This window comes from Hesperophylax consimilis, chromosome 26, assembly GCF_061612785.1.
Source record: "Hesperophylax consimilis isolate HC1 chromosome 26, BYU_Hcon_1.0, whole genome shotgun sequence".
NCBI lineage: Eukaryota > Metazoa > Arthropoda > Insecta > Trichoptera > Limnephilidae > Hesperophylax > Hesperophylax consimilis.
In genome coordinates, this window is record NC_142861.1 from 21,502,516 (window position 1) to 21,646,694 (window position 144,179).

Here is a 144,179-nt window from a genome sequence, read left to right on the forward strand (position 1 = left end):
AATTCGAAATCATTTCTATAAATTTGCAATTTTGCTTTGGTCTCTGCTAAAACTTTACTCGCCTCGCCCAAATTGATGTCGCATTTTTTTAAAGTTTTGGATGCATAATTGATGTCGTTCAATACACTGTGCATGAATTCGCAAAGCAACACGAACTCGAAATTTAGCATTTTTCTTTTAATACTCTCTGCTTCACACGCTCATCTTTATTAGGACTCTTTAGAACTATTTCTGATAATGCTTTGATAATATCAAAATAACCAAGTTTTATTGCAGATATCGTATTGACCCTACTGGACCATCTAGTCCAGTCATACTCAACCTGCGGCCCGCCAAGCTATTTTGTGCGGCCCTCAATACATTTAATATCAGGAACATGGTTTACAAAATCTGGCATTCTATATCACATTAATTTGGGATTAATTGCGACTTTGACGTACAGACATTGAAACCGAAGAGAATAGTCGTTGTCGTGTCAACATCAGATCTGATATAAGAGTGTTGCTACTGCACACGCTAGATCTATCTCCAAAAACAAAGATATGACAGACGCGCAAATAATTTTGCTCGTGGCAACAAATACATTTTTGACAGCTTCAAAGTTAAATGCGTCACATTCACAGTGTTGCCAAAAAAACGGGGATGGTGAGTTTCATGATATTTATTGTCTTACCAGTATCAGTGTTGCCAACGAAAAAATCTAAAATCGACATGGAATTTCGTAGCTACCCCCCCCTCCCATGGATTTCGAAAAATTGTTGTGGAGAATCACATATTATGATGTTTTTGGCTGGGTGTAATTTTTTTTTCAGAGAAGTTCTGTAACAACCTCCCCCCCCCATGGATTTCAAATATTTTGTGGGGAGCACTCATTTTGAATTTTTTTCGTGGGGAATTATGTTTTACAAAAATTCTCTAACAACCCCCCCCCCCCCATGGATTTCGAATAATAAAAGGGGAAATCAAGCTGACGTAGAATATTTGTGGGGAATATGTGGGCAGAATTACTGCAACTGAAATTCGGCTACATTAGGCTACTTAATGTTTGAAAACGGCAACATTAGGACAAGATCCGTTGGCAACACTGACCAGTATAGTGTTGCGGCCCGCGCAGCTTTACAAACATATGAATGTGGCCCGAAAAAGAAAAAGGTTGAGTATCATTGATCTAGTCGAATTGAGTTTTTTTAGAGTGGTGTCCGATTCGCCAGTGAATGTTGACAGTAGATCCCAACGTTTGATGCTGTTTCCTGAATTTAGCTGAATTTAGGGGAATTCCCTAGGCATAACTTTTGAATTTCTCTCAACTGAGTTGTCATGATTAAAGTGGGGTTGCAAGTTGCAATCTGTCATATTTATTTTGAAAATGGTTGAAATTTCCAAAAGTTCAGTTCGATCGAAATTTCTCGAAAGGATTTGAGGGCCCCCTGAGCTTGAGGGCCCCGGGGCACTGCCCCGCGTAGCCCCTAGGTAGCTACGCCGCTGGCTCTTATGTGTGTCATGCAAACATCATCCACGTTCACATGATCGGCGGCGGAGGTATCTCCAACTGAAATAATTGTCGAATCTTCTTCAGTAGGCTTCTCAACCAACACTGCAGTTACCACATTATTTAAGTCACTATCAATAGAAATATTTTGGCCAGATGTACTTGCAGAAGGCTGACTAAAAAACTTGGCAATTTTGGGCAATTTTTGTTTACTATCTTCTCTTTCTCGGCGTTGTTTGCGTTTAAATGCACCACTGGGTTTCTTCGTTTAATTCATATTTTAATACGCTACAAGTGTCGTTGGGGAATAACGCACATATCACTATCCCAACACTGCCAACCTACAGAAAGAATTTAGGGAATTCCCTAGGCATTACTTTTGAATTTCTCTCAACTGAGTTGTCATGATTAAAGTGGGGTTGCAAGATGCAACCTGTCATATTTATTTTGAAAATGGGAGAAATTTCCAAAAGTACAGTTCGATCTAGATTTCTGGTAAGGATTCGAGGGCCCCCTGAGCTTGAGGGCCCCGGGGCACTGCCCCGCGTAGCCCCTAGGTAGCTACGCCGCTGATGGAGGGGTAGACTAGATAGATATAAAACGAATGACTATATTACCTGCACGTACTCCTCTATCACTGGCTATATTTCTTAGATAGTCTTGCAAACGTTGATAGCATTCCACTCTGAGGTGTCTTTGGTTTTCCTAATGTAATCTAGGCGACCAGACTCATAAATAATATAAGCATGAATTAAATGCTGTTAAAAAAGTTTACTGGCGTAATGGACTGGATTAAAGATGTTTCTTCGCACTGCTAATTTACTTGCATAAAACTGCATAGCAGTTACAGTATTACGTTGAGCAGTACAGAAATCAGCTTGATGCTGAAAGCCTGGGGTCCAACCACATTCACCTGATAGAAATAATAGTGGGAAAACCATAGGATCTAAATGCTTTGATAAATTTGCAACCCTTTGAAGTCCTTCAACATTTTTAGGATAAACAGCGATATCTATACCCGATGATAAATTCCCGTCTCTGTCTGCTACGTATACCATGACGATATCGTGAGAACTGGTTGGAGCATTTTACCTCCGTTGGTCATCGGCTGATGAACGTGTAAATAATAGACGTATATCTCTCACCTGCCCACCATGCATAATTATTCTTCCTCAACAGCTTCTTTTAGTATCTTATACTGATGGGCATAAGGACTTATTTGGCGTATTTCACTATCAATTATTTTCATTATGTTTTGATAGCAATCGGCATTAGATGGATGACTCATACGCACTATAACAGCCTTATCAGAATCATATACATAAAGCTGAGCATAGGAAGGTATTTCACATCCAAATGGTATACTTCTGGAAGTTTGATAATAAACCTCACCAGAAATTTTTAAACCAAATGGACCATTACCTGGGGTATTAGCTATTTGCGCTCCAAGTGAGCACCACTGCTGGGCACTTACGCCAGCGACATTGACTGTAAAATGGCGGTTTCCTCTCGGCGACAACTGACTGATTGTTCAAGTTGTTTGCTTATTTATTAAGTTCAAATTCAAAAGTTTCTACACGTGTTAATGTGCAGCAATTATTCTTATCTCAAAACAGGATGCATGAGAGCAATAAAGAACCAAGAAAAATAACCGAATTTTAATTACCGAATCCTTTGAGGCTTATCCGGTGATAAGCCTCAAAGGATTCGGCATCGCAAAATGTGTGATAACAGATAAATATTAATTTTCTTAGTTATTTATGTACATCCACCTTCTGTCCGGTACAGGCTCGACGTTTTATCTCTGTTTAAGAAATGCTGATAGCGTTTTTTACATTTTAGTGGCAAAGTAGTGTTTAGAATTTTTTTCTTGAAATATGTACCTATTTATTTTTGAAAACATGAAGATTCATTTTAAATTCTCACGCTGATGTAAAATGTTGTTTGATGACTAATATAGAAACTTGCTTATTTTCTAAAGGTTTTTCGATCCTCATAAGTCGCTTAACCTCCTGCTGGATATGGTTGATGTTCTGGTCTTCCATAGTAGTTACCGTGGAAAATATTCAACCCGAGATACGAGTGGAACATTATTAATACATATCAAATTCCGGATAACACTTACGTTCCACTTATTAATTTCTTATAAGAGGTGCAACAAATGTTTGTGAATAAACATGGGAATAAACAGATGGCTGTTATCTATAGCCCTTTAACCAAAAATCTATTAATAGGAAAGGATGGAATTCGGGAACCTTCAATTGAATATTTCAACACGGTGGCGACTAGAGAACTACTTTAAGTGGATTGCCAAAGATTTGTTTTTTTTTCAATATTCCTTTTGCTTTTCCTATTTTTAAATGTTTTGTGTTTAAGGGTATAACAATTTCATTTACTTATACAATATGTCAGTAAAAAACTTTGTATAAGATACTATTTTACATAACCTCAATAATATGCTTTCGTTATATGTAAAGACTCAAAGGCAAGTAAAAAAATATGTGTTTTTTTTGTCCTGCAATGTATTTACACAAAAGAAGGTGTTCAACTTGTGCATATTAACCCCGCTTTTTAGTGTCAATATCAATGCACTTGGTCCAGCGGTGCAGAAGCAAGCCTATTCTTTACAACAAAAAGGTTTTCGGTTGGTTTTGAAGCCACTTTTACTCCGCTTCCTGCACTTAAAGTCTGTGGAAAATTATCGATCCAAGACATTTTTAAACCCAAATCAAAGAAAGTCAAAGAGGCGAGATTTGGCTTCAGTGCTTCACTGGCCAATTTTAGAATTCGACAGAATTGAATGAATATTGTCATCCGTGACGGGCGTCCTGCTTCCTCTTCGTACGTCGCACTCGTCCGGACACTTATAAAAAGCACTTTAACATGAAAAAAAAAACTATCCCGGTATTGTATTAAGAGTCTATGATGAATTTCAATCACTTGCGCACCCTCCGACTAGAGAAAAGGGAACACTGCTCGTTGTTCTTCCTTAGTGCAAACTGTAAGCGTAGCGGACATGTTTAAACTGTAGTAGCCGCTATCAGGATGGTATGACCAAATAATATATTTCTATAGATTTTAGAACAAGTTTCTATGATGTACTCAGTACTGAATATCCCCACAATATTATCGGGCGGCAGAAGTGGGTCTAGGGCCATTTTTTTTTGAGAATTTGAAAAAAGCTTTTTTTCTCCCATAGTTGTAGGTAAATTTCCCTAGACATATCATCACTGGCCCGGATCAAATTTTTCACATGTCACCGCAGTTGTACTAACTCTAATGAACATGCATACGTAGAAAGCAGTAGGTGTGTTGTGGCATCCTGAAACTTCATCTCGGTTATATCAATTTGCATAATAATTAAAATTATCGTTTATACTTAACTTTAGTCACACTATGTCATGGTTCGTGTTGAGAGCAATACAATGGGTCGCTTATGCACTCCATTTGCACCACACTATTACACGTGAACTGGAGTGGTGTGGTTTAATCAACTAACGACAGAGATGAGGTTAGAACCGGACTATAATAAATTTAAAAATAAAATAAACTTCACTTTCTTAAATAATTTTAGTGAATTAAAATGACGAAGACATCTCACTATATTATTTTATATATTATAATATTAAAAAAAAACAAAAATCTCTTCACTTTTTGTGTTTTTTTCTTTTATTTACATAAATATATAGATATGTATGTTATTTTATTTTTTTTTTTCCCTTTACACACGAGTTTTAGACTCTTGTAAAAGTAAACATGTTAATTTTTATTTGAAATAGGTTCTTACTATATAAATTTAAATAATTATACTGTATTTTATAAAAAAAATAAAAATATTGAAAAAAAAAAAAACTTATCTGTTTATTTAACCATACCCGTTATACTGCATATTATACTTTGTACTAAACTTTATATTTAACCTTCACACTTGATACTTGTGTTTTATCGTCACAAATAAATTTGAATTATAAACTGTGTAAATTTTGTACAAAAACAGCGCCTTACAAATCATCCAAAGTTGGCCTCTCAGAAGCTGGGCGTACTGTACAGGGCCCGCAGATACTTTAATAATACACAACTGCTGACCCTGTACAAATCGCAAGTGCGCCCTACTGTCAAATTTGGCAGCCATCTCTGGTCCGGAGCCCCTAAATACCTGAAAAAAACCCTAGACTCTGTGCAAAAACAGGCGGTCCGTTTGATAGATTCCCCAATCTTAACAAACGGACTGCAATCTTTAGAGCACAGGCGTCAGGTAGGTATGCTGTCCTTGTTCTATCGGTATTACAATGGAAGATGCTCTGAGGAACTAGCGTCATTGATCCCTTCGGCACCAGTGCGTAGTCGGGATACACGCCAAACGCGCGCCCAACATTTGTACACAGTTGACACTTGTCACATGAGAACGGGTCGCTTCTACGATTCGTTCTTAAGTTCAACAGCTCGGCTGTGGAACGAACTGCCGGCCTCTGTGTTTCCTCCCTCCTACAACATGGCACTCTTCAAGACCCATGTTCACTCCTTCCTCTCCACAAAAAGACCCTCCACACAGCATCCCCAAAGATGACATAGGCCCTGAGGGAAATTATTTTCTTCAGGGCCTCCTGTGTGGAGTTAATATAAAAAAAAAAAATTAAAAAAAAATCCAAATATTTTTATAAATAATTATTTCGGCATTTTTCATATACCATCCCCTTCACCCCGTGGCTTTAATTTTCGTACGGTGCTTATTAGGTTCAAGGGGTAGCCATAAAATTATATATTTTCTTATTATTCATCGATATACAAATTATCCCCCCACCGTCTCCCACCCACCCATTGAACACTTTGGTTATGAATAACGATATAGTGATACAATTCGTAAATTAGACTAAATTTTAATAAGTGGTTATATTCTGGAGAGATTTTAATTTTTTTTAAAGAAAGACAAACATTCCCAGGTTACGAATAACCCGACAATATTAGAAAATTTCCTACTACCACCTCAAGAAGCGGAAATTTTTTCTCGTGTTGTGAGGACTTAGCCGCCGAGCAATTGAACACACCACGCCTAGATGGGACCCAAACGCGATGTCAACTCAGCCACCGACCGGTCATTATTTTTCTCGTACAAGTTGCATAATAATTTGGTTATGAAAGTTTGCAAATTATTATTTTTTTATTTACTTAAAAACTTAAGGGGGGCGTCACTATACCCCGATACTAAGAAAAAAATTTACGAAATGCCCGAAAGACGAACTAAGATTAAGGATAACGAATGAATCAGTCTTTTTAACATAAACTCCACACAGGAGGCTCTGAAGAAAATAATTTCCTTCTGAGCCTTTGTCATCGATGAGGATGCTGTGTAGAGGGACTTTCTGTGGAGAGGAAGGAGTGAAGGGTGTTGTTACATGTTGTAGGAGAGAGGATATACAGAGGCCGGCAAATCTTTCTACAGTCGACCTGTTACACTCATGATCGAGTCGTATAAGCGACCCGTTCTCATAAGCCAAATGTTAACCGTGTATGAATGTTGGGCGCTGGTTTAGACATTTTAGTCATGAACACCGTTGCATCAAGTAACGGCCAGTGTAACAGATAGATGAATAGAGAAACGAGTTCAGAGAACTCCAAACAAGATTCGATAAATAAATAAAATAAGATACTGCTGAACAAACGAACAAAATAAAAAAGTGGTTATGTAACACAAACTAATTTATTGTCACTTAATTAAAATGGTGTCACAAAGTTATTTAACACTTATTTAAGAAGAACAAAGTGAAGAGTGTTGGTAAAGTTAAAACGAATTTTTAAAACACAGATTTAAAAACACTTTGAGACAATAATAATGAAATATTATGATATTTTTGCCATGATAAATGAATGCTGAAACTTTTAGCTCATGTTTTTTTGTCAGAACTTATTTTTTTTTTAATGATAAGATTTTGACTCAAAGTACTGTAAATAACAGGCATCTGTAAAGAGCGATAATTCGTCACAAAATTTTTTTGCACCTCTTGTAAAATGTCAATCAGTGAAATGGAAACGTTATCCGGAATTGATTCGATTACTTCGCAAAGTGTGTGGATAAACCAGTCATTTATATTTCGGCGTGAGTGAGTTCCATGGTAAAAACTATGGAAGACTACGGTGTCATCAAATATCAGCGGTTCGTTGATTTTATAGGAACTTTCTTGGCAAACCTGAAACAAGATGGTTTTTATGTTTTTAATTTTACTACGTACAGCACTCACTCACAATAATCTTCCAGGAAGCAAGCATGTTGCTATATTGTATATTTGACGATCGACAATCACTCACATTAATCCTCCAGGAAGCAAGCAAGTTGCTATATTATTTATTCGAAGATCTACAATCACTCACATTAATCTTCTAGGAAGCAAGCAAGTTACTATGTTAGTTATTTGATGATCGATAATCACTCACATTAATCATCAAGGAAGTAAGCAAGTTACTATATTGGTTATTTGACGATTTACAATCACTCATATTAATTAATTTACTATATTGGTAATTTGACGATCGACAATCACTCACATTAATCCTCCAGGAAGCAAGCAAGTTGCTATATTATTTATTCGAAGATCTACAATCACTCACATTAATCTTCTAGGAAGCAAGCAAGTTACTATATTAGTTATTTGATAATCAACAATCACTCACATTAATCATCAAGGAAGTAAGCAAGTTACTATATTGGTTATTTGACGATTTACAATCACTCATATTAATTAATTTACTATATTGGTAATTTTTTACGATCGACAATCACTCACATTAATCCTCCACGAAGCAAGCAAGTTATTATATTAGTCATATGATGATCGACAATCACTCACATTAATCATCAAGGAAGTAAGCAAGTTACTATATTGGTTATTTGACGATTTACAATCACTCATATTAATCCTTGAGGAAGCAAACTATTTATTATTTTCGTTACTTTATATGCATGCTGAAAAATAGGTTGGGTTAAAAAGATTTTTTGTTCTAATCTTATTATTTTTTCTCTAATTTTCTTTGTATTTTTTTATGAACATACGTTTATTTCTCTCTGATTTTGTATATCATTCTAAGCAATAATTTAATTTTCTTTTTTCTATGATAAAAATAATAATTTTTCATGAATATATATTTTATAGAGAACCTTAATTTAATTATTTTTAGAGAACCTATATTGTTAAGAACCCGTTGACATCTAGCTACATAGCTATGTAATTTTAAAAAAAACACACACACAGATTAAAATTTAAATAATGAATAAAACAAACTCATTCGCGTTAATCGTTAACCACTTCAAATCCTCCAGGAAACAAGCAAGTTACTATTTTTGTTATTTTACTAAGATGGTCAAATCGTGTGATCGTGTGATCTCAAATGATCTGTTATCTGTTAACTACACTCGCCCACATTAATCCCTCAGGAAATTGGTAATTGCTAAGTTTGTCATTATGAAAGTTGGAAATATATCCGTCCAATCAATATGCCATCACCTACACTCATCATTCACATTCACAGTTACTGAAAACACGCAGTTGCCGCGTGCCTACAAATGATTTTATTTCTATAATCTTCTATTAGCGATATGTTCATTGGCCGGGGGGATTTTTAATTTCTATCAATTTTAATATGCACCTGTAAGATTATATGAAAGATAAATACTTGGAGCAGGGGAATGAGTTTGTGTATTTGGGAAGCCTTTTTACGAGAAAATTGGAAGGCTTATAGAGATATTGAAAGAAAGGTAAATCCAGGTAACTGCATTAATGGAGGACTGAACGCGGTTGGCGCTAGCAAAAATTTGTCCAAAGAAGCGAAGCTAGCAGTGAACAATGGAGTGCTGGTACCTACCCTGACATGTGGCAGTGAGGCATGGAACTGGCAGAGGAAGGATGAAAGTATACTGAATACTGTGGAAATTAGATCCCAGTGGCGTATGTGAGTTAAACCGCGTATGATCGTATGAGACTGTGCAGATCCGCTAATAATTCAAGGCTGATATAAGCGTAGTGAGTAAGATTAAGAATAGGACGCTCAGATTGTTTGGGCATGAAGAGGGAATGTACGAAGAAAGAATTGTAAAGAGAATGTGTGTACAAATTTGAATGTTAGAAGAAGTTGGGAACGCCCGGGAAAGACACGGCATGATCAAGTGAATCAGATGGTGACCGGATAAATCATCAAAATGAAATTCATCACATCTTTAAAAAGTTATATAAAGTCATGGAAAGTGATGAAACAAAAAAATTACTAACTGGGTTATGTAGGATAGGTTAGATTTAATTTTATTTTTCATCGTTTTTAATGACTTTATATCACTTTTTAAAGGTGTGTTGAATAATCACTGTGTTGAGTTATCATGGAACCGAATCAGATACTTGAGTCGGGCCATGTCAAGAGTCAGAATAATAGAAGAGTATATACGAGCCGATTTCTGAATGTGAATCAGGCAAGGAGAATGATGTGATGGTTAGGTAGTAGTTTAGTTTACCTGTAGGAAAAACAATTTTGGTTTGCCGGAAAGATCTTCCCTCTCTTCGTAATCCTCCTTCCTAGTTATCAGTCTGCTTATTATATCCGATATTTTCATTACCTCGCGGGTTGTTTGCAGGTAGCCGAATGCGGCCCAACCGATTATAGCGACAGCTGCACAAGTGTCGTTACTATAATTTGCTGGTACACCCCCCTCATGCCTGAGACTGCATTGCGCTGTGCGAGGACAGTCCCGCTCCCTACACTTACTCCCTGAAAAATAATGTTGGGAAGTGACAATAACATAAATAGCAGTGATATTTATAAACATATTTTTTGAGTTTGTGGAGATACTATAAAGTATACTTGCAGGACGTTCTAGAGTGAAAGATACTCTCAGTATCGTCCTGGTGTTAGACCACATTCCGAATTAAAACGGTGCTTGAAATGGCTTTACCCGTGTTCGGTGACCAGTTCTAAATAGCCAGGTACTCCCCCACCTTCCTCTCTCTCCCATCTCCTCCCCTTCCCCACTACCTTCAGCTTCACAATATGCCAAAGTCTCACTGGCTCCAGACGGTTGGGAGCGGTTGGGACTCTTGTGCGATATCACAATAAAAAATGGATATTTCAAAATTCCATATCAAATGACGAAAATTCCGCTGTGATCTATATACAGTCTACATAAATATTGATATTTTATTGACATAAAAATAAAGAAAAAAAAGAGTAAACATGATAAATAACATCTGCAACTTCATTATAAAAGTACGAGACACGTTATATTTATACTAATCGAACAAAAAATGTAGTACTGCTAATGGAAAAGATAGCCGTTCAAAGAATGTAACCCTGGAAGTAAAGTATGTCCACTGGACCAGGTTCAGTGAAACCAAGCGCTTTGTCTCAGTAACGTATCTTCACTCTAATAATTTATCTAAACACCTGCCAAGCATTTAAAAAAAACAACTACCTAAGCATTTCAAATAAAGAATTATTCATTCGTGAAGTACTTTTGTTATCTACCTAATTCTATTCAATTTAATTCTTATTCTATTTAATAGCTTTTTCTGATATGATAAGTAGTTCCAACTTTGAAAACTATAAGTTCAGTGAACTTGAATAACGATTCACATTTCCCATAAATATTTCCATCCACCAACAGAAGAAAATAGTGTGTTTAATTAATTATTTTTCAATATTTTTTCTGAGAGCTCTCCAAAATTATGCCCAAGAGAAAATAGATACAGATGATCTCGGGAAAGTACGCATTGTATTCCAAATTTTTGAAGAGTTTGTTTTACTCCCTTTCTTTCCTCCATAATATTTCATTCCTTGTTTTTAAATTTAAGTAAGGTACTTAGGTTTTATAAAATAAGAGGCGGCCCTTGGGATTAACTCACCGTTATCAAGAGTTTCTCGGACAGCATCTGCTGGTAGATCAATATTGACTTCAACGTCGAAACCAACACTTCGAAAACTTCTTTTGATCGCCTCAACACCATACGTTGATCCGAAAATGGATTCTAAAAGGAATATCTATATAAATAAAAATGTAAATGCTCGTTTGTTCAAAATCTTAAATCTCGGAAAGTTCTTCAGTGATTGCTTTGAAATTTTGACACAACTTTGCATTCAAATACGCGTGTGTTTTAAGATACCTTTATTATGTAGAATATAGATGTTACCTGTGACTGGCAAACAATGCATTTTCTTTTAAAAAACACCGCTATCTGTTGGACGCAAAAGTAACACGCGCTATTGTTTCTCTATCTACACAGACAGACTGAGCCACAGCAACGCGTGGCGGAGTACAGCTTATTATAAATTGAAATGTTTTCTGTTAGTTTTCAAGATACACTGAAATTCAATGGAGGGCGCTGCAATCGACAACAACGTTTCAAATGAAAAACGATGGGTGAGTAAGTGCGCACGGCTTTCAGAAATTATTTAATGTTCCTAAGGAAGATGTTTCATTATGTGTACTACCATTGTAAGCAAGAAGGCAGCTAGGAATTTGCTTAAGTCACTTTCTGGTGTACCTATTTTTTCTTATAATATGTGAAAGATCTCGCACCGTCACTCAGCGCAGTAAAGAAACTATGTAGGTACTCCAAATTTGTGGAGATAGATCCAAATCAATCGTTATGATTTTCAAATGTAAAATAAACTCATGCAAACGCCATCAGTATGGATAGACGGAAGAAAAATGGATGTTAGTCTTAGCGCAAAATACCTGGGACATGTTATCACAGGCGACCTAAAAGACATCAAGGATATGGAAGGACAAAGAAGAGTGATATCCGTTAGAGCAGGTACTATACTGTCAAGGCGTTTTCACCTTTGCAGTTGGTACAAGGGTCAAAATGATACCATTCCACGAATTCTGCACTTCGCTGTATACGTCAGAACAAAACAAAAACGTGGCAATGCGCTCTAACATAGTACCACGATTCATTCGGCCATCCTCGTGACTAGTTGGCTGGCCGCCAAAACTCTGTGCTGGGAAGACTCACCGAAGAGTTATTTATTTATCATTTAAGAAGAAGATGATACTAATAAATCTAAAAGAAAAATGAAATAGTAAAAGATAAAGAATAATAAAACGATAACGGCCACAACTAGGAATAGAACTCACTTGTCTTACCGGGACAACTAACTTGACCGTTGGACCTATTTGTTAAACGTCGTATTTGTCAATCTCATATTTCAAATACAGAATGAACAATATCATCTTGCAACTTATGTTTCCCATATTATTTATTTTTAGTTATGTATTTATTTGCTTCTTTTCTCGATAAAATTGGCAATGAATCTGTTCTAAAAGATGATTTTTAATTTGTAATATATTTCTTTATATACATTTTGATAATAATAACATTACTGTTTTAGTATCGAAAATATAAAGACTTGTTCACTTTCACTTTCACCTCCTTCAATAAAAGTTTATTACATATTTCACGTCTGCCGGGCGACCCGTGAAGGTTATTTTTGTCGTTTTTTCGAAAATAGAATATTTCTATTGCATTGCAAAACTGCTGAATACACTTTGGAATAAATTATTATTAATTATCAGAAAATGATTTTTGCAAGTTCCTGGCGGAATTTTTCTTTATGACTGTGGAATGGGATTAATATAAGTATCTCACTTATTTAGAAGAACGCCATTTTGTCAAATCAAAATAATTTTTAAATCTTCCACAAAATTTTGACGGTATTCCTACTTTGTAAAAATATAAAACGAATAAAATAATAAGTTTATTCAGCACTTACTTATATTCTCAAAATAATTTCCTTTGTAGTAATAGTTAAAAACTGTTAGTTTTCCCATTGACTTCTTCTCTTCGTAACAAGAAGCCTTTAACGAGGTTTTTCCTGCCGGTTGGAAATTCATCGTCTTTATCAGTGTGCTGGTTACTTCTGGTAGATGTTTATTCCGTCGGATTTTATCATTTTGATATCTATGACATTTAAGCTTACGTAGGACTGCAGCCATGACATCAAATAAGGAGGCATTTCCAATTTTTTCCATATTTTCACAAAACACTTTTAAGAAAAAAGATCCATATTCGGATGAAGGTAACTTGAATTCAAATGAACTCTTAATAACGAAAAAATTTGCTTCATCGGGACGACCAAATCCTTCATCTGAACCGTCAGACTGTATCTTCTGATTTTCTTTACGTGTTGCTTGGGATGCCTGGAATAATTATAATAGTTGTTTCAAAAGATACACACCATGAATAAAAGTAATTTGATCAATATAACGTATACCTGAAAGACAAATATCTTGAGTAGACCGGAATGTTTTTCGCCTTTCATGATGTCAATAATTTCTTCGTCATAAACTGTGTCGCCAAAACATAGAAGTTTTCCGGGCTTCGGGGAGTGCGTAACGAAAAATACAAATACACACTCGTACTTAGTCAATGTATCCGATTGGCAAACTAAAAATATCAAGACATTGTGAATCATAACGTGTTTTAAACAGGTAATTCACTTTAAACGACCTTCGAATGAGAGTGATGAAAAAATAGTTCATCTGAAAAAATATCTTTTTTTTTGCTGTCATTGTCGCTACTGTACCAGTGAATCAATTTTTTTAACTGGGGAGACTGTTATATTTTTAAAGATTAAATAATTACAAATACAAAAAATTTTAGTGACGGAAAATGGAAAAAAATACAAGAGGAAAGGCAGTTGTCATTGAAAACGAAGAAAAATTTTACATGGATAAAATTATACAGATTATTGAGAAAAAACAAATTCTAGGAAAAACGAAATTATATCAAAAATTGATAAATAAACCCAAGATACCCAAAAAGTATTTACTTTGTGAGTAATCGATACGATGAATCAATAAAAATAACTAGAAATAAAAATTTTGCATTAAAAAAAAAACAGAAAGTGAATTTGAAAGCATAGAAAGTGAACAGGAAAAGGACAGGAATAAAATGTAATTAGTAATTACTTAGCAATTTGAGATAAAAATGTTAAAATTTGTGTAGGTACTAATAGTAATTTTCTAGAAATAGCGGGCATTCCACAAAAAATGGGGAACAACAAACGGAATTACTAAAAATAGAGTAAGAAGAAACAATTTCCAATTTACTGATAAGACAATTAAATAAAATCTTATCTCAAAAAGAAAAAACATTAATTATGTTGCAATCTCAGATATTACCGAGGGAACGAATCGAGCCCCAATCACAATGAACTACTCTGGAAGACTAAACAAATTGCCAGGAAAAAATATATTCATACGTTTGGTTCAAAGATGGAAAAAAATAACACGAAGAACGACAAATGAAAAAACAATTTACATTAGACATCTAGATGATTAAAAAAATATTATATAAATAAAAAGCCACACCGTAACAACAATTGTAATAATAAAATGTCTGACACTAAACTAACCTCGGAATCGTGTGACCTATCAAAGTTAAATACTAATTGTTTTAATATATTGCACAAGTATAAGAAAAAAATATGCGTTGTAATTTTTAATTGAATATTAAAATTTTACTGACTGAAAGTTACTGGATATTGGATAAACCATAAAAACCTACTTGCATTTGGAAATTGCTGGATATACATCCTACTCAAGTTTGAATAACAAAAAATAAAATGATGGAGTAATTATGTACATTAAAAACTAAATAAAAGCTGAAGTTGAGGAAATTACTATTATAAATGACAATTGTCCAATAATTAAAATCGGTGGAGAAAAAGCTTCACTAGTAATCTATCGATTGCCTTCAACAAGAAATATAACAACAAGAACTCTTATTATTTTTTGGTAAACTAATGTTTTTAAGACAAGATTTTTTATGCATAGCACAAAGGGTAACAATTATTTTACAAGCAATAATTATTCGCCTGAAACACTCAAGCAGTAATTGTTGAATGAAACAATAGTATATATTGAATTATTTCGCGGATAAGAGATAAGCCGCCATAGCTCAGTCAGAGCTGTCGACCGGAAATCGAAGGGACACGGGTTCGAGTCCCGTTGGCGTCATGTATCTTTTATCAGGAGATTTTTCAATGTGGATGAGTGTTTCAGGCGAATAATTATTGCTTGTAAAATAATTGTTAACAAGAACTCTGCCTACTTAAAAATAAAAATATATTTCTTATTGGAAATGTAGTATCTATCTATCTCTGTAGAGTATCTACTACTCTGGTAGGTATTTACAACTATACTACTATGTATTCGAGTTCGAGCAAACAAGTGTTATTAAATATATATATATATATATTGCGGGTCCCTTACCTTCAATTAAATAGTTTGTTATCTCTTCTTTCGTACCATTTATCAGTGGCTCTTCAACAACAAACCCGAGTCCCCGGAAGCATTTTTTAATAATCTCAGCGTCTGCATTGGTGTCTTCTTCTTTTCTCGATTCATAATCTAAAATATTATAAAAACAAATTATTAAATAATCAACCCATCAGTAAGCATGTTATCATTTCCTCACTGTGTTTATAGAAACTAGAAATGTTTTTTATATAGTTTCATTCTAAAAATCATCTCGATAACAGCGTCCTAGACAACAATACCTACCTTCCGCCATGAACAAAAAATAGTACATCTCAATTATGTCGTAAAAGTAAATGGTAGAAAAAGTCACTATCAATACTTGATTCGGATCGTGTCAAGAGTCCGAATAACAGAAAAATATGAATGTGAATGAAACATTAGTGTCTAACTGTAACATTCAAGGCACCGGTTCCACATTTGTCACATATGTGAGAAGATTGCCACACGAGCGCATCATTTATTTATGTGAGGATAAGATTAAAATAATAGCACCTACCAGTATTTTTTGACAAACCCCCGAAATCCTGTACTAAAAATGTGTATACTATCCCCAGTTTCTTCTTTGAAGAGTCGGAATTTTCTGTGACTTGTTGCATTTTCCTTCCGTAGTGGTAAACAGAACTGCATTAATTTACTTTTCCGGGACCTAAAATTTCACAAACAAAACCAATCATTATTGTAACGCACCCATTAACTTAAATCAAATCAAAATAACTAAGGAACAATTCTCCAATTATAACTATTAGAACTATTTTTACCATTATTTTACGGTTACAAAGGATGAAATAAAACAAAACATTGATCCTGTTAATTTTGGTGTCACCGGAATTAGAAACTTTAAACAAGGGGCAGTAATAGTAGAGTGTAAGGATGTTGCTGTAACAAAAAAGATGGAAGAACAAATAATATCAAAAATGGGAAAAAATTATGATGTGAATACACCAAAACCTAAGAATCCCAAACTTAAAATTATTGGTTTATCGGATAAATACACTCCGGAAGAAATTGTATCCAAAATTAAGATGCAAAATGATTACCTTGAAACATTTGATAGTAAAATTGATATTAAATTTATAAAAGAAATTAAAACCAAACGAGGAGACATTAACTACACCATTTTCATGGAAGTTGATGGTAATACATACAATAGAATGTTAAAAGAAGGAAAAGTAAATATTGGTTGGGATAGATGTCGGGTGTTCGATAACATCTCACTTCTAAAATGTGTAAAAGTGCAATGGCTACATGCACAAGGCACAAGACTGCAGAAGTGAAAAAGCATGCACTCGATGTTCCGCAACACATGACAACGACAACGAAAGCTGTCAAAGAGACATCCAATGCATTAACTGCAAAAAAATTAATGATCGATTAAAATTACAACTGCCAACTGACCATTTTGCTTGGAGTGATGAATGTTCAGTGCACGTGAGAAAAGTAGAAGCAGAAAAAAAGAAAATTGATTTTTTATGTCACTAAAGACCTGCTCTAAGGTAAACAGTAACTTAAAAATATTTTCGAATAACAAATTAGAAACCGAAGAGATCTTTTACCTTAATATACAAAGCTTGCCTGCACACCATGAAGAGTTACAAATTTTACTCGAAGAACGAAAACCTCAAATGATCATGCTCAGTGAAACGCATGTCACAGAAGAAATAGAAGAAGTTGAAATAAAATTTACGAACTATAAGGTAATAAGATGTAATTCGAATAGTCGGCATACAGGCGGAGTAATAATGTTACTGAAAGATAATATAAATTTTGAAACAATTTCTAACGAAAATCACAAAAACTGTACCTGGATCTTAGCAATAAAAATTAAGAAAGGATTTAGACCAGGAGTATACTGCGTAATTTATCACTCCCCAAATGCCAGTAAAAGTGACTTTATAAATTATTTTGAAAACTGGTGTTCAAATTTTTTAAAAGAAACTGATCTCAATATAATTATTGGAGACTTTAATATAAACATGAAATGCGAAACAGATTTTTATACAAAGAAAATGAAAAGCATCATCAACATTACAGGAATGAAACAGTTGGTCAAAGAATACACTAGGATAACACAATCAACCTGTACACTCATAGATCTTGTTTTATCAAATGATTATGAACTAAATGTAAAAATATTAGATACACCTAAAATAACAGATCATAGCATCATTAATATAGTGATGGCAAAAAATAAAAACATCAAAAATATCGAAAAAGTTATTAAAAGAAGAAACCTGAAAAGATACGATAAGAGTAAAATGATTCAAAAATTATTGATTCAAGATTGGAAAGATGTAAATAACTTAGATTTTCACAAAAAAGGTGAAACTATAATTACCAATATGACTGATGCAATAAATAAAATAATGCCTGAACAACGTATAGTAATTAAAACCAACAATCAATGGTATTCCAAAAAACTAAGACAAATGCAATATGAACGAGATACTTCTTATAAAATAGCAAAAATTACAAAGGATAACGAACATTGGAATAGATTTAAAACAATTCGAAACAAGTACTCAAAACTTATAAAGGATACAAAAAATTAACATTTCATCAACAAAATTCAACGGGAAAGGGGAGATCCAACGAAAATGTGGAAAACACTTCAAGTCAATGATGAAAAATAAATGTGAAGATGTGGAAAAAGATATCATATTCCCAACCGAATTGGCTGGCGAAAACAACATGGCTGATAAGTTTAATAAATATTTTGTGACAAGTATAGAAAAAATTAACAAAAATATCCCAATCATAGAAGAAGAAGAAATTTTCAATTTTGAAGAAAAAACTTGCGAATTAAAGTTTAAGAATATAGACGGCCAGAAACTCCAAAGAATACTGTCCAAAATCAAATCAAAGCCTAGCCAAGATGGGATCACTATTCAAATATTAGAACATGCATTACCTGTAATAGGAGAAGAGTTTTTTAGTTTAATAAACGAATCGTTAGAAACAGGGAAGTTTCCTGAATCATGGAAAACGTCTATGGTGATACTGATTCCAAAGATTTCGAACACAAAAAAATGTGAAGACTTTCGACCTGTAAATATGTTACCAAAATATGAGCAAGTGATGGAATACATAATTAAATCTCAACTTGAAGAATACTTGGAAAATAATAGCATCCTTTGTGACGAACAATCTGGATTTAGGAACAATAATTCATGTGAAACAGCGTTAAATTTAGTAATTGATGATTGGAAGGTAGATATAGATAAAAACTTGCATATTGTTGCGGTGTTTTTAGATTTTCAGAGAGCTTTTGAAACAATAGATAGAAAAAGAGTTATTAAAAAATTAAAAAAATATGGAATAAAAGGGAAAGAACTGGAATGGTTTAAAAACTACTTAAGCAACAGACAACAAACAACAAAGATAAGAAACAATATATCAAATCCGATTGAAAATAAGCTGGGTGTACCGCAAGGATCTGTATTGGGTCCGATATTGTTTATACTCTACATAAATGATATGGTTAAAATATTAAAACATTGCAAAATAAGACTGTTTACAGACGACGCACTAATTTATATTGCAGAAGATAATTATGAGAAAGCAATCAAAAAGATAAATAGTGACTTAGAAACATTGTCAAAATGGCTCAAACTAAATAAATTAAAACTAAATGTAAATAAGACAAAATACATGCATATAGGCAGAACAAATACGCATGAGGAACCAAAGGTTTCTATAAATGGAAAAATCATAAAAAAAGTGGAAGAAATTAAATATCTAGGTGTTATTATAGACTCAAAATTGAACTTCTCAAAAAATGCAGACTATACAATTAAAAAAATTGCAAAAAAAATATCATTTCTTGGTAGAATCAGAAACAAAGTAAATAAAGAAACATGCCAGATAATATACAATACAATTATATCACCACACTTTAATTACTGTTCAAGTATTCTTTTTCTCTGCAATAAAGAGAAAATGAAAAAAATGCAAATACTGCAAAATAAAGCAATGCGAATAATACTTAAGCGCAACATATACACACGGATAAGAGACATGTTAAAGGAGCTGAATATTTTGACGGTGAAGCAAACTGTGTATTTGAATGTACTTATTTTTATACATAAAATTAAATTAGGGATGATGTCTAAGGAACTGAAAAGAAAAATAAATTACAATAACGAGATACACGGACACGGGACGAGAAATTCTAAGCAAATTAGATTGCCAACAAGAAAAAAAACAAGCACCCAAAAATCTCTGATGTACCAGGCCGTTCAACTCTATAACAAAATCCCGAAGGAAATTGCTGTGATAGAAAATATTAATAAGTTCAAAAATGAATTAAGAAAATATGTCTATCTCAATTATTAATGTTTCTTTTTTTTGTGACTTTATTGAAAAATTTAAAGAAAGATTATGTTTGCCAAACAATGTACATGTTTATATGTTTATAAAACTATTAGCACACACGAAGATGTGAGCTAAATTAAGATTAATAAATAAAATAAATTATTACAGATATTTAACCAGAAGTTGATGATGATAAGGACTTTTTATTTCAATTATCGATGCGAAATAATTATTCACAATAAATTCAGGTACACCGTTTTGTTGATGACGGTTGGCAATTTCCCCATTCATAAAGAATTAATATGTTTAATTATTGCGGACAATATAAGCGATTCCTAAACGAAAATTTGAAACAGAACAAGATACGGTCACCCTTGCCTTGCCGGGTCACCGCTGGGTTCAAGTCCTAGATGTGACCGCATCGAGTCGCTAATGTTGTCTGAAATAATTAAATATTCTTATTTGAGGTTTTACTCAAATAATTTCAATATGTTATATAACTTAATATGTTAATATTTATTTTATAATTTTGTCATTATGAAATCATTGAAATTCAAGAGTTTAGTAATGTGATAGTGCTATCTTTATAATGAACTAGCGAAGACCCGTTGAAAAATCATGGAGAGTCTTAGTTCAAAGAAATTAGTTTGTTTCGTATTCTATTATATCTGCCTACCCCCATCATGAAAATGAGTGAAGATTATTTAGTTTGTAAATTTAATATCATTGAAAAGAAGATAAGTTCTTCCATTAATAACATTGATGGGTATCATCAAAAGTTAAAGAAAAGTTGTTTCAATAAAAACTAATTATTTATTTAGAATTTTAGAAAAGGTCAATAAGTATCACATATAAATAAATAAAATCGGGTGTGTTTATCCGAGACACTATCTAGGTTACCAATTTTTTAGAACTTTTCAATAATCAATTTCACCATCTTGCTTATAAGCGGTCAGAAGCACTTTGCATATGATAGTATTTTTTCGATTTCACCATCGCTCAAAAACGCTTATGCATAAGATAAAGTACCTCTTTACTAAAGGGTACTCGAAGCAGCTAATAGCGGTTATATATTCGATAAGTTAGTCGAGTTTTTTAATTAATTACTGAAATTATTTTTTCTTATTTCTTGTGAAAAAATGCTGAAGTGTGCCTCAACAGAAAAGGTGTGTTCTGCATAGAACACGCAAGTAATCTGCGATTCCAATTTAATTATTAGATACAATTGTTTCCAAGATAGGTGGTTTGGATCCAGTCACGAGATTATTGAATGATATTTCTTGTTTATTAATTTTGTATAATTTATGTTCCATATTTATAAATAATTATGTTTTAAAAATTTAAATATTTTTGTTAAAAGGGGATGGAAATAAAAAAAACATTATTGCAATCATTAATTGTGATTTTCAGTTTCAATCGCCTCTTATCATCTTCCTCCTATTTCCTCATTTGATCTTCTATATCAGTGCTCCGCAACCTTTTCTCACATACGACACACTAAATTTCTTCCTAGAATTCCGCGGCACACCAAAAGCTAAAATATATACATATTAAATGGATACACAAATTTTACAACAATTTCTTGTTTTTATTTGAAAACTATACATACATACATACATATAACTATAACATATTTATTTTTACGCAATCTTAATAATTATTATAAAATTAAAATAAATTAATGAGCGATTAATTGTTAAATTAACCTGCACTTGTTTCAATGAACACAAAAGTTTTATATTCGTCTCGATTTTGACAGCGCAACCCGAAATTCTTGGTCAAGACCTTTTAAGCATGACCGCTTATCATTTTTAATTAATACAAGCGTTGAAAAACTTTGCTCACATAAATATGTCGTTGAAAATGGAAGTAGTGTTAAGAATGCTTTGACGGAAATGTGAGGATATTCTTTTTTAACGTAAATCCAGAAAACATCTAATTGATCTTCGGAAAAGTAAAGTTTTAATGTCATGTCAGTATTTAAATCTGTAAATTCCACTCGAATTTGAAGGAGCATTGCTTCCGTAGAATTTATTGCATTGGTTGCAAAAGTATTTCGAATCCAATCGTATTGTTCCGTATTAATGGAATAAAAATACCAACCAAATTTCTGCTGAAGCATATTTAAATGTTGTTGGGCAAGATCCACAGTTGATTGTTTGTTTTTAATTGTACTATGGTTGATCCTTTGGTACATTTCCAAACATGCTTTTTGCTACTCTTTCTGCCAAAGTTCGTTATTAAGTTCATTCAAATGCTCGAATATATCAGCCATGTATGCAAGTTTGGCTATCCAGTAATTATCATCGAGGTACTGATATAGTTTGGGCATATTTTGATTTAAAAGAAACTCACACACCTCGTGACGAAGCTCAAACAATCTAGTTAAAACTTTGCCTCGGGATAGCCAACGAATTTCAGTATAAAACAATAAAGATTCATATTTGGCTCCCAATTCTGCACAGAATGTTCCAAGGATTCGCGAGTTTAGGGCTCTTGATTTAATTATGTTTACGATTTTAATGCATTCATTCATCGTGTTCAAAAGTTCCTCCGGTAAATTTTTGACCATCAATGCTCTCGATGTATGCAGAAGTGTGTAAATTGTAACGTTGGATTTTTTTGTTTTTCATAAAAGACAAAACCCTTTTTACTACCCGTCATTGCCGCAGCGCCATCCGTGCAAACAGCAATGCAATTGCTCCATTTAATATTATATATTTTGAAGAAATCATCGGTTACTTGAAAAAAATCTTCACCGGTAGTTCGCTATGGAACGTCCTTACAAAATAAATAATGTTCTTTAATAAAGTCCTCGTCAACGAAAAGTACAATAGCTATCAACTGTGCTTTATTTTTAATATCGGTTGTTTCGTTGATCTGAAGCGCAAATTTTTCAGCCAATAACAGTTTTCTAATCAGTGTTTCTAATATATTGTGAATACGTCTTTTAACAGTATCTGCAGACAATGAAAAATAGAAAATATTTTATGAAAAATATTTTGTCATTTTGTATTAAATACATAATGAAATATTTTAAAAGTCAAATACATTGAATTTGACCGCGGCACACCAGTGTCCGGCTCACGGCACACCAGTGTGCCACGGCACACCGGTTGCGGAGCACTGTTCCATATAATAAGTATCAGGACCCTCTGGAGTCTGGGGAATTCTCTCTTCTCTTTAACGATACGGCGGCTTATTTGAGACGGTGGTCGCCTCACACAAGGCACCGGCTGCGGCTGGCTGATCGTTAAGGCATGCGAAGCAGCGGAATGGTCCAACTATCCCACGGCAGAAGGTCTGAGGCGGGGGCCTCTGGAGCGGAGACTGCATTCTCGGTAATAGCTCTGGAAGTGGACGGCTATCGAGGAATGCTTCGTCTTCATCTCTTTCTACGAAGAACACCTCCACAAGCACCTCTTCTGTAATGGCATTCGGATTATCTGGAAGTAAAAAAGAGAATACTGAGCTCTCAGTTTGTATTTGATGATTTACTTTAAACGCTCCCGAAAAAATTCATTTAATTCTGAAACAACATTTAGCGTTCGAAAAATATTTGTCAAGGTATGCAAATTTTTATAATAAATGAAAAAAAGTTAAGGAACAATAGCTTGTATAATACCTTTGTCTAATTAAATACATTTTTTTGTTTCGCGTAAGGTAGGAAGTACAGTTTTCACACTAAAAAAACCATTTGTAAGCGACATTAAAAACATCTTTGTTTGGCGTTCAAAAATTTAGTAATTATTTACCTACGACTTCCGTTTTTAACACGCATTTAAAAATAAATAATCATTTGATTCATCTTAATGACAATAAACAACAACTTTTTGCATTTAGGATTTTGTTAAATATTGATATTTAATATTATTTACGTAAATAATAATTTACGAGAAAATTTTCCGTACGACACACCATTTTGACAGAAAATCGATATGAACACAAATAAACCAATCACGATATGAACATCGCGTTTGTTTGTGTAGTGGCAGTGTAGAAAACATGAAAGGCATAATCGGCATAATAGACACGCACCCGTTAATTGTTAGGCGATCAACTTTGATACCAAACATCATATGAATTTAGTTTCTTAATATTTAAAGGTTTACTACGATTTTTTTTAAATAAAACGTTTTCATTTTAGGTAAGGTTGGGTTATTATAGGTTATTACAGATTAGGTTAGGTTGGATTATTATATGTTTGATTAGGATAGGTTAGGTTAGGTTAGGTTGAGCTATTATAGGTTAGGTTAGGTTGGATTATTATAGTATAGGTTAGGTTAGGTTAGGTTAGGTTGGATTATTATAGGATAGGTTAGGTTAGGTTAGGTTGGATAATTATATGTTAGATTAGGATAGGTTAGGTTAGGTTGGATTATTATAGGATACGTTAGGTTAGTATAGGTTAGGTTGGGTTAGGTTGGGTTATTATAGGTTAGGTTAGGTTGAATTGTTATAGGATAGGTGAGGTTAGGTTGGATTATTATAGGATAGGTTAGGTTAGGTTATGTTGGATTATTATAGGATACGTTAGGTTAGTATAGGTTAGGTTGGGTTATTATTGGTTAGGATAGGTTAGGTTATTATAGGTTAGGCTATTTACATATAAAAAAAACCTTCCATTAATACGTTAATTTTAATAAATAACGGGTTTTTTATTTACAATATTTTTATGTATAAATAAATTAACACATCATTTAAAAAAATGTTTTTCATTGTCTATGATATAAAAAACTATGATTGTGTTTTTTAATTGTTATTTAAAAACAAACGCGAACTATGCGAGAACTCGGTGTGTGAAAATGGTGCGCGAATTGGAAAATTTTCTCGTAAATTATTATTTACGTAAATAATATTTAATATCAATATTTTTCAAAATCGTAAATGCAAAAAGTTTTTGTTTATTGTCATTAGGATGAATCAAATGATTGTTTATTTAAACGGTAGTCGTGGGTAAATATTTACCAAAAATTTATATTTTTAAGTGCATGTGTCGCTTTGTACTACTAAAATCTGAAGAGTCTTTTATTTGGAAATAAATTCAAAAATCGCTAATTAATATGAAATCTGTATTCTGACAATTCGAGATGTACATTGCAAGCCTTTAGATAACAACAAAAATAACAATAATTCACAAGAACCAGTGTGACTTTGAACTTTTTAATATTTAGTATTATAATACCTGATGCTGTAGAATTAATATTATCTCCATAATTAGGACAACATCGCGTCACTTTTTTTTTTATTTTCAAGCGTTTGTTTACACTGTCATTCGTCTTTCGTAAAATTTGTGCTTCAATCTCGTTTATTTATCCTGAAAGATAAGACATATCTATCAATCATTCGACTCAAATCTCTAGTAAAATCTCATATTAATTAAAAAACCAAAAAATAATGTACTTACCAATAATTAATTAGGTAGAAATGTCGTCTGCATAAATAAACCACGGGTAAAATTCGGTTTAGGGGAGTCACTAGAATAACCGAAATTGATCTTGATTTAGACTAATTTAGGGCTGGGGAATCCGAATCTGTAAGAATTAGGTGGGAGTCGGCACTATTAACTGAGTTATAGGGTTTTGAAATTTCGTACGCGATACACAGAAACCATGTTTTATTTATCAACTATGACTTAAGAAAATCAAATTAATGACTATTTAATACTTTGACATTTCAGTAGTGCCAACCAAAAAAAGAAAAGTGTTGCCATATAATAATAATATTTTTTACAAAATAGGTAAGGTTTTTAGTTTGGGTTAGAGTAGGCAGAAGAACATGGGAAAAAGGTATTAGAATTAAATCACAAACCAGTCTATACAAACTTAGCGTAGCCCACAAACTACTTGAAAACTGGGATGTAACTTTAAAGGGGACGCGAGCAGGCGTTATTAAAGGGGCATTTTTTTGTTATAGAAAATCACAGTTAGGTTAGGTTTATATATATATATATATATAAATTTAATATTTACAAGATTTTAAATAATAAACTACAAATCTGGCAAATGATATTTAATTTTCTGAATTTTCCATGCATTGATATTATTATTATATGGCAACACTTTTTATTTTTGGTTGGCACTTCTGAAATGTCAAAGTATTAAATAGTCATTAATTTGATTTTCTTAAGTCATAGTTGATAAATAAAACATGGTTTCTATTTATTTTCTATTTCATGGGGCGGTACATATAAAAATCAAACTCAAACAATTTACATATCACAAAAACTACTAATAAAAACCATATTAAAAAACCTTATTCATATTCGTCCGAACTTTTATTCAGACAATTTAAGGTCAGAAAATTAAGTTCATTATACTTCTACCATGCAACATTACAAATTTATAAAAACTATATTCAAAATAAAATTGCACCCTTTAAAAATAACAGAAATCTTAGACAAACGTAAATACTTCCTACTCCTAAATGTAAAAAAAACAATAGGACAGTTCAACCATGAATATCTCGGAGTTAAATTTTTTAACTCATTACCAGAAAAAATTAGAAACATGAATGCAAATATAAACGAATTCAAAAGCCACCTTAAAAAGTATTCCGAACAGTTGAACTGAATCGTACCAAATATAAACCAATATAACAACACCCCCATACACACAAGCCCTGCTTATTTATGGGGGTACATCAAATACTAATATTATGTAATTAATAACTGAACTATATTGTGTAATTATATTATGTAATTGTTATATTATGTAATTCGTGTATCTTTTTTTACTAATAAAAAAAAAATGTATCGCGTACGAAATTTCAAAACCCTATAACTCAGTTTATAGTGCCGACCCCCACCTAATTCTTACAGATTCGGATTCCCCAGCCCTAAATTAGTCTAAATCAAGTTCAATTTCGGTTATTTGAGTGACTCCCCTAAACCGAATTTATTCCTAAACCACTGTCTGTTTACCGTTATGACGTTTGCAATTCCATAGAAACAATCGCATTTCAATAGACATGATAAAAGTGCTGTTGCCAGACAAATTCGTGTATTAGCTATATGAGACCTTGTTTTCTGTGGTGAAATGCACCCAGGTTTATGAGCATGTTTATCTTATGCATAATGTCATGTGACACATAGCTATAATCAACTTTATAAGCGTTTGGTGATAAAGCCCCTCAAAAAGATAAAACATATGGGAAAAATTAGTTTCAAGATAATATTGTTAATTCTGAATTTTAAATATAAAATCGAAAAATATGACGTATAATAATTATATCCTAATGGTCGACTGAATAAAGACGTTGTCCCGGTAAGAAAGAGTTCCTCGGTTCGATTCCCCGATGAGATCGTTATCTTTTTTTTCCCTGTCTTATTTTGTTTCATCTCTCGTTTCTCGTTTATATTACCTTCTTCTAAAAAGATATATTACATTGATCGATATAACCTTCAAAAGTTAAAGAAAAGTTGTTCTTTCAATTTATAAAAAAAACATTTTCATTGCGGTTTTTTCGAAGCTATTTTTTAAAGACGATTTTATCAAATTTAACGCCAGTAAATGTGCATACCTATCATAATTCAAGGAATTTGTAGATTTTGATTAAATTAACAAAGTACTTACCCAGTTAAGCCAGAGAACTGAATATGATAAGAACTGTCGTAGATATAATCTTTTAGGTTATCAATTGCTATTGATTATTCGAAAAAAGTTATTGATAGCTCTAACAAAAAACATTTTTTTTAAAAAAGATAGTGAGCAGAGCACGTCGTATTAGTACCGAATACATCAATGTTATGAATAAATCGATTTGCTTTTTTAATTTTTCCATATCTCAAATAGTTCCATATCTGGAGATAAGTATTGTAAATTAGGGTGTGGGTATCCATAGAGATAATCGCTATTAATTTTCGTTATTAGCTCGCTAAAATGGCCTGAAATTTTGAAAAAATAATAGTTATCGTGATTTGGGTAAAAAATAAAATATCTGGTCCATTTTTTTTATTTTGGAGCTAACTCACTTTTTCTTCCAAAACAGCAGTACAAAGAAGACTTTTATTCTTTGAAGATGTTTTTGAAATATGCGTGAACTATTTTTTAAATAATTAAGAAATCAAAAATAACACGTTTTCTGGTTAAAATCAAGGTATTGAACAAAAACTTACATCAACATTTTTGAACAAAATACAACAAATAATTACCACAAATTAATGATAATGTAGTACAAAGTCTTTAAGGACGGGTTGTTTCAGAGAATTTAAACAATTTTTCAAATTTCAAAGTTAATTTTCAAGTTCTGTGAAAGATAAAAAAGTCCTGTTAGTATTTGAGTTCTGTCAAGCAACTAGCCTATAATGATATAATAACAGAACTTGAATGAACGTTGAAAATTGACGAATTGTTCAAATTCTGTGAAACAATCCATCCTTAATCTTGTTTAGTTTAATTACTTTAAATCTTGCTTAAAATACAAATTCGGCATTACATTTTTAGAATGTAGCTTGGCGCAGATATAACCTTTTTGAGTATTATAGCCAGCCTCAGAAGAAGATGTCTGTGTAGTTACGCATATCTTTTTACTGATTGTGTGTGGCTAGGAAATTTAGGGAAACGGAGCCTTTTTACATTTCCTCCATCACATAGTTTTGATAATTCGTCCAACTTATGATGTTCAGCGGTGGAGGCCGAGTAAGAATTAAATTTGTGACCTGGCAGTCAATTAATTCAATGCAGTTATTGCAGTAGAAATTAATGTTCACAATGCTAAATTCTCCCAAAGTTTGAAGGACCCTATATTTTGATCCTTCTGCATCCGAACTCCCTTATACCCTTTTCTCCTCGGTTAGCATCGATAGAATAACGTTCTCCGGGTGTGCAAAATGTGTGTTACACACTCCTTAGCAAAATGTGTGTTACAAACTACTTAGCAAAATGTGTGTTACACACTCCTTAGGAAAATGAGTAATACACACTCTTTAGAAGACTTTTTGTAGAAGGGATACTGGACATCAAATGTTTATACTCGTACTTACTACGTACCTACTTGATATCAAGTATGCACATCTATACGCTAGCCCACAAACAAGGTATAATTAGGTACCGTCTAAAATTATCTTCATATAAATCCATTAAGCTCCATAACTCAATTTTTCCAGTATTCAGAATAGTTTTTTTTCCGCAAATGGCCGAAAAACAAAACTTTTTCGCATTAATAATTCAACTATACAACCACACAATTCACTATCTATAATTTAGAACACGTTGGCGAAGTATCTTTTTGGGCATTCATTTTTATTTATTTAAATTATGATTAAAAAATAAATCGCAGGTTAAGGTGACACAATACCCTGATAACGGGGATTTGCCCCGACGCTCACATTTTAATTATTTCTGATGTACGTATTACTAAAATCTTAAATGTTTCTAGAGGGATTCCTAGGGATGCAAGTAATTTATATTTAAGATCAATAAAAATAGGACTTTACTATTAAACATCTTATGTAAAACGGTTTGCCAATTTTATAAAACATTTTTCAACTATAAGATAAGCAGGAAGCACCAGATTTTATTTTTGTAGACGATGAATTGGTAACTTTGCGAGGAACCCCTCTAGAAAAATTTGAGATTTTATTAATGTATTCATAAAAATTAATTAAAACATACCACTCGGAAATATCCAATTTCTGTCCCGCTAAAGCAAACTCTGCCGTAAGTTACTTTAATACTCTTCAACGCACCTAACTGTATTCGTATGCAGGTGCTGAAGTACTTACACCGTTATACTTCAGTAACGGCCACAGCTTCAGCCGGAAAGGTCGTGTCTCTCCCGGCGCGACTGTACAGTGATTTATTTTACGTATTCATTTATTTAATCAAACGATTACTTTTAAATCTATTACTAAAATTTTCTGTTTTTTATAATTTGACTTCTTCCACAATTAAGTAAAGGTTTTTTGTATGTTTCACCAATATAAAAGAACACATTATTTTTTAGAAATGATTTGTACTTTAAATGTGCACAGTGGTCAACTTCCAGAGAAAATTGGGCATTGATAAAAAAATATGAAAACAGGTTATTTTGTACAATTTTTTTAATTCTTAAGTTTCTTTATTACAATAGTTAAATATTACCTGAAATATTTTTTTCAATAAAAAGTTCCGTTGTTATGTGTGATTTTTATTTGTAATTGTCACGCCTGAAAATGATTATAAAGTAGAACTTTTTTTCATATGAAAAGGATTTCAAATATAATTATTATAAATAATGTTAATGTTAATATTACAAATCAACCAAAAGCCATAATAAAAACCAGGTCATCAACAAATAAAACACTGAACATTCCGACAACACACACCACACACGGACAAAGACACTTTCAATACTACGCAACCAAACTTTTTAACAGTATGCCCATTACTTTGAAACAACTAATGACTACAAATACATCTACAAACTTTCTCAAAAAACATATCGTAGCCTGGATAAAAAATCAAGATATTCACTTTATTCAAAAGATTATAATTCCAAACCAAACATAACCAAAATATGATAAATAAAATTAAATATTATACACGTTCTTTAAGAATTATCCAAAAATTACATACACGCACATATATATGTGTGTTTTCATGTTTCAATATGTCTGTGAAAAAAAAAAAAAAAATAACTTTCTACTACAACACATAAATACCTGTCACACTTAATCACAAACACGTAAACACCTCAGCACAGGTTCTCCTAGTGAGGTGTTCACGTAACATACAATATCAACCACACACAGTTTTACCTACATCAACCTATGTTCTTTATTTTTTATACCTATTTTTCTGTACTTTTTTCTCTGTACTACAATATAAACCACTGTAAAAAATTGTAAAATGTGTATTCAAGAATAGACATAAATAAATAAATAAAATGTACACATTTTCTTTTTACATACAAATTATATTATTTGGCTTTCAGTCATGCCAATTTTTAATACATATAGACAAAACGGAGCATAGACAGACAATACATAGAAAAAATGATAGGAAATGTGACACACAGAAGCGAATTTGATGTAAAAGATTCACATCGAGATAAGAAAAGTGAAGTTAATTTTAAATGTAAATACGAAAACATGAAAAATTTGACAAATATTTAATCAGACAATGCAACACTCAACACTGTTAAGCTAAAAACGTTTTAATAAAATAGATAAGCCATTGCAGTGGCCTTCCAAGTATCTTTTCTATTCTAGAAATAATTTCATTTTCCGGCCACTGTTTGCAGTTCGCCTTACGACCAACTTCCAAAAATTTTCTCAATTTGACCATTTTCATCATCCAAAAGGGAATATTCAGCATTTCTACTGTCTTTAGCAGTCCCAGACGATGCTGTAGTGGGTCCAAAATAAACTAATCCTGACTCCTGCACGAGCGTTTCACGTTTTTTTCCAAATTACAAACATGTTAGTCATCAGCAGGAGGATTGGGTGGTGGATCACTCGACAGGGATGTTAATTTGAGTCTTCTTATAACAATTCAAGCCCAATAAGTTGAAATTAAACCAAACTGAGAGTGATGACTGATAAATTTTTTTATAGATTTTTAACTATTTTTTGTTAATTAAAAATTTATTATTGATTTACTTCTATTTTTAAACTTGAAAAAGATTGTGTTTTGATAACTTTACGCAGTTTAAAATGGCAATAAAACGTTAAAGGGTATAATTATTGTGAAAAAAATATTAATTAACAGATTTAAAAAAAAAAAACAAATTTCAATACATTTTAGCGAGCTATATTCAGTTTTCATTTTCTTTACAAGACGTAACTTTGAGATATCATGCGTTTCTGAAATCAAAGATTAAAAAATTCACACTCCCTAATGAACATGTACTCTGGAAGTCTTCACTTATCTTTTTTTACAAGACGCAACTTTGAGATATCAAAGGTTGAAAAAATTGACACACCATAATGTATATGTACTCTGAAAATGCCGGAATCTACACTTATCTTAAAAATGTCAGCCGATAATATTGTTATAATCATACCCTTTTTTCTACTAATAAAATGTCTGCTTCTAATACGCTTCAATTTGTTTTTTTTGGTTGACATGTCATTCAGTCTTCTTTTAATATTCCTGTACATTCAGTACTTACATACTTAAACCACGAAATAAATAGAACTCTAGACTTCATGTTTCATTTAATGTAGTTGGTTATCGCACTAATTTTATGTATAATTCTTGTTCTCAGAGGTTAGATATTTAACTTTATTGCTAAACATACATTGTTCGATTCAAAAATTAAATAGATCTTATTCGTATCAGTTTTTTATTTCTATTATTGCATTGTTAAGACCATTATTTACTTATTTGAGAAAAATTTACAAACTTTGTGAATTTTTTACTATCTATTTTTTTATGAAACGATTATAAAGTGATTTGACGATAATGTTTATATTACATTTGTCTAATAAAATATGTGTGGTTTTTTTTTCGTTATTAGTAATTTTAGTCGAAATTTAGTAGAAAAAACGTAAGGTGAACCGTTTTTAAACTTTTTGTGTTTGCAAACATTTTAATATTTCAAAATTATGTTTTTTTTTCTAACAATAACATTTGAATGCCGATTTCACCACCTTTTCAGATACATTCCGAAATATTACATTTTTCTGGATTTTATTGCACCACAACCGGAAATTTTCTAACCTTCTGACAGAATATGCCAGAGGCCAGTGGGATTTTAATCCACAAAATCGACGAATGTATTTCTTACCTAAGAGTTAATGCACTATGAATCAAGAAATTTATTCAAGACCTGACATTTTCGATGATTATTAATATCATTTCCTCATTACTACAGGTAATTTGCAATTTGTAATTTGCTTAGTCATAATAATATGAACGCGTCAAACTGGGCATCTCTGACAGATTAAAAAAAGTGAATGCTACACTTACCATTTTCGTTAGACTTTTTAAAGTACATTATTTAAGTTAGTGGATATATTTTCTGTGAACGCTGATTAACTATTTTCTTTTTATTGGATTGATTGTTATAGTATATTATATTGTTATAAAATATTAATCTCTGAAAGAAGCCTTCGGTAAAGTAACACTCAAGCTCTCCTCCAAAACAAAGCCTCAATGACTATAATATAATATCTAATATACAACGGTTGATTTGCACCCAATTCTTGCGGGACACCGTGCTTCAAATGATCCTCCTTTTCCATCGTGTATGTCTGTAAAGCTTCCTCCTGAGTTCGGAGACCCCCAGATTCCTTCACCTCCGGTAATTAATTTTACTGAAGTGAACCTGTTTCGTCTTTTGATCAATCATATACTCACGGTTGTTGTCACTCCAAGCAGGCACTGTAAAATGGTTGCTATAACCGAGGGTTTTACATTGCCTATTTGAACAGTACATAAGAAGATGGAGCTGACACCATCCATAGTCAGATTAACCGTTTAAATACATTCTAATATAAATATTATGATATACAATATACATAATAGACATACGTTTGGTTTTGGTTGATAGTTTTATTATTGAGAGCTATCATCTCATTGTTGATTGGTACTTGTTAGGTTCACACTTCATTGTCTGTTGAGATTTGGTTTGACAAAATTGTTTTGAAAAACCTGCCCTAGTTGAACTTTTTTTTGTGTACATTCGAATTCATAAAAGCTGGAATACTTTTTGTTTATTTAAAAGGGCCTTGACCTCGTAAGATTTTAAGAATTCCTTTGTGGAGATGTATTTTCTTATCAGTAAAACGTTTTTAATATCACTATCAGCTGAAGTTTTATAACGGTAGTAATTCGAAGTTCATAATCGTTCGGTATTATTTTGATTTTTCATAGTATGGGTAGGTAGCTAGGATTTACCTTGTTTTGAAAAGGTACTTAATGCTCACATGGATTGTGAACGTAGGTATCTTGGAGATTAGCATGATTTAAAGTAGGTACCAGTAGATTGAATTAAGTGTTTAAAAATTGGTTAATATGACAGACGAACATCAAATATACGTGCGGTATAATATATGTTACCTAGAAATCAGCTGTTTTCTCCGTTTGGGATGAATGCGTGTTTTTTTGACATCGAAGCCGATATCAACAAAATGATAAAGCGATAAGCACTCATTTTTTCTCAGAACTTATTTATCTGTGTAATCTCGTGCCCGTGGCACTACAAACTTCATATCTGACATTTTGGCAAAATATAATTTTTTGCACAAATTTTCTTAGAATTTTTTCTCCTGTCTAAAAATGTCCAATTTCTATTTGATTTCGCAGATAATAATGCAACAAAGTTATATTTAAAATACTAAAAAACCTGTTTAAAATTTTACAAAAGTTATAAACAACCTTTTACGATAAATATATTGTTATTTATCAAATGTTGAAACTTTATAACACGTTTATTGGTAAGGCCTATATTCATTTCTTAAAACAAAAAGGTTCCATTTGCATTGTGTTTGAGCTCATTCGTTAATTGTAAGGCCTATATTCACATTAACGAAAATATGAATATATATATGCAAAACGTATTGTAATTGAATTAACTTTATGTTTGTGAACATTGTATTCCAAAACAAAAAATTAATTAAAATAATCAAAACCCCGTTTCTCTGAGTTTTGCTGATTTTCAGGGTAACGAGGTTTTTACCTGGTATGTTTTGCTTAGTTTTTTGGTTAAATGCAAAGTGTTTTTGCTTACAATATTCTTTGACATAGAGATAATTCAATTAAAATACGTTCTGCATATTCAGTTTACCATAAATTACAAGTGTCAGTATTTTATTCGCGATTCAAAATTTCAACCTCGATATCTCCGTTTCATTTCAGTTTCATACGGTCGTGTCAGATATTAGCTTATAATTCCAAAGAAAAAAATTACGATAGCGATAATCTATTTTCCACAAAAAGGACGATAATAAAACACTTATCACCGGATATGGAATATTCAGTATAAGTTTAGTCTGTTCACGTGTCTGATGTTTTCGGCTAGTAATTTTAACGTTTTCTTGTGAAATCTGAAAAGGTTTGTATCAATATATTTATAAAAACGTGTAATCGTAAGTTTTGCGGCTGATAAGTGTTATTTTTATCTATGGTGGTAATAATAATTGTTTATGTATGTTTCCGCCATTTTAACAAAGCGGAAGACAAACTTAACAGAATCTAAAAATGGCCAGATTACTACTAACTTACATTTGCTGCTAAAAAAATCAACTCGTAAAATACAATGTTTTTTACTATATTTATTTATCTGTTTTAAAATATCATTTAAAAATTAAAATAAAAAATAAAATGATTTGACTGAGGATTATACCTTCCTTCGCGGGGACTGGAGTCAACCGCGCTAAACACCTCGCCAAATGCCGATCGGGTAGAACTGAAATTTATTACAACTGTTGTATACATAATTGCCACCAAAATTATTAGAATACATTGTCATCGACAACGAGTTTATATGTCGAGATTCAGCGCGGTTATGTCGGCAAGGGAGTTAATTTCCACTTTGAAGATTTGCGTTCATTCATTACCGAAAACAAAAGTGAAATTCAAATAAATGTACTTAAAATCATCACCTTCGAAATAAATCAAAATTCAGAAGGAAACCAAAGTCATAGCTCATGGAACAATAGTATTGCTTCCTGTAATTTGACAGGATTGGAAAAAAAGAGAATCAATTAAAATATGAAGACTTATTTAAGAGGAGGCTACAAGCCAAAAATGTGTACATTCTTGGTATACCTTATATTGTAGGTAATAGACATTAAAATCACTTGACAAACGGAGTCTAGAAACGTTCGAGTTCAAGGGCAAAACTGGTTTTTATTTAATTTGTGACTAATTTTATAAGAAAGCAAAAAATTTAATCAAGTGAAACTGTCACAGATAATCTATCTTAGCTATAATACTGTATTTTTTAAGTTTTTTCCTTCACGCGTTCATACATTTCTATTGAAAAAATATTTTTTTTTAGTACTTTGCCTTTATATTTTTTATTGGGTAATTCTTTTTTTTATTTACTCAAGCAAAACGATAGGAAAACCTTCAATCTATTTAATGAATATTTTTTTGTATTCATAATGTACACCAATTTGTTATAAAGATTAATCAAAATAGTGATTTAGCATTAAACTTCGCCTTAACTAGGTGGATATAAGGATTTTAATAAGGTTTTATAAAATCTCGTAATGACTGAGACTAGCGAAGTCCTGTTTTAAGTCAGCCGTTTTGGGATTAGTCTGTCTGTTAGTTTCAAGATGGTGGCCGGTTTCATGGTTCAGTGAATATAATTTTTTCAAATGTAAAATCTCATGTTTATTTGGACTTTCGTATTACAATTTTTTCAATATTATGGTATGTACCTGCCTGAAGAAAGTTTTAAAAATGAATTTTGAAAAGTTACATTTTTCTACGTGGACAAATTTAATAATTCCTTATTTTATTTTTTTTAATTGCATTAAATATTTGGTTTTGTAAGGAAATATGAAGTTATTTATTTGAGTACCAGCCTAAAAGTCTTGTTTGATTTATTAAATAAGAATATATTTTATATTAAAGAGCCCTTGAGGTGATTTTGCACAAAAACGGTGCTATACAAATCATCCAAATATTTTTATCTTTTCCGACTTTATGTCCGGGTTAAATTTTGCCCATATGAAAAACTAAACCTTTCCACACACACTTCCACAAATGATCATCTAGTCAATCAACATTATGCAAGTGCATTATTTAAGCAAAATAAATACAAAACAATACAAGAACAACACGTCAACTCACCAGAGATCAAATGGGAAAATAATTCACCGACTCCAGATACTTTCATATCAGAGGGTTTGGCTCTGTAGAACTCCTAACAGGGCCTATAAATCCTACTGATCCCTCAACATAAATATTTAAAAAATCTTTCATAATCCTACATTTATTTAAAATCACTGATTTTTGCATTTTTATATGTAAATTTTTTGATAGATCTAATACGCCTAAATTTTTAATGAGAGAGCTAGGTATAATGCAAGTAGCCGAAATAACAAGTGGTTTTATGTTTATAGTCTGAGAATGTCAAATTCTTTTTATCTCAGTTACTAAATCTGTGTATTTTATTATTTTTTTCATTTTTCAACAGATTTTTTAATACAACAGGAATTTGGAATAGCGATATCAATGATATAAGTTATTTTTTTTTAATTTTGTCATGTAAAACTATATCGGGTCTATTATGACTAATCGTTCGGTTTGTTAGTATAGTTTTATAATAGTATATTTTATAAAATTTGTTTTCTAAAAATGAATTTGGTGAGTATTCATAATACGGTAATATATTACAGCAGTCAATCAAGTTTTGTTTAATTACCAAACTTTGTTGAAGTATTTTTAAAACTTGATTGTGCATAAATATATACTCGGACGGTGCTAATACAGAATTTTTATTATTATTATTTATAAAAATTTTTTGGAAGCATAGTATACTGTTCACAGAACTATGTGTTTGGTCTAGTTGTCATATTTTAGTTCGGCATCGCTTTTCCGCTATTAAAATCGTTCTTGTTAATTAAACGCTCAATATTGTTCACTGTATGTACCTATCGTGATTCGAAAGTCCGATGTCCTCAGTCACAGGTTCTGCAGCTCAACAGCTCAGGCTCTCCTAGCCTAGTCTCCCGCCAAGTCTCCTGCCACCACCTTTGTCTTCACGATATTGTTCACTGTAGCTATCGTGTCTTTATATACCTATACATACCTTTGTCTTCGCACTTTGGCCAGTGACTGCTTCTGGTCACCGCGCTTTTTTCGTTTCGCTCCCAGCTTTACGTTGCCGGGTGGAGGAACTTACCCGGTAAACCACTGTCCACTTCTCACTAGTCTTCTCGACTCTTGCCTATTCAAGGGAGTGGATAAACCCTGACCCTGCAACCAGTCAGGCTAAGACAATATGGAGCAGTCACCTTATAACCCACCAGTACTGCCAGTGATAGTTATTTATATATCTTATTATTATTTTTAAATTTTGCATGTAAATTTAATCATACACTTTGTACTATTCTCTTTAGATCCGGCAATAACGATAATAATAATTTTCAAATTGTTTTTTCTTAATATTTACTGCACCTATTTATTATTGAGTCTAAATGTGTATACTCACAAAACTTGTATGCAGGAGCACTGGAGGGTCTAGTGGTCTAGAGGCGTTCATCTATGATTCTATAACTTATTTATAAACCGCCTTGCATCAAATGGCACTGATCGTCGATTTGTGACGATGTCAAATTGGACTATTGGTGAAACAGCTGGCCCTTAGTTAAATCTACTTATTTTTTGTTTTTCAAATCAATCTTGGTATATTATTTCAAATGATAATTATATGTGTTTGTAGTCGTTTTAGGTTCCGGATAGTTCTCTGAGTCAACACAACTACTAAAGGCAAAAACGAGAAAAGATAATACGCATCTTTAAAATGGCGCAACAAAATACAGAAACGCCTAACCTTTCAGGGAAAAAACCAGGGATAGTTTACATATTTTTACAAAAAATATTCGATGGTAAGTTATCTTGACAAATTTGACTTTGATTTAAAATAAAAACAAGAGTATTTTTTTAAATCTTGAATACACAAATATATATACATTTTACATTTAAGCAAAAACACTTGAAAAACGTTTCGATTTATTATTCAACTATCTAAGCCGCTCCCAACCAATTCTTGTTAAAGAATTTATTAACTTACTTGGTGATTGAAGACGGCTCACGTGCATTGTGTGGCCTATCTGTACGAATATGCACGAACATCGTTTCATATATACTGATAAGTTATTCTGACTCTTCACGTGATCTTAATTCAGTATTGGATTCACTTGATTGTGCAATGTCTTCCTCCGTTATTTTAACATTTACTTTCATATCAGCTTTTCTCCTTGCATCATTTTCTCAATTGTCTACTTTAAATTTATAAAAATTGAAAAAACTCATGAAACCTTAGGTATGCTCCATTGTGGTGATGATTATTAAAAATATATCAATTATTATTATTCTAATTGAATCATATATTTTTGTTTTGTTTTCTTTATTAGGTAGTATTATTTTTTGTATATTTTACACGATCAACAGAAAAAAAATTAGGTCGTGTCATGCCCAAGACTTCACCAGACTTGAGCCTTCACTCAGCTACATGCTCAATTAAGCTACATGTTTCCATACCTTTTTTGGCTAAGCGTGGTCTTGTTTTTACATGGATTACACGTACGTTTGGAATTTCGTCTTTCTGTAAATTTGTTTGTTACGTCCCTGTTCCGGTTAAAGATGGTGGCCGTTTTAACCTGTGATGCGCCGCAGTAGCTAATAGGCATGATAAAAAAAGGGTCTCTGCATGTAATTAGATATTCTGAAGAAAATATTTATGATGGATTAAACATTACCTTTATAAAAAAATATAAACACATATTCCGAAAGACGGTACAATATATAAAAACATAATTTTTCGAAAATTGTTCATTAAATAATAATACCTCCAACTTCTGACGTTTCCCATACATTCTGATGGTAACCGGCTACACTTGCACTTCCTAGAGGCATGAGTTGTGCGCCTTGGTTTTCTCTCATACATTTTAATGCATTTTATGTGAAATTATATTCTTTGTTTTACTTTTTTTTTTATTATACATGTCAATTCTTTTTTTAATTAAGTATCCAATATATATGCATACTGCTTTTTCAGTCGTTCATTAAAAAAATATAATAAAAGGTTAAAAAATACTTAAATAATTATGAGAAAATTTACAAAAAATATCAAAATATTTAATAAATAAATCCTTTCCTACAGCCCCTACCTTAACCCGTCTCAGTAGGCTGCCCATCCGGGTGGCGACATACCTCCCCTGCTTTTACGCCGTACAGACAGAGTCGCTCTTGTGAGGCATGGACCTAAAAAGTCCATGACAGAGCATTAATGCGATTTTGTATGAATGGCATTGAAACCAAATCTAGGATGAGGGGAAATTGCCTAGCAGCCATCTTGTATGACTAAGTTTTAAACTGATTTGTATGCAAAGTGGTGCTCAACGAACAGTAATAATTTCTCTTTGTGTGTTGAAAATGCAGTTATAACGGTTTATGATTTTTTGTGTATTTGATAAGACGAGGAAAGGGACATGAAATTAAAAAATGTATGTAGGTTTTGGCATTTTTCATACATCTTCCCCCTCACCCCGCGGCTTCAAATTGTTATCGAATTGCTCCGTCCAGGTTTTAGGGTCCATTTTGTGAGGTGTCACATAAAAATACAAAAATGTGTGTTGAACATCAACATTAACGATGATAATAACATCAACATGAACATAGAATGCTACGCGAAACTCACACAGCTTTGCCGAATCACCCTTATTTTTTTTGCTGTTTGTTCGTAAACTGAACCACGGAACCCAATTTTTTATATTTATTTTTTATCAAAATACATTTATAAAGCGCAAAACACCGCCACTAAATACTCAATTTGCCGCCATTTACAGCAATGTCAATATGCCATACCAGCTCCCTCTAGCAGCTAGAGTTATTGATATTGTCACTATTTAATAGTTGGACGTATTATTATATAACATACTTGCTACCAGTTACATTATTTATTTATTTAAGAAATATACATTATTTATTGCTTCATTAACAACATTTAATATTTGTTTAAACATAAATTGAAGATGTCCACTGGCTTTGTATAATTGTTTCCCTCCATTAGTATTCTGGGCAAAGAGGAATACATATGGTAGTTAGTCCCAGAATTTCTGCACTGAAATAAATCCTGGCTTCTAGTATTACGTTGTGGAATCCTAAAGCTTATCAATTTTAGCAATACCGGACTATCAACTAAATCATTTAGAAATACTAAGTCAGTGAAAATCTTCTGTCTTACAATTTGAGCATATTCATATAATTTAACAGAGTGTTGTAGTTCAACATAGATGCATTACACAATGACTTTACAAGGCACGCACTTTATAAATCTCAAAGTGACAAGCAAAAGTACGTCAATTGGAGTACTTTTGTTTTTCGTAGTTTTAGCAAATACCTATAAAGTTAATAATAGTCCAACTCCAGTTAAATATTGTCAGTTTCAACGTGTGTTCAGATCTTGACGGCGGATGTGACTGTCCACCGGGCCCAGGAGAGGCCGATTTGGGGAGACCCTTTGACCTCTCCAGCTGGTGTCTCTCGACCCATCGTCTTTAACCGCACCGGAAGGGATGGATTCATACATCCTTCATTTCTGGGGACACTGACTCCTAGATTCCTACCTATCATACCTTTTTCCTTTCCGAAACTTCATATTGACGTTGATATTACTTTTAATTTATTTAGTGCATGGTTGTGGTGTTTAGTGTTTTTCGATTTGCATTATAATCAATATTTATAAAAATGTCCCAAAAATTAGGTTCTGTGCGTACAGTTTACGGATGTTATAATTACAACAAACAAAAACAAACAAGTCGTTTTTCAGGATGCCAAAGTTGTGAAAATTAAATCGAATTCACAAATAATTACAATAATAGTCCTTATTAAATCATACATTAATAACAATAATTTTTAAGCAAAAAGAAATTAAAGAAAATTTCTCTCAATTATTTATGTATTTTATTAGCTATCTAAAACATCAAAGACAGAGTTAATAGCCGCATGGATATTTTTTCATGGATGAACAAAAAGCATTAAGGTAGTATGAAAGTTACCTAATTTATATATATATTTTCGATTTCTATAATTTATTCGTAAAATAGAGAATATTATAATGTATTAATTCACATAAAATCGAAATTTAAAATTATTTCACATAAAATCCTATAAAATGTTTGAAAGAAAACCAAGGCGCACAACTCAACGCTAATGTAACATACTGCCTTCAAAATGTATGGAAAATGTAAGAAGTTGGAGGTAATACTACTATTATAGGGTAGATTTTAGCATTAGTAATATCTCCAGCTTCTCACATTTCCCATAAATTCTGATGGCAACATTCTACACTTACTGCTTTTTTTTCTCATATAATAATATTTCAGGAAGGTAATAAAATACTTGTTAATTAAACAATGAGAAATTTAACAAAAAATATATATATGTATAAATAGGAATTATATATTAAATTTATTTACCAATATATTTAATGTATTCATTAATAAATTCAAAACATCAAAATTGACGATAATTTCTAACTTCAACGTGAATGCAGAATGCTACATGGAATTCGAGTAACACAGACTTGCTGAAATTACCTTAAATGTTTTAAAGTTATATTTTTCATGGTATAATCCACTTTTAACGTAATCAATAACATTTTATTTACTAGGATTTCACGACCTCGTATTATTTTTACCAACTGACCTGTCAATATTTTTTGGCTCCCTGAAAAACGACTTGGATTGTTTTTGCCGTTTGTAATTATTACATCCGTAAACTGCACATACAGAACCTACCTTTTGGAACATTTTTACGTTTTATTTTATCAACAGTGATCAAAATAAATTTAGAAATCGCTAAACGCTGAAAACAAGTACTAAATAAAATAATTTTGACGCCATTGAAAGCTATGTCAAAGTCAATATGCCACCCCATAAATAAACCACTCACATTCCTACTATTTCACTGGAGTTATTGACGCATTATTACTATTATAGGGTTAGAGTACTTAACTGTCACGCGTCGCGTACGTTCGTGTGCTAACTTTAATTAAATTGCCTTAAAAAGGTGCCAATATACCCTCGTGTGTGATAAGAAAGTGTTTTAATTATTCGGCAATCAAATTACAAAGTCAGTGCTGTCGACAACTAAACTTTACTATAAAAAATAGTCTAGTCACTCTGTTTATTTATAACATTCCAAACCGTCGTTGCCCCATTATGGTACGACACTGACTTAATCATCTGACGCCTCAAAATTCGGCCGCCCAGGCCCCCTACTCTAGTCGGATTTGAGGCAGTATTCAACGCAACTTTTGAATGCGAAAATGCCGCCCAGTCCTATCGTATATTCCGTTCATACACATATATTTTTGGTTCCATGATAACTCAATACAATAACAACTAAACACACCTTTAGAAAATAATATAAAGTCTTACTAAAACTAACCTATATTCCTAACCTGCGTAACCTTTTTAAATTAGAGATGAGTAGGCTTCCGAGGAGTGCTTCCTTTTAAAAGAACTCGAATTCTAGGAGTGCGTCCGGGTCCTTGTCCGGGTCCCGACCATTTTTATTGTATTTTGTTTAAAAATTATACGAAACATAGCTACATGATTTATATTCATAAGAGTTAAGAAACTCATTTAAATTTTTCAAAATTAAAAAACACAGAAAAATAGTTTTTTCAATCACTTAAATAATTTGTTACTAGTACTGAATTTAAATTCCTTCGATATTATTATTTAACTAATTAACTCATCGGTACCGAAAAAGACACCCGGTTCCGAGTCCGGGTCCTAGTTCGGGTCCGGGTCCATGTTCGAATTCGAATTCGAGCCCGAGTCCGAATACGAGTCCGAGTTCTCTGGGAGTGGTTAATTTGAAAAAAGAGTAGGAGGAAGAGCGGAGTTACACACCGCTAAATTAAACTACTTTTTGTTTCATAACGTTTCATGACTTTACATAACTTAATAAAAGTGCGTTGAATTGTAATTTTGTTGAGTTATCCGGTTACCATGTGTTTTAATTTTTATTTTGAATAATATTTTTTAATCCTTTGGTTTTTAAGGTTATGTCTCGAGAACAGAAGATGACGACTTGACGGATACTGAGAACATTACAAAGTGTTTCAAGAAGCTCGGTTTTGATGTGGAAAAGCCACTGATAGACGGTACTACGGACGATATAATAAACGAATTCAAGGATAAAGGTATGGGAACCACAAAATAAACTTTTATTGTCAGGCAAAGATATCCAAAGTGGTTATGATTTGAGATTTTCACTGCCAAAAGCTTTAAAATTTTGACTATCATTGGGATATTTTTTTTTTTCTTAAATCAAAAGTTTATATTTTATCAGTTTTTATATTGTGTAGTATATCCAAAACCAAACCAATTATGGATTTCCTCCTAGTAACTGTAATAAGACTACAAAATAAGAATAAAAAATGATAAATTTGAGAAAATTGTACAAAACAAAATATTGCTCGTGAAAAGACAACAATACACTCCTATTGTTTAGTATCGCCCTAATGAAAGACAACTATTTATGTGTATACTATGGTTTTCGTTCTACTAAATAATAGATCGATAGATTAATAACAGATTCACTCTGCCAATACACTCTTTTGCGTAGTATCACCCTGGTGTATGACAACTATTCATATCTATATTATGGTATACATCAGAAGGCACGGGTTCAATTCCCCTTGGCGGCATTTATTTTTACTCGGGAGATATTTTTAATTTGTATTAATATTTCGGGCCACAAATTATTGCTTATAATTATTTGCTATCCATTATGCTATGCATAAAACCTTGTCTTATAAACATTAGTTTATCATTAAAAACAATTATGGTATTCGTTCTACTAAATAGTAGATCGATAAATTAATAACCGAGTCACTCTGCAATGCACTCTATTGTGTAGTATCGCACTGGTGAAAGACAACTATTCATGTGTATATTATCATTTTCGTTCTACTAAATAATAGATTGATAGATTCATAACTGGGTCACTCTGCAATACACTCTATTGTGTAGTATCGCTCTGGTGAAAGACAACTATTCATATGTATATTATGATTTTCCTTCTACTAAATAATAGATCGATAGATTCATAACAGGGTCACTCTGCAATACACTCTATTGTGTAGTATCGCACTGGTGAAAGACAACTATTCATTTGTATATTATGGTATTCGTTCTACTAAATAGATTATTGTTCCATAATTATTTGTAATATTTTAAAATACTCGCATCAATAATCATCCACTCTTTTGTTTTATTCTCTTTCATTACATACACTTCATGTAGTATCCATTTCTTTTCTCAAAATTTTTGTCTGTAACATAACTGAGTTTTTGTAACTGGATAGTTCTCACGTAAGTGAGAACATCTGTAAAAACTCAGTATAAATAAATAAATGCCTGATTTGTATACTTAAATATATTCATCCAATGAAGATGCATATTGTTTTGATATTTTCAGTATGCAAATCGGACACGCTTCAGTACGAGTGTGTGTTTGTGTTTTTCGTTACCCGCTCCCCGGGGCCAGGACAACTTCTATGTCGCAAAGACGAAAAATCTGAGGGCTTAATTGATGACGAAAAGATTTTGGGCCTCATGAAGGGCGAAGAATATTCCGGCATGCCAAAGATATTCATCTTTCAGGTAGTAATTTTATAATATTTAATTAATTACGACAATATTAACGACTCTCAAACGAAATATAAAAATATTCTGCAATTCCAAAGATATTCATTTTTTAGGTAGTAATTTTATAATATTTAATTAATTACGACAGTATTAACGACTCTTAAACGAAAGATAAAAATATTCTGGCATTCCAAAAATATTCAACTTTTAGGTAGTAATTTTATAATATTTAATTAATTACGACAGTATTCACGACTCTTAAACGAAAGATAAAATATTCTGGCATTCCAAAGATATTCATCTTTCAGGTAGTAATTTTATAATATTTAATTAATTACGACAGTATTAACGACTCTTAAACGAAAGATAAAATATTCTGGCATTCCAAAGATATTCATCTTTCAGGTAGTAATTTTATAATATTTAATTAATTACGACAGTATTAACGACTCTTAAACGAAAGATAAAATATTCTGGCATTCCAAAAATATTCAACTTTTAGGTAGTAATTTTATAATATTTAATTAATTACGACAGTATTCACGACTCTTAAACGAAAGATAAAATATTCTGGCATTCCAAAGATATTCATCTTTCAGGTAGTAATTTTATAATATTTAATTAATTACGACAGTATTAACGACTCTTAAACGAAAGATAAAAATATTCTGGCATTCCAAAAATATTCAACTTTTAGGTAGTAATTTTATAATATTTAATTAATTACGACAGTATTCACGACTCTTAAACGAAAGATAAAATATTCTGGCATTCCAAAGATATTCATCTTTCAGGTAGTAATTTTATAATATTTAATTAATTACGACAGTATTAACGACTCTTAAACGAAAGATAAAATATTCTGGCATTCCAAAGATATTCATCTTTCAGGTAGTAATTTTATAATATTTAATTAATTACGACAGTATTAACGACTCTTAAACGAAAGATAAAATATTCTGGCATTCCAAAGATATTCATCTTTCAGGTAGTAATTTTACAATATTTAATTAATTAAGACGGTATTAACGACTCTTAAACGAAAGATAAAAAAGGCAGAAAAAGATACAGTCTTATCTATGAATTGAACTCAGGACCTCTTCCTTGCCGGGAAGTGCAGTTCCTACATTCGACAAAACATTTTTCTGTCTTTTCATTGTCTGTCTTCAATGATTAAATACACAATATGAGGTTTGACTTATTAAGTTATTGCACTATAAAAAACATTGTTTTTACCCAAAATGATTCAAGGGCTTCTTACAATAAAATAATAACTCAACATATAAACATATGAATTTATTTTTTAATAAAATACTTTTTGTTTTAAAACCACCAGTTTTTAATAATGTTTAGAACCGACCGGTTTCGCTTTACTCAAGCATCTTCAGGTTACAAATTATTACTAGACAAGAAGTACAAAGTCTGAGCTTATATATAAAAAAAATTTGAGGGAGACAACATGATATGAATATAACAAACACAGAGAAAACATACAATACATTTACACAAGTACAAAAGACATGCGAAAAAACGAAAGATAATTATGTAGACTAATGGATTATAATAATATACATGGAGAAACAAGTGGTTTACATTGATATAACATAATTTTAGCGCTGCCCGCAAGGTGTCAGATAATCTTCGGTCAATATACACAACTTTTTATTAAATTATGTCATTCGTTATACAAAATGACTGGCTTACTGATGAACGGAGACAGACTAACGAAGCTCGTAGAATTGAAAGACGTCATGTACGCAATCAATTGAATTCATTTGCGATTTGAGAAACAGAATTCAAAAAGTGGTTCGAAATATCACGAGTTATGGCCAAAGACCTCATTAATCAATTAAATCGTTTCTTAGTGTCAAAAATTACATGCGGGCTGCCAATTTGTATTAAGGTGTGTGTTTTTCAATTCGACATTGTCAACTTATTCGTATGTAAGTAGCCTTTTGATGCAGGTATAGGAATGCCGATCCATACACAGTAGCTGCCAGTGTTGCTATTGTAGGTTTATTTCGTCTTCAATATCGGCTTGGCTATCGTGGGCGCAACCGTGCTCGGGAAATTGATAAAAATCATCTTCAGTTAAGCCTATCGATCCATTAAGTTATCGATTTATCCATGCAAGACCCCCTGATCGATCAATGAAATTTATTATCTGCACAAGAAATAAATTCGATATTATTGGGAAAGTTTGGTCGTTTTTACCAAATAGCAATTCTACTGTTTATTTTTTCATTGGGTATGTATTCTTTTTAATCACTTTAAATTGATCATTTCAGGCATCCAAGGCGATAAAACGCGACGAAATACAGAATACAGAGACTGACGGTCCAGGCGCAGAAGTTGATCGTGTTCCTGATGTGGCAAATTTTGTAGTGATTAAGAGCACATTTGAACGCAAACCATCTGTATCAGAAAACGGGTCTTATTTCTTAAAAGTTTTTTGTGAAAATATGGCAAAGATTGGAAATGATGCTTCCTTATTCGATGTCATGGCTGCAGTCCTTCGTGAGCTAAAAGAAAATCGAAACAATCCAACGCCACCTAATAACAGACTGCCAGAAATAAGCAGTACACTTCTAAAGTCAATGTTTTTCCATTCAGAAAGAAAAACTTCCTTAATTTCTTCTCATTATGAAGTCAAACAGACAATTGGAAAACTTATTGTTTTTTGCTTTTGTAAGTTTTCATAATATAAATCTAGAATTAATAACAAATCAATGAGTAATGATGTCACTAAAACCTTCAAACTCTCAAAATGTTGACGTACCTAGTTCAATAGTAAAGCATTTTTTAAATTTATTTTTATTTGCAAACTGTTGACGTAGTTCAATAGTAAAGCATTTTTTAAATTTATTTTTATTTGCAAAAGTTCTTTGATTGATTCAGGTACATTACATTCTAATATAAAATATAAGACATCCCCCAAAATAATCCTTAAAATATATATTTATACCCCATTGCAAAACCAGGCTGGCCCAAAGGTACATTATCTGTATTGCCCCATAATTGTTCAATTCCTTACCAAATTCCAACAAAATGTGTCGACACCTGAGTTCATGTAAAAAATGTTAAAAGCTGGGTAAAAAAAAAACTTAAGCTGAATAACCTTTTCCTATAACTTATACTACCTTTATTTATGTCAAAATATATAATATATATATGTGGGGCAATACAGTTAATGTACCTTTGGGCCAGCCTAGTTTTACAGTGGGGCACTGTATACTTATGTTGTGTGTCTCTCATCTGACTAGAGCATTGAAAGCAGTAATCCTTTTTAAAGTAAGATTATGGCGGTACCAACTTTATAAGTTTATATTTATTTATTTATTAACGACTATACATGTGAAGATACAAAATATTGTGTAAATGAGTATAAATAACTTATTTTCTTAGTCCTCCTCACTAGGCTGTGCTGTGCTGAGGCCCACTAAAGTTATTTAATTATATTTGATTAGGCGCGTCTTCTGTGTCGTTTTTAGTGCTGTTTGGTTATTTCCTTGACCCTTTTCAGCCAGATTTTAATACTGGACTTATGCTCATACTTTTCTATTCATTTTATATCTGAGGGAAGATCTTGTGGAGTTTTGTTGCAAAATCTATTTGGTTTCTTAGTCCGAATGTAGTTTTATAACTTGAAATGTTTTTTATGTTATTTTGATTTGATCTAGTGTAACGGATACGCGATTTTGTAGGGGTTCAGAATTTTTCAATACTTTCAAAAGTATATTTTTGGCATATTTGTTGTACGTTAAAACTTTTGAAAATGTCTATCAAATGCGTTATTGTGGGTACTTTGAGTACGGTCTTTACGATTCCTTTTTTAATTGTGTGGGATTAGATGACTGCAGCAGTGTAGAGTGAGAACAACTTCATAGTCTATAAGTAATTATGTTAGGTTTGTCTTTCTCTCACATCCCAGCTCTCAGTTAGAATAGACACAAGTTACAGTCGCATCCCCAATCCTTGTAACGTGTTAACAATAAACTCAGATCTTGAACTTATCTGGTGTCATCGGGTATCAATATAACAAATTGTATTCAGTTTATGTACGTACTTTGACATAGCAGATCTCTGTCCTGTAATTCCACATTCGATTCGAGATGTAGATGCATCTGGAACCCTGTTTTTTTAATAATATTGAAATCAACTCTGGTAATATTCTTTTCAGCAAAGTTGTATGGAAACAAAAAGTTTCCAAGGTTGGGAGCAGACAAAGATGTGGAAAAGATTCAAACAAGTTTTCAGAGTATTGGTTTCACGGTTGAAGTCTATCATGATCTAAAAGCAGACAAAGTTCGAAAAGTTCTGAATTATGGTGAGTTAATCACGTACTTCAATTAATGAATCTTTTACCTAATATGATTACAAAAATAGTAACAATGGGGTAACAGGGCGAATAGAGCTGATAAGACAAATTAATAAAATCTTTCTACGTAATTTGAATAATTTAAATAATAATTGAATTAACGAAATTGTGTAGGGGGAAGAAAGAGTGTAGGGGGGATGAAAGGACATAGGGGGGAAGAAAGGGTGTAGGGGGAAGAAAGGATGTAGGGGGCAAGAAAGGATGTAGGGGGGGGGGAGAAAGGGGACATGTCTAAAATTGTGCTACTCGATAAATCTAATTGCTTATATATGGCGAGGAAGTTTAAGCGATTTTATTCAAATTGCAAAGTGATGGCCACCTGTGGAAGTTAAAAAAAAACAGTATTGTTTCTGAAAAAAAAAATACTATAAATCTTTCTGGCTTTTTTAAAAGTACAAAACAGAAAAGGAACAAAAGATTCCTAATGTAAATAAATGAAAGATAGGACATAAAATTAATCAATTTTTTTTTTGATAACGCTCAACAAATCTAACAATCTATTTCAGTTGCATAATTATTTAGAATATACCAGGGTAATCCCAAAAGTGAAGTCTAGAAAGCTCCGGGGACGCAGGGAAACTTAACATGCGGCTGTCGGCCACACTGTTGTATGTGTTGCTTCCCCCATCCCAACAAGTCTACGCGCACCTCACTGGAATGCTCAGTCATGGTTTGGTTCTCGTTTACAGAGACTTTACTTTTGATTTAACCCTCGTTATAAAACTTTTTTTTTCAGGAAGTGTTTTGTGTAGAAAACCGGAATGTCAGGTTAAAGCGCAATGCAATCTTCGGCATAAAGGAGACGCTTCACGCTGCACGGACTATAGTAACGATAGTTGTATAGCTGTTGCTATAATTGGTACTGGCGAATCTGACCATCTGCAAACAACTGGAGAGGAGATGAAAATAGGAGATATAATAAGTAGACTTATTATGACAAATAAAAATAAAACAAGAGAAGATCTTTCCGGGAAACCGAAATTGTTTTTCCTGCAGGTGGGTACATTTTTTTAAAACTATGTGCAAAACTCACTGACCAATAAACTATAAACAAAAATGGTGGATGAGTGTTGGTCTTGGCGTATTTGATGAATAATTTAAATGAGTGTTGTATGCAGGTAACTTACATAACAACTTTCTTATTTTCTGATGAATTAATGTGAGTTAGCGTCGTTCGCAGATAACGAACATAATCACTTTCTTGTTTCCTGAAGGATTAATGCGAATGAGTTTTGTTCATTGACAACTAACAACTTGCTTGTTACCTGAATGATTAAATGTGGATGGTTGTTTTTGATTGATAACTAACAACTTGCTTATTTCCTGGAGGATTAGGGTGAGTGTCATCCGCAGATGACTAACATTATAACTTGCTTGGTTCCTGAAGAAGAGACGTGAATGAGTTTCGTTCGCAGATAACTACCATAATAACTTGCTTGTTCCCTGAAGGATTAAATGTGAATCAGTTTTGTTCATTGATAACTAACAACTTGCTTGTTTCCTGGAGGATTAATGTGAGTGTCGTTCGCAGATAACTTGCTTGTTTCCTGAAGGAGAGACGTGAATTAATGTGGTTCACAGTTAAATTGCTAACATGGCGACTTTTTTGTTTCTTTAAGATTTGCCGAAATTTACCATATTACCCGCTTGACCCGATCACCACCCCGCTGGTATTTGATGATACCGTGATCTTCCATAGTTGTTACGAAGGAGAATTTTCAAAACGAGAAGAAAGTGGTTCCTGGTTTATTCAGCAACTATACAAAACAATCAATGAAATTGGTAACGAGTCTATTTCACTAATTAAGATGTTACAAAAAGTCCAGGAAATGTTTGTGGCCAATCATGGAAAAATACAGATGCCCGTTATTTATAGTACTTTGTCAAATAATTTAATAATTAAAAAAAAACTTTAACATAAGAATGCCCAATAATTTGTAATACATAATTAACAATTAGTCGTTTTAATTTTATTGAGGGAACAATTTTACCATATCATATCTTAGCAATGTTAAAAAAATATTCCTAGTTCCATTTGTTGTATGTTTCACCAGAATATGAATAAAATAATTTCCACATTAGAAACACATACATTTGTTTTTGACCACTTTATTTTAATTGCACTCAACCAGTTTCAGAAGTACCCTTCCTTCGTCAGGAAAATATTAAATAACACTCAACTGGTTTTAGAAGTAATCTTCCTTCGTCAGGTGAATATTGATTAAACTCAACTGGTTTCAGAAGTATCCTTCCTTCGTCAGGAAAATATTAAATTATACTCAACTGGTTTCAGAAATACCCTTCCTTCATCAGGAGAATATTTAATTATATTCAACTGGTTTCATAAGTACCCTTCCTTCATCGAGAGAATATTTAACTATACTCAACTTGTTTCAGAATTACCCCTCCTTCATCAGCAGAATATTTAATTATACTTAACTGGTTTCAGAAGTACCCTTCTTTCGTGTGGAGAGTATTAAATTACACTTAACTGGTTTCAGAATTACCCCTCCTTCATCAGGAGAATATTTAATTACACTCAACTGGTTTAAGAAGTACCCTTCCTTTGTCAGGAGAATATTAAATTACAGTCAACTGGTTTCAGTAGTAACCTTCCTTCATCAAGAGAACATTTAACTATACTCAACTGGTTTCAGAAGTACCCTTCATTCGTCAGGAAAGTATTAAATTACACTCAACTGGTTTTAGAAATACCCTTCCTTCCTGCCTTCCTTGAATAAGATTACCCAAAATAATACAAATGTGTTTGTATTTTTTCTAGAGAAAGGTTTAATTTAGTAAAAGGGTACCTTTTCTAGCCGAAACAGAAAAATTACACCTGATTTTACGTCTGTGACCGGCACTCACTATTTCAGTTTTTCGACCTCTATATAAAAGGTTGGCAAAACTACAAACATTTCAAAATGTTCACATCTGTTTTCCCCAGTATTACGTTATGACTTCTCAATCATTTTAATAATATCATTTCCTTCTTTCTATTAACTTAAATTATAACTTAACTAAAAAACCCGAAAGGACAACAATTACACTCCATAACAATATGTACCGCAAGATGGCGCCGATAAGTTAATTATTTTGGAAGATTAATTTGTAAACGGAAACTGAACGAACGGCTAGAGATAATTGAATAACGTAATTTAATATTCCGGCAAAATAGAGCCTACTTAAAAAGCATAAAAGATTTATTTAGGTATTATTATTAATTTATTTAACCTAACCTAACCTATCCTTACCTATCCTAACCTATCCTAACCTATCCTAACCTAACCTAACCTTACCTAATCTAACATAATCTAACATAACCTAACCTAACCTAACCAAACATATCCTATCCCAACCTAACCAAACCTAACCTAACCTTTTTGTTTTCATCACGCTAATCAGCAATATGCAATAACGCAACATCAGATGAGAGTAGAGATGGCAGGAGTTCCACTAAAGAACACCAAGTAGTTTGTCTACCTCGGGAGCAAAATAACATGGGACGGTCGGTCTAAGAGCGAGGTCGGCAGCCGTATACATCAGGCTAGGCTTTCATTCAATAAAAGGTCGAAAATAATAGAATCCAATAATATAGACCTAATACTGAGAATACTCCTCATCAAGACCTATGTATGGAGTTTCTTGATGTACGGCTGCGAAACATGGTGCCTATCCGAAAGAGATAAACGGAGACTAGAGGCTTTTGAGATGTGGTCCCATAGAAGACAGTTAGGAATTTCCTGGAGAGACCATGTTACAAATGAGGAGGTTCTCCAAAGAATCGAAGGAGGAAGGCACCTGCTCAGGACCTTGTCCGAAAGGCGTGCAAGATGGATCGGCCATGTTATATGACAAGAAGGCCTCTTGCATGCCATAATAGAGGGTATGACCGAGGGGACCAACTCTAGGGGACGCCCACGCCGAGAGTACCTGGAGGACCTGCTGGTGAACGTGCGCTGCTCATCGTATGCAGAAGTCAAAAGAGCCGCACAAAACGGGGAAGAATGGAAGAGGAGATTAGATAAAATTGCTGCAAACCAATCCCAGGATTGAAACCAGAGAGAGAGAGAATCAGCAATAGTCGCTTCCTTGCTTTTGACAGCCTTATGCAGAGTGGCTAAATTGACGTGAGAATATCACTACAAATTTTAATGACCATATTCGACGGGGAAATCGTGCCGATTTTCACGTGCGGATCAAATGTCTGGAGAGATACGTGTAAAAGAGTAAAAAATATGAAAAAAAAACTAGCCAGCACTCAGCGACAATACGCAATTAGGGTTTGTCAATGGGACAGAACAGTCTTCACCACCTCAGCTTTAGCCTTAGAAGGAACAACACCAATAGATCTGAAAATAGCCGAAGTTCAAGATGTTTATAGAATAAATAGAAGGGGAAAACCAGCTAACTTCATTAGCGCGCAGTGTAAACGAGCTACCGCATTCTGGGAAAATAGTAAAAGAAGAAATAACGATTGGGTTAGAAAAGTGAAATAAAATTAACGAAGATCCAACAAAAAATTTACACAGACGGAAGCAAGCAAAACGATAAAGTGGGCGCAGGAATAGTTATAAATGTAGTTGGGCAAAATTGGGTTTCAAAGTCTTATACATTAGAAGATTATTGCACAGTTTACCAAGCGTAAATTTTGGCTATTCAAAAAGCCATAGGATGGATGAAAAAAAGGTATAATGAACAGAGAGCAAATCATCATTATAAACATTAAGAGAAGAGGGAACTACGAATGAAATAGCAAGAAAATGTTTGGGAAAAGTAGGAACATGCCGAGAAAATAAAACCATGTAAAATTTCAATGGGTTAGAGCGCACAAAGGCTTGGAAGGAAATGAAAAGGCAAATGCAGCAATAAAAAGGGGAAGATTATTTTTTTAAATTTCCAGAACATAATAAAGTACATTCAACCTATACAAAAATCAGACTGAAAAGAGAATCAGAAAATAAATGGAAAAATAGATACACAGAAGAAAGTACGGAAGTAAGAAACACTTACCAAATGGCTCTTCAAAAGGGAAAACACACGCAAAACAGTTGCAATGCAACACAAATGCTGACAGGACAAGGGTGCTTTAAAGAATACCACAAACGTTTTAAGTTAATAGGTGATGACAAATGCCCGTGCAACAAAACATCAATACAGGATAGCACGCACGTATTAGAACAATTCTTTATTTTCGATGTGGACATGTTCATATTAAATTTCGCACTGGAAAACTACGGAATAACGGAAGAGAATAGGACAGAAATTTGAAAACTGAATAAACATGGCAAAATATGTAACGTACTTAGAAAAAAATAACAAAACAGTTAATGAAATAAATGATACTTAAAAGATAAGTAGGAAAGTAAAAAATGATTAAAAAGCATCAGGAAAAACCTAGTGTGTAACAAGCAAGGGTACCCGCAGAAGATACTAACAATCCAAAAGAAAACTATCCTTACCTAACCTAACCTAATCTATCCTATCCAAACCTAACTTAACCTAACCTAACGTATCTTTACCTAACCTAACCTATCCTTACCCATAATAACCTAAACTTTATTTATAAAACATACTTTAATACCTTTATTTTATTTTTCGAGTTCGGTCAAAATAGTACCTACCTAATTTGCTTAGAGTAAATTATTAATGGAATTATAGACAGACCTAATTTTCTAAGCCTAATCACCTTCAACATACCAACAAGAACTATTGGATCGGAAATTCTTTTTAATTGCAATAACAATATCAGGTCTGAGTAATTCAGATTCTCACTTGTACCTAAATTGCATGCATTTTGCAAAACTTTCCCAGAAATTGTAGATGTAACAGCAAATAATAAGAAGGCTTTAATAACATACCATAATAATTATTATAATTAAGTTTCGCATATTATTCTGTAAAATGACACTATTTTCTTAATAACTTACACTGATTACACTGGTCAACACATTTTTTGTCCCTTTAACGAAAGTAGCCAAATCTGACGAAAATTTCACGCTGATTTCAGATATGTGATTAGTTTTTTTATATCACGTCAGGTTTTTATGGGTTTTAAGTTTTACTAAAATGTGTATTAATTCATTTTTATTCGTGAGTTATCATTGATTTTTTGATTTTTGACCATCCATTCCATTTGGTCATGCTGCAAACATGAAAGAAAACTATGACAACATGAAGCTGCTGTTAACAAAAAATAAATTTGTAAAATACGAATGGAAAATATGTGGTGATCTCAAAATAATAGGGCTCCTACTAGGACTGCAAGCGGGATACACAAAGTATTGTTGTTTTCTGTGCGAGTGGGACAGCAGAGACAGGAAAGACCAAGGACTGGCCTACTAGAAAGCACCTTAAACCTGGCACGAAGAATGTTCAACATGCTCCCTTAGTAAAATCTAAAGATATCTTACTTACACCCTTACACGTTAAATTGGGTTTGATGATTTTTTTTCAAAAAGCTTCTCTAAGGATGGAAATGGCATGATTTACTTAAAGCAAAAGTTTCCTAAGGTCAGCGACGCAAAAATTAAAGAAGGAATATTTGTGGGACCACAAATAAGGGAGGTCTTGACTGATCCGAATTTTATAACAGTGTTGAGACCAGTCGAGCTAGCCGCTTGGTCAAACTTCAAGAATGTTGTCGAGAACTTTATTGGAAGTCATTTAAGTGAAGACTATATCAGCATTGTGTCTGAAATGCTCATAGTCTATAAAAATATGGGATATAACATGTCACTAAAAATACACTTCCTTCATTCACATTTGAATTTTTTCCCCGAAAATATGGGAGATGTCAGTGACGAGCACGGCGAACGATTTTACCAGGACATTGCGGATATGGAAAAGTGATACCAAGGAAAGTGGAGTCCATCTATGATAGCAGACTATTGCTGGACCCTGCAGAGAGACTCTCAAAATACTCACAAGCGCAAATCAGGAGCAAAAAAAAATAAATTGAATTAGTTTTGAAATTTTGTTAAGTAAGTACCCGTCATACTATGGAAGAATTATGTAAAAAAAACTTTGTTAAATAATAAAAAAAACTGACCTAGGTATTAAAAATTTTTTTTGTTTCATTTCGTGTTTATGGATACTAAATACATATAAAAAAATTAGCTATGCTTAAGGGACAGCACTTAAAAAAATAAATGTCGACCAGTGTTATAAGCGATAATTAGTCGCCTGAAATATCTACCGAGTAAAAATAAATGCCGCCGACGGGAATTGAACCCGCACTTTCTGATTTCCGGTCAGACGCTCTGGACCACTGAGCCACGTCGACTTATTTCCAAGCCGCCAAATAATTCAATATGTACCAGTACTTCAATAAACAATTACTGCCTTATTATATTTTTCACTTGTAAACAACCAACTTTATTTTTGTAGGAAAGGCTTTGTTAGTGCTAAATTCCCACTAGATGGCGTCGAGATATATTATATCTTCATTTTTTGGTGAAATATTTTGAGTAATTTTTTATTGATAATGATAATGGCTCAATTCCCGTCGGTGGCATTAATTTTTACTCGGGAGATATTTTCAATTCGTATTGATATTTCAGGAGTCTAATTATTGCTTATAATAATTTGTTATCCTCTGTCTAATGAATTATATATGTTTCATAGTCCTTGTCTTATAGTTTATCATTAAAAAAATAATAAACTTTCACTTGTTGTTTGCAAAATGACGTTTTAGTTAATTTAACGTCTTACCAGACATTCTTATAAAAAAAGTTTACCTATTATCTTTTTTTTCTCTCAAAAATAAAAAAAATAAAGATTAACGAAATACTCAAATATTTTAGGTTTTATTATATCTTCCATAATAAGGCAAAATAAGAGATCTTCACAAAAAAAAAACATATTAGACTTTCTGTAAATAAATACAAAAGCTATATTATTTATTTATTAATCTTAAGATAGCTCACATCTTCGTGTGTGCTAATAGTTTTATAAACATATAAACATGTACATTGTTTGGCAAACATAGCCATATGTATGGCTACATATGGCTATGTAGCCATACACATAGCAACAGTATCAAACCACTTGGAATGACCTATGGAAGAGGTGTTGGTCATCCAATGAATGGTTCCCAGTGGTTTTAGTGAGAGGGGGGGACAGTGAAACAATATAGTTTGGAAAACACTGCTCAAACACATATAAACCTTACATATAGTATAAGACCTTGAAAACAGTTCTACTCAATTCAATGCATAATTCGGATAGTCCCTCAACGATAAATAATTGATGCGGAAACGAAAGTGGAAGTACTCCAGTAAGACGGAAGCAGCAGTATCGGACCTGGCAAAGGCAGTTAGAAGATTAATGAAGAGGCTAAAAAATGAACTAATCTGTGGCGTCATATCCTTCATGCACCGTATCGCCACAGAACTGAGAACTTCTAGAGATGTGTATAAAATGGTGGACAAAGTTTTGTTCGATTCGCCAAATTGCTGACCATACATAATTCAAACAAAGGGAGGTATGGCATAGAAAGGTGCCGGCTGTCGCCGAGCTACGACCAAACTGCGTGGACTATCGAAGCGGCGAATCCTATTAATGTTATGTGATTGGTGTGTGGGAAAAAACAAAGGTGGGATGCCGCTATGCGGTTGCAAGCTAAAAATGGTTCATGGCTCATCTCCCTTGTTGCTATTATGTATGGCAAATGCCTTAACATATTTGCCGAACAAATTAGGTAAATATTAAGTTGTTTAGTTGTAACAAAAGTAGCCTTGCTAAAGAAAAATCACTTGACATTCGTTAAACGGTGTTTTTGTTACACGTTTTATAAAGAATGTGAAAGTTATGATTCGAGTTTTTACGAATAAATTTTTTTTTTTTTAAATAGTTGTATTAAAAATATCTGTTTATTTAATTTGACAAAAATCCTTTTTGCGACTACACGCATGCATATTATGATATTCCTTAAGCGTGGAAGCCGCGGTTGACAGCTGTTTTTATGTATTCTTGAAATATCTTCACAAATCGCGTTTTGTTCATGAAATGTTCAATTTACTATATTTGTATAGTTCAACATATCTTCAACATTTTTGTGTTATTTTTCGTCAGTTTTAGTTCAGTAATTATATAATCATAGAATTTGTAAAATCTACTTTATGTTATGTCATAAAGTTAGGTTAAACGGTTATACCAGTATTCAAATTGAATGTCATGGTCTATATTTTACAAGAACTTCTTAGTGATATTTTTTATAACATAAATGCTTAATGCACGTGTTGGTTACCACGTATTGAAGAAATAAACGTTTTAAAATGTGCAAGCGATGCATTAAACATTTTAGTTTTTTTGTTGTTGTTTCCAGGAAATTAAAAAGTTTTTTATGTATATTTAGGCGGCATTTATTTTTGCTAGTGACTGGATAAGCAAATTATATATCTTATGTATCTTTCCGTGAACTATTTTATGTTAGTTTCTATTTAACGTTGTTTACGGACCGTTTGTTTAACGGTCGTTTATCAAGTGAATAAAAATTTCACCAAATTTTTTCAGTAAGACCGTTAGTATTTAGCAAACGTTAATTAGAAATTAACAAATTTATACCTAAAATCTTTGCTAGCATATATTATTGTTATAAATTGAATATGTCATGAATATTTGCTGTTATCAATTGAATTTATTTTATGTACACTCTGTCTTCTTATAGTTACAAATACATGACACCCATGACAATACACTGAAAAAAAATCTGAATTATTATTGGCATTAGTGAGTTTTTGTTGTTGTTTTTTTTTCATGTTATTCTGAATTGAACTAAGTAAATATTATATCGTGCCTTACTTTTTAATAATTTATGAGAATATGACATCTTCAATAATCTCTATACAATTAATTTTTTCTCACCTGTTATGTACGATATATTGTTTTATATAATTTCACTAAAAATTTCATCATTTTTATTTTGTTATATGTTGTCTTATAAGATATAAAGTCACAAGTCATACTCACTTCGTCGTACTCACGTTCAAACTGATAAAATGTACCTACACATAAATATGTATATAAATTGCGCAATACATACTTTTATGTTAATGTCACCACTAGTGATACGTAATAATTACATCATTAAACTCTTTTTATATATATATTTAATATATTTATGTCGGTTTCTTCGGATAAAAGCCTTTTTATTTGATTCTCTAACGAATTAATAATAATAATTGAGTGTCGCGAGTTCCGCAAATGCCTTTGTACAGAGAACATTCAAGCGCTTCTCTCTCCCTCTGTACTCTGCTACCTGCCTGCCCCGCACCCCCTCCCAACTCTTACATCTCCGCCCACTTCCCTTGAGTTGCTCTCTTTAGTCTTTAGGAGGCAATGGAGTGTGGATGGAGTTGTGGGACAGGGGAGCTGAAACATTCAATTCAACCGGCTTAAAAGAAATTCTATCACACTTAGTGTTAATAAAACAAAATACTTTTTTACATTACCTCAACACAGGAGACCCCGTGGAAAAAAATCTCTCAGGACCTATGCCATCTTTGGGGATGCTGTGTGGAGGGTGTTCTTAAGGAAAGGAAGGGGAGGAAGTTCTGGAAAGGAATAAGGGTAAATATTCGGGATCGCTGGCCACGCTTAATGCGATTATTTTAAATAAAACCTTTAGATTCACCATAATTACTATAATAGGAAACTGACTGCATTTGGGAAATTTTTAATTTTATCATTTTAATTTTTTGATTAAGTGAAATGTCAAATTTAAATTTTCCCAAATGCAGTCAGCTCCTTTTTTAGTAATTAAGTTGAATCAAATGGTTTTATTTTGAAAAAAAATCGTATTATTGTGGCCAGCGAACTCGAATAATTCCCTGAAAAAGTTATGATGGTGGGTAGGAATCTGGTGGTCAATCCCTCCCAAGGGATTTGGTGCAAGGCGATGGGTCGAGAGAGTCCGGCTGGAGAGGACAGTGGGTCTCCCTCAACCCTCTCTCGATTCGGCCCACCACGCAGCAGGTGGGCAAATGCGTTCGCCACCGAGACATAGACAACCTCACCCCACGAACCCGGCCACCCCTGCCCAGTCACCAGACATAGCAAACCACTTTTTTAATTTGGATTTTCAAACCCGCTTCCTAAATAATACACTATCCAAAATACACTGGTTACTCCCTGTTTGAATGCATCTTTTGGACAGAGTAATATTTAAACCCATGCTACGAAATTAGCTCTACCAAATAAGAAAATAATAATGATGGAAAAAAAAAATAATAACTTTTTAAATATTCATATTAAGGGATCAGTAGAATTTATAGGTCCAATTAGAAGTTCTACCGAGCCGAACCCTCTGATATGAAAATATCGGGAGTCTGTGAATTATTTTCCCATTTGATCTCTGGTGATTTGACGTGTTGTTTTTGTATTTATTATGCTTATATAATGCACTTGCATGATGTGGATTGACTAGATGATCATTTGTGGAAAAGTGTGTGGAAGGGTTTAGTTTTTCCTGTGAGGAAGATTTAACCAGGACATAAAGTCGGAAAATAATAAAAGATATTAACTTGATTTTAACTTTATTTAATTTTATTTTAATGTTTACTTTAATTTTAAATCTGTATTTTTAGGTTAAATATATCATAATCTTATGTTTTTTTTTCTTCACCAAAATTATGTAAATTTTTTTGAATTATAAAATGGAGGCCTCAGCACGGATAAGCCACCCAGTGAGGCCAACATTACTGAAAAAAAATTAAAAGATAACTAGAAACTATATACAAAAATATATTTTTTTAAAATTTAAAAAACTATCGTCCGCCTCGTAACAGGAAACGCTAATGAGGAGGACTTTGAACACATTAAATCTATACTTTTATTAAGTTTTATACTTACATTATGTACAAACTACACAATAGAAATAAATAATTCAATAACTTGAGACATCAAAAAAAATTTTTTTTCATGATCGTAGACGTATTTTTCTTTGGACGTAGACCTCATTATTTTGTTTACAGATTTGACAAATCTTTAAACAAAAGATTTAGATTTGACAAATCCCCCCAACCAAAGATATTCATCTTCTTCCTCTTATCCTATTCTGGTTGGAGACACGTCCTCTCGACAAGGGACCTCACTGTCAGGCGTCCTGCGCTAAGCCTGCGCTACATCGGCAGCCTCCGAGCACTGCACAACAGACACAACCTACCCACGCACAGCCTCCGGAGTTGCTTCTTCCAACTTTTGCTCACTGTTCGTCTCCCCTATGGAATAATACACCTGAATTACCCATATAAATTGAAAAAGTATTCCGAGAAAAAATGAACTGAATGCCAAGAATCAATGGAATTGAACCCCCATCCTTCTGATTGCAGGTCAGCTGCTCTTATTCTTTAGCTACGTCGGCTTATTACAAACCAGCCAAATAATTCAATTTGTGCCAGTATTTAGTATTTTAAGTGTGTGTGCTTAGTTCTTCTAAACTATGCAATGGATTTTGACAGGCTTTTCACTATCATGTAGAGAATTTTGTCCGAAAAGTTTATTTTTATTTATTTATTTTGAAATATACATTATATTATATGGAATGAAGCTTTTGACTGTCCACCTAGGAAGGTTTTCCCTTTTAGGACAGTCAAATTAACAGGTTTCAAATTATCATACATGTACATTTAATATAATACATGCATATTATATTTGTAAAAAGTAGAGAAAAGTTGATGTTTTGTAGTAAAGTCGTAAAATATATATTTTCGGGCGCGTACATTGCTTACTCTAGCTAAACCTGGAGTTGAAATACATCAAAATAATTCACTATGAAATTGTATATCAAAAGACGTACAGAAAAGTCCGCAACGGTATCTATATATCTCCCCAAGATAACCAACAGTAATTTTTTTATCTTGTGCGTATATAATGGATAATTTGCGACACTACAGGTTGGGGCAAATGTAATCACCTTATTGGAAAACGCTATAACTTTTGCAAATGGCGCCAAATGTCAATTCGATTTTTACATTTGTAAAGTTAAAAAACGCAGAATACAATCAATAAAATAGAAATAACAAGCATTACCAAAGTTTATCAATAAAAAAATTACAGTTAAAGAACATCGGGTGATTACTTTTGCCCCATCCTGTATTTTGACCAATATAATATTAATCCTTTTCCAATCAAATATGTTAGTTACGTTGGAAATTTAATGTAGAACGAACTTTCCCTGTATAGCGTACCATAAATTAATATCTGAGAAGATATTATAAATTTTAAATTAAGCGCAACATAAAAAGACGAAGCTTCTTTGACCGATAAAGTTTAAAAAAAAAAAAATTCAACGTACACAAAATAAAACTAACAGATCAGTACTAGCGTACAAAGAAAACATAAAAACTCCGACAGTAAATTCAAGCTTTGGACAAAGACACTACCAATACCATGCTATAAAAGCTTTCAACAGTGTAAAATTTGAAATTAAAATTGAGGAAAGTAAAAATAAATTTACACACAAAATTACAAAATGGATTAAAGAACAAAAAAGACAATATTATCAAAATGTCATAGCATAAAATAAAAACAAAACCTACACGTAACACACAAAACCAATATAAACACACATCACTCACAAACACACAAGATTATTTTCAATGTATTATTTTTTAATTTTAAATATATTATTATGTATTATGTATTTTTAATTTTAAATGTATTATTTTCTCTTTAAATTTATTATGTAGATTATATTTTCATATTATAAAATGAATGCCTCAGCACGGGCAAGCCACCCAGTGAGGCCTACATTACTGGAAAGCTTAAAATGTAAAAAATATTGTACCAAATAAAAAAAAAATAAAAAAATCCTTATTCAATTACTCATTTTATATACATTTGGCTTAAAATGTAGATATATATTTCTTAATTTCTTAGAAGATATCGCAATTTCATAAAACACTCGCAACAAACAGTCGGCCGCACGCACAAATACAATATATATATATATATATATATATATACAACGCGATATTTACATTAAAAATTGCAAGACACAATGACTGACCTTACGCCAGACGGTAAATCCGATATCTTTATAAGTGCAACATGTAACCCAAACTGGACAGAAATTAAGGAAAATATCAACACCAATTAAACTCTATTAGACAGATACGATATAGTGAACAGAATATTCCATTTTAAAGTACAGAAACTCCTATACCTCATAAACAAGGCTCATATATTTGGTCCACCGCGATGCCATATGAACACTATAGAATGGCAGAAACGTGGTTTACCACATGTCCATCTGCGGAATTACCCAATAAAGAAGAAGATCCAACGCTGTACGAATGTAATTATTAAAAAAAAAACCATGGTCCACGGCCCTTGCGGAACCTTAAATCCTAATTTCCCATGTATTCGGAAAAGCTTGTGGCTTGAAGAAAGTTTTTACTTGAGAATATTTTTTTAATGTGTAAATGTCCCAATATCTGTTGCACCCATCAAAACTGTCCAAGGAGTTGCTTATGATACCTATGCAGCATGCAAAGCAATGGGTCTCTTAAAGGATGACTTTTATTGGGACAACACAATATCATAAGCTGCTATTTTCAGTTCATTTAGGTTATGGAGGTATTTGTTTCCCATTATCGTAGCGTTTTGTCGTTGTTATCATTGTAACTTCTAATCAAAATCTGTTTGTGCTGTCTAATGAAGAAAAAATGAAAAAAAAATCAAATACAGCAAAATAAAGCAATGAGAATAATTCTCAACGCGATATATACACACACGGATAAGAGACATGTTAAATGGGCTTAATTTTATGTCAGTGAATATACACACACGGATAAGAGACATGTTAAATGGGCTTAATTTTATGTCAGTGAAGCAAAATATATATTTGAATGTATTTATTTTTTACATTAGATAAACATGAGATACACGGGCACGGGAAGATAAATGCAAAATATTGATTACCCACAAGGAAGAAATCACACAACCAGAAATCTTTAATGTGCCAGGCCGTCCAACTTTACAGCAAAATCCCGAATGAAATTATTGAGATTGACAACATGATTCATTTTTAAAATGATTTAAGAAAGTATGTCCACCTCTAATATTAATGTTTTTTGTGATTTTATGATGTAATGTTTAAAGGTGTGTTATATTTGCCAAATAATGTTAATTTAAATAAATAATGAAAATACAGGTGTGAACATTGTATATAAAGACATTCTGTAATTACTGGCAGTATGATCTGATTCAAGATAATATTTTGATATTTACATAAAACAATAAGTCGTAAGTGAAGTCGATAAATCGGTTAGCACTAAGTAAAATTATGGATAAACGCACTTTTTGGAACCATAAACTATAAATGTCAAAGCGCCAAAAAATGGATTGGATTACTATCGTCTATGTCTGAATCGCTGGAAAACTTATTATGCCACATTAGTACATTGCACCCGTGCGAAGCCGGGGCAGGTCGCTAGTAACCAATAATTATTTACCTGAAATACCCAGCAAATTGAAAAAATCAACCTATATAGAATAAATGCCGCCGACGGGAATTCAACCCGCAGCTTCCTGATTACCTTTATTCCTGATTTGCTGTAATCATTAAGCTACGTGCCTCATGTAGCTAATGTAAAAAAAGTGTTTATGACCATTCTTAGACATTGCTTCACTTTTTATGTTTTGCGCCCCTGCTCCGTGAAAAGAGAGAATAAGTATGAAAGGGAAAGATTTGAGAATTGGGGAAGAAGAAGAAGTAGTGGACGTTAAAGTTATTGAGAAAGAAATGCCGAAAAGTGCTGACATGGCGTGTCGGCTGAGTAGTGCTAAACGCCCCAAGGTCGCAATTCAAGGGTTCAATTCCAAGCTTTTTCTCGCAAACTTGAACATCTCCGTATTATTCCGTTCTCATAATTTAATTTCAATTACAATTTCGCAGGTATTAGTTCATTAGTTCGCCGAAATAAATTCATTAAAATGTGTATAGTTACGTATTAAAATATTAGTTAGTATTCTAATAAATAACTAAATTTAGTACTAAAAAAATGATTTTAAAATAGTAGTTAAAAAATATTCGTATTAAAATATTAATAATAAACTGTTGCCGTTCAAAAGTATTGTATTGTTAAAATTTAGTATTAAAATATTAGTATGGAAGTATTAGTATCAAAATATTAGTAATTAAATGTTAAAGGCCTTTACTTACACACCTCCCTGCAATCGGAGGCAATATCGGGGAAGTGGTGGTGAGCATCCTTGATCACCGCGTGCGTAGACTAATCTCCGAAATCGGCACCAGGTCACCCAGTGTGCTATTGTGCCCAGTATCATCTTGATTCACATTGGGGCAGGGGCAGGTGTGTAGAGAAGATGCCGCTTTACCGATTACGCCGATTTTACCCTCACGAGCACTCTGCCTAAATTGCTTCCGATTACAAGGAGGTGTGTAAGGACTTTTAGTGCCAAAATATTAGTTAAATTTTCATGTGTAATTGTTTTAAAATTATGAAATTATTTCTTGAAATTACATTGACATGTCTGGGGCCTAGGATTCGAAAATCGTTACACTTTACACTTAAGATACACGATAGGTAGGCACCTATCATCCGTTCTGTGGCAATAACGCATTGGCTGTATACCGAACAGGGTTGTAATTAACGCTAGTTAGCGCTAATCGGGATACCGCATGCTTTAATTACCGCCGGTTAACGTTGCGTTTAATGCTCACTTTAACACTAACTTGACAAAGGGTTCCCGCTAACTAAGGTTTATAATATTCAAAGCGAACGGAATGTCGTAACCTGATTTCAAGGTTGAAGGGATTTGTACCTTAACATTCTCCGCGAAGGGACTATTATGTGTAATAAATTGGATAATAATGTTCTAGAAATGGTTCACGGAATATCTTAGATGTATGCTTTATTTTATAAATGAATAAAGTATACATACACGGTTTATCAGCACGTACACGAAAGACTTTAATATTCAATATAGAGTAAAAAAAATATTTTTTTATTTATTTATAAATTCACGCCCGGCTGGGCTTTTACATGTTATTTTCTTATTTTTTTTACAATGAACACAACAAAGTCAAAGTAAAATCAAAAAACAAAATCAAAAAGAAAACAGAAGACATAATAAAACACAACCTCTTCAACAAAAACAATGTCAAAACGAAATAAAGTGGAAACTAGACACTTCACCATGCAAGATGGAAAAATATAATGGAAAATTACAAAACTTTGGTAAGGTAAACAGAGCTTCTTAGTTTCTATAGTTAAATTATATTATATTTGATATTCTTCTTTCTGAAATAAATTGGGTAATGACTTTTTTTTATATATTAACTCCACACAGGAGGCCCTGAAGAAAATAATTTCCCTCAGGGCCTATGTCATCTTTGGGGATGCTGTGTGGAGGGTCTTTTGTGGAGAGGAAGGAGTGAACATGGGTCTTGAAGAGTCCCATGTTGTAGGAGGGAGGACACACAGAGGCCGGCAGTTCGTTCCACAGCCGAGCTGTTGAACTCAAGAACGAATCGTAGAAGCGACCCGTTCTCATGTGACAAATGTCAACCGTGTACAAATGTTGGGCGCGCGTTTGGCGTGTATCCCTACTATGCACCGGTGCGGAAGGGATCAATGACGCTAGTTCTTCAGAGCATCTTCCATTGTAATACCAATAGAATAAGGACAGCATACCTACCCGACGCCTGTGCTCTAAAGATTGCAGTCCGTTTGTTAAGATTGGGGAATCTATCAAACGGACCGCCCGTTTTTGCACAGAGTCAAGGGTTTTTTTCAGGTATTTAGGGGCTCCGGACCAGAGATGGCTGCCAAATTCGACAGTAGGGCGCACTTGTGATTTGTACAGGGTCAGCAGTTGTGTACTATTAAAGTATCTGCGGGCCCTGTACAGTACGCCCAGCTTCTGAGAGGCCAGCTTTACTCTGGCTTCGATGGAACCCCCATACCTGAGCTGGTCACTTATAGTTACACCAAGCATGTCAATGGAAGGCCTGTTCGGAAGATTGCTTCCGTTGAAGGAGACTAGATTTAGAGACTTGTTTATATTTGGTGAATGATGTGTTGAATACATCAACAACATCTTTATAGTCATTACCCAAATTTTGTATACGGCGAACGGAGGTAAAGAATTGAGATTCTATGCCTCGATGTTGGTTTGCGAGGTATGTAAAGAAATCAACTATAATAGTTCAGGGCTGTCAATTATTGAATTTATGATTTTATACAAACATTTTAGGTCATTAACCATTCTACGTTCAGATAATTTTAATAAATTGAGTTGACATAGTAGATAATCATAGTTGACGCATTCCCTTGTAATACCCATTCTGAAATTAATAAATTTTATGTTTGCGGTTGCTTGGTTCCTTTCTCATAATTCGTGGCTCGGCTCGCGATTTTTTTACTGTGTATATATGCACCAAAAGATGCTGCTGGAATGAGACGGAGTGCGCGTCACGTGTTTTTTTAATTTTATAATAAATCGCACATGAGTTCCAACTGCTCCAAAACCGTCTGAAGCCAGTGAGATTATGGCATCCCCAATAGGGGTATGTTGTGAGGCTGAAGGTAGTGGGGAGGGGAAGGAGATGTGAAATATAAATGTGGATAAATACCTGGCAATTCAGATCTAGCCACCAAATAAGTTCAAAGCCATTTCAATCAAAGTTTCAATTCTGAACGATGGTCTTACACTAGGGCACAAATTAATCAAATTACATTTACTTGCGCACGTCGGGATTTGAACCCGCGACCTCCAGCTTGCTAGACGAGAGCCTTACCCTTCGACCACGGATGCCGCGTTAGGTTTTAACGAGTACCGACGTGTGATTCCCACGATTTTTCTTCCCGTAATTCCAGTAGGTGTAATTTAAGTTAGTGCAATTCTCAAAATGTGTATTTACGACGGCATCATTCAGTAACTATAAATTATCAGTAAAATGTTATAATTGTCTCTTTCAAAATTGTAATTACAACATCCTGTAATTTTTCAGGGATCTGCACTAGTATGTACCTACTATTAATTAACGAATTATACATTGAGTTCATTTAAAAAAATATATTAAAATGGCACCTGAGACCAAAATTTCATTAACACTTTTTACTCCAATGTCAGGAATCGCTGGTAAAAGTAAATCAAGTCCATTCCGTATATTTGGGTTTCAATTGATTTACGTGTTTTGTAAGTGGCAGTAATTTTTCTAGATTATTTTAATGATAACTATGGCCCGGTATATGAGTCAGTCCATATCCTCGCTATATGCAAGGGTAATGGTGGAAACACATTATTAAAACCCGATGCGACCCGATGCAACGCGATGCGTGTTGAGTCGAATCAAATGTATTGTTTTCTTATGACCAGAATCACACTATGAACATCCGACGCGACGCCATGCGCGCACACGCCACCCGATCTAGACGTGCCAGGTCGGCGTGTTGCCCATGGTGTGGGTAAACACGCCACCCGACGCGGCCTGCGCAGTATGTTTCTAGACAACACCCGACGCCACGCGTCAGTCGTTCGAGAACTGTCACCGAGCATATACGGAATTTTGGCCAATTTAATATTATTTTTGCATTTATTTAGCGAAATGACCGACGAACAATTAATTGAGTTGGTAAAACGATATCCTGTTCTATATGACATGAGTTTAGCTATATACAGGGATCATACTGTGAGAATATCCTGTTCTATATGACATGAGTTTAGCTATATACAGGGATCATACTGTGAGAATATCCTGTTCTATATGACATGAGTTTAGCTATATACAGGGATCATACTGTGAGAATATCCTGTTCTATATGACATGAGTTTAGCTACATACAGGGATCATACTGTGACAAATAATCTTGTGTATGTCACTTTGAATAAATTCGTGTATTTCTTCAAATTGTGTTTTAGTAACCCGAAAATACATATGAAATCTTTCAATATCTTAAAGTAAGTCTGGATACAGAGTATGATATTCACCACACATACTCCTCTTTTGATTTATTTCATGAACCCAGTAACGCCTAGTTATTCTCTTTTTCTTGAGTCGTTAAAGTATCATATATGTACCCATAATTTGCATCGAATATTCTTCAAAGTCTTCATCTGACTCGTTATTTATTAAATCCACAGTACAAAACCATTCACTTCCACTGCTGTCAGCTAACTGTATTCAGAAATTGCTAGTATGTTGTGGCGTCGCGTGTTGGTAATGTGCACGGTGCATATCGGGTGTCGAGACGTGGCGTCGCGTCGCGTTTTAATAATGTGTTTCCTCCTTTAAGCTGGCTAATCGGCCGCTTTCCTTGGTAAGCCGCAGAATAGTTCTCTCTTTAGACACCGAAGCGTTAGCAGTAACAAATGTCAAATATGACGTTTACTTACTCCAACCTCACCGAAATATATACAATCGCGTTTTTTTTCTGAATATCTGCGTTTTTTTGGTGAAGTTAGCGTTATTTTGTGAAAAGGTAGTGTTAATTTGCAAAAGTTATGTCATGTTCCCTTTTTGGTATTTTTCGGCACAACTGGTTAAACGGTTTTGTTGCTTTTTTTGCAGTTCACTACTTTTGTTTTTTGTCAAAACCATGTAGGTACCTACATAGAAATATTTATAACGTTTGATTTTGCTTTATTTTTTTACACACCAGAATATTGGACGAAGAAAACATACTGATAAAAAATATTACTAATTTATTAGGAATCGCTTCAAATTACTCGTAATCTGATTAAAAACAGGATTGCAGGCCATTAAAGAATTAATTGACAGGTATATGATAAACTTTTAGTAAAATACCAAACACGTGTTCAAAAAATTTCGCATTTCGTTATTGTATATTATCCAGACAAACGCTAGTGCATGAACACGTGTTCCGATATTATTACGGATTTACTAAAAGTTTATTAGGAAGCGGCCTGCAATCCTGTTTTTAACCGGATTACCAATAATCTGAAGAGATTTTTAATAAATCAGCAATACTCATTTTTCTCCGTGTGCGAGTACATTCGCGTGATTTACCCGAAAAACGCGAATATCATGTTATTAGCATGAAAGTACCAAAATGACATAAAATACGATTTTTGCGCAAAAATTCGCATTATCGCAAACGCGAACTTCTCATGTATCATAACCTTTTAATACCCCGATTTCCGAATTTCTAACTAACCTCTTGATAAAATGTATGCCATTCATTAGCCGAGTTGAAAAAGTAATCATATTAAATTACTTCGATTAAAAAAAATCGCTAAGTTTGCAACGGAAATTATAAAATACACATCTGGTTCTGTTTTTATCGTTCTCAGGTAAGAAAAAGATCGGTGTTTCTTTAAATGCTTTTAACTAAGATGTCGAGATTTTTGCTCTGTATTAAATAAGTTGTGTTTTATTAAATAGTTTCATAACAGTCGATTACACTTATTTTATTAAAATAGTTTTTTTATCATATCTTCAAAACATCTTTAGTAATCTTCTTCTTCTTTTTTAAGGAGCCTTAATATTATAAATTATAGTGGTTACTTATGAAGGTTCCTGTAATCAAAATAATTGTAGAATATCTTCATAAAATCAGTTCAAAATTAGCAACCGTATCTATAATGTCTTTCCCAATCTAACCTCAAAACAACTTCATTAACCGAACCCTCGATAAAGTAAATCCAGTCAAGTATTATACCATTACCCGTGTAGGCAACCAAATTGCCTATTTTGGAACATGTCAATATTTCGCCTTACCACTGATCTGATTATGCCTAGAAGTATTCTAATTTAGGAACAACTTATATTTATTTTGGTTATATGTTTTTGGGGTGTTATGCCGTGTTGCGCTAACTCCTTCTTTAGCCAACATTTCGGACAGCATTGCAGTGACCATCATTAGGGCAGATGTGGTATTTGAGGTTGTGGTGAAATGTGAGCTTATGTATGAGGTTGTGATACCGTGTTGCCAGCTCCAACCCTCTGAGCTAACATTAACGTATCATTTTTTTTATTTAAAGTGGTTTTCTTCGTTTAGCTCTGGTGTAGCCGTCAATTACCGGATACCAAGAACTATTGAGCTTAGCTCCATCGTCTCTATTAATGTTTACGGGATTTTTGTGAATTTCAATGGCCTCCGTAATCAGCCGTGCTCTATAAGTTTTGCGTCTCCCCAGGACTTCAGGAACAAATCCAAAGTAATGCTCGGTGTCAATCAAATGCTCGGCAATTGCCGACTTGTCAGGGTGGCCGAGTTTACAAGCTCTGAAGTGTTCCGAAATCCTTTTGGAGATAGTCCGCTCTTTCTGGCCTATATAGACCTTGTCACATCCGGAACAGCTGAGTTTATACACTCCATCTGTTTCCAGGGGAAACTTAGTCTTTGCAGACCTCAGTAAGTCCTGTATCTTTGTCGTTGTTCCGAAGACAGTCTTGATACTTTTCTTTCTCAATAGCCTGGCAATTCTGTCTGTCACATTGTGCACATAAGGTAGGAAGGCACAGCCTTTCGACTCTTGTTCAATTCTGTCTTCGTTTGGTGCAGATTTGGCTCTTATGATTTGCCTTGTCTGACTTGCTGGGTAACCGTTACGCTCCAGTGCATCGGTCAGCTTCATAAGTTCCGCTCCAATTTTATGTTCTTCACATATTCTGGTCGCTCGGGTCACCAATTTATGGATAAGTCTTCTCTTCTGCGCTGGGTGGTGGTGCGAATCAGCGTGTAAGTACCGATTCGTATGGGTTGGTTTCCTATATACGGTATGCCCTAGGCTACCATCGTGTTTTTGCATCACCTCCACATCTAGAAAAAGCAGGATTTTATCTTCGTTTTCCAGTTCCATTGTGAATTTAATTTTGCTGTGGAGAGAATTAAGATGGTCCATGAATTCGTTTAGTTTCTCCGTTCCATGAGGCCAAATGGCGAAGACATCGTCGACGTAGCGCCACCATACTTCAGGGACAGCCGAAGCTATGTCGAGTGCCACTTCTTCAAACTTCTCCATAAAAAAGTTGGCTAGTACTGGCGACAACGGACTGCCCATCGCAACTCCCTCCAATTGCTCAAACAGTTCACCCTGAAACGCAAAGTATCCCGTTTTGAGGCAGTGTTCAAAAAGTTTGCCAATGTCTTCCTCGTATATCTCCCTGAGCATTGTCATGGAGTCTTCTAGAGGCACATTTGCGAAAAGAGACACGACGTCAAAGCTGACCAGAATATCTCCTTCCTCAGTCTTAACTTTCTTGAGTTTACTAATCAGATCTGTTGAATCCTTAATCCACAATTCGGTTTTTCCAGTTTGCATCTGCAGCTTTTCCAGTTTGCGTCTGGCAATACGGTATCACAACCTCATACATAAGCTAATAATACCTCAAATAACACATCTGCCCTGATGATGGACACTGCAATGCTGTCCGAAACGTTGGCTAAAGAAGGAGTTAGCGCAACACGGCATAACACCCCAAAAACAAATAACCAAAATACTTTTGGCCGTGAAAATCTTAAATCATATTTGACGAACTTTTATTTAACTTATTTTGAAGGTTATACCTATAAATGTAATGTGATATCAATGAAGAAGAAGATAATACTAATAAACCTAAACGTAACATGAAACAGAACAAGACACAGAAGATAAAAATATGACAGTCACACTAGGAATCGAACCCAGGACCTCCTGTCTTGCCGGGGAACAGGCCAACGAACGACCATTGGGACCTAATTATCAAACGCCATATTAAATTCAGAATGAACAATATCATCTTCCAACTATTTTTTTCTTCTTTGTTCGTCTTGTTCTATTTCATGTTTTGTTTAGATTTATTAGTATTCTTTTTCAATGATGTATTCTATTTTTAATTTTTAATTAGCTATTTCAATTATCTTCTGCAATTCTCTTTGCTTATATTTTTCTTTGCTTTGGATTCTTTAAATATAAACATTCCCCTGTTACGAATAACCTGACAACATTTTAAATACTCCCACTGCCAATATTATAAGCGAAAAAAAAATTGTAGTACAATGATGGAAGGACTAGCTTGCAGAATAATAGACCCATTTGTTAATTTAGCTACTTTATTTATCTAATATACATTATTATCTTTAAACAGAGTTTGTGTAACTGGTTTAATAAATAATTCGTACCGATTTGAAAAAAAAAACTGATTTTATTTCAATTGCTTTCGAAGTATCTTGGCCGAAGTCTTGGAATAAACTCCCTCCGGAACTAAGATCCATAACAAGTCCAATAGAATTCAGGTCTTAACTAAAAAACTTACCTTTCTAAGCTGTCATACCCTTAAATTAAATATGCCATTCCTGAGAGAAAGTCCAGTTATATCCAATTTTCCAATTATGTCCTAAATCCTGTGTCTAAATTTCGCTAATAAGCAATTAGTTAATGTAAATTAAGTGTTAATCTCAAGTGACCTACCAGGTAAGAATTGTACTGTATATTATCTCCATAAATAGTTAGTAATAACATAGATCACTGTAGAAATGTATTATAAATTTGTGCAGCGCCCTTGAGGTGATTTTGCACAAAAACGGCGCTATACAAGTCATCCAAATATTATTTTTATAATTTATGAAAAGGTTTCGGCCCCAAAACCCCAGATATGCTAATGAAACTGCGTTATCTGTTAAAGAAATAATTTTTGTATAAAATGTTTTATCGATTCACTCACAGTAAGGGAAATTTGAGCTTACTTCGGGCGCAACAAACACGCCCGCCACACATTTATATAGGTGTATCCTCTTCAGTGTGTCTTATAGGAAGCAGGCCGATCGAACTAAGGACCAAATAATTATGGACCGTGAAAGGAAATTATTGTTGGCGTTATTAGTTATTTTAAGGATAGAGTGGACCAAAAATGCAGAATAAAAACGGTTTTTGTAAATATTTTTTGGAGAAAAAAAAGTGTGAAATTCAAGCCAGTGCCATTTCATCCATTATTTGGGTATGTTGTGCGGCTTGAGGAGTGGGGAAGGGTGAAACAGATGGAGAAGATGAATGTTGTGACTGTTGGGGTAATCTAACCTATTTAAAATTTTCTAAAGATCAAAAGGACAATTTGGAATATTTACTATTTGAATGGTGTCAAATATATTTAGGTTCCTCCCACAATTGGGGATGCTTGTGTCCCGGTAACTCTGGATTGTTGGGACTTTAGTACGGTATTCACAAAATAAAAATTAAAAATACGATGTAATTAATACGATGTACTCAAATAGGTACATATTAATAATAATTAATCAAATGGGTACATATTCAAAATAATAAATCAAATATGTACATATTCAAAATAATTAATCAAATAGGTACATATTCAAAATAATAAATCAAATAGGTACATATTCAAAATAATAAATCGATATTGACGTCATTCAACCCTGAGCGCCAAGCATTGTGCAGAAATTAACAACTCCGTTTATTACCCGATTTTCAATCGAGATGGACGGTATTTTAATGAAAAGAAAGGATCAATCGGTCGTGTTATCGCAAAAAATACGAGGATAGAGGAAAGGAAGCCTTGATCAACCTGGCGATGATGGTGTTTCTTTTGGAGTCCATCTGGTTTCTTGAATATTCCGTGGGTCACTTGAAGTTTCTTCAATCACCATTAATGTTGGATTTTCACAACACAAACTCTGTTTGCAATCAGCACGCGATACTATTTAATTTGAGGATTATATTTGCACTATATCAATTCTTCTTTACCAAGGTAGAACTTTTGGGAAAATAACAAAAAATAAGGGATAAGGCAATTTGAGTAGAAACTGGGATGTGGAATAATCATAAAACTTTTACAATATTAAACAACTCTTTTGACGTCGCCTGGTTTAGCAGTCTTTGTACGAAATCTACCAGAAAAAATCTAAATACTGAACGGTCTTACTAAAAAACAAGGGGGAAATTGTATTTAATTGATATAACGACCGCGTACGTATATAATCTGACATAAAATATTTAATGGAAATATATACATATTGTTTACACAGTCAAAGAAGGTTGCTTTGGTTTGTTTTTTAAACCTCAATTTTCTTATCGAATTTCAGAATATTTCCAAGGTATTTTAAATGTGCTACAAAATTAATTATTTTTGAAGATGTAGTAAAAATAATACCAATTTAAAAACAAGATAAAATTACCTTTTAGATGTTTGTATTTTAAATAAACTTTGTTATTCATAAATTGGAATATTTTAATTTCAAACGTGAAAAAACTTGAAAAAATATAATATAAAATCATATTTTTACACCAAAATACGAAAAATTGAGAGAACGTGAATTTAAAAAAAAATGTTACTTTTATTTAGGAAATCTGCGAGAAAACTGTCACCTCACTTTTAATCTCGTTTATAGAGAATAACTAAAAATGAGATTTTGAATTTAATGTTAGCACAATATAAACGATTATTTTTATGATTTATATTTACATACATAAAATATTTATGTTATTAAAAAAAAAAAAAAAAAAACATCACTTTCATAGAATTCTTATTTAATTCACGTGCTAAAAGTCAATTAACGAATAATGTGTCCGAAATGACCTCCCTTTTTAACGTGTCAGTCTGTGGAAAATCTTCTTTCGGAACCCAGTTATTTTTATTAGTACCAACTCGAATCTAAACTTTTAGTCTTTAACAGTGAAAATTAGACGACGACCATCGTATTTTTTAAAGGAAACTGTAGTTCCACATTGTATTGATAATTTTGTCACCCTCAGTAAGGAAACACTTTGTTCCTAAAATAAGATTTTCTCGCTAGAATCCATCAGCTAAATTGTTTTGACGAGGTTTCTAATTTACGAACGTAATTCACTTGTTCCCTTGCAAGATAGCTGTCACGCCGTGGCCTCTTCCGGCGTTGCCCGAGGCCTTAAGATGGAAACAATAAGAAATTATAATGCTGCTTCGTTGATGTTTAGTCTGGGAGACAGTGTTTATGTGACGTATGTTAACTCTACATACTCAATAATAACAAAGCTTGTATTATAATATTTATTTGTAAGAAGACTATCACGGTTCTGGACTGAGAGGCTCATTCCCGCTCATACGATCTCTTATATACGTCTCGTACTCGCTGTCTCGCTCTCATGCTGTCCCCCTTACACACATACACCACACCCCCACACTTAAATCATAATTACATCTTTTTATTTTTACAAATTTATATAAGCCAAATATATTTAATTATTTCCATTATGTATTTAATTTCCAATTTATAAGTAATTATGTATGTTCTTGACTCTTCATTCGGTGTAGCATGGGCGTTGTCCTCGAGGGCGTAACCTCCCCTCCCATGGTGTAGGTGACCTGCAAAAATCAGAGGAATTAGGAAACTTGGTCATGTCCACGTCCGAGAGTGGACCCAGGTCCAGCAAATCATCAGACCCGTCACTCTCCCCCCACCTAACCTTCCTCTCTGAAATTTGATCATGGTGGCGTTTCCACACTTGTCCTGTAGACATAATTTTTACTAAATAAACCCTATTCCCCAATCTTTTATAAATTTCTCCTAATATCCATTTGTTTTTATCACTTCTCAAATCCCTGGTTAAAACTTTAGATCCAACATCAAAGTGCTTTTTAATTTTTTTTCCTCTATAATACTTTTTTTGTTTTTGCTGACTCAATAACATCTTATCTTTAATCGTGTTATCAATCCCTTTAAAACCTTGACCTTCAACATTATCTAATATTGGAATGATTGTATTAAAAATTGATCTAATTTTCCTTCCCAAAATTAATTTACTAGGTTCAATCCCCGTAGACATAGAAGGCGTATTCCTAATATCAACCAAAAATGTTAAAAGTTTATCCTCAAAATCAGCAGGCAATTTATTATTTATCATAATTTTTTTTTAAAAATTCTTTACCGTTTTAACCCCATTTTCGGCAAGTCCGTTAGAAGCTGGATGGTTGACAGGAGATGTCAACGATTTAATATTAAAATTATGACAAAATTCCTTAAAAACTGTTGAAGTGAACGCTGTACCATTGTCACTTACTATCTGCTCCGGAATTCCGAAATTAGAAAATAATCTTTTCAAAACTTTTATTGTACAAAACGAATCTACTTTATTTACGATGTGACAGTCTATCCATTTTGTAGTTGCATCAACGATTATCAAAAAATTGTAACCACCAAAAGGTCCCATGAAATCAATATGCAATCTATTCCATATTAATCCACTGATTGGCCACGGCTGTAACTCAACTTTACATGGAGTGGGTAAACACTCCAAGCATCGAACGCACTGCTTCACAGTTGCTTCTACCTCTGAGTTCATCCCTAACCAAAAAAAATAATTTCGAGCAAGATTTTTAGATTTAACAATACCTAAATGCGATTGATGTATGAAATTCAATATGATTTCCCTTAATTCCCTCGGAACCACAAATTTATTATTATAAAATAAACACGAGTCATAAGTCGATAATTTATTTCTAAAATACCAGAATTTTAACAAGTCATCCTTTAAAAACTTTTTATCCGGCCAACCATTGATTACGAACCCAATAATGGTTGCTATGTTTACATCTTTAATCGAAAACTGCTTCATCGTTTCTTTTGAAATTGTCGTTTCCGCCTCAATTATATTTAAAAAATCCGATTCAATCTTATCAACGTTCAGACTACCAATATAATTTAAGAAATATTCGCTACCGTCGACCTCGTCGATACAATCACTTAAATTATTATTACTATTGACCGGCAACCTAGATAAGAAATCCGCTTTGTTCTCACCCGACTTGACATATTCTATATTATAGTCAAATGTTTGTAAAATCAGCGCATAGCGCTGTAGCCTATTTGCCGCTAGTATTGGCACTTGTTTTTCAGTGTTCAAAATATGTACCAAAGCTTTATTATCACAAGTTAGAACGAATTTATTACCATATAAATATTGAAAGAATTTTTTTAATCCAAATATTATTGCACACGCTTCCTTATCTAGAATGGAATACCTCAATTCCGTTTTTGACAATAAACGGCTAGCGAATGCAATCGGTCTTTCCATGCCATTCTCATATACGTGACATATAATAGCAGATATACCTATATCACTCGCGTCTGTAATTAGCTTGATAGGTAATTGTGGGTCAAAATGCACCAAAATATTGTCTGACGTCAGCAGTTTCTTAACTTGCTCAAACGCAATATTGCATTCCTGAGACCATACAAATTTTATCCCTTTTTTCAACAATTGGTATAAAGGAGACAAAATACCTGACACATTCTGTATAAAAGACCTATAGTAGGAAATAACTCCCAGCAAACTTCTAAGTTCCGAAACATTTTTCGGTACACTCATTTGGGTAATAGCATATATTTTATTTTCTAAAGGCATAACTCCTTTCTGCGAAATTCTATAACCTAAATATTCTATCTCTGTTTCTAGAAAAGAACACTTATTTTCATTAATAGTTAATCCGCAATCACTTAGCTTGCTAAGTACTGCTTCACAAATAGAAAATAATTCCTCTTTAGAATTCCCAAATAAAAGTAGATCATCTAAAAATACACGAACGTTCCTAAGTCCACCAACTATCGCCGTAATGACTTGCATAAAGATGGCCGGACTCGTGCTTAAGCCAAAAGGCAATACTTTATAAGCAAATAAACCTATATGCGTACTAATCACACATAATTTTCTAGACTTTTCGTTCAATGAAATTTGTCCAAATGCATTTCGTAAGTCTATCTTAGCAAAATATTTTGCACCATTCAGAGATGAAATTAAATCGTCAATACGAGGTAGTGGGTGGACTTAGGAACGTTCGTGTATTTTTAGATCTGTATTCCGTTCGTGTATTTACAAACTTTGGCCTAAAGTCCGAATTAACTTCAATGTTTGCCTCATAATTTTTAAGCCTACCCGATTTTTCTGAAAAAACATGAGCATATTTCTTCTTTAAACTTTCACGAAAAACAAGATGATTATCACAATTAATCTCACTGAATTTTACAGAATTTATTCCACTTAATCCGATACCGAAAACTTGTAAAAAATCTCTACCAACTATTGTAGAATTACCATTTTTAATTATTACGAACTGTATTTTCGCACTTTTACCTAAAAATGACACCTCTAAATTCACTTTACCTAAAACATTTAACTGCGTTCCGTCATACCCTGACAAAGGAACATTATACTTTTCTAAATCGTAAGAAACAAAATATCTTAAATACACTTCATATGGTATCGCGTTAATCGCAGCCCCCGTATCTACCAACGCCGGCAATATTATGTTACCAATTAACAAATCTATATATGTGGGTTCCGGCCCCACATTATTATTAACCACGAACACCGAATTCAACCGTTTATTTTTAGTACCTACATAATTTTTATTGTATTTACACAAATTACTAGGATGACCCGATTTGTTACAATGATTACACAAAATTTTTTTCCAGCAATCTCTTTGCAAATGATTTATTTTTCCACACAAAAAACAAGTTTTTAACGTACCATTAACCGGTGATTTACTCCGCATTGAATTTTTATTCCTGGAAGGACTATCTTTCCTGGATTTATGGAAATACTCGCTTTCCTTATGAACAACATTTAAATTCGGATTTACTTTTTTAAAAGCCACAACATGTTCCCACGTCGCCGCTAGATTAATGCAATCCGTAAAAGAAGTATCGATTGCCTCTACGAATAGCTTGTGTTTCAATTTTTCATTAAAAATCCCAATAACGAATATGTCCTTTAAACATGGTTCCAATCTCAGCTCAAAATTACAAGATAAACTTAACCCTCTCAATCTAGCCGCGTAATCTTTAACGGATTCGCTAGGAAACTGTTTACATTTATAAAATAATTCACGAGACTCAAAAATATTTTTAACTGGTTTGCAATGTGAATCAAATAATTTACATAAATCTTCAAAAGAACAAACAGAAACCTTTTTTGGAAAACATAAATCACATAATAGAGAGAAAGTTTCTTCCGTGAGGCAACTCAGCAAAAATGCTCTTTTGCGTTCTGGTGACAACAACTTATCATCATTTAATATGAGGGCCTGATCCAATCGTTCCCTGAACAATGACCAGTCTCCCGTTCTGTAACAGAACGTCCCCAAATTCTTACAAATCGCCTCCATTGGGAGAAGAACTGAAACAAGTTGAATAAAATATACGTATCTCAGCCCTTCCAGAGGTTATGCTCCGAGCCCCTGCCCTGAGCCTGTGAATCACCAACGTCTCAGCACCCTTTTCTGGCTCCGTCTCCCTTCAGCTGCGGACACGATCACCTTCCAAGGTCTTCCTTCCCGCTGTAGCGACAGAACCCCGGTCCCGGATTCCGGCCAATTCACCCTTGATGCCGATCTTGATCCTGGATCTTCTGCGTACCCCGTGTAACGGTGTACTCTCGACAAAATGTTGCAATGTCGGCTCCCACACACGTGTAAAATTGCGTTTTTACCGCGCAATTTGCCCGGCCCGATCTGCGTGCTCGCCTCGGCTGCGTGTGAATTCTCCAATTTGATAGCCTTTTATTATTCTTCTTCTTCCTTCAAAATTTAGCGATCCAACGCCCAAAAGCGCCAGACTATACTGTGATCACCAAAAATTCGAATAATCTTCTTGAATCATCTGATTCTCCGTAAACTTTTAATAATTTACGAACTACCGTGCTGCGCCACTGTGACGTATGTTAACTCTACATACTCAATAATAACAAAGCTTGTATTATAATATTTATTTGTAAGAAGACTATCACGGTTCTGGACTGAGAGGCTCATTCCCGCTCATACGATCTCTTATATACGTCTCGTACTCGCTGTCTCGCTCTCATGCTGTCCCCCTTACACACATACACCACAGTTTAAAAGGACGTTAAAATATAATGTGTTTTTTTAAAGAAAGACAAACATTCCCGGCTTACAAATAACTTGATAATATTTTAAAATCTCCTACTACCACCACAGTAAGCGAAAAATATTGCTTGTGTTTTGATGAAGGACTTAGCCAGCCAGGACACAAGCGCGATTCCAACTCAGCTACTGACCGTTCCATACAATTTATTTGAGCATTTCTTTTTAATTTACCAATTTTAAATTTTATTCCAATTTTTATTGTGTTTTTCGATCACGTCCATTTTGGTACATTTTGCAAAATTGAATAAATGAAATTAAAAATATATATTATAAAAAGTGGATAAAGTTTAAAATTAGTTTCATTAAGGCGATGCACTACGTATTAATGCAAAATCATGTGTTTTTGGTTTGAAAATTTGGTCGCCTAGAAATTTTTCAGATGTTTAATTAAATACTGCGAGTAGATTACATCCTGGCCTCTGAAATAATCGAGTATTTTTTAGATAAGTATTTTTATAGGCCCAGAAAAAATAATGTATAAGGCCCTAAAAACTGCTTAAAAGTTTAAAATTTCCTACTTACGAACCCATTTTCGGGTATGGTTGTATTGTATAATGTGGCAAATTAGTTATTTATAAAATGATCGAAAAACATTTCAATATTTGTGCATGAACATCCACAAAATAAAAAGAAAGGCACTTTTTGGCCGTGTTTTTCTCTTGCATAAATCAAAACAGGTGGATGGTGTTAAGCGGGAATTTAAGCCTTATCGCCATCTACGTAAGGTGTGTTATTGATAGCGGCTCAATTCAAAATATTACTCGACGTAGTGCATCGCCTTAATTTTATTTCTATGGCCAACGGTAGATTGAAAAGGAAAACATTTTAATTTTTACATATATGAACCTACATTGTTTCACATTGAATTCAATTACAAAACAATACGTTTTAGTACCTAAATTTTGTAATTATTGTACTATCTTAGATGTAGGCGATTATAATGTACAGGAAATAATGAAGAGATACCGGACAACGGTGCAAACTCTTTACATACCACAGTAGTTGTCTCGCTTTCATGCCATCTCTTTCACGCAAGACTTCAATCGCACGTTGATTATGTCCGTTAAAGAATAAAAATATTTATATTTGTATACATATCCGATTCTGATCACTTCCCGTACAATAAAACTTAATTTTTAATTATAAAATATTAATTTCAGTTGTGTGTCTGTAAGTCCGGTTCAATGAACTCAAGAACACCGTTTTTTTTTATACGAGTGTCTTTTTCAAAATTTAGAACTGTTTATTTGAACAAATTCAGACGAGCGATAAAGTACCTATCTATAATATAATATTTTAAGAAAAAAATATTTTAGTTGGAATAATAATATCCCGTGATTTTTTCACGGGTCTGCGCTAGTTTGTATAATACAATACAATGGATTCACTGTTATATTTATTAGCGTAGCGAGGAGACAAAAGCGCTGCAGCTGCAATACACTGCATTCGGTCCTGTCTGCTTTGACTAAATGCACATGCCAGGGTGAGCGTTCCACCCACCCCGTGAGAAGTTGCACCTGATATTTAAACAGGGGATAGATACCTGACTGGGACACACGCCAAAAGAGGGTGATTTTTCATTAACATTTCATGAAAATCAAATCCAATATATCAAAACCATGTACCGCAAGGTAGTCATCGTGGCCCGGTATTATTTGTGGTTTTTATTTACCACATAGTCAACTGTTTTAAAAACGTCAATGTATTGCTATTCACTGACGATATTATAATATATAACTAAATAACCCTCTTAAACCATTTTCAAGTTCTTCATTCTACTATAGACATGCTAAATGACTGGTGATCAGAAAACAATTTATATTTAAATGTAAAAAAATGCAATTTCCAGAAATACACATCTTTTTTTGGCTATTCAATAAATTATATAATCTTAGAAAGATTAACAGAAATGCGAAATCTTGGCATAATAATGGACGAGAAATAAGCTTCCACGACCCAAAATTGTAAATAAAAGGATTATTGCGATTAATGAAAAACTTTGAATTGTTACAAATCATAAAACTGTTGTACAAAACCCTAGTTAGGTCTAATAGATCATAACTCCATAGTTTGGTCAACTAACTGACCATCACTCCGCTTTCCTCAGGGTTAGGCAGAGAGGACGGACCGCCAAAAAACTCGGTCTTGGCACACACTTCTTGCCTTATTCACATTCATATATCGTCTCATACATACTCTTCTAAAATTCTGACCCTTGACATGGCCCGACTCGAGTATCTGATTCAATTGATCGTGCTATGTCTTCCTCGGGCGTCCCGGCTTCTGCTACATTCTGACCATTTGATCACCTATCTATAAAATTCATAATGTAGAAAGAATCCAAAAACAATAGTAAATTTTAAACTTAACATCTTTTTAGGGCACTTAATTACCTGTCTTTTATGAATATTTTAAATATTTCTGCTAATAATACAACGGAATAAAAATAATAATGAAACAACGTGCATGGCTATGCTGTCAAAATGGAAGAATGTATCATATTTATCATAGACAAGTTAAGTATTTATAAGTACCTAAATATATGGTATTTTATCACATTATAACCATTTCAACTTTAGAATACGTATAAAAATTAATAGATCATTTTTTATAAAATTGGTAAACTCTAAACTCGATTGTTGTGAACTTATGCATTTAATAAATCTGTCGAGTTTTAGCTTGATCGCATGCTAGGAAATGGGTCAATTTCCACTTCATTTTATTCATTCATTCATTAATTTATTCATTCAATCAAGAAAAAAAATGGAAAATCAAATATATGTATTTAAAAAATAACAGAAGAGATACACGAAAATAGCTGAAGTGATACAAGCATGCAGAGAAAAATACAAAAAAATATCAGAAGGAAGTACAAAACAATAGCAGAAGAGATTCAAGCTTGCAGAGCAAAATTCAATAAAATAGGAGTATAACTCAAACAAGATTAACAAGTACGCAGAGGAGAAAACAAGAAAATAGCCGAAAGAAATACAATAAACTAGCGGAAGAGGTAAAAAGCATTCAGAGGAGATTACAAAAAAAAAACAGAAGGAAATACAAACAAATTGCAAAAGAGATTCAAGCTTGCATAGGAGAATAAAATAAAATAGCCGAAAGAAATACAATAAAATAGAGATGCAGACGAATATACAAGAAAATAGCTGAAGAGATACGAGCATGCAGAGGATAATACAAGAAAATAACTGAAGAGATAATAAGCATGCAGAGAAGAATACAAAAAAAACAGAAGGAAATACAAACAAATATTAGAAGAGATTCAAGCTTGCAGAGGAGAATACAAGAAACTAGCAGAAAGTAACGCAAACAGATATACAAGTATGCAGAGGAGAAAACAAGAAGCCGAAGGAAATACAATAAAATATCAGAAGAGATAAAAGCATGCAGAGAAGAATACAAGAAAATAGTGAAAGAAGATTAACAAGAAAATACAAGAAGAAGATTCAAGAGAATATAAGAAATGAACAAGGAAGCAGTGGAGAATGAAAACAAAATTATTGAATAATATTTGGACTGTTAATATTTTAGATTTTGAGTACTTACTTGTGCAAGTAAAAGGAGGTTTTAATGCGACAAACAGAGACTCAGATTAATAACAATGCACAACAAGTGACTGGGACCGGTTGAGATTGATTCCCCCACCGCACCCAGCAGAACTGTTACTTGTGGAAAATATAATAATGCGAATAGTGCCTAGTGCCCCAACTGCCCAGAGCCAATGGACCTCTGGATAGATCAACCGTACATCTTTTTTTTTTTTTTTTTTATGTGACACCTCACAAGAGTGTCCCTGCCTGTGCAGTGCACAGACAGGGGAACTATGTCACCACCCGGTTGGGTGGCGTTGTGAGGCGGAGTAAGGTAGGGGCTGTAGGAAGGGATTTGTTAATGCGGGCCTTGAAGAGGCTCGGATTATAGGAGGGAGGAAAAACAGATGCCGGTAGCTCGTTCCACATACGAGCCGACTTACACAAAAACGAGTCGTAAAAACGGCCCGTTCTCATGAAGCCAAAGTCAACCGTGAACGGGTGTTCAGTTCGTGTCCGTCGAGTTTCGCGCACGTGCACCGGTGCATCAGGAATCAATGCTGCTAGCTCCTTGGAGCAGGCTCCATTGAAATACCTGTAGAACAGACACAGCATGCCTACATTGCGTCTATGCATCAGAGAAGGCAATCGGTCTGTTAACAACGGATTGTCAATCAGACGGATCGCTCTCCTTTGCACAGACTCAAGCAGGTTTATCAAGTATTTTGGGGCACCAGCCCAAAGGTGGCTCCCAAATTCAATAGTTGGGCGGACTTGAGACTTGTACAGGGTCAGCAGCTGGTCACTGTTGAAGAATCTCCTAGCCCTGTACAAGACGCCCAACTTTTTGGAGGCCTGATTTACTCGGGCTTCTATGGATCCCCGATACTTGAGCTGGTCTGATATAGTAACTCCAAGCATTTCAATGGAGTCTTTATTGGGGAGAGTGCTCCCATCAAATTGCACCAGACAGTCATTGATCTCCCTCTTTGCCGAAATCAGACACGCTTGGGTTTTTGAGACGTTGAAACTGACCAAGTTGGCCTTACCCCAGGCACGAACCATCTCTAGGTGGTGGTCAATTTTTCGCTTCAAAACTTCCCGAGCTGTTCGGACATCATAGGTGGAAGGGGGCCTGTCAAAAAGATAACCCTCGTGAACGGTGCTGTCATCAGCGTAGCAGTGAATTGGTGCACATTCAACGATATCGTTGATGTGCAATAAAAACAGCGTCGGAGACAGCACAGATCCTTGTGGCACCCCCGCATTGATTTGGTGCGGTGAGGAAGAAGAGCCGTCAACCACGGTTTGAATTGTTCTTCCCCTCAGAAAGTCCGCAATCCAACTATGCAGGGTTGGGTGGATCCCATACGATGGTAATTTCCCGATAAGCGCCCGGTGCCAGACTCTGTCAAAGGCTTTGGAGATATCCAACCCAACGGTTTGGGTTTCACCAAAACGTTCCATGTACCGCCCCCAAATATGCGTTACATATCCGAGTAGATCGCCACACGATCGGTTTTGACGAAATCCATATTGCCGATCGCTTAGGATATTGTTATTCTCGAGATATGTGAGCAATTTGTTGTTAACCACCCTTTCTAATACCTTCGAGAGTATGGAAGTGATGGCTATGGGGCGGTAGTTAGAAGGGTCGGAACGGTCCCCCTTTTTTGGGATTGGGTGGACGATTGCCTTTTTCCAAAGATCAGGCACCTTTCCACCTTTGAGAGAGAGCCTAAATAATTTCGCGAGCACTGGAGTCATTTCTGCAGAACACCTCTTGAGGACTAAGGCAGGTATTCCGTCCGGCCCACTGGCTTTGTCGACTTTCAGCTCGTTCAAGACTCGGAGAACCTCTCTGTTCCGGATCTTCGGTTCCTCCATTTGAAAACCGCAGTGCGGAATGGAAGGGAGAGTCTCTCCGTTATCTTGAAGAGTTGAGTTTTCCGCGAAAATTTTGCCTAATAATTCAGCTTTCTCGCGGGCCGAGTTAGCCAGCCGACCATCAGGCTTGGTCAGAGGTGGGAAAGTGGTTCTGCAGAAATTTCTTCCGATCGAGCTAGCGAGTGACCAGAAAGCACGGCTACCAGTGGGGCAGTCAGCCAGCTTTTTCGCAATTCTCTGGTCGTGATCGCTCTTAGCTCTATTTAGAACTCTCTTACAATCCCTTGCCCGTTTTCGGTATTCCGAAAGGTTATTCATGGAGCTAATCTTCCGGAGTGCATTAAAAGCCGTATTTTTGAGTCTGACAGCTTCAGCACAGCGATGGTCAAACCACGGTTTTGTGCCCGCTCCAGAGGATTTGACGGAGAAGGGAATGTAGCAATCCATTGCTGATGTGATTACTTCTTCTACCTCGCGTGCACAAATTGATGGGTCCTCGGAGCTAAAGCAAACAGTACTCCAAGGAAAGGCGCCGAAGAAAGACCGCATACCGTCCCATTTTGCTGCCCTGTAGTGCCATACCTTCCTCTTTACATGTTTGTCGGGTTGACGGTTCATGGAGGATGGGACAGAGGTGGTAATCAGGCAGTGGTCAGAGGATCCTAAGGGCGCTGTCACCTCCACTCTGTACCCGAGTGGCTCACTAGTGAGAAACAAATCGAGTAGGTTGGCTCGATGTGATGGGATGTCTGGTATTCTGGTCGGAGATTCTACGAGTTGGCTTAGTCCATGGATAAGGGCAAAGGATTCCGCAGATCTACCGGCAGAGTTTGTTGGGCCCGAGAACTTCAGCCATTGTTCATTATGAACATTGAAGTCCCCCAGGATTACAAACTCGGCCGATGGGTAACGGGGCAAGAGAATATCTACAGTGTCACTCAAGTATTTAAACAACTCAACAGTGTCTGATTCGGCAAGGTTTGGTGAGCGATATAGGCACGCATAAATTCTCATCATACCGGTGAGATCCACACGTACCCATAACACTTCGTGTTTTGCGCTCTCGATATTTGCGAGACGAGCGCAGCTGATGTCAGCACGGCTGTAAAGGCAGACACCTCCTTTGGGCCTGAAAAGGCTTTCCAGATGATATCCTGGGCAGTTCAGATAGGAGGTATCTGGGGGCTCGGCAATCTGTGTTTCCGTAAGGAAGAGGAGATGGGGATTTTGTGAGAGAAGGTGGTGGTGGATGGGAGTTAGGTTGGTGTGCAGACCGCGAATGTTAGCGAAATTCACCTTCATCCTCGGTCCACACTGAGGACTCCTACTGTTCGCTGTCGCTGAGTTTATATTAATTTGTTGTGAGTTCATAGTTTTTAAGTTTGTTTTATTTGTTTGAGGGATTTAGGATGGGTTGGGAAGGATTAGGTTAAAAAGGTTGGGTGGGGAGTTGGAGAGTGGAGCAACTGGATACACCAAATGTAAGGTATGTTCTTCTGACTGCGGTTCTAGGCAATGGGCAGGAGAGTCCGGCTGTGGAGGTCGCCCAGTGCGCCCCAAACGCTAGATGCTGGGTCCTCACCGGTCACGAACCGGCACAACATCAGCGGCAGGGTTTTTTCGCTGGCTGATGGGGCAGCCCACCCTTGGTCGTGAGCCCAAGGGTCGGGCCCCTGTACTATCCAGCGGCCCGGACAGCGATAACCGGTTTACTGGATCTCCCTCAACCGGCCTGTCCCAGCCCGGCCCGCCCCGCAGTGAGTAGGCCGACCCATTCATCAGTGTGATCCAGAACGCACAACCCTCCATGAGCCCGGGCACCCCTGCTAAGTCACCAAACGTAGCGAACCACTTCAGGTGACCTGTGGCAGAGGTGTTGGTAACCCAGAGTATGGTTCCCGGGGCGGCGGTACCCATTGACCACCTCCCAAATTAAGAATCATCTGATATGCATTCGGGTATCGATAGTCAAATAAATAGTATTGTAATTGGAACTATGTGTCTACTTAAGAAATAACCTGATTAACATCTGAAGACAAACCCCTACACTCTCAGCAGAAGTACATTACAATAGGGTAAGTTACTCTCGTCATCGGCATAACGCTTTATACATAATTGATGACCAGATTTAGACAGCCAGGTACTTTCAAACCTTACTTTTCCCGTCTCCTACCTTTTCCTACTTCCTTTAGTCGCACTTAATTTCCCGATTGGTATGCCATGGTCCCACCGTCTCCAGACCGTCAGGAATAGTTGGAAAAATAATTGTGCTATATTCACATTTTAAATATAGAATAACTTTTTTATATAATACCATCTTACTAACTCGATTCTCACACGCCGGTTCGACGTTGGTGTGGTAAAGCCGGCCTTAAGCCTGGTTCAAGATTGTTTGAACCATACAAAGCCATGGTAATAAGTCAAGCATTTCACTGTTCTGACCTTAAGCGTCGCGTAATATTTACACCGCGTTTTAAGAAAGGGGGTAAGTGTATAGAACTACTATATTTCCATAAATAAATTTCAAAATTGTTAAATAAAATATTATAGGTAAAAAATTTAATTTTTTACAAAAATTATTCATTCCACCATTATATCTTTGACCCGTCTTCCAATGAGTCCTGTCCATAGTCTTCCTGGGAAATAATAATAACACTTAGATTTTGTACAAAAGCTTCACCCAGTGAAAGGAACTGAGCGTACTCTGGCGCCGTTCTTCCAAACTAGATATGAAATAAGGACAAGAGAAAAAAAATTAAGTGTGAAAAATAATTTTGCTAAAAATTCATGGAGAATTTATTTTTTCGTTTTTAATTCGTAGAACTCCATTTAATATATTTTTTAAATTTAATTAAAGTCAAATTGAATAATGTAATTATTAAGTTCTGCAAGTATTTTTGGTATTTGTTATTGTTACAGCTGTTTCGGCTTTCAAGGCCATTTTCACAATGTGGTTTTTGCCACGTTTAGACAACTTATTTATATGATTCTATTTTATCTCCTCCCCATTTAATATGATTTATTACCGGTTAAACCGATAAAATAATTGTGACAATAGATTTCATATTCTGTGGGGGTATTTTGAAGTCTGTTTTCCCCACATTAATGTTATCTTAATTGTTTAATAATGATGCAATTTATTTAAATGTGTGATATAACACATTTAAATATATTAATAACTGCTACATCGATTGAATGAATTTAAGGAATTTAAATATTTTTCTAAATTAATTAATTTGTAATTTGATTAAACAGTGGTGTATACAAAGTAATTTGATTAAATAGTTGTGTATACAAAGTTATTTTGCAATCATTGAATAAATTATTATATCTATCTCATTTCATCTTTTTTTCTACATTCAAAATGTTATTCTAACGTATAAGATGAATCTTTAACATTTACTTTTTTTTTTAATTATATTATCAACCTTAAAGAAATTATGTAAAAGTGTATTTAACCTTAGTATTGTTTATTTGCGTATGTTTGTATGCATTTATGAACTCTATACTTCTGTGTCGATACAGGTATTTCCTAATGAGACGGCCATTGAAAAAATATCTGTGATCATGTTTTACATAGATAAATAAAATTACTATTTAGTAATTGTCTCTAACTTTGTGTATTTAAAAAATAATTAGAATTTATTTTATTAATCAATCAAGAAACGAATGAATGAATCTATTTTAGCACCTAGAGGCGGCGTTAATTGAATGGTTCCGACGCCTCCCGGGAGAGTTATTGGCGCCCCGTAACGTCACCGGAAGTGCCCTGCTGCTTCCTGTTACCCGACTTCCAGCGGAACTGACAAAAGTAGCGGATACCAGGTAGGAGGTAGCGACGCTGGTAAATAACTGAAGATGGACTAAACTACAACACTAAACATGGACGAAATAGATTTTTAAACGGTATTGTATAGTGAAACGCAATCGTTTGAAATTGGAAAACTCAATACTATATAATTCCTAAATCAATACTACAAATTAGCAAACACGGAGAAAAATTAGTATTCCTATTTTATTAAATCACTTAACGAATGAATTAACAGTTTTCCTGATAAACTTTTAGTAAATGCCTATAAATATATTATCACGATATCGGAACACGTGTTCATGAAAATACTAATATTTTCGCATTTCGTCATCATATATATTTTTTTTATTACAGTTGAAGTTTTTCAAAATATGATTTTTATGTTTATTTTATAAAATACAAGGTATTTATTTGACATTTACAAGATATCGACACATTGAATCACCAACTATCGACTTATTCCATATTAGCCGGACGCGCACAAATGCTGTTGTCAGGGATCCAATCAGAAGAATGTGCGATTTGTATAATAAAAACGAAAACCTGAAGGATTCCGACATATTTTTGATACTTATGGTACTTATTGTAGGAAATTGAAGTCTGCTTTTCTATAAAAAAAATTTTTAGATACTTCATTCACTATACTCTTTAAGTACTTTTTTTAAACAAACTCCTGTCCAATATTAGTTATGATTTATCTCTAAACTTGTATACAAAAATATTTGTACACTTTTATTTGACATTGAGCATTGTCTATATACAAAATAATTTTCTTATATACTTTCTCCCTATTTACATGAAAAAAATATTTTAAATTGTTATCTACCAAGTCAATCCGTGAGAAATGGAATGAACACGTGTTCCGATTTGTCAGAAATTTACTAAGTTAGAATTGACTAGCTTATCAGGAAACGGCATCCAATCCCGTTTTTAACCGCATTGCCAATAATTTGAATAGATTCGCAATACTGCAAATACCTTTTGAACGTCATTTGTTATATCATTTTATAAGATCACAAATAATGAAGTATTCCAGTTTTTAACCTGTTGAAGGCCAGAGCATAAAATAAGTCTTCAGAGAGGCATTCATAAAAATCTAAAGTAGAATCTTCTGACAGCTCACTGTTAAAGTTAAATAACCAATTAGCCGTCAAAAAGCTGACAAAATGCCAAATTCTTTTTCGTTAATTTCAGTTCGTTCAGCGTCATAGAGTCTAAAAATACCGCTTTCATAGTTCGACCTCAAGGCTTGTAAAAATGACCTTTTTTTCACAAATGCTCATTCATGCCCATTTTTTCAAAGATTTTTCTTAATTATTCTTTGCACGAATCCCAAATTTCAGTCCGTCCGACGCCATAGATCCTGAGAACACTGCATTCAAAGTTCGACCCCAATCCTTGCATTTTCTCCGAAACATACATTTTCTACCTACCTACTTCTATATATACTGCAGGAATACCGAAAATTCCTTTTTGGAATCGTATTGCCCAATATATGACTGTGGGAAGTTTTTTCTTGAATTTGTGTGAATTCTAAAATTTGAGCAGGTTCAGACAAACAATTCACGAATTCGTTAAATGTGGGAACCTTATCCAAAATATATTATTATTAATGTTCACATGTAGCACTTTGTATAATTATAATAATTAGAAATAAAAATAACTTTGCTTCAATTACACTTTTTTTTCTTTATTTATTTTCATTTCTTTACATATATTATACATAATAATAGACAGTAAATAATAACATAATATATATTACCAAATTGTATACACAAGAAATGAAAACCCACAAAGGCACTGCCTGAGTGTGGGTAATATAAAACCATTACTATATTTCAAGTACCTAAGTATAATATAATGTAAATAGAAAAAGTTTTTTTTTTGTTTATAGTTATTATAAAAGGAAAGAGAAAACATTATTTTTGTTGTTTGTTTTTGGGGTGTTATGCCGTGTTGCGCTAACTCCTTCTTTAGCCGACGTTTCGGACAGCGTTGCAGTGTCCATCATCAGGGCAGATCCGGTAGATCCGAAGATGTGACACATCTTCGGATCTACCGGATCTGCCCTGATGATGGACACTGCAACGCTGTCCGAAACGTCGGCTAAAGAAGGAGTTAGCGCAACACGGCATAACACCCCAAAAACAAACAACAAAAATGCTTTTGGCCGTGAGAATCTAAAAACTTACCAGAAAACATTATGTACAATAGTTTATAAAGTTTCAGCAAGTGAGTAGTAGAAAGGATCAATAAATTTATATAAAAAGCGTTTCAATATCTGCGTCATTCCGCCATAATTTTACCTCCTTAACATATTCTATTGTTTTATTTATCATTTAAGTTTGTAGTGGTAGAAGTAACTTTATTGTATATATTTTCATATTACTAAACCAACTGGTTTTGGTTCACTCTGAACCTTCATCAGGTTTATATAAAAACATATTGTATAATATTAGACTTGTCGAATAGCCCCATTTTAAACATATTCCCCTCCCCTCCACCTACTTTTACCACTTCCTCCCCCTCCCCCCACACCAAAGTTGTTGTTCCCCCTCCCTCTTCGATCTTATCTATAATTACACTGTTACTCTGTTTTTGATTTAATATGTTTTAAATAAATGAAATGAAAAGGTTTTAGGTCACTTTATTGATAAATTTTATTGTCTACCGGTTTCAGTACCTCCGAACCATCATCAGGAAAGTTATAAAAATTATGCTATTAAATACAGAAGCACGCATATATATTATCAAAAAAGAAAGATACAGTATACTATAGTAAGACAGAGGGACAGTTGTGGGGGAGGGGAAATTGGGTTAATTGAAGTATAGAGGAACATACTAAGGACGGGTTGTTTCGGAGAATTCGAACAATTCATCAAATCTCAACGTTCATTTCCGGATTCTGTGAAAGTTCTATTCAAGTTCTGTTACTATATAATTATAGGGTAGTTGCTTGACAGTACTGAAATAATAACTGAATTCGAAAAAACCTTTCACAGAACTTGAAAATTAATTTTGAAATTTGAAGAATTGTTCAAATTTTCCGAAATAACCCGTCCTAAGAATTGGGCTGACAGTTAAATTTAATTTTTTATTTATCATTTCAACATTCGAATTTACGGATTTTTTTAATTTCCAAAGCTTCTAAATTGTTTATTCTTAAACCTATTCCATTTTTATGTAGGACTTTAATTCCCGTATCACGGTTAAAAGTATGGACTTTATTAATTAAATGTTCCGCAAACTCTGAAAAACCTGAACTAGTTAAGTTTCTTAAGTGTTCATATAAATTAATATGTTTTTATATAACCCTGATGAAGGTTCAGGGTGAACCGAAACCGGTTGGTTTTAAATATATTGAAAATATACTCAATAAAGTGGTATTAAAAACAAAGTCATTTTATTCTGATTATTATATTTGTTTAATTAACTATAAGATTAGAGCATCTTAATTTTCTACTAATAAACCTATTAAATTTTACAAACACTTGTTATTTTATCGACTTTTTTTTAAATAAAGATCATTTTTCACAAATAAATTAAGTTTTCTTACTATTAAAATTACAGTTAAATGTTATGATTTATCATAAAATATTAACCCCGATTATTCACTCAAAACCGTCACACGAAAAACACATTTTGTAGATATTTCTCTTCGTGATAACTCAATTTCTCCACTCTTGCATGCATCACTTATTTTAGGGCATGAATTAATATATTTAGAGTACAAAAATGTTTTACCTACGAACCGCATCTTGGCACTCAAAACAGTCTAGTAATTAAAAATATATTTATTTAACTCGCAGCCGGAACATCATTTATTTTTATGTACCAGTTAAACTACGCGGAGATCTTAAAAATAAATTACCGCAGGTGAAATTGCAACCTTTTTTATTTTTATAATCTATGCAAATTTTCTCTTGGAAAGTAACGTTAAATTGCTCCCGGATTTCTACGGAAATTCCACCATTAAAAATGAAGTAGATGAACAGGGGGGTTCAAAAGCCAATGCTTTTTATTTACTTTTTTGTATAATTTATTTATTAATTTCAGAGGACTTCAACTTTTGATCGCAGCCCAAACGCAGTGCACATGTTGTATGAACCACAAAAAATTGTTTAATTTTCGGAAACTCGTAGTACAAACTGATCAACTTACATCACATTATTTGGAGTTATTTACTCTTTTGGTTTTCGTTATCGTTTTCGAGTAAATCGATTCCAAAGTTGAAAATTTGGTAGGTCAGATTTTAAAAAGAATTCCGCTCGCTTAGGGGTTAATATCAGACGTTTAATGTATTTTAAAATGCGTCCAAGTGAGACCGGGCTCCAAATATTTTGAAACCATTATTTGGGGGAAAAATGGAAAAAGCTTTTTTTAACGTTTTTTTGGGTTCTCTATGTATTGTATGTTCATGTGCGGTATTACATATAATGTATAATGCATCAAAAGAACCCTGTGTGCCAAGAACTGTCTGAAGCACGGTATTTATTTATTTATTTATTAGATGATTTTTATAGCGCCGCTTTTGTGAAATATCACCTCAGGGGCGCTTTACAGTTGATGCATGTATTACAAAAAAATATAAATATTACAAAATTAAATTGAAATGAAGTTAAATAAAATGAAGTACAGAAATAGGTGACACGAAGATGGAGACTCTGCAGCTAGAATCCTAGGTGGTGAGGAAACTTTACCAGCTGCTGCAGCGAGAGAGTGCACCGCGTCCACCAACAGTGCCAGCACGAGGTTCTTCATCCGTCCAGGTATGAGTCTCTGCTAATAGAGCGCTGACACAATATCCTCTCATAATACCAGACCTTGGCAGCACCGCTGTGATATTCGACAAGATAGAAGATGGAGACTCTGCAGCTAGAATCCTAGGTGGTTAGGAAACTGGACCAGCTGCTGCAGCGAGAGAGTGCACCGCGTCCACCAACAGTGCCAGCACGAGGTTGATCATCCGTCCAGGTATGTGTCTGCTGCTAATAGAGCGCTGACACAATATCCTCTCATAGATACCAGACCTTGGCAGCAGTAACTTTATTAACTTCGTCCAGAAGCATCCAAACATAAGTTTGAAATGTACGGCCAATAGTTGAACATTAATGGAAATGTTCGAATCTATTTGTATGGTCACAGATAATCTCTTTCACCTTGTTTTGCTTAAATATTTTTATTTGCTAGTCTGGATTGACTCACGTGCTTTGCGTTAAGTCTGGATGAAGATTGGGGTTTGTTGTGAGGCTGTAGTGAATGGAGAGGGGAAGTTGGAAAAGGGGAAGGTGGGGAAGTAGAACCACCTGGTTATTCAGATCTGGTCACCAAATATAGTTAAAAAAGATTCAATAAACATATGGATTCTGAATGGTGGCCTTTCACTGGAGCGATCCTGAGAGTATCTTCCATTCCGGTACGTTCAACAAGTATACTCAACAAGTATACTCAGTATGTTCAACAAGTACACTCAGTGTTCTAAAACTAGTCGTACAAGTGGTAAACTGAAGAATCAATTTCAAGTAAACCCAAAAAATAAATAAATAAAAAAATTTCGGGAAATATAGTTTTAAAAAAACTTGTTTATGCTTTGAGGCATTTAAAAAAACAATAAACAGATGATTAATCCTTTAGCTTAGCAAACTTGACCTAAAAAAATTCAACATCTTTTTAGATTTACTCGAAAACGAATCTCAAATAATTTAACGTAACTATTACAAAATCGACTTCAATAATGATTACGTATAGATTCAACAGTTACCCGCTTGTGCCACCAGTTACAGTAGGACACCGTGTATGTTATTTGAATTATGTGAAATAATACAGTTCGATTAAATTGAATTTCCTTGTGGACGACGGGATTCGTCTATATAAATTTAAATATTATAAAATTAATAATGAGCGTAAACACCCTGTAGCTCGCTCCCATTTTATAAGAAGGAAATTTTCTACTTGCATTGCTTGTATCATTAATTTACCCTCATAGTTATTTATTTATTTATTGTATCATTAATTTACCATTATTTTTTATTGTACTTGTTTTGAGGTATCACATATATTGTACTAGTGTCAGAATCAAGAATCCGATAAAAGATACTATTCCTATTTCTATTGCTTTGAAACATCAACATTATTTTCTAACATTGCCAACAGTAAAAACTCTACATACAACTTGTTTTCTAAATTGCTCGCCAAGTTTTGCTCAGCTTCTAGTCTTCATCCAAAGTTTAACTACCAATACCCTACACCAATTTAAAAAATGGAAGATAATATAAATAATATTTTAGACAATTTGTCGCAGATTCCATATATCGAAACAAGTAGTTCTGTAGAAGTTCAAAAAACCCTAAATAAATCCAACCTAAAAATATTTTCCATGAATATCAGAAGCATGAACAAAAATTTCAATGAACTAATGATACTACTTACAGAACTTGACTCAGACTTTGACTTGATTATTCTGAGCGAATGCTGGATCAGAGATAACTATATTCCTAAAAACATAAAAAACTATAATCAATACAGTACTCAGAATAACCAATTACAAAATGATAGCGTTATTATATACATAAAAAATCATATACAATACTCTATAAAGGAAATCACAATAACTCACTCAAATTGTCTTAAACTTGAAATAGAAAATAGCGTTACTGTTCTAACTATATACCGATCACCGAGCACTTCCAATATAACACCATTTTTAAACTCGCTTAATCAGTTTCTGGCATGTATTAGAGATCATGAAAATGTTCTAATTATTGGTGACCTAAATATTAATATTATAAATACAATGCATCCCCAAGCAAACGACTACATAAATTTATTAACTCTTCAAGGATTTATCCCAGCTATTACAGCCCCTACTCGTGTCTCAGAGTTATCCGCCAGTTGCATAGACCACGTCTTTGTCAAATGTAAGCTAAATATCAAATCTCTCATATATCAGTGCACTGTGACAGATCACTACGCTACTATCACCTCCATTTCTCATAAAATTCAAAAATTACCAGCATCCACTATACAACTAAAGAAAATTTCTTATGACACTCTCTTCAAACTGGTTTCCAATGAAAACTGGTCAAATTTCTACAAAATTAGCGATCCAAACTTAGCGTGTGAATCTCTCATCAACATCCTACATAAGCATCTGAAAAATGCCACATCCCACACACACAACAATCAAAGTAGTCGTACAATTAAACTAAAACCTTGGATAACTACTGGTATTTTACACTGTATCCGCAAACGTGATAAACTTCATAAATATTGTAAAAATAACCCCACTGATTACGAATCTCTCTTATTTTGTAAAAGATACAGAAATACCTGTAAAAAAATAACCTGTACGGCCAGAGAAGATTATTATAGGAAACAGATAGAGGAAGCTGCGAATGATAATAAAAAAATCTGGAACATTGTCAAAGAAATATGCTACACCGACAAAATTACCACACCCATAAATAAAATAACCATCACAAATAAAACACTAAATGCAACCGAAAATTCAGAAACAATCGCAAATCACTTCAACCAATTCTTCTCTACAATCGGATCGGATCTAGCAAATAATATTTTAATAATAGCAAGTCTGAAAATAATCTTGCAAATACTATCTTTCTCGATAATCTGAGTTATGACCCTTTCAATCTCACACTAACAACAGAACAAGAAATCACTGAAATCATCAATTCACTCAAAAATACACACTCCACGGGAGTTGACAATATATCCACTAAACTAATTAAACACCTTAAACCAATCATTGCTAAGCCCCTTGTATACATCACAAATCTAAGTTTTCGAACTGGCCTTTTCCCAAACACTCTAAAACATTCAACAATTATTCCTATCTTTAAATCAGGGGACAGATCAATCGTCAATAACTATAGACCAATATCTCTACTGAGTCCAATCTCTAAAATAATCGAAAAAAACAGTAAAACAAAGGCTCTACAAGTTTCTCGAAGAAAATAAAATCCTGTCAAAAAACCAATACGGCTTCCGCAAAGGTCTTAGTGCATCAGATGCAATTGCAGCTTTTACTAAATTAATTTCTGATAACCTCGATAAAAGTTGCAAGCCCCTCGCTGTATTCTTGGATCTGGCTAAAGCCTTTGACACTGTATCTCATCGCATACTTTTGAAAAAACTCTCACAGATAGGAATAAAAGGTGTTCCTCTTAAATGGTTTGAGAGCTATCTAACAAATAGGTCCCAGTCAACTATTATTAACTCCGCTAAAGAGTATAGAAGTACAAGTTTGCCAATCACATATGGCGTGCCCCAAGGCAGTGTGTTGGGCCCACTTCTGTTTCTAATATACATTAACTCGTTATGCAATTTGGATACTGGTGGCACTATAATATCTTTTGCCGATGATACGGTTATCATATTTGCAGATGAAAATCTGAATTCAACATTTGAAAAAGCAAATCATGGTATAAATGAAATAAAACACTGGTTAGATTCCAACCTCCTCACTCTAAATATTGAGAAAACTAAATACTTACTTTTTTCCATACGCAAACCTAATCTCCCTCAAAACTATCATAAACTTACCATACATTCATGTTCACAGAACTTCAACATGGCTACATCACCTCACAAAAATTGTTCATGCGATAACCTTATAATATCAAACGAAATTAAGTACTTGGGGGTCATTATAGACAATCAACTGCGATGGGAGGCCCATATAAATTCTACAACAAAAAGGCTTCGCAAATTATGCTACATTTTCTACTCTCTCAGATCTATCCTTAACCTACAAACACTAAGATGTGTATACTTTGCACTTTTTCAATCAATTACTACATATGGTATAGTGGGATGGGGAGGTTGTGCAAAAACGATTCTTCATGGTTTTAATTCAAAAACTGTTACTAGGGATAATATTCAAATGTAAGCCAACAAACCCATCAGAACCACTTTTTAGAAAACTCAGAATATTAGATATTCGACAATTATATGTTAAGACCATTCTCATATACATACGGAAAAATGACTTGGTGAATAAAACACAACAAAAAATTAACACCCGTTACTCGTCACACCTAAAATGTAAAATTCCCCAAACGAAAACAGCTTTCGCCCAGCGGCAGTTTTCTTATATTGCTCCCAAAATATTCAACTCGCTGAGTATTGATATCAGAAAATCAAAAACTCACAATTTGTATGTCATAAGTGTTCAAAATTGGTTATTTATAAAGGGAAGGAACTTTTTCAAGGAATGCCTGCCATCATTAAATTAAGCTCATTTTCTTTATTAGTCATTTTTGTTTTTCATTCAATTCTGTAAAGAAAAAAGTTTAATAATTAATTAATTAATCTTTATTTTCATTATTTCAACAAGTTCATTTTCATAATTTCTACTTTATTTTCATTATTTTAACAAGTAAAGCAACCTATTTATTTGCTGATTGTGTTCATTTTATCTCATTAATATCAACAGTTTAAAATACGGTTGATGTACACTTGAGCAATCTACTGAACTGGGAACCAGTTAATGTGTCACCTATTATACACATACATTGCATGTAAGAAAAAAAATACTTAGATTAACAAGTTATCAAATATTACATTTATATAATTATATAAACCTATGTATATAAATTTCGACTACCATAATACGGGCGTGTGTCTAGTGTGGTAGTCGAAAAGCATGTAAAAACTGTACACATTAATATTTCATGAATAAAGAAAAAAAAAAAAAAATAGTATAATACACATTTATACAGGGTGTCCGGAAACTCGTAGTACAAGCGGGAAACTGGTGAATCTACATCACATTTGGAGTCGATTTTGTAGTATATATTTTTTTTATTTGAGCTTTCGTTATCGAGTAAATCGAGTTTGAAGTTGATTTTTTTTTTTTTTTTTTAATCAAATTCTTATAAATTATTACTGAAGATCAAAGTACCCAACTAATTAAAACTATTTGAAAGTAAAACAAATGAAGAAACACGGATTTGAAGCATTATTTTGAAATCACCCTTCATTTAACCCGGTGTAATCATAAAATATTTCTGCTCTGCAGGGTTAAAACATCTGTTATTCAACCCTAAACACCAGAAAAAACTTTAACCCTAAAATAGCCTAAAAATATATTTTTTTGGTTTTTTTTTTGAAAATGCACAAATCAAAAAAATTTATGTTTTTTTGGGTTCCCCATGTGGTGTAGATTCTCCAGTTTCCCGCTTGTACTACGAGTTTCCGGACACCGTGTATAATATATGTATAAAGTTGCCAGCTCACGTTCGGTCAATGCGTTGGGCCAATGCGCTGGCCCAACATGTACAGGACCACTTGGAGTATTGTACTCGTATATTGGCCGTTGCAACGCGTTGATAGCCAACGTTGGAAAAATCGGAGAAATAAAATATTTATATAACAATAATAATGATTGGATAATTTTTTTAGAGCCGTTATTGTGAATAATCGCCTCAAGGTCGGTACACATTATATTAAGCTGCCAGTACACGTAGGAGCCGGCCAACCGATTACTGTCGGTTTTTTGTGCACACATGAAAGGATCTTGGCGCCAACACGCCAACAGCGTTCACATGTTGGGGGGTTGGCGCCAACGTCGGCCCAACTTGTACTGGCAGCTTAATATACTCGTATGTGATGCGCCCTTGAGGTGATTTTTCACAAAAACCTACTTACTACATGGACGTGAAATAAATAAAATTTAAATAAACAAGAAAAGAATAAATGATTTAGTAAAATCATTGAAGAAAAAGATTATGATAATAAATCTAAACAAAACATGAAACAGAACAAGACTCAGAAAATTAAAAGGTAACGGTCGCAACTGGGAATCGAACCTAGGATCTCTGTCTTATCGGGACAATGCCGCTAACAACTCGGACAGTTTTTTCAATAAAATTCGATATAATAAAAGTTTGAACACACCGTAACTATGTGTTTTCACTGAGAAAGAATGTGAAAAATCTGCAAATGTGCAAATTGCTTTACAGAAAACTGTAACGTTTTATTATGCCAACGTAAACCGGCCCCAAATAAATAAAAAGCCAACATAAAACTAAATTTTCAGATAAATTTATGGTCTTGAACCAGAATCGAGAAGTGCCTCAATACCTCTGCCGGTCGATGAAAGTCAAATATAATAGAAACATAGGGAGATGTGGAGACTGTTTAATGTGTAGGAAGAAATAGGGCGTAGATGCAATTTGCAGTGAAAGATGTTGGCGATACTTTTGTGCGCGATGTTTCATACTAATAATGGTTCATTGCCATTTTCTCTCGTGTGTCTCATATATATTGTCCTCTTCCCGTATTATGTTGATCCAGTAAGAAGTTGTTAGACTAAGTTGATCCACCTTTAACACCATATAACTTGGCTATTATGGAATACATCTGAATGAATTGACAACAGTGGTACAATAATTATCAATGTTGCCAGTTTGCCAGAAAAACCATTTGATATACTGTTAATAAAATTTTCAAAATTTGTATGGAAATCGGATGCATAATTTATGTTGATCTACCCAAATTGGCATACTTATGTTGATCTCATATATATTGATCTATTCCCGTAGTATGTTGATCCAGGTAAGAAGTTATTAGACAAAGTTGATCTGTGTCCCTATATATGGTTTTACTAAATGAACCAATCAAGGGGCAATCGGTGGACTGTTCATCACAAGGTTTTATGTGATTCCGTAATCTTTTGTGATATTGAACTCAAAGTATTAGTCTCTAGAGTCGAATATCGCATGAAATGACTGTGAAATGGTACCGTTTCAAATCAAAATGACGTGTGTTGCTTGAATTGTTTATAAGAAATGTATGCGTATTTAGATCGAAACGAAAATTTCGCAAAAACAAATCCATAAAAAAATCATAACTTAGCAGGGGTACGCGGGTTCATAGGGTGAGGTTTGTCTAGGTCCTGGCGGCGGATGCGTTTTCCCATCTACTGCGTGGCGGGCCGGATCGAAATAAACTGGTTGAGGGATACCTTTCGACCACAAAAATCCAAAATGGCGGCAAAAGGAATAATGTTATGTAGGAAATTTTGAACCTGTATCTTTTACCATCTCTCCTGATTACGCTTCGTGACTTAGTAGGGGAGGCCGGGTTCTTGGTTATAATGGGTAATTAATGGATGATTGGACGCGGTTGGAGCTAACTAAAAACTGTCCAAAGAAGCGAAGCTAGCAGTCCACAATGGAGTGCTGGTACCTACCCTAATATATGGAAATGAGGCATGGAATTGGCAGAAGAAGGCTGAAAGTAGACAGAATACTGTAGAAATGAGATCCCTGAGGCATATGTGCGGTAAAATCATGTATGACGAAATGTGCGTATGCTGTGTCTATTCTAGGGGTATTTTATTAGAGCCTGTTTATATATGAACGGGTCGTTTCTCCAACTCGTTTTATCGTAAGTCGGCTCGCATGTGGAACGAGCTATCGGCATCTGTTTTTCCTCCTCCATATAATCCGGGCCTCTTTTAGACCCGCATTAATAAATTCATTCCTTCAGACCCTACCTTAACCCGCCCCATAACGCTGCCCAACTGGGAGGCGACATAGTTTCTCTGTATTTAACGTGTAAAGACAGGGGCGCTCTAGTGAGATGTGTCACATAAAAAAGTCATACCTCCGAATTTGAATATGGAGACATACAAAATGATCTATATTATAAGTTATAACCAATGAATTCACACAATTTTTATCGATTATCACTTTTTATTAGGATTTTAAAAAAATCGTAAACTTTATAATCACATAACTCTTGAAAAGAAAGTCCCAATGATTGGCATAAATCATTCAAATCGAATAAACATTATTTTTAAAATATTAATATTCTGTTTAAATTATTGTCACATCTTACCGGAAATCGTTATATTTTAAAGTTCTCTAAATAAAATTAAATCTTCTTATTTAAAAGAATTATCTCACATTTAATATTATTTAAACAATATGACCGGAAGTCGGCATCTTTCAGTGGAATATACTAAAAAAACACCACAAGGTGGTTACAAATGCAATTATATTTAATCAATTTTTTCGATTATATTTTATGTGAAGAATTTTTCACAGAGGCCCAATGAATATTAATGAAATACAATGAAATCACTTGCTTCATCGGTAGAGGAGACCAAAGCCAATTGAACCAATTTGACTTTAACATTTTCTACGTCTTGCATATAAAGTTTACGAAAAAAATACTTATAATCAACGTCAGACAATTTAACTGCCCACCAAATTCGTATATGATTTTTTTTCAATCTCATATAAATTAAGCTATATTCTCATAAACCAATTGAGTGAAATGCTGCAATGACCCCGACCGCGGGGTTAGTATTAGTTTAATTTAGTTAGGATTAGTTTAACCCTTGGGACCTTCTAAGACCCAAACAGTCCCAAATGCCGTGCGCGCATTATACTCTCCTAAGACCATATTTGTCCCAGAACGACCGCACATTATTAAAATGCATATATCTCTCTTCCTCTCATATAAAAATTAATTATTTCTCTTATGTCAGAAAGAGAACGAAATAGTGCTTGTTATTGTCTTTGAAAAAATGGAAGCTTGTAGAAGGTTCGATCCGTGCAAATCAACAACGTCTCAAGGGTTAAACTTACTCTTCAAAATTTCAATTATTTTTAACGTAATACACTATATATCCTCAAGAAAATCTGTTTAATCACGAACCGTAACTACTTGATGTAATAAAAAAAGAAAAACAAATATATGTTAATATCATAGTTTGCTTTAATCTCGATAAAAACAGAAGAAGAAAAAGTTTTTTTTTATGAATGAGATAAAACTTTACCCCAAACAACGTGTAAATATATTAATTAAAATCAAAATATAAACTTCACATTAGGAAAGAAGACAACGAACAAATAATTACATTGACTAAGTGTTACGGACGGACATGCACTTGAGCAAGACTTGGGAGCTGTACTCACAGAAACTTTAAAAAAACTTGGGTTTATTTGTAGTACGGGGTCAATTATTATTATTATTATTATGTAATGAGCAGGCAGCATTCTGCTGATGCGCTCATATCTGATTTTACAACAAGTTTGACAGTAATTGAGTTGTACTGGTATAATTATCCCCCGAAAACATTAAAACGGAAACAATATAAACTACTTTTTTAAAAGAAAGACATACATTCCCGGGTTTCGAATAACCTGGCAATATTTGAAAATCTCCTACTACCACCACAGTCAGCTGAAAATGTTGCTTGTGTTGTGATGGAGGACTTAGCCAGCCCAGGAATTGAACACACTACGCCGCGCCTGGGTGGGACCCAAACGCGATGTCAACTCGGCCACCGACCGGTCTAAAATATGACAGAGATCGCTCCAGTGGATAAGTAATAAAACGTAGTTTATAGGCAGTTTATAAAAAAAAATTGTCTAAAGAAACAGATACATTTTTAAAACAGTAATAAATAAAGTACATTCTGGAATCGTTAATAAGTCGTTTTGAAATATTTAGCCGTGTTAAGTAATCAATAGTATCCGGAAACGCGGTGGCAAAACGTGGAATTCCATAGCCGTTTTTAATTTATTAAAAATATTTATAAAATCAAAGACAAAACAATTAAATGTATTCTAATCAGGGTGTCGTTATAACAAAAGAACGCCGGCATGGATATATCGCGGCGCGGGCGGCCACGCAGCTGCATTATCTTAACAACGAAGTTTAGGTCTGATCAAATTCACAATAAAGTATTATTTTTTAACGAAATTAGTTTTAATACAGAGAATATCCAAATAAACCTTTTTTGTGTATAAAAACATATCGGCTTCTTTGTCTGGATGTGGTGTGATTTGATTTGTATTTTTTTATGAAACATTATTATGAAGCATCGAAGAATTATCAATATTTAAATAAAAAAATATTGAAGTGTTTTACGCTATCCTCTAGCTGGTATTAGTATAACATGCACGTGTTCGGTTCTAGACAAACTGTGAAAAAAATCAGCTTCTCATTGGGTGGTCATGTAAAATGAATGTTATTCATTGATGTATTAATGTCTAATATTAGTCTACATGTTAGTCTGCTATTGTTACAATAATATTGAAATTTTGCCATTTTGCCGTGCTAAAAACACTTTATTCAACTTCTCGAAATTAGCTGTAGATTTTTAGTTTTGAATACCACACCAGAGTCCCAACTGCTCCCGTCTGGAGCCAGTGAGACTATGGCATCCTCAATTGGGGTTGTTGTGAGACTGAAGATATTGTGAACCTCGAAGGAGATGAGGAAGTTGGGAGAGTACTTGGCTCTTCAGATCTGGTTGCCAAACACTAATTGTAAAATAGTACAAATTAATTTTAGTAAAATTTATTTGAGCCCGCGATCTTCGGATTGCTAGTCGATAGCCTTACCCCTCAATAACGGAGGCCGTCATTTAGGAACGTTTTAAATTATGTTTTACATTTGAAAGTAGACGTTTATTACAATTTGGGAGGAGGGTATGTGCACCGCCGCCCCGGGAACCATTTATTGGATAACCTACACTTCTGCCATAGGTCTCCCCAAGTTGTTGGATATGTTTGGTGACTTATCAGGTGTGCCCGAGTTTATGGGGTGAGGTATGTGAGGGGATTGGCGGCGGATGCGCCTGCCTAATAACTGCGTGGTGGGCCGGATCGATTAGTCCTCTTTCAACGCATCGCCTTGCAACGCAGTAGGAGAGTTGGATTCTTATGTATATCACTCAATCACACTGAACCCCAGATTACTACCCACCCATCATACCTATTTACTTCCCAGAACCCACTCTCCTTCCTTTCCTTCAAAATTCCCCCAACACAGCATTCACAAAGATGACATAGGCCCTGAGGGTTACGATTTTCCTCAGGGCCTCCTGAGTGGATATGTTGTAAAAAATATAAGAAATAAACAACAATCTCGCTAAACGTTGGCCGTGACCTATGGTAGGGGTGTTGGTTATCTAATAAATGGTTCCCGGGGCGGCGGTACACATAATTGTAATAGTTCTCGAGGGCTCTGATGTACAGACATTATGGCTCTTGTTGATTGACGAACATATACTAAAACATCGTTGGTTGGAATCGTAGCTTGAAATGACTTTAGCCATGTTTAGTAATAAACAAATTAGAATAGATTTTTTAGCAATCATAATTTAAAATTTGTAAAATTTAATTCTCACCAATCTAATCGCCGCAATTATAATAGGCACATATTATGGATATTACGCTTTGTTTCAACTTAATCATTACAAGAAACTTACGTCGGGAGAGATGGTAAAAGATACATTAAAATAAAATTTTATTCAATCAAAGTTCAAAATTTCTCTTATAAAATGACCCAGACAAACCTCACCCTATGAACCCGAGCACCCCTGCTAAGTCACGAAACGTAGTAAATGATGTATTAAATTTACAATTTTTGTTTAATCAAGTTCAAAAGATTGTTTTAGCATGGATTTGACGTTTGCGAAAGTTCCATTTCAATATAAATACTCGTGAGGCAGTCTATCCTCTGTAAGTATAAAGTCATTTTCATAGAATATGGATGTACTAACAGGATCTAAAAAGTACGACAACGCGCGCGAAATTGGCGGTTAAGTTACAACGCATGCAAGCCGTCAAGTTTGTCAGAAATATATAGATCAACAAAATAAATCGTGTAAAATGTATATGCGACCGAAAAATGGGCGTGGCTTACAGCTAAATCTCGATGACACAAGTTGATCTGTAGGGATTTACATATGTATGCCAGCTTGGGTAATGGATCAACATATCCGGGGTGGATCAACAAATGCAAACGGATCAACAAAAACCTGGCGTACCGTCGCGCGAGATCAACATAGTACGAGAGGGGATAAATATATATATATATATATATATATATATATATATATATATATATATATATATTGTCCTCTTCCCGTAGTATGTTGATCCAGTAAGAAGTTGTTAGACTAAGTTGATCCACCTTTAACACCAAATAACTTGGCTATTATGGAATACATCTGTATGAACTGACAACAGTGGTACAATAATTATCAATGTTGCCAGTTTGCCAGAAAAACCATTTGATATACTGTTAGTAAATTTTTCAAAATTTGTATGGAAATCGGATGCATAATTTATGTTGATCTACCCAAATTGGCATACTTATGTTGATCTCATATATATTGATCTATTCCCGTAGTATGTTGATCCAGGTAAGAAGTTATTAGACAAAGTTGATCTGTGTCCCTATATATGGTTTTACTAAATGAACCAATCAAGGGGCAATCGGTGGACTGTTCATCACAAGGTTTTATGTGATTCCGTAATCTTTTGTGATATTGAACCCAAAGTATTAGTCTCTAGAGTCGAATATCGCATGAAATGACTGTGAGATGGTACCGTTTCAAATCAAAATGACGTGTGTTGCTTGAATTGTTTATAAGAAATGTATGCGTATTTAGATTGAAACGAAAATTTCGCAAAAACAAATCCATAAAAAAATCATAACTTAGCAGGGGTACACGGGTTCATAGGGTGAGGTTTGTCTAAGTCCTGGCGGCGGATGCGTTTGCCCATCTACTGCGTGGCGGGCCGGATCGAAAAAGAAACTGGTTGAGGGATACCTTTCGACCATAAAAATCCAAAATGGCGGCAAAAGGAATAATGTTACGTAGGAAACTTTGAATCTGTATCTTTTACCATCTCTCCTGATTACGCTTCGTGACTTAGTAGGGGAGGCCGGGTTCTTGGTTATAATGGGTAATTAATGGATGATTGGACGCGGTTGGAGCTAACTAAAAACTGTCCAAAGAAGAGAAGCTAGCAGTCCACAATGGAGTGCTGGTACCTACCCTAATATATGGAAATGAGGCATGGAATTGGCAGAAGAAGGCTGAAAGTAGACAGAATACTGTAGAAATGAGATCCCTGAGGCATGTGTGCGGTAAAATCATGTATTTATTTATTTATTTATTTATTTATTTATTTATTTTTCATGTTCTCCGTAAAACGGTTATTCACCAATACATTATGGAGAAGATTACAAATTAGACAAAAAGTATAGCAAAACACATAAAAAGGTCAGTTTCACTACTTTGTGACATACGTCAAAAGATAATTGTTAAACTGCCTGTAGGTTACGTTAAAAATGTCGATGGCCAATGCAGACTCGTTGAGCAGTTCAGTCGCTCTGTTGACTGGGGCGTTCTGATAGGCAGAAGTCCTCGCTTTTGGAGCATAAAAAAGGGTATGGGACCTTCCACGAGTATACTTGTCTGGGACATATAAGTTAATCTCTTTCAAAATAGATGGATTATGTATAGTTCCAGAGATTATCTTAAAAAAATGTTTTCCTAAAAATATTTTTCGGCGAAATGTGCGTATGCTGTGTCTATTCTACAGGTATTTTATTAGAGCCTGTTAAAAGGAGAAGCAGCATTGATCCCCGGTGCACCGTGCACGTGCTTTATACCCGACGGACACGAGCGGAACACAGGTTCACAGTAAAGTTGATGTTATCTATATATGAACGGGTCGTTTCTCCGACTCGTTTTACCGTAAGTCGGCTCGCATGTGAAACGAGCTGTCAGCATCTGTTTTTCCTCCTCCATATAATTCGCGCCTCTTTAAGACCAGCATTAATAAATTCATTCCTACAGCCCCTACATTAACCCGCCTCATAACGCTGCCTCATCTCCAAACGCGTTCAATCATCCATTGATTACCCATTTTAAATAATTACCCATTATAATCAAGAACCCGGCCACCCCTACTAAGTCACGAAGCGTAATCTGGAGAGGTGGTAAGAAGTTCAAAATATACCATATAACATTATTCCTTTTGCCGCCATTTTAGATTTTTATGGCCAAAAGGTATCCCTCAACCAGTCTCTTTCGATCCGGCAAGTCCACAATGGAGTGCTGGTACCTACCCTAATATATGAAGTGAGCATGAAACTGGCAGAAGAAGACTGAAAGTAGACTGAATACTGTAGAAATGAGATCCCTGAGGCATATGTGCGGTAAAATCATGTATGACGAAATGTGCGTATGCTGTGTCTATTCTAGGGGTATTTTATTAGAGCCTGTTAAAAGGAGCTAGCAGCATTGATCCCGGTGCACCGTGCACGTGCTTGATACTCGACGGACACGATCGGAACACACGTTCACAGTAATGTTGATGTTATCTATATATGAACGGGTCGTTTCTCCAACTCGTTTTATCGTAAGTCGGCTCGCATGTGGAACGAGCTATCGGCATCTGTTTTTCCTCCTCCATATAATCCGGGCCTCTTTAAGACCCGCATTAATAAATTCATTCCTACAGACCCTACCTTAACCCGCCCCATAACGCTGCCCAACTGGGTGGCGACATAGTTTCTCTGTATTTAACGTGTAAAGACAGGGGCGCTCTAGTGAGATGTGTCACATAAAAAAGTCATACCTCCGAATTTGAATATGGAAACATACAAAATGATCTATATTATAAGTTATAACCAATGAATTCACCCAATTTTTATCGATTATCACTTTTTATTAGGATTAAAAAAAATCGTAAACTTTATAATGGCATAACTCTTGAAAAGAAAGTCCCGATGATTGGCATAAATCATTCAAATCGAATAAACATTATTTTTTAAATATTAATATTCTGTATAAATTATTCTCACATCTTACCGGAAATCGTTATATTTTAAAGTTCTCTAAATAAAATTAAATCTTCTTATTTAAAAGAATTATCTCACATTTAATATTATTTAAACAATATGACCGGAAGTCGGCATCTTTCAGTGAAAAAAACACCACAAGGTGGTTACAAATGCAATTATATTTAATCAATTTTTTCGATTATATTTTATGTGAAGAATTTTTCACAGAGGCCCAATGAATATTATACAATGAAATCACTTGCTTCATCGGTAGAGGAGACCAAAGCCAATTGAACCAATTTGACTTTAACATTTTCTACGTCTTGCATATAAAGTTTACGAAAAAAATACTTATAATCAACGTCAGACAATTTAACTGCCCACCAAATTCGTATATGATTTTTTTTCAATCTCATATAAATTAAGCTATATTCTCATAAACCAATTGAGTGAAATGCTGCAATGACCCCGACCCCGGGGTTAGTATTAGTTTAATTTGGTTAGGATTAGTTTAAACTTACTCTTCAAAATTTCAATTATTTTTAACGTAATACACTATATATCCTCAAGAAAATCTGTTTAATCACGAACCGTAACTACTTGATGTAATAAAAAAAGAAAAACAATTATATGTTAATATCATAGTTTGCTTTAATCTCGATAAAAACAGAAGAAGAAAAAGTTTTTTTTTATGAATGAGATAAAACTTTACCCCAAACAACGTGTAAATATATTAATTAAAATCAAAATATAAACTTCACATTAGGAAAGAGGACAACGAACAAATAAGTACATTGACTAAGTGTTACGGACGGACATGCACTTGAGCAAGACTTGGGAGCTGTACTCACAGAAACTTAAAAAAAACTTGGGTTTATTTGTAGTACGGGGTCAATTATTATTATTATTATTATGTAATGAGCAGGCAGCATTCTGCTGATGCGCTCATATCTGATTTCACAACAAGTTTGACAGTAATTGAGTTGTACTGGTATAATTATCCCCCGAAAACATTAAAACGGAAACAATATAAACTACTTTTTTAAAAGAAAGACATACATTCCCGGGTTTCGAATAACCTGGCAATATTTGAAAATCTCCTACTACCACCACAGTCAGCTGAAAATGTTGCTTGTGTTGTGATGGAGGACTTAGCCAGCCCAGGAATTGAACACACTACGCCGCGCCTGGGTGGGACCCAAACGCGATGTCAACTCGGCCACCGACCGGTCTAAAATATGACAGAGTGACTAAAATGAGACAGAGACAATATGTACAAATTAATTTTAGTAAAATTTATTTGAGCCCGCGACCTTCGGATTGCTAGTCGATAGCCTCGATAACGATAACCCCTCGATAACGGAGGCCGTCATTTAGGAACGTTTTAAATTATGTTTTACATTTGAAAGTAGACGTTTATTACAATTTGGGAGGAGGGTATGTGCACCGCCGCCCCGGGAACCATTTATTGGATAACCTACACTTCTGCCATAGGTCTCCCCAAGTTGTTTGATATGTTTGGTGACTTATAGGTGTGCCCGAGTTTATGGGGTGAGGTATGTGAGGGGCTTGGCGGCGGATGCGCCTGCCTAATAACTGCGTGGTGGGCCGGATCGATTAGTCCTCTTTCAACGCATCGCCTTGCAACGCAGTAGGAGAGTTGGATTCTTATGTATATCACTCAATCACACTGAACCCCAGATTACTACCCACCCATCATACCTATTTACTTCCCAGAACCCACTCTCCTTCCTTTCCTTCAAAATTCCCCCAACACAGCATTCACAAAGATGACATAGGCCCTGAGGGTTACGATTTTCCTCAGGGCCTCCTGAGTGGATATGTTGTAAAAAATATAAGAAATAAACAACAATCTCGCTAAACGTTGGCGGTGACCTATGGTAGGGGTGTTGGTTATCTAATAAATGGTTCCCGGGGCGGCGGTACACATAATTGTAATAGTTCTCGAGGGCTCTGATGTACAGACATTATGGCTCCTGTTGATTGACGAACATATACTAAAACATCGTTGGTTGGAATCGTAGCTTGAAATGACTTTAGCCATGTTTAGTAATAAACAAATTAGAATAGATTTTTAGCAATCATAATTTAAAATTTGTAAAATTTAATTCTCACCAATCTAATCGCCGCAATTTTAATAGGCACATATTATGTATATTACGCTTTGTTTCAACTTAATCATTACAAGAAACTTACGTCGGGAGAGATGGTAAAAGATAGATTAAAATAAAATTTTATTCAATCAAAGTTCAAAATTTCTCTTATAAAATGACCCAGACAAACCTCACCCTATGAACCCGAGCACCCCTGCTAAGTCACGAAACGTAGTAAATGATGTATTAAATTTACAATTTTTGTTTAATCAAGTTCAAAAGATTTTTTTAGCATGGATTTGACGTTTGCGAAAGTTCCATTTCAATATAAATACTCGTGAGGCAGTCTATCCTCTGTAAGTCTAAAGTCATTTTCATAGAATATGGATGTACTAACAGGATCTAAAAAGTACGACAACGCGCGCGAAATTGGCGGTTAAGTTACAACGCATGCAAGCCGTCAAGTTTGTCAGAAATATATAGATCAACAAAATAAATCGTGTAAAATGTATATGCGACCGAAAAATGGGCGTGGCTTACAGCTAAATCTCGATGACACAAGTTGATCTGTAGGGTTTTACATATGTATGCCAGCTTGGGTAATGGATCAACATATCCGGGGTGGATCAACAAATGCAAACGGATCAACATATACCTGGCGTACCGTCGCGCGAGATCAACATAGTACGAGAGGGGATAAATATATATATAGGTCCCACTATATATATATATATATATAGGTTGAAATCGGGGACACCGGATGAAGACATGGCAAGATCAAGTGAAACAAAAACAATATGTTTATATTTGGGGATCAGTAGTGAGGCACAAAATAAAAGTCGGTGTCGTGAAGGTCACAGTGTTTATTGGTGAATCAGTTTTTTTTTATTTTTTTTTTATTTTAAATACATAAACGGCTATACTGCATTTTATAAATAAACATATAATAGAGTACAAAGTAAGAAAAATAATATTATTTCATTCTAGTAGTTTTAAACTTAAAAATAACATACAATTATTTTGTGTATCACAACCAAAAATAACAAAAAAAGAACAATGAGAAATATCATCATTTCATTTCAACATGTCCATATTGCGTATATAAAATTACATTATGGAAAAATAATTTTTGATTGCATGTTTATATTGCGCTAATTTTAAGAAATAAATGTCGCCGATGTTGGCATGTTCATTTCCCAAAATGTGTAATCGACTGATTGGTGAGTAATAATGTGATAATGTATGTGTGTTATTATAGTAGAACGGTAGAGTCAGTCTATTGTTAGCGCGACCAGGGCAATGAAATCGTATTAGTTCTATTAAATCAGGGGTATCCAGGACCGAGTGAATTATTTTATATAATATTAATAGATCACAGATTTTTCTGCGATCTGATAAATTTACGAGATTAGTCCAGTTCAATAACAAATTATAGTCCACGGATTCTCTTGGAATACCTAATTTAAAATTAATATACCTAACGAATCTATGCTGGACTTTTTCAATCGCTTGAATATGGATATTGTAATGTGGAGCCCAAATCGTAGAGTTATATTCCAAAATGCTTCTCACTAGCGTTATGTATAAAATGCGAATAGTATCAATGTTACAAAATTGTTTGGTTATTCTAATAATAAATCCTAAAATCTTCATTAATCTATTAATAATTTTAGTTATATGGCTAATAAATGTAAGTTTTGAGTTGAAAATAATACCTAGATCATTTATTGTTTCTACTGAATTTAATATAATTTTGTCAAGATTGTATTCATAAATTGTCGGTTTCTTTATTTTATAAAATCTTATTATTTGACATTTACTAATATTAAGTGCCAGTTTATTGCATATACACCAATTAAACAAGTTGTTTAAATTTTTTTGTAAAATTATGCAATCAGAAATATTTTTAATTTTTTTATATAATTTTAAATCATCAGCAAATAACAGGATATCAACATCGGAAAAAACGTCTACAATGTCATTAATAAATAAAATAAACAGTATTGGTCCTAAATGGGAGCCCTGTGGCACACCACTAGTGGCAGAAAAGGCATCCGATATTACGTCATTTAACTTTACAAAAAGTTGCCTTTTTTTTAAATAACTCTCTACCCATTTAAGAAAGTTCCCGGTTATACCCATACTCCTCAATTTATTTATCAATATTTTATGACAAACTTTATCGAACGCCTTGCTGAAGTCAGTATATATCGAATCTACTTGACATTTATCTGCAAAGGCATTCGCTATAAAGTTTTCATATATTAGTAAATTTGTCAGAGTTGATCCATTTTTCATGAAACCGTGTTGAAACCTTGTTATAATCCCATTTAATTTAAAACTAATTTTATCCAAAATAATTTTTTAAAATAATTTTGGAATAGTTGACTGTATACACACAGGTCTATAGTTGCGTATATCGCATTTGTCACCTTTTTTAAATATGGGTGTGATGTAACTGTTTTTCCATGCAATTGTAAAATATCCCGATGACAATGACATATTAAAAATTAAATAGAGGGGATACGACAAGGCATGTATACAGTGTTTCAATAGAATTGGTGGTATTTTGTCAGGACCCGAACTTTTTTTAGTATCTAATTTGTTAATATGTGTTTTAATTTCATTTATATCTATGTGAATGTTAGAAATTTGTAAATTGATGTTAGATGAAAAAAAAGGAATTTCACTATTATCAATTGTGTTGTCATATACATCTTTAAAAAATGAAGCAAATAAATTAATAATAGTTTCTGCATTATTTCCATTTATGCCGTTATAATACATGCTAGCAGGTATATCTATTTCATTTCTTTTTAATGACTTTGAGTACTTCCATAAAGTGTTGATGTCGTTATTTGCAATTGAATTTTCCACATTATTTAAGTATTCTTTGTAACAATTTTTAGAAAGAACGTGACATTGGCGTCGAATTGAATTGAATTGAATATAATCTTTAATTGATTTAGAATTTTTGTACTTTTTATGTATTTTCTTCTTCAATAGAGTCAAGTCAATTAAATCTTTACTGAACCACTGAGGGAAAACATTATTTTTACATTTAATGTAAGGCACATTTTTTTCTATGATATTGTAAATTATTTTATAGAATACGTTGATATTTTCGTTTATATTTTCTTGTTTTAAAAAAGTCCAATCAGTAGCATTTAAGCATTCATTAATATGATTAAAATCAGCTTTATTAAAATTGTGAAGTGATTTTTTGCACTGTAGATTTGGTATTTTATTTAGTGATACGCTAATATTTAATGGAGGATGATAGTTATCTACAGGTAATATTATTTCACTTGATTTTACTACAGTTACAGAAGTATCACTTGAAAATACCAAGTCCAGTATTTTGTTATTACAATTTTCAATTTTATTTAATTGTGTTATATTTATAAAATTTGACATGCTTATAACTTCTTTGTTTAAAGTTGACAAGCCAGCGTTTTCTATACCTGTCAATTCCATAAAGTTTTGATTCCAAATGATGTTCGGAAGATTAAAATCGCCAGTTATAATTATTTTTACTTTTGAATATTTTAATTGTAAAATTTCAATATCTTCAAAATGCTTAGTATAAATACTTATATCCGATTTAGGCGGAATGTACACATTACCCAATAAAATTCTGTTTTTACCTGTATTAATCATAACAAATAATTGCTCTATTTCAATGTTTTTTGTATTTAACTGTCTGGAGACAATATTTTTCGCTACTGCAATCAGAACTCCACCACCTTTTCTTTTATTGTTTTTAATGTCGTCGTTTGTAGATTGATTTCTATCCCGGCGGAAAACGTTGTATCTTGACATTCCTAGTTCTGCAGTGTGAATATCCGGATGTAACCAAGTTTCTGTGAAAATCAACATATCAAATATTGAAGTAGTTATTTCTAGTCTGAGAGTGTCCAGTTTAGTTCGAATTCCTCTGACGTTTTGATAATATAGGTAACAGTGATTTAGTTTATTGTGTAGTTTTTTGGTGTAGGCTGTTGAACGATTTCCGGAATAGAATGAACATATTTTATCGTGAGATTTGTTTCACCGCTATTTTTCCGTTGTTCTAATTCTATTATCAGATTCTTCATGTGATTTCGTTGAGTTATTGTCAAGTCCGGTTTTATCTTTGTTCCATCGGTAATTTTAAATTTATTCCGAAGAATGTATTTTACTTGGAAAGAATCTTCAAATTCCACTTTAATTGGTCTGATGACTCCAGGTTTTTTAGCACCAAGTCTGTATATTTTTAGATTTTGTGTTGGTATGTCATCAATTTTTTTGATAGTGGATATTATTATTTTTGAGTCATTTGTCAAATTTTCTTCTTGAGACAACTCACTTTCCGGTACATTTAGAAAGATTGCATTTTTCGATTTTTCCTTCCTTTCTTCCAATTCCATTATGGTTTCACAAAGGTCTGGAATTTTTTGAGTCGGTTGATTTTGAGACAAGTTTTTGTAAACGGCGAGTTCACCTTCCAACTTCGCCATTATAGCCGCCATATGAGAAATTGAGGCCATGATGTTGTTGGACTCCGGTATTATTTTTGCAATCTGCTCTTTGTTAAATTTATTATTAGGGTTCATCATGACAGTTGTTAATTTGTCAACTGCTTCCTTTGCAATTGTGACGAAATTAATGGATTTCATATTAATTTAGATATCTGAAACTTTTCGTTAATATTTTTGAACCGCACAGTGCAACACCCCTGATTTATAATGGAATAGGTACTGCACAGGTAATGTTTAATATAGGTACCTGCCGCAGAGTTCACACTGTATTATTGGCACATTTATGATTAATTTCGCCTCTTGCTTTAAGCAATATTCAAGAATGTAATTTTAATAATAAAATTGATATTCCACACTGTAATAGGTAGTATGTTTACGTAATTTTAAATAGCACTTTCTTTAACATATACTGGTAACTGTTTTAAGCCACTATTATCAGTATAAACACTATTTAATAATATTATTATGAAGAGGTTAAGGGATACGTGTACTCACTTTGACAGTTTTTATTGTAATTTCAGTTGCCGTGACGAGGAGATGTTGTAGGACAGATGTAGAATATTCCGGTTGCTGCGATGATGTGCTGGTCAGGCGTGGGTCAGTGAGTCGACGCCGGGCGCTGGTGACTGGGACTCGATGACTGTCAGGCACTGGCGATCTGGGGAATTAATACTCCAGTGCTGACGGAGGCCGAAGGTGCGGCGGACCTTGTAGGCAGTTGAACGGGAGCGGCGTAGACCAGTGAGGATGCTGCGTGTCCTCGTGGTGGTCATGGTAGCGTTGAAGAAGCGCTGGTCAGAGACACTGGAACCAGGGCGCTTGTAATCCGAGTAGCGCTTGCCAGGAACGGCGATCTGGACAAGGCGCTATGATGATGTCCCGATAGAGTCCATGATGGTACGGGTGAAACCGGGTATATGTCCTTCGCGGAGGGGCGCGGGGCGCACTAGTTGTCACTCGTGAGATTTGTAAACTGACGGCAGATTGTTGACTGACTGACTGACTCGCTGCGTAGGGCTTATTTATACTACACGGCCACCGGCAGCAGTAGGTAGATGGATGGCAACTAAATCCTAGGCACTCGCACAGACTGTATGTTTCAGGAACCTTCGACAGCGCGGCAATTATGCATAGGCCGTAGACTCGAACCTTCTGGCGAGTTCTCGTAATGTGTGACAGACTTGCGATGTTATTGTCGTCGATAGACAAGTAGGTGCTTGAAGTACGTAGGTTGCTCTGTTTACGATGCGATTTGGACTGCAGGTACATAATTCGGGAGTAGGTACTAAGTAGGTCGAGCGGCTTATTATTAATTAGTTAATCTAGATTTTTCTCGACGCCACATATATATAAAAACAATGAATACATATATAGGTGTTCACCCCATTTGTTCTCTTTAACTCTAGAAAGATAGTCTGCCTAAAATTGACAGATACGCGAGCGATATAAAAGTATATATATATGTAGAATGATGTTCTTGGTTTACCCGCGTAAAGTAGTCCTTAAAAGGAATTTTTAATTCTTGACGTTTCGGACAGATCTCACTGTCCATCTTCAGACTTCAGAGGCCTTATGTCCTGAATTTTGTCTCAAACTGAACGCTTTCGCGTGTCTGTTCGGTCCAGAAGTCAAGATATAAGTGGGTATTATATATATATATATATATATATATATATATATATATATATATATATATATATATATATATATACATTTTGCACGATTTATTTTGTTGATCTATATATTTCTGACAAACTTGACGGCTTGCATGCGTTGTAACTTGTAACCGCCAATTTCGCGCTCGTTGTCGTACTTTTTAGATACTGTTAGTACATCCATATTCTATGAAAATGACTTTATACTTAAAGAAGATAGACTGCCTCACGAGTATTTATATTGAAATGGAACTTTCGCAAACATCAAATCCATGCTTAAAAAATCTTTTGAATTTGATTAAACAAAAATGTAACTTTAATGCATCATTTACTACGTTTCGTGACTTAGCAGGGGTGCTCGGGTTCATGGGGTGAGGTTTGTCTAGGTCATTTATATGAGAAATTTTGAACTTTGATTGAATAAATTTTTATTTTAATGTACTTATCATTTACCATCTCTCCCGACGTAAGTTTCTTTTAATGGTTAAGTTGAAACAAAGTGTAATATCCATGATTATGAGAATTAAATTTTTCAAATTTTAAATAATGATTGCTAAAAAATTTATTTTAATTTGTTTTTTACTAAACATGGCTAAAGTCATTTCAAGTTACAATTCCAACCAACGATGTTTTAGTATATGTTCGTCAATCAACAGGAGCCATAATGTCTGTACATCAGAGCCCTCGAGAATTATTACAATTATGTGTACCGCCGCCCTGGGAACCTTTTATTAGATAACCAATAACCCTACCATAGGTCACCGCCAACGTTTAGCGAGATTGTTGTTTATTTCTTGTATATTTTTACATCATATCCACACAGGAGGCCCTGAGGAAAATCGTAACCCTCAGGGCCTATGTCATCTTTGTGAATGCTGTGTTGGGGGAATTTTGAAGGAAAGGAAGGAGAGTGAGTTCTGGGAAGTAAATAGGTTTGATGAGTGGGTAGTAATTTGGGGGTCATTGTGTTCGAGTGATATACATAAGAATCTAACTCTCCTAAGGCGATGCGTTGAAAGAGGACTAATCGATCCGGCCCACCACGCAGTTATTAGGCAGGCGCATCCGCCGCTAAGCCCCTAACACACCTCACCCCATAAACTCGGGCACTCCTGCTAAGTCATCAAACATATCAAACATCTTGGGGTGATCTATGGCAGAAGTGTGGGTTATCCAATAAATGGTTCCTGGGGCGGCGGTACACATACCCTCCTCCCAAATTGTAATAAACGTCTACTTTCAAATGCAAAACATAATTTAAAACGTACCTAAATGACGGCCTCCGTTATCGAGGGGTAAGGCTCTCGACTAGCAATCCGAAGGTCGCGGGCTCAAATAAATTTTACTAAAATTAATTTGTACTATTTTACAATTAGTGTTTGGTAACCATATCTGAATAGCCAGGTACTCTCCCACCTTCCTCCTCGTCATCTTCTTCGAGGTCCACAATACCTTCAGTCTCACAACAACCCCAATTGGGGATGCAATAGTCTCACTGGCTCCAGACGGGAGCAGTTGGGACTCTGTTGCGGTATTCACAATTTTTTTTTTAAATGAAAACAGAAATATTGTCAATATTATAATCAGATGCCAATCATATTTCCTACAAAAGCTACTGCTAGTTTCGAGAAGTTGAATAAAGTGTTTTTAGCATAAAAATGGCAAAATAGCAATATCATTGTAATAACATTATAGACTAATATTAGACATTAATACATCAATGAATAACATTCATTTAAAATGACCACCCAACGAGAGGCTGATTTGTTTCACAGTTTGTGGATGAACCGAACACGCGTGCAGTGTTATACTAGTACCAGCTAGAGGAGAGCGTAAAACACTTCAATATTTTTTTTATTTAAATTTTGATAATTCCTCGATGATTCATATTAATGTTTCATAAAAAAAAACCAAATCAAATCACACCACATCCAGACAAAGAAGCCGATATGTTTTTATACACAAAAAAGGTTTATTTGGAAATTCTCTGTATGAAAACTAATTTCTTTAAAAAATAATACTGTATTGAAAATGTGATCAGACCTTTACTTACTTATTAAGACAATGCACCTGCGGACTGTGGCCGGGATGTGACAACACCCTGTTTAGAATAAATTTCACCCATATAATAAGTTTAATTTAATTTGTCTTTGATAATCAACGGCTATGGACTATTTCTACGTTTTGCCACCGCGTTCCCGGATACTATTTATTACTAAACACGGCGAAATATTTCAAAACGACCTATTAACGATTCCAGAATGTACTTTATTCATAATTGTTTTAAAAAATTATCTGTTTTTTTAGACAATTTTTTTTATAAAGTGCTTATAAATTACGTTTTATTACTTTATCCACTGGAGCGATTTCTGCCATATTTTTCCAATACTGTGCAATATCTTAGTTTTACCTCTAGGTACATCATAGAGTGGGTACTTATTGAATCTAAAAATATGGGATAATTGATTAAATCTACGTAGTATTTATCCGCATTTAGTAGTTTATATTGTTTCTGTTTTAATGTTTTCGGGGGATTATTATACCGGTACAATTGACCCCGTACTACAACTAAACCCCAGTTTCTGTGAGTACAGCTCCCAAGATTTATAAGCTCAAGTGTATGACCGTCCGTAACACTTAGTCAATGTACTTATTTGTTCGTTGTCCTCTCTTTTCTAATGTGAAGTTGCTATTTTAATTTAAATGAATATATTTACACATTTTTTGGGAATTAAATGACAAAATTGATTTAATATAATTGTATTTGTAACCACCTTGTAGCTGTTTTTTTTAGTTCAGCCGATTTCCGGTCATATTTTTTTATAATATTAAATATGAGATGATTTTTTTAAATCCGAGCATAATTTTATTTAGCGAACTTTAAAATAAAATTATTTCTCAGCACTTTATTTTCAAGAGTTGTGTGATTATAAAGTTAACGTTTTTTTTAAATCATGATAATATGCGATAATCGATAAAAGATGGGTGGATTCATTGGTTATAATTAGGGGTACTTAAATATCGCAAATAAAAAATCATGATTTCGCATTTAAAAAAACTCAAAATAGAAAATTTCGCATTTATTTCGCAAAAAAAATACAGTGTTAAAAACTCAATTAAAGGCTAGCATTGTTGTAATTTCTATATTTTCATCTTTCATTGTTTGCCTGCGATCAGTTACGACAATGTTGTAGATACTAAAGTACCTCTCGGCATCAACACTATTGACAGGGCAATTGAGACATTGAATAGCTGCTTTTGCAAATCCAGGGTAGCAAGATTTTGATGTAACTAAAACTTGCATTACATCCACAGGAGCTTCTTGGCCGACCAATCGAAGTAATTGTCTGTGAAAATGAGAGTACCCGTCAATTAGTTCTTCTTGTGGTACACTTTTGAAAAACGGAATTTTTGCGAAGCTTTCCACTATGGAATTCGAATTGACAGAAGAAGAGGGCACTGCTTCCGATGGACAAAATAATCTGCCAATGTGCTTGTAGCACTCATTTGTTGGATTCGGCCCCCCCATGTGTACCAACAATTTATCCAAGCTCTTTTGAGCTGCTATCTTCAACATCATGCTATGATCGATAGAATTTTCGGTTGGTAAAATTGGTTTTTCGCCAAAAGAGCCTTCACATTGACGCTGAAGAGAGGACTTCAAATCTTCTAATTTACTCCACAAAATGTGTGCAAACGAATAGTTTGAACCTTCTAAATTGTCTAAATAAAATTAGTTTCATAATTTTCGGACAGAATTCTGATACGAATGTAAGTTGAACTTCAATTTTACTGGTTAGAATGTCATTTTCAAAACATTCTTTGAGGTGAATAGTGCTAGAATTGTCGTCTTTGTATTTATTAAGAAAATCGATAATTTGCTGCATATACTCATTCAAATAAAACACAGATTTAAACTAAGAATTCCACCTGGTTACAACAGGCGTAGGGTAAAGTTTTGGAGTTAATTGTGGAGCATGCTCTCGTAGAAATTTTAAATAGGAACTTTTGATTTTTCTAGAATGCAAAAAGGCTGACTTTGTCTTGGCCACAATAGAGTTCAGTTCCTTAAATTCTTTTATAAAAATGTCATCCACAAGATTCACTTTGTGCGCCCAGCATTGAAAGTGCAGTGCATGGTCACCCAGTAGTATATTTAGCAAGTTGAAACATGCACCCATGTACCTTGGAGGTTCAGACAACTTGAGAGTATTGAATTTCGTATTCTTTTAAAGTATCAATTATTGCTTGAGAACAAGTGGAAGCATTGGCAGTGTCTAAAAAATTTACACTTGCTAAGAAACAAAACTGCTGTGGTTCTAAAGAGACAGTTTTAAGTAAAACTGCAAAGACACATTTGCCTTGTTTGTCAGAAGTTTGGTCGGCCACCACAACTACAGGCTGATCCTTTAGTTTTTGTTTCACTTCATCATTCTCCGAAACACCGCACTGTGGTACATACTTACGTCTCAAATTATCTCCAGAAGGCAGGTTACCCGAGCCAGGCACATATTTTTCCATGTAACTGCGAACAGCTGGATGATCTAGTTTATTCAACGGAATTTTTGCTTTAAAACACATTTTTACAAATTTCTTTTTTTCCGTTTTGGCACGCTTTTGCACTTCAAAATTACCAACTATTGTGGATTGCCTTTTTATTCCAGAGGACCCTGGTTGAGGAACAGGATCAGATTTCTTTCTTAAATGAGTAACAAAAGTCGTATGTTTCTTCAAAGTATCTAACTTCTCTCCTTCCAAACGCACGTTGCAGTATTTGCACGTTACGATGTTAGTATCGCTTAAAAACAAGCCATCCTCTCTGAACTTTTTTACTCGTTCAGATAATTCTACTTTCGGGCGGCCCATATTGACGTAAGTAACAAAACTATACCATACGAGCATGAGCGAGTGACTGATTGAAAGACAAGAGATGGACGGACGCCAACATACACTACTACATAGCTAAGCAGAAAACCAGAACTCGAATTTTAAGGCGCAATTGCTTGCTTGCGCAATTGCTTGCGCCTACCAAAACACGATCCTGCAATCTACACTACTTCTTAGCTAAGCAGCAAACCTGAACTCGAATTTTAAGGCGCAATTGCTTGCGCCTACCAAAACACGATCCTGCAATCTACACTACTTCTTAGCTAAGCAGCAAACCAGAACTCGAATTTTAAGGCGCAATTGCTTGCTTGCGCAATTGCTTGCGCCTACCAAAACACGATCCTGCAATCTACACTACTTCTTAGCTACGCAGCAAACCTGAAATCGAATTTTAAGGCGCAATTGCTTGCGCCTACCAAAACACGATCCTGCAATCTACACTACTTCTTAGCTAAGCAGCAAACCATAACTCGAATTTTAAGGCGCAATTGCTTGCTTGCCCAATTGCTTGCGCCTACCAAAACACGATCCTGCAATCTACACTACTTCTTAGCTAAGCAGCGAATCTGAACTCGAATTTTAAGGCGCAATTGCTTGCTTGCGCCTACCAAAACACGATCCTGCAACCTACACTACTTCTTAGCTAAGCAGCAAACCTGAACTCGAATTTTAAGGCGCAATTGCTTGCGCCTGCCAAAACACGATTCTGCAATCAACACTACTTCTTAGCTAAGCAGCGAATCTGAACTCGAATTTTAAGGCGCAATTATTTGCTTGCGCAATTGCTTGCGCCTACCAAAACACGATCCTGCAATCTACACTACTTCTTAGCTAAGCAACAAACCTGAACTCGAATTTTAAGGCGCAATTGCTTGCTTGCGCAATTGCTTGCGCCTACCAAAACACGATCCTGCAATCTACACTACTTCTTAGCTAAGCAGCAAACCTGAACTCGAATTTTAAGGCGCAATTGCTTGCGCCTGCCAAAACACGATCCTGCAATCTACACTACTTCTTAGCTAAGCAGCGAATCTGAACTCGAATTTTAAGGCGCAATTATTTGCTTGCGCAATTGCTTGCGCCTACCAAAACACGATCCTGCAATCTACAATACTTCTAAGCTAAGCAGCAAACCTGAACTCGAATTTTAAGGTGCAATTGCTTGCTTGCGCAATTGCTTGCGCCTACCAAAACACGATCCTGCAATCTACACTACTTCTTAGCTAAGCAGCAAACCTGAACTCGAATTTTAAGGCGCAATTGCTTGCTTGCGCCTACCAAAACACGAGCCTGCAATCTACACTACTTCTTAGCTAAGCAGCAAACCATAACTCGAATTTTAAGGCGCAATTGCTTGCTTGCCCAATTGCTTGCGCCTACCAAAACACGATCCTGCAATCTACACTACTTCTTAGCTAAGCAGCGAATCTGAACTCGAATTTTAAGGCGCAATTGCTTGCTTGCGCCTACCAAAACACGATCCTGCAACCTACACTACTTCTTAGCTAAGCAGCAAACCTGAACTCGAATTTTAAGGCGCAATTGCTTGCGCCTGCCAAAACACGATTCTGCAATCAACACTACTTCTTAGCTAAGCAGCGAATCTGAACTCGAATTTTAAGGCGCAATTATTTGCTCGCGCAATTGCTTGCGCCTACCAAAACACGATCCTGCAATCTACAATACTTCTAAGCTAAGCAGCAAACCATAACTCGAATCTTAAGGCGCAATTGCTTGCTTGCCCAATTGCTTGCGCCTACCAAAACACGATCCTGCAATCTACACTACTTCTTAGCTAAGCAGCGAATCTGAACTCGAATTTAAAGGCGCAATTGCTTGCTTGCGCCTACCATAACACGATCCTGCAACCTACACTACTTCTTAGCTAAGCAGCAAACCTGAACTCGAATTTTAAGGCGCAATTGCTTGCGCAATTGCTTGCGCCTGCCAAAACACGATTCTGCAATCTAGACTACTTCTTAGCTAAGCAGCGAATCTGAACTCGAATTTTAAGGCGCAATTATTTGCTTGCGCAATTGCTTGCGCCTACCAAAACACGATCCTGCAATCTACACTACTTCTAAGCTAAGCAGCAAACCTGAACTCGAATTTTAAGGTGCAATTGCTTGCTTGCGCAATTGCTTGCGCCTACCAAAACACGATCCTGCAATCTACACTACTTCTTAGCTAAGCAGCAAGCCTGAACTCGAATTTTAAGGCGCAATTGCTTGCTTGCGCAATTGCTTGCGCCTACCAAAACACGATCCTGCAATCTACACTACTTCTTAGCTAAGCAACAAACCTGAAATCGAATTTTAAGGCGCAATTGCTTGCTTGCGCAATTGCTTGCGCCTACCAAAACACGATCCTGCAATCTACACTACTTCTTAGCTAAGCAGCGAATCTGAACTCGAATTTTAAGGCGCAATTGCTTGCTTGCGCAATTGCTTGCGCCTACCAAAACACGATACTGCAATCTACACTACTTCTTAGCTAAGCAACAAACCTGAACTCGAATTTTAAGGCGCAATTGCTTGCTTGCGCAATTGCTTGCGCCTACCAAAACACGATCCTGCAATCTACACTACTTCTTAGCTAAGCAGCAAACCTGAACTCGAATTTTAAGGCGCAATTGCTTGCGCCTGCCAAAACACGATCCTGCAATCTACACTACTTCTTAGCTAAGCAGCGAATCTGAACTCGAATTTTAAGGCGCAATTATTTGCTTGCGCAATTGCTTGCGCCTACCAAAACACGATCCTGCAATCTACAATACTTCTAAGCTAAGCAGCAAACCTGAACTCGAATTTTAAGGCGCAATTGCTTGCTTGCGCAATTGCTTGCGCCTACCAAAACACGATCCTGCAATCTACACTACTTCTTAGCTAAGCAGCAAACCTGAACTCGAATTTTAAGGCGCAATTGCTTGCTTGCGCCTACCAAAACACGAGCCTGCAATCTACACTACTTCTTAGCTAAACAGCAAACCTGAACTCAAATTTTAAGGCGCACTTGCTTGCTTGCGCAATTGCTTGCGCCTACCAAAACACGATCCTGCAATCTACACTACTTCTTAGCTTAGCAGCAAACCTGAACTCGAATTTTAAGGCGCAATTGCTTGCGCCTGCCAAAACACGATCCTGCAATCTACACTACTTCTTAGCTAAGCAGCGAATCTGAACTCGAATTTTAAGGCGCAATTATTTGCTTGCGCAATTACTTGCGCCTACCAAAACACGATCCTGCAATCTACACTACTTCTAAGCTAAGCAGCAAACCTGAACTCGAATTTTTAGGTGCAATTGCTTGCTTGCGCAATTGCTTGCGCCTACCAAAACACGATCCTGCAATCTACACTACTTCTTAGCTTAGCAGCAAACCTGAACTCGAATTTTAAGGTGCAATTGCTTGCGCCTACCAAAACACGATCCTGCAATCTACACTACTTCTTAGCTTAGCAGCAAACCTGAACTCGAATTTTAAGGCGCAATTGCTTGCGCAATTTCTTGCTTGCGCAATTGCTTGCGCCTACCAAAACACGATCCTGCAATCTACTTTACTTCTTAGCTTAGCAGCAAACCTGAACTCGAATTTTAAGGCGCAATTTCTTGCGCAATTGCTTGCGCCTACCAAAACACGATCCTGCAATCTACACTACTTCTTAGCTAAACAGCAAACCTGAACTCGAATTTTAAGGCGCAATTGCTTGCTTGCGCAATTGCTTGCGCCTACCAAAACACGATCCTGCAATCTACACTACTTCTTAGCTAAGCAGCAAACCTGAACTCGAATTTTAAGGCGCAATTACTTGCGCAATTTCATGCTTGCGCAATTGCTTGCGCCTACCAAAACACGATCCTGCAATCTACACTACTTCTAAGCTAAGCAGCAAACCTGATCTCGAATTTTAAGGCGCAATTGCTTGCTTGCGCAATTTTTTTTTTTTTTTTTTTTTTTTTTTTTCTTTATATAACAGCAAACCTGAACTCAAATTTTAAGGCGCAATTGCTTGCTTGCGCAATTGCTTGCGCCTGCCAAAACACGATCCTGCAATCTACACTACTTCTTAGCTTAGCAGCAAACCTGAACTCGAATTTTAAGGCGCAATAGCTTGCGCAATTTCTTGCTTGCGCAATTGCTTGCGCCTACCAAAACACGATCCTGCAATCTACACTACTTCTTAGCTTAGCAGCAAACCTGAACTCGAATTTTAAGGCGCAATTTCTTGCGCCATTGCTTGTGACTACCAAAACACGATCCTGCAATCTACACTACTTCTTAGCTAAGCAGCAAACCTGAACTCGAATTTTAAAGCGCAATTGCTTGCGCCTACCAAAACACGATCCTGCAATCTACACTACTTCTTAGCTAAGCAGCAAACCTGAACTCGAATTTTAAGGCGCAATTGCTTGCTTGCGCAATTGCTTGCGCCTACCAAAACACGATCCTGCAATCTACACTACTTCTTAGCTAAGCAGCAAACCTGAACTCGAATTTTAAGGCGCAATTGCTTGCGCCTACCAAAACACGATCCTGCAATCTACACTACTTCTTAGCTTAGCAGCAAACCTGAACTCGAATTTTAAGGCGCAATTGCTTGCTTGCGCAATTGCATGACAACGCCGAGGGTCCCCTTCATTCCACAGCTCCTGGGACTGGATCCATCACAACGTAGAGGGTTGCTGCCAACCCTCGGATCTCTCCGACGCTCCATACCGAACGCAGTGATATTAGATAGATAGGATTAGTTATCAGTTTTATCGACCAGGGTCAATCCTTTGGGGTGAGTCTTCTTATATATCTATTTAACCGATTTATAATGTCAAACTATAATTTGAAATTTAATAACCTAACATCTTTCTATAACATCTATTCTTTTCATTGACGCCCTGTGATGTCCTAAAATATTGTATACAGGTTAATAATGTCACGGCCCTCGAGATAATTGTAAACTGCTCTATTAACTGAATGTATTTCACTTGTTTCAAAATGGTTAAAATACAACAAACTTGTCTTAAACTACAGCAAAACATTTTACTTACCTTTTTACAAAAACATAAAAAACAAACCAAAAGACAACCTTAAAATTAGAATCCATAATACAACTTGCAATCAAGAAATTTGTTTCCTGTGCAACGAACTCGCTAATGTCAAAAATATAAAATATTTAGGAGTAACAATAGATATTAATCTAAATTGGAAATCACATATTAATCAAACCACTTCTAAACTAAGATATCTTACCTACATATTTTATAGACTCAAGGAAATTTTAAACACTGAAAAATTGAAAATGATCTACTTCTCCCTGGTGCAATCTGCAATCACTTATGGCATAATAGGATGGGGTGGTGCACCTGATACATTTATTAAGCCCCTACAAATAATGCAAAAACACATAATTAAAGTCATATATAACAAAAATAAAACATTCTCGACCAACCTATTATACAAAGAATCTAAATTATTTAGCATTCGTAAATTATTTATATTACAAACAATGAAATATTTATTTAAAAACAAAAATAATTTCAAAATAAATGAAAACAGAATGAGCAAAAGAACAAATAATATATTTTACACCCCCCAAACAAATACTAAATTAATGCAGACACATAGCAGTTTCATCGGTCCTCGCACATTTAACCTTCTACCACTACAAACTCAAATGATAAATAATACAATAGAATATGTTAAGGAGGTAAAATTATGGCTGAATGACGCAGATATTGAAACGCTTTTTATATAAATTTATTGATCCTTTCTACAACTCACTTGCTGAAACTTTATAAACTATTGTACATAATGTTTTCTCTTTACTTTCTAATAACTATAAACAAAAAAAAAACTTTTTCTACTTATATATATTAGAGTGTCCCAAAAAAATTAAAGTTGTTATTTTTGAACGCATACCCTCTAATTTTGTTTTAATAATGACAAAACACTTATATTTTTTTTTCGTTTACTTTGGACAACTGCAACCCGTGCCGACTTGCATCGAAAGATGTCAGTACTTGTACATTAAGACGCCAGCGAGCAAACGTGTTGATGAGCTTGTAGTAACTTGCTATTTTGTTAGTAAACGAAAATCACTCATTCAGGCAAGATGTTGTTAGATTTACCCACTTCTAAAAAAATTATATTGTTAATAGGAGTCGTAAAACACCAAATATCGGGTTCTAAACTGCCATCTAATGGACAAGTTCTTGAAGTTTTGTTGTACAATATCCGGAAAGTGAATTTAACTGTCAATATATACCAAATATAGCTATAGTTGGTATTAAAAGCTGTGTTTGAAGTAAAAATCAGTCAAGTGACTACAAGCCCTGACATACCACTCTTCAAAAAGTTTCGAGATAACTGTAAAAATGTTGATCCCGATAAAATTCAGTGCTACAGAGAAAATCTCACATTGCACCTAACCGCTTCCGAAATCGATGATTTGCTTGACTTTTACCATACTGCACTGACAACAACAATACTTGGAGATGACTATTGAGAGTTTTTAGAGCTCTGTGTGATAGTTTTAGGAGGAGATACAGCGAGAAAATTTAAGATTCGGCCTCCAGGTGCTCGATGGATGGCAAAAGCGCTTTATTCCTTGAAAATATCATTAATTTGTGCGCAATTTAAAATTACCGGTAAGGATAAGGCGGCACTTTTAGACGTTTGCCTGTTCATAGTAACATCCTATGTCAAACCATAGTTACAATGTATTATAGTAGTTAAAGCACCTTACCAGGACTTTTGCTTTTTGAAATCGATGAAGGCTTAAGAAAAAATTGATGAAAACATCTCAATGGCAGCTTTATTTCTGTTCAGTAAGCAGTTATGGTATTTGACCGATGAAGGATCTATTTTATTGCTGTTTGACGACGCTGTGGATTCAACAACTAAAATAAAAATGCTCGAAATATCAAAAAAAAATAATTTATCAACCCATGACAAACGTTACATCCCATCGAAGGAAGATCTTGATGGTAAATTGTATGGTAAGTTTATTAAGTAGTTTAAATTATGTTTTGTATTGAGGTTTTTGTTCATATCATAATTTAGTGACTTTTGTTTCAGAGAAAAATATTTACGACTTCATTTCAGTCAAGAGCAAGTATTTGTTTGATCGTCTGAAAACAGATGCCAGTTTTCTTAACGAATTCCCTACGATGTGGTCAAATAATGCTTCGTATCAAGAAGTCAGAAAGAGGGTGTCGCCGCTGAGGGTAGTGAATGATACAGCTGAAAGAACTGTTAAGTTTATGCAAGATTTTCATGGCTTAATCTCACGGTCGAAGAGGAACAAAAATAATTTTTGTTACGATGCGTTCAGGAACACCGGAAGATTTATCCTGACTGTAAAAAACAAACGATGAAAAAAAAAATTAATCAATAAACCATTTTTAAATATAAAATACTACATAATTGAACATTTGTGCATTTTTAAATTTTATTTATCCGACAAAAATGAAAGTTGAAAATTCTTCCATATTAACTCTGTACCATATGTTCGGCATCAAGTCGGCACGGGTTGCCGGTGTTTAATCAAAATAATATTTATTATATGAGTTATTGGGATCAAATGGAATAAAATAAGAGGGTATGCATATTTAAATTCACGAAAAAAAAATTCTCCCTTATGTCCTGGGACACCCTAATATATATATTATACTTAGGTACTTGAAATATAGTAATGGTTTTATATTACCCACACTCAGGCAGTGCCTTAGTGGGTTTTCATTTCTTGTGTATACAATTTTGGTAATATATATTATGTTATTATTTACTGTCTATCAGTGGCGGCCAGCTAATATGTGCTCCCGAGCGCCGAACAACCAACAAGATTTCCGACATGGCTAATCACAATACGAAACTCGGTTCGGTTATAATATCTCATTCAAAAGGTACCTACTTATTAAGCGCGCTTAACTTGCAGACCGACTTTGACTTGTGCCTATGTTCGTAGCAGTTCGTTTTCGATTGCGATCCAAAATTTAACTGCTTTGTCGCATATTCTGTGGAACAGTCGAAAGCGTGGGTCCATACCATTACATACTATTCTTTGCAAATAATACCATATCAAGAACGGCGTTCGGAGTTTTACCACCACATCAGAAGGAACGGTTTATTCAGTAGAAAGTTAAACTAAAACGCGTATGTTTGATATTATTGTCGATATCGTTGTTTCAATTTACCATCTGCTATTTTTCAGCGAATGTTACGCTTCTTCGATACAAGCATACAGGATAAAACTTGTCATTAAGAGATGAGTGATGGTCAGATTACTTATTATCAGTTCAGTCAGTACTCGCCGTTGCCAGGCATTGTCTCTTGAATTTAAAACTTTTCTTACTCTGAGAAAGTTTTGAAGTTTAATTGCAGGTTATATCGATCTTGTATATCAATTATTAATAAGGCATATCAATTGCATGTTATACTAATTTATGATTACTTTTGTGTTTGTTCAACGTATAAATTAAGAATGAGTTTGAATGTGGAATACATTAAGAATAATAGGTCGAGTTTTGAAAACAAAGTGATAATAAAAAATGCCGGTCCACCTAAAACCTGAACTGATAATAAAATAAGAGTGCAAATCTGGATCGAAGGAGTTTACTCGATCATTTAACAAAACAATGTATAACAAAGCTTGTAGCTCTGTGCATGTGATCAATTGAATAGTTTATTTTGTTTTACGTGTTTAATTTACGATGTTGATTCAGTTTGGACAATCAGCGGTGTTACTGATGTAACTCACCTTTCTGAAAAAATCAAAAAACATAATTCTTATCATTTACATTTACAAAAAGTTTTGAGCTTAAAGGTTTTACGAAAAGTTGACATCAGAATGCAATTGGATTCAGGCTACCGTGCCTAAGGTAAACACCATAATGAGCTATTTAATAAAAATCGATACAGGTCAAATTTCCCAGAACATGATTTCAATGTGACGCTTAAAACGTATGACTTCCTAAATAAAGTTCAGTACCTAAAAGGTAAACTCTGTGCAATTTACGCCCGCGACGATTTTTCAAAAGCTAACGGCGCTTTATCAATTTTACAACTTTTTTATAGTACTTGTTTATTAGAAGACTTTCCCGAGACTGTGAAATTACTAAAACTTTTGTGCACCATTCGTGACCTTTGGAATGACCTCAGTTGAAAGCTAAAGATGTTTCTCAACGTTAAAAAGAATAAAATCTTTTAACACGTTGAGCCAGGACAGACTGAACGCACTATCAGTGTTAAGCATTGATAGAGGTCTTTGCTAAACAAAATGAACAGAGAATAGAACTTCTTTATAAATAGGTATGTACCTTTATTTAATTTATTTTATGACTTAATGTTGTAATCCGGTGAACCCCCACATATTTTGACCACCGGCCGCCACTGCTGTCTATTATTATGTATGATATATGTAAAGAAATGAAAAAAAAAATAAAGTTAAAAAAAAAAAAAAAAATCAATCTTACAGCGAACAGCGACAGCACTCGTCAAGTGTCGTCTGGCGCCCTTTTTGAAATCAAAGTTGTTAGTTATATGATGTGAAACTATTAAATATTAACTATTTCGTTCATACCCACTTTTGCCGTAACAGTACCAGCACTCCATTGTGGACTGCTAGCCTCGCTTCTTTGGACAGATTTTTGTTAGCTCCAACCGCGTTCAATCATCCATTAATTATCCATTTTAAATAATGACCCATTATAACCAAGAACCCGGCCTCCCCTACTAAGTCACGAAGCGTAATCAGGAGAGATGGTAAAAGATAAAGGTTCGAAATTTCCCATATAACATTTTTCCTTTTCCCGCCATTTTGGATTTTTATGGCCAAAAGGAATCCCTCAACCAGTCTCTTTCGATCCGGCCCGCCACGTAGTAGGTGAGCAAACGCATCCGCCGCCAGCACCTAGACAAACCTCACCCCATGAACCCGTGTACCATTGCTAAGTTATGATTTTTTTATGGATTTGATTTTTGCGAAAGTTTCGTTTCAATCTAAATACGCATACATTTCTTATAAACAATTCAAACAACAAACAGTCGAAGGATCACGTCATTTTGATTTGAAACGATACCATCTCACAGTCATTTCAAGCGATATTCGACTCTAGGGACTAATGCTTTGAGTTCAATATCATAAAAGATTATGGAATCACATAAAACCTTGTGATGAACAGTCCACCGATTGCCCTCTTGATTGGTTCATTTAGTAAAACCAGATATAGGGACATGGATCAACTTTGTCTAATAACTTCTTACCTGGATCAACATACTACGGGAATATATCAATATATATGAGATCAACATAAGTATGCCAATTTGGGTAGATCAACATAAATTATGCATCCGATTTCCTTACAAAGTTTGAAAATTTTATGAACAGTATATCAAATGGTTTTTCTGGTAAACTGGCAACATTGATAATTATTGTACCACTGTTGCCAATTCATACAGATGTATTCCATAATAGCCAAGTTATATGGTGTTAAAGGTGGATCAAATTAGTTTAACAACTTCTTACTGGATCAACATACTACGAGAAGAGGTCAATATATATATATATATATATATATATATATATATATATATATATATGTATATATCCGGTATTCTGCCAGTATAGAATGAATGGTGAAGTACTTACACGCGTAAACATCATCAAGGACCTTGGGGTGATCTTTGATCCCAAGCTGACATTTTCAAATCACATAGTCCAGCTTACCTCGGCTTGCTCCAAAACTCTTGGTTTTGTAATTATAACTTGCAAACAATTCAATAACATAGAAGCAATGACCTCCATGTTCAACGGAGTGGTCAGAAGCAAGCTGGAGTACGCCAGTACTGTCTGGATACCTTATCAACTTAAATACATAAATATGATTGAACAAATTCAAAAAAAATTCCTAAGGTATGTTTACATGCGATCATACGGAATATATCCGAAATTCATGCATCACGTGGAACTGCTAAAGGAGACAAATTACCAAAGCCTTGAGACTAGGCGTAATTCCGGACTCATGGTATTTGAATTAAAGTTACTAAAAAACCTTATCGATTGCCCATATCTCCTGTCATGCTGTGGATTATTCGTTCCTGATAAATACTGTCGAAATCGTAGCCACGACCTATTCTGTATACCGCAGGGTCGGACAGATGTCATTGCCCAACATAGCATGACAAGAGGTATGACCTTGCTAAATGCCCTACCAGCGGATATAGATGTGTTTAATATCACTATACCATGTTTTAAAAAATATATGTACATGTATTTTTAGTTTTAATAAAATTGTACCATAATTGGACTTACCTGTCTGTCGTACAATAATAAAAAAAAAAAATTAAAAAAATATATATATATTTTTTTTGGATTCTACTGTCAATCGTTGAGCCACGCGGATGTTTGTGTTCAGCGGTTACAAAAAAAATCAAATTACCAAGCGATAAACATATCTAAGTGAAGTGAAAATTATAAAAATCTTTAGGAGAAAGTGCCAGACGTAATCTCAAGTGTTTTTTTATAACATTCAATTAAAATAAACCCTTAAAACAAACAGTTCAAAATTGTGAAAAATACCTGCATATTATTATTGTGACATTCATCGACAGTTCTAACGTCTCAGTTTGCGCATAAATGTGTATTGTGTAAACATAACACACAGTATATACCTGCTTACGGGCACGTTACTTAGGCGGTCGCTGTCACGAAAAGGGGAAGCTGGTGCACTACCGAATATAAATTCAGATATCAACTAAATCTAAATCATGTCAACCTCTCATAAATACTTAAATGAAGCTAAGACAGTTATTTATGAACTGATAAGTGTTGTTCAAGATGAAAAGAAAAAATATAACAAGGATCAAATAAATTTTATTTCCGGGAAAGCCCAACAATTATTATTCCTTATAGGACACTTCGGAATTGAATATACTGAAATAAAAAAAAAACAAATCCCAACAGAACCTATAAGCAGTAAGATGATGCTGAAGCCAACAATATATAAGAAAAACTCAGAGCAAATAAATGAATTCTGCATTCTTATCACACCAAAAAACATCGGCGAAACAAGTGAAACTCTGAAAAAAAAATACAAAAAAAGGTCAAGCCGGGAAAATGAGGTGTTCGTATCAACGCTATAAAACAGATTTCATCAAACAGACTCGTCATAAAGTGTCCCGAAAAAAAATATGTAGACAAACTATCAACTATGATAAATAACGAAGTCAGGGAAGCAAATGCAGAAGAAATAAAGAAAAAACAACCTACAATGATCTTCAAGGGAATTTCAAATGACTACAATAAAGAGGACTTTGTTGAGGACATAATCAACCAGAATGAAGGCATAAAAATAATAACTCAAGGTCTAAACAGAAGTACCCTATTTGAAATTTTAAAAAATAATAAAAAATAAATTTAATGACAATGTTAGCTACATTGTCGAAATCAACAACAAAGTCAGAAAATAAATAATAAATGAAGGAAAAATCAACCTGGGGTATCAGCGAATATACGTGGAAGACACAAATCCTGTCGTACAATGCTATTTTTGCCTTAAATTTGGGCACACATCAAGCAGATGCCTACAAAAGGTAACAAATAAAATGTCGTGTATGCACTGTGCAGGAGACCACTCCTACAAGGACTGTGAAAATAAGGAAACTTCTCCAAAATGTAAAAATTGTGCCACAACAAATGAAAGATTCAATCTAAAAATACCAACAAATCACCTAGCAAATAATAAAGCTTGCCCATATTATCAAAGAATGCTTAAAATAGCTTTGGAAAAAATAGAATTCTGACTATATCATAAAACTAATTTACTAGTTAGATTGTATTATAAAAACTATAATATACCTTCAGTACTTTATATAAAATTCTGTATATTAATTCCCAATAATTTACATATCAATTTATTTCCATTTACGAAAAACTCTTATTGTATACTACAAATTATAATATTGTTTAAATTCTTCAAAACCTTAAATGTGTTTAAAGAAAACATTTCACAACCGTTTAAAAACTATATACAATACGATTACCAATATCATAATATTTCTAAAATATATTCCTTCTCTTCACTGAACAAAAATGCATCAAACGCTTATATATTATTTATTCCTTTTGCTAAAACTAGAAATGGATGACTACATTATTCAACATCTGGAAAAAAAAATTTACGTAAAAATGTAATTTGTGACAACTCCAATGACTGCAACACAATACCTCAAACGACTCCAGATTCATTTACCGTAATGCATCTAAACATACGATCTATAAAGAAAAATTTTGATCATTTTCTAGTAAACCTAAATTTATTAAACAAATATCCTGACATAATCATACTGACTGAAGCACATTTAAACACCAACTCAATCATCCCAACTCTCCCCAATTACAACTACTTTCAGAGCTCACATTATATTAACAAAAATAGTGGTATTGTTATATACACGAAGACAATATTTAAAGACGTACTCTTTACTGAAACGAATATGAATAATGCAAACTGTATTATTATAAGATTGAGCATTAATGATACTACCTTTACAAATAATATTAATATACAGGACACACTCAGCTGTTATATCCACTTTTATTGGAGAATTGAATAATATTATTTTAAATAATAAATGTACAAATAATTTTCTAACTGGCGATATTAATATTAACATTGCTAAAAATAATCACACTATAGAAAAGGACAATTATATTAACATGATGACCGCTTTAAATTTTAAACCCTGTATTAATAAATATACTAGAGAATTTAATAATCAAATACCATCATGTATTGATCACATATGGTGTAATTCCAACTACATTGATAATCTTCAAACAATAATATGGAGAAACAACATAACGGACCATCATACATGTATTCTTAACCTTAACATAGAAAAACAAAACATTAATAATAGTAATAAATCTAACATGCCTAAAATATCGATAAACCAACAAATACTTCATGAAAAACTGTCTCACGAAACATGGGAATCTATTCTCTGCACAGAAGATGTAAATATAAGTGCTTTCAAATTTCATGACACCTTACAAAAGCATATAAAGGATTCAAGCTGTGAAATACACAAAAAAATATATTTAAAAAAATTCAAAAAAATTAAACCATGGATTACCCATGGTCTAGTGGTTTCCATTAGAGAAAAAGAAAAATTATTTAAACTTACAAAAAAATTCCCACTTAATAATTCTATTATTTTACACTTTAAAAAATACAGAAATAAACTAACGGCACTAATTAAAATGACCAAAGAAGAATTCTACAAACAAAAGATGTTAAATTCAGGTAACAGTGGTAAAAAAATTTGGAAAACAATAAATGAAATAATTGATAAAAAAAGAAAGACAAGTGACATTTTAAAGCTGCACATTAACAATAATATGGTGCAAGTTTCTGATAACCCAAAACTATGTGCGAATGCTTTCAATAATTTTTTTTCAAATGTCGGAAAAAATCTCGCAAACGAAATAACTAACAACATAGATAATACCACCACATCAGGAATTCCAGTAGCTTCATTAAATAAAACGGTAAAAACATTCGAAACGATAACCGAACAAGAAACTGTTGTTATAATACAAAACCTAAAAACTGAGTCCGCACCAGGTTTTGATGGGATAACCGTTGAAATTCTGAAAAAAAAATCTTAACTTTTTGAAAAAACCTATTACACATATCATAAATAATAGTCTTAAAAAAGGAATCTTTCCATCTATTTACAAAAAAAACTATTATTTAATCGATTTTTAAATCAGGTGATACTAAAGAAATTAAAAACTACCGACCTATATCAGTATTATCAAATATCTCAAAAAAATTTGAAAAGGTAGCAAAAAAGCAACTGCTAAAATTTATTGAAACTAATAATATATTGAGTGACCAACAATTTGGATTTCGCGAAAAAATAAGCACACAGGACGCAATCATAGATTTAACAACAAAAATACATCAAGCACTAGACAAAGGCAAAAAATCTCTTGCAATATTCATAGACCTAAAGAAAGCCTTCGACAGCATAAGTCACAAAAAATTACTCTACAAGTTTAACAAAATAGGAATTATAGATAATGCCAAAATTGTGGATAGAAAGTTTCCTGAACTCTAGAAATCAATATGTAAAAATAAATAACACTCTCAGTGAACCGAACACAAGTGACTTTGGAATACCACAAGGCACCATATTGGGCCCTCTTCTATTCATATTATATGTTAATAATATCTTTAAATTACCATTAACAGGAAAACTCATTTCATATGCAGATGATACTGCAATTATATTTCAAGCGAATTCATTGAATGAACTTGAAATAATTGCTAACAATGATATCAAAACGTTAAAAGAATGGTTCGATAAAAACTTATTAACATTGAATATTGAAAAAACATATTATATAATTTTTAGTATTGACAAAATAAACCCTTTTATTACTTTAAATATTAAAATACAGTCAAAAAAATGCATATCAAAAAAATACTTGCCAAAATAATGACTGTTTATGCATAGGAAATAAAAATGAAATTAAATATTTAGGTGTAATAATAGATAGTCAACTTAAGTGGAAAACTCACATAAACAATATCATAAATAGATTAAGAAAACTCATTTACATATTTATTAGTCTAAGAAATATACTTAACTTAAAAATTCTTAAAAATATTTACTACGCTCTAGCCCATTCAATAATACAGTATGGTATCGTTGCGTGGGGGGGAGCTTACAAATCATCACTTTTACCGCTGGAAATCACTCAAAGGCTGTTAATAAAAATTTTAATAAAAAAACAATCAATCAGACTACCCAACCTTACAACTTTTCCAAGATTTTCAAGTCGCATCACTAAAAAATACATATACGAAAAATACGCTACTTCAAATCCACAAAGATCTGTATAAGAAGTCACACCATGCCATGGTTCGTGTCGAGAGCAATAGGCAAAATACAATGGGTCGCTTATGGACTCTATTAATGCATACAGTTTTGCACAACACTATTACACGTACACTGGAGTGGTATGGTTTAATAAATTAACGACAGAGATGAGATTAGAACCGGATTTTAATAAATTTAAAAATAAAATAAACTTCACTACAATAAATAATTTAACGAATTACGAGGCGTATCCAGAAAGTAAGTGTACTGAATTTTTGTAGGTTACAAATTTGTTTATTGAAACAAAAAAATTACATGGTTACCGTAATACAAATGTAAGCTATTTTTCGACATAGTCGCCATTCCTCTCAATGCAGGTGGTGAAGCGGGGCATCAACTTTTTGATGCCTTCCTCGAAGTAGTTTCCCGCCAACCCCTTCGTCCACTTCTCCACCTCCTCCTTTACCTCCTCGTCCATTGAAAACCTTTTTCCACCCATGTACAGCTTCAGGGAGATAAAGAGATAATAATCTGAAGGTGCCAGGTCAGGGGAATGCGCGGGGTGGTTCAGGACATCCCATTTAAACGTGGCAAGCAGTTCCTTCGTGGCGTTGGCCGTGTGTGGTCTGGCATTGTCGGTCAGCAGGCTGACTCCCTTTATCAGCATGTGCCTCTTCTCTTGTTTTGAATCGCCTTTCGCAATTTTTTTAGGGTCTCACAGTATCTTGCAGAGTTGATGGTCTCCCCTTGAGGCAGATATTCAGTCAAAATTATGCCTTGACAGTCCCAAAACACGGATGCCATGATTTTCTTGGCTGAAATTGTGTCACAATTGAAGGTCTTCCGCTCCTCTGATCATCATGCACAGATGTACGACCGTTTTTAAACTCGCGATACCACTTGTACACACTCGTACGATTCATAGCTTTATCACCATATTCAGTTTTCATCTCATTATAAACCTCAAACGGAGGTTTTCCCTTTCAAACGAGATAACGGATGACGCCGCGTATTTCGCACTTGGCGGGAGATTGGATTGACATTTTTCACGAAACGTTTTGTCGCGTCGACACTTCTCAACGTACTGACCTTGAACTGGTCTCGTTGCGGAGGGGAAGAGTCAGGCTACACGGAAGTGTAGCCTACATGTCGAAAATAAAATTCATTCGGTCGTGAGAGCCTCAGTACACTTACTTTCTGGATACGCCTCGTAGAATGACGATGATATCTCATTATATTATTTTATAAATTATTGTATAAAAAAACTAAAATCTCTTCACTTTATATGTTTTTATGATTCTTTTTTTCTTCTATTTACATATGTATGTTAAGTTTTTATTATTTTCCCTTTACACACGAGTTTTAGACTCTTGTAAAAATACACATGTTAATTTTTATTGAAATATGTTCTTACTATGTAAATTTTAACATTATACTGTATTTTATAAAATAAATAAAAATAAAAAATATATATATATATTTATTTTTTTCATACTGGCGAACTATATTTATATGCTACCGACCATCAAGCCAATTTTTAGACTGCGGAACTGCAGTTGTACCAGTATAGAAACCGTGAGGTGCGACATCTCCCTATTTCAGCAATCAACCTTCCCCAGATTTTCACTTCGGAAACCTTTATTTTATCGCCACTCATGTGTGACCAAGGCCAGTTCTCTTTGCAACTTATCGATTTAACATTTTATGAACAACCTTCTGCACAAGTCTGTCAGGGTATTTTGAGAAAATGTCTACGGATTCACTATCTGGAGGCTTCTATCTTATCGAACCAAAGCAATGCAAGCTATCACAAATTAATGCACGAATATAGAATGTATCTAGAACATCTCCTATCCTTATACTATATTTCTCTTACTCTTTCCTTCTCACTAGTTTTAAGGAAAAATAAAATTCCTACCGCTAACCAACATTTACATAAGAAACTTTTTGGCGTAACCTTGTTTAACCTCCTATGTACACACATATATCCAATTTTTTTGTATAATAACACCTTTTTGTTTCTTACAAATAAATAAAATCTTTCGTTTCAACGTTTGGTTTGGTATCCAGGTTTAACATTCGGATCATTATTTGCAATTTGCATGAAACTTCACCACAGCGTTATGAACAAAAGTAAATGTCTGAAAGCGAGACTTTTGAAATGGCCTTTGTTTTGAATGGAATAAGTTTTAATAAATTATTGAAAGGGGCATAATTAAACAAAGCAAATGCACTTTTGCGTTCAACTGGTAGTAACAAAGTATCCCCATATAACTCCGAAGCGATCGTGTCACTTGATATTTCTTCTGCCCTTTCTTTTTAACCGGACATCGCCTATCTGCGTCCAACAATTAGTTAATGCAAAACGGTAAAATATATTTAAAATATTTTTTATTATCTAAAGTATACGAGATGTAAAAAACTGTTTAGATATGGCTCAAAACTCTCGGGCCTGAATAGTCAGGTACTTTCAACCTCCTTCCCTTCCTCATATGCATCAGCCTTACAATATACCTCAAAATCGGAGATGTCGTAGTCCCGCTGACTCCAAGCATTTGAAAAAATAACTTTTTAAATTCTCAAAACTATTCTTATTTTTCCATTTACTATTCGTTCCTAAATAATATTGTCATGTTCAAAATTAATGTATTAATATCCCAATAGTTTGGCGTAGGCTTTCGTCGATGTTTCCTATAGAAATTTTCCGCATTTTGGAGCGCTTTTCGCCTCACTATCGTTTTATGCCTCTGTAAAGGAAAACCATCCAAGTGTAAGCAAAGCAATTTAAAACCCGATCTGCATCGGAAAAAGCAAATTTAGGGATTTTTCTGAAAACTCTTCACTTCGTTGTTAAATTTTCTATATTATTTGAAAAGTATATTTCCAGGTTACGAATAACCAGACAATATTTTTAATTCTCCTACTACCATGATTATAAGCTGAAAATGTTGGTCGTGCAATGATGGAAGACTAAGTTAACAGAAAATTGAACCTATGACGCCTGAGGGGTGAGTTCTACTTTAAGGAAAAGGAATTGTAATTTTCCTTAAAATTAACAATTTTTTCGCTAACCAGTATCAATTCTGGTTCTACTTAAAGATAAGGAATAGTTATTAACCTTAAAATTAACGAATATGAAAAGTCGTTAATTTTAAGGTAGAGTTATATCGCAATCGTCTCTCAAGATACAAACCTGACCATATGGATCGCTCGATTAACGATCATACCAACACAGTTGTATTCCCAGTAGTGAAGAGAAGGGTTGGGAAGGGTCAGTATTATTTTTATTGAATTTTGAATGATTTAGTAACTAGATCTGTAGCTTGATTTATCTTAAATTTTAATTTCCTTGATTTAATCCTTTCCCACTTTCTTCGGCCTTACAACATTTCAGGAATTTGCAACTAGCTCCTGCCCAATGGGTAATAAATAGTTCTATTCGCATTCTATAAAATATTTAAATTTATCAATTTGGGAGGCGGGTACTAACACAACTGTCACGGGTCTGTTTGGTGACTTGGCAGAGGTTCCCGGGTTCATGGGGTGGTGTTTGTCCAGGTCGTAGGTGACGGACCGGATCGAGACAAGCCGATTAAGGGAGACCCTTGACCTCTTCAGCCGATCTCTTCGACCTATTGCCTTGCGCAGCAGAGTGAGGGATGAATTCATACGTCTGTCACTCCTTAATATACTGATTACCAAATTTCTACCCCTCTTATCGTTTTACTTCCTTCCCTTTTTTCCTTAAAAATACCCTCCACATGAAATCCCTAAAAATGACATAGGCCCTGATGAAATTACTTTCTTTGTGGCTACCTGTGTGGAAGTAATGTTAAAAAATAATTAAAATCAATTTTAAAATATTTATCATAATATAAGGGTGGGTTCACCACAAAACATAATACTTAAAAAACAAAACAACTTTTTCCCTTTGTTCTTCCCTAAAGCTAGACACACACGGCAAAGCCATTTGACTGAATCCATTTGAATACGAATCAAATTATGGGGGTACACACGACCGAGCTGAGCCACGCCGAGCCTGGTCTTTTAGATCGACGTCACCATCGAGTGAACAATTCAAACTTGTGAAACTAAAAACATAAACTAAAATCTTATACCTACATACAATAGGTTATTTTTTCACAAATATTCTTCAAAGTTTTATGAAATTAAGTACCTAGTGAGAAATAATATCGTTAGATACATAAATTAGGTATTCATATATTTTTCCATCATTCAGAACATAATCTGAGGCCGTACTTACGTCTAGAGGTCTGAATTCATACTGCACGGATTTTGGCTAGGGATGGCACACACGACAGAGCCGGTGAGCCATTAGCTCGGTGATTTGCCACATACGACCAAGCCGAGCCACGGCACTTTGGCTCGACTTGGAAGAATTGGGACTCACCAAAAATCAAGCGGAGCCATCTTAGTTTCCCCATTCAATATGAATTTCAGCTCGGCGCGGCGCCATTTGGCTCGTTCGCTCTGCCGTGTGTGTTCAGCTTTAAACCTTGACGTTCTCACTGAGTCATTAATCACATTAATTCACATAAATGTTCTTTAGAGCGCCTTTCTGACGAAGAAATTCATTTTTTGGAAAAGTTTTAGAAATGCCTAATGCGTTCTTCGCCCATTGTTGGCTCTAACG

The 144,179-nt window shown here is 34.2% G+C and overlaps 2 protein-coding genes across 5 annotated transcripts; one reads left to right on the forward strand and one right to left on the reverse strand.

Moving 5' to 3' along the window:
• Positions 1 to 7,196: 7,196 nt before the first annotated feature.
• On the reverse strand, positions 7,197 to 27,828 carry LOC149411293 (uncharacterized). 2 transcript variants are annotated; one of them, XM_089647112.1, is made up of 8 exons: positions 27,674 to 27,828; positions 16,285 to 16,434; positions 15,741 to 15,878; positions 13,739 to 13,911; positions 13,238 to 13,664; positions 11,368 to 11,490; positions 10,086 to 10,237; positions 7,197 to 7,674 (listed from the first exon to the last, which is right to left on the reverse strand). In XM_089647112.1, the coding sequence occupies exons 2-8, from the start codon at positions 16,382 to 16,384 to the stop codon at positions 7,372 to 7,374; spliced, it is 1,416 nt and encodes a 471-aa protein (XP_089503238.1). In that variant the 5' UTR covers positions 16,385 to 16,434; positions 27,674 to 27,828; the 3' UTR covers positions 7,197 to 7,371. The 2 variants fall into 2 exon arrangements, with proteins under 2 accessions (XP_089503238.1, XP_089503237.1); XM_089647111.1 differs by having other exon boundaries at positions 9,984 to 10,237.
• A 6,599-nt stretch (positions 27,829 to 34,427) lies between these two features.
• LOC149411294 (caspase-6-like) lies at positions 34,428 to 51,733 on the forward strand. Of its 3 annotated transcripts, none has more exons than XM_089647377.1 (8): positions 34,428 to 34,461; positions 38,424 to 38,589; positions 43,779 to 43,919; positions 45,199 to 45,383; positions 47,657 to 48,056; positions 49,549 to 49,695; positions 50,483 to 50,742; positions 51,366 to 51,733. In XM_089647377.1, exons 2-8 carry the CDS (start codon positions 38,505 to 38,507, stop codon positions 51,660 to 51,662), a joined length of 1,515 nt encoding a protein of 504 aa, XP_089503503.1. In that variant the 5' UTR covers positions 34,428 to 34,461; positions 38,424 to 38,504; the 3' UTR covers positions 51,663 to 51,733. The 3 variants fall into 3 exon arrangements, with proteins under 3 accessions (XP_089503503.1, XP_089503502.1, XP_089503504.1); XM_089647376.1 differs by lacking the exon at positions 34,428 to 34,461 and adding an exon at positions 35,024 to 35,078; XM_089647378.1 differs by lacking the exons at positions 34,428 to 34,461; positions 50,483 to 50,742; positions 51,366 to 51,733 and adding an exon at positions 35,024 to 35,078 and having other exon boundaries at positions 49,549 to 49,785.
• Positions 51,734 to 144,179: the final 92,446 nt, after the last annotated feature.

Coding starts and splice junctions, on each gene's coding strand:
- LOC149411293 (XM_089647111.1), bottom strand. CDS start 16,384: ATGCAACAAGTCACAGAAAATTCCGACTCTTCAAAGAAGAAACTGGGG. Junction 13,912..15,740: donor AACAAACTATTTAATTGAAG/GTAAGGGACCCG, acceptor TGATATTTTTAG/TTTGCCAATCGGATACATTG. Junction 11,491..13,237: donor AAATTATTTTGAGAATATAA/GTAAGTGCTGAA, acceptor TATTCCTTTTAG/AATCCATTTTCGGATCAACG.
- LOC149411294 (XM_089647377.1), top strand. CDS start 38,505: ATGGCGCAACAAAATACAGAAACGCCTAACCTTTCAGGGAAAAAACCA. Junction 43,920..45,198: donor AAACGAATTCAAGGATAAAG/GTATGGGAACCA, acceptor TGATATTTTCAG/TATGCAAATCGGACACGCTT. Junction 45,384..47,656: donor CAAAGATATTCATCTTTCAG/GTAGTAATTTTA, acceptor TGATCATTTCAG/GCATCCAAGGCGATAAAACG.